The following is a 142,996-nucleotide window of genomic DNA, read 5'->3' as shown; positions in this document are numbered from 1 at the left end:
GCATATCTTGCCTTGGGTTATTTTACTTGTTAGGGAGTCTTACAAATTTTATGGAACTTGTCTTGAGTTTAAGCTGAAAGCTTCATGATTGTATGCTAATTACACTTTACACTTTTTAGAACATATGTGGTCTAAGTTGTCCATTCGTGAGTGATTTGACTCTGGATTTCCTTTTGGCTGTAATGATGGTGTTTGTCTTTTTAAGTTTGTTCATGAATAAGAACCATGATTTATGTGAAACTTTTTTCTTGTTAACAACATAGTGCTTCAATATTTGTGGGTTTCATTTCTTTTAAGCCTCTACAAGACTTCACTCGTCCACTAGGGATGCCTAGGGGTTTAAAAGACTTGTTGCATATGCTAAATGCAACCATCTCTCCCACGAAAGGGGATTTATGTTTTGTTTTTATCTTATTTTTCGTTTTGTTTTGCTAAGGGACTAGCAAAAGTTAAGTTTGGTGGTGTTTGATGTCTGCCAAATATTGCATATTTGGACCTCTTAATTTACTTGTGATAATCCTTTAGCTGTGTTATTATTTGATGTTCTGAGCTAGTTCTGTGTTTTTAGTATTTTATAGGTTGTTGAAGGAAAGCCAGGATTTTTATGTGAAAGTTGCATTTGGAAGGAATTTGCAAATATGTCAGCACGATCGAGCACAGATCACTATGCTTGAGTGCATATGTGCTCGAGCCAGCGCCCCAAGATCAAGCGCAGATGCGCCCTCTTGAAGGTTAAGTGCGCGCATACGCATGCGTGGCAAGCCCGAGTACGCTTGAGGGTAGAAGGTGTGCGATCGAGCCCACTATCCGATCTGGCAGCAAATTTAAGTCTATTTCAAATTATAAACCCTAGTTTTGGGCCTATAAATAAAGAATTATCACATTAGTTTTGGGAGGCTACGAATTTCAAGATTTCATAAGAGAAAGAAGAGAGTTTAAGGGTTTCCTAGCTTTCGGATCTCAACTTTGTGATTCTTTTTTGTAAGTACTCAATTTTACATTATGAGTTCAATCAATCTTGTTTTATCTTTCAATAACATGAGAGACTAAACCTTCAACTAAGGTTGAAGATGAAGCCTCACTTATGATTAGTAACTTTGTTCCATGTATGTAATATTTCTCAATTTAATGGTTTAATTGCTCTATTGTTTTACTTCTAAGTAGTTGGATTGAATAATTTTTGGATATCTTTTATGATTCAAGGATACACTTGGTGATTTAAGATTATTCAATACAATTGGTTGCTTGGTTTTCTTTGTTAAAAATTGAATTTTCCTTGTGATTTATTCTCTGGATACAATTGATGTTTTGATAAAGATTGGATATTTTCTTGTGATTTATGGATATAGTTAATGATTTGATCGAATATTGGATTTCTTTTGTGATTTGGGTTATGAATGGATACATGGAATCTTTTGATTAATTCTTTGAAGCAATAGTAGAACAAACATAAGGTGTATATGTGAGAACTTTGGGAAATATTATAGATCATGAAATTATGTTGTTATAAATTTGTGAGTGCGGATTCCGAAACCTTAGTGCTTCGTCATAAGATTTCAATCACTTTAAATTGCTTATATTTTTACTTTTTCATTCAAACCAAAAATTCTCTCAAAAATTTGAAACTATATTAGGGTTTAATTAATTTAGATTTAAAATTTCTTTCAAGAATACAATTCTCTGTGGGTTTGACCTTACACTTGCAATCCATTAACTACAATTGATTCGTATACTTGAGAGTTAAATAAATTTGTACAACAAGTTTTTGACGCCATTCTTGGGGATTTGTTTAATTTTTGAAACTAATTTATTTTTAAATTAGTTTTATTCTTTTACTAGTTATAATTAGGATTTTATTTTTCTGCAATTTATTTTGTTTTACTCTTGTTACTAATAATAGTAATAAAAAAAAGGGATTTTTTTTGTTTTGTTTTGTTTTGTTTTTGTGTTACAGTTTTGCCGCAACCGCCTTTCGCACGCCCTTGTTAGTGCGATCGATCGTAGCCCTGCTATGATCGAGCGCACTTGTGGCCAAGACAGCAAGTCAAGCGCACCTGCGCTCGTCAACTGCCGCATCTTCATTTGTACACTAACTCGAGTGCGATTAAGCGCACTCATAGTAAAGGCAGCAACCACAATAGTTCAGTATATTTTAGCCAAAATATTTTGGTCATTTTTCGTGAGTTTTTAGTTTCTGTTTAAATTAATTTTTGCTTGCAGATGTGTTTAGTTAGTTTAGTATAATTTAATTTAGTTCAATTTTTAGTTTGTTAGGTTGTTAGTTCCTATTTGCATGTTTAGTCGTAGATCTTTAAATCTGAAGTTCAACACTTTTGATCCCGAAATTGAAAGAACGGCGAGAGAGAATCTAAGACAACCACCAAACTCACCCACCAATTCTCAAAGTTCAATGTCTAATTCAGCAAAGTCTGTTAAGATGGGAGAACGAAATCAACCTAGATCCCTTTGGGAGCAGGTTGTACCCAATATTACCAACACACCGTCGTGTATAGTGTTGCCAGCTACTCATTTTGAGCTGAAGCCGAGTACGATAAGTCACTTTCCTGAATTTAGAGGATTAGAGAATGAGGATCCATATGTTCATGTGAGGACCTTTTTGAAAATTTGAGAAATTGTTAATACGCAAAATGCCTCAGTAAAAGCGGTGCGTCTTCGGTTATTCCCTCTGTCCCTACATGATAGGGCAAAATCCTGGCTACTCAACAATAGAGTTGGATCTATCACTCTTGGGTATGCTGCAGAGCAAGTTTTACCACAAGTTCTTCCCTATTTCCAAAATCAATGACCTCCATCTACAGATCACCAATTTCAGACAGAAAGAAAGGGAAAGATTCACCCATAGTTGGGAGAAGTTTAAAGAGCTTACTATAAAATGCCGACCCCACGGGTTTCAGAATTATGCAGGGGATTTGGATGACAGGAGGTTGACCACAGGTTATATGTTCACTCTTGCAAGAGGATTCATATGTTAGAGGTCTATGATTCAGTCCACGGTTGCTATGTCCACGACTGAGGCGGAATACATGGCGGCGGCTGAGGTTGCAAAGGAAGCTTTGTGGCTTACAGGGTTAGTCAGGGAGTTGGGTATTCAGCAAGGTGGAGTTCTGTTATATTGTGACAGTCAGTGTACCATTTACTTGGCAAAGAACTAAGTGTATCATGCGAGAACCAAGCACATTGATGTGAGGTTTCACAATATCAGGGAATTGATCGCTACAAGTGAATTGTTACTTGAAAAGATTCAGTTCTGAGAATGCAGCGGACATGTTGACAAAACCTATTACCATAGACAAGTTCAAGCATTGCTTGCACTTGACAAATGTCTCCAAGTGCTAGAAAGGAGAGGAGTGGAAGCGGCATCCCAAACTTATCAGTTCCAGGTGGAGGCCCAATACTTAATTATATTCAAAGAGGTGTATACTTGCCAAGGTGGAGATTGTTGGAACAAGTGGCTCATATTCTACTACTGGCCTATTGGGTGTAATTAGTTTATATGGGTTTGGGGACAAATAAGTTGTGGGGGGTATTTTGAGGTTTAAAATACTTATAAAGTTATAATTAAGGTTTTTTTATAAATATGTTATGTTGTAACCATAAATCATTGAATAGTAAAATATAGCTGCACTTTTTCTTATAGACGTAGGCACATTGCCGAACCACGTAAATCTGTGTCTCGATTCTCTCTTGATTTTTCTCTTTTCGATTCCATATTATTCTTTATTGTTGTGCACAGTAACAACAATCTTATTCCCTATTCCATTAAGAAAATGAATAATTATCAATGAGAATGAGAGAATGTGAAATGAAATAATTAAACTTTATTCCTTAATAATTTGATATATATGCTTTTATTGGAATTGAACAAAAATTACTAAAAAAAAAAAAAAAATCCTACAACACATTTGGTGTGGCCTGGCCACCTCCAATTTAATCCTTAGGTCCCCTTTGGCCAGCACCACCCCCGGCCACCTCTGGGTAGCTTGCTGGCCGGCCACCATTCTATTTTTTTTTTTTTTTTTTCAAAATATATATATAGTTTTTATTTTTTTTTCCCATCCAGAAATATTAAAAATAAAAAAATCAGTATAATTTAATTTAATGTCGTTTGCATGGCTCAAACGACATTAATTAGTATCGTTTGAATAGTACATGTCACGTCATGCAAAGTGACGTTTCACCGTTTAAATGTATAGTGACGTTTAAATAGTAATGACACCATTGGTGAGGTGTTGTGTGAACAAAAAAGACTCCATTTATTGTCATTTGAACAATATATAAACGACATTATTACTGATTCTCAACCCCATATTTAGTGTCCTTGACCAAGTATCACTAAATGGGTGATTTTTTTTTTTTTTGGTAGTGAATTGTACAGTCCTTAACAATCCCAACTACAAGTTTCCTTGCGATGGTAAGGATTCTCAGTCTCAGTTTCAGGCCTTTACCTAAACAATCCAGTCACAATCATACCCCAGAGGTGGTTAATTAATTAATTCCACTTATTAGGGTTGGGAGTTGGGACATAAATGAGAGGATTTGTTTGGAAAATTGAGGAGATCAGAGAAGTCCAATTAGCACGCAACACTCAAGTGATCTGATCTTATGGGATCAACTCATGTTAGACTCTTAGAAATCGGTATAAACCAATGGTACAACAATAATATCTTATCCATTAAGCTAATTAATTTTGTGTTGGTAATCTCAATGTACTCGACCACTGAGAGAGGCTCTGCTGAGGTTCAATCTTCAACGCCATTACCATGCATGCTTACTCACTAAATTATAATTTTTCTTAACTGGTTTGACACTTAACAGCACCAGCCCTTTCAAAAGGTTCCAGTCTGGTATTGATTTATATCACTTCACTGCAGTCTTAACAAATACATATACAAGTTTTTGAATACTCATTCTTTCTTAGTTGGTTTTTAAGGGCGAATTTTACTAAAAAAAAATTGTATAAGTTGGTATCAGAGCTAGTAAGCACGTTGAGTATGTGATCAGACTCAGTTTGTCAAATATGAGATCAAACAGGTTTATATCTTTGTAGTCAAGTCACGAAGGGAACAACCTATAAGTTAGCTCGATTAAAATGATCGACTTAGTGCAATGTATAAGCATAGTATTAAGTCATTGAATACTAATAAATGAATGGCGCCACTAAAAGAGAAGATATTGGGTCAATGTCAATAAAATTGGCTGCCCTAAATGTTGGCTGCAGTGTATGGTGGTATGTTACGATCCTTGATGTCCCACATAGCTTAATTACAATCTTAAGCATGTGTATATATAAACTCTTAAACACCATTTCTTTTCAAATACAAATTATACCTAAATTTTGTATCACAATTTATACTCTACTCCTCCTTCAATCGGATGATTATTGCATTTTTGTGTATAACCTAGTGGGATGAGCAATTAGGTAGAATGAAGCAGAAGTTGGGTAAAACAAAAGGATAAACATGAGTTATTGTTATGTTATATGCCCTGAGTGATACTCTTGGACCACACCAAATGATATATTGAAAGCTCCATCAAAATAATATTTTCTTGATTGTTTGGTCAACAAGTCTTATTCTACAACCTTTCTTCTGCTGTCCTAATCAAACTGAAATTTTAGTATGGGATATTATTATTTAGAAATTTAGGAGGCAATATGAGACGATTACCATTTTTTTAATGAATTAATGGTCTTAATTACCATGATAGCATGACTGATAACATAACCAAATAAAGTGGAAGGTTTAGGATAAGAAGGGATAAGAGAAACTCTCTCTCTCTCTCTCTCTCTCTCTCTCAATAATTTTATTTTTAAATGATTTTGAACGCTTAAGGGACGGACTTAGGAATTTTTATCTAAAGGGGTCAAAAAATATAAATGAGAAACACATTAAGATAGGAATTAAAGCATATATATATTAAGAATCAAGATGAAATTAATATATAAAAAATAAAATTAGATTGTATGACTTTTTTTTTTTTTTTTTTTTTTTTTTGACATGTAGATCGTTTGACTTATATTAGAGACATGGCATTCACAATGGAGGAGCCAAATTTTTATGCAAAATGACTCCTCAAAACTCACTTTATCTAATTTAGCTAATGAATTTTTAAAGGCCCCTACATCCGATTAGCTATATTTTTATCTATATCATTTAAATATTATTTTTTTACTCTTTATTGGGAAAGTTATTGAGAAAAAATGGAAAAAAAATTTGGTAAAAAGAGAAAATATGTGAGAAAGACAATAAAAAATAAAATTGCTCACTTGAAAAGTGTTGCAACATTTAGCGTTTTATTTTTTATTTTTTGCTCTTCCAATCAAATATCCATTATATATATATATATATATATATATATATATATATATATATATATTTTTGCCTAATTCAATGTAGGAGATTTTTTACAAATCTAATTAACTATTTTAAATAAAAGTAATATTTAACTCTTTCATGGTAAATACTCTTAAGTGGCCAACATGCTAAGTCTTTTAATGACAAGGCCGAGCCTTTTAATGGGTAGGCGGCAAAGAATCAAAGTTTGGCCCAAACACAATATTGCTTCACCTTTTGATGTGAAGTTTAGAGGATCGAGAGAGGGCCATGGCTCATACCGTCCCCCTCTTGCTCCATACGATATAACAGATATACTAGTTTTATTTGAAAAATAAATTAGAATAAGGAAAATAAATTATAATAGTGAAGCTGCAAAACTTTATATAGTCAATGATCAAGAAATGGCCGAGCAACTTTGATGTGGTCAACTAAGAAACTGGATACAGTCAATGATCTTGTGCAACAACAATGGTGTTATGTGCAATGGATTTGAACTTCCAAGTCTTCAAAGGAGGAATATTTAATATTGGAGTGAGCTATTTTTGAAAACCTGCCAAGGACAACAAAGACAAAGTCTACTCTTCACTGTGTATGAGGGAGACTTGGAACAAAGTCCATCCATGCGTACTCAAATCTTTTTTTGCAAACACTATTGGAGGAAAACACCAATTCCCAACCCACAAGCATTACACTCTATGATGGAGCGTATGAATATAGTCGCCTAGAGAATCGTCCCTGCTTGAAATTCTAGAGCTACAGGCAAATGCTCTGTAGTCCTTTCAAAGTTTTATTTAAATAGTTTATTTTAATATCCATTGTAGCTAAGGGTTTTAATTCTTGGGAAATTTATGAGAGTGGTAATTAGAGAATGGTAATTGGTGAAATAATAGGATAGTAAATATGTAGCACCTCAGATTTTGAAAGTCTTATTTTAGAGATATTAATTTGATGCTATGATTATATTCATATTAGGCAATGATGTTAATTCTTGAGAAATTTATGATATTGTATGAATGGTAATTGGAAATTGGTAGGTAGAATAGTAAGTGGTAGGTGGAATAGTAAGTGGTAGGTGAAATAGTAAGTGGTAGGTAGAAGAGTAAGTGGTAGGTGGAATAGTAGGTGGTAGGTGAAATAGTAAAATGAGGGTATAATTGTAAATTGAAGGTGGAATAGTGTTTGATTTTCTCCTATAAATAGAGCTCTTCTCCTTCACAATTTTCACAACTCATCTCCTCTCCCATCTCTTGCTTATATTCTTCCTTCTTCCGCTTTTTACTCGGTCTTTCTTCTTTCTAAGAGTATTTACTCAGAACAGAGAGAGAAAGGGCGAGACCAAGCGCTACAAGAAAGAAAGAACACAAGAGATAGCAGGACTTTAGAAATTAGTTTCAAAAGATATACTAGTGGTGTTAGTCATATTGGAGCAACTAGATTCCTTCATACCACTTTTAGCTTCAGTCTAGAGGTAAGTAAATTCACTACCCCTTCTAAAATTACTTCATGTCATGCTATTTATTCATTCTTTAGTATATTGTAAATGATTATTTTATTTATGTATTATGAAGTTATGTTGCATGCATGAAGAATTTCTAAAAGAATTAACTAGAAAGTTTCTATTTGTTTAAATGCTTTCTAAGCACAACAAGTTTATATTTGGAAAAGTTTTCATTTTAAGAAAAGAAAGTTGAGAAATGATGATGATTATAAGAAAGAAAAATGATGATAAACCCTCCTACATGTTGCCCTAAGATGCATAAAAAGAAGTACAAAGAAAAGTACAAGAGATGAGATAAATGTTTATGAAATGAGGGCACATGTATGGAGGAGAGTATTTTTGGCCCCAAGATAAGATAAGATGAGAGTTCGGTACCGATACTCGGATGGAGGCGAAACCACTGAAGGAGGCTATGCCAGAAGGTGGTATTACATCAACTAGACCGTTGAGTGCACCAAGAAAGAGTTAATTGACGGTCGGGCATGGCTGAGGCCTCAGTTCAGTGCCATGGTCACAGGACCCGCAACCCTCGTGCACAGGGGTAATAGTGTACATGGGCCTTATTATGAGAAAATGATACTATATTTTCAACGATGATATGCTATGATGATTTACAGAGATTATTTATAATGATGCATTATGATGATGATTTATAAAGATGATTTACAACGATACTATATTTTCAACGATGATATGCTATGATGATTTACAGAGATTATTTATAATGATGCATTATGATGATGATTTATAAAAATGATTTACAACGATGATCTATTACTAGATGTAATAGTATGTATATGTTACGGGAGATGCAACCGTACATACAGATATTATTATGGCTAGAATTATATTTATTTGCGAAAATGATTTTCAAAACTGAGAACAATGAGTAAAACTATTTATGGTTGTGGATTTTACTTGCTGGGCCCCCTTTGGGCTCATTCAGTTTTATTTCTTGTTTTCAGGTAGAAAGGACGCTGTAATAGGAGGCCGGAATGGGGATGGGAATAATTATTTTTCAAAGTCTTTTCATATCAGTGATTGTAATAATATGATATTCCGCAACTAAAGTTTAATGTTTTCTAATTTCGCTTGTAATAAAATCTCTTGAATAATGTTTTATACATTTTTCGTATTCTTTAAAATCAAGTACTCTGATAGACCTTATAGATCTTTGCAAGAACTTTTGTTGTAAAAGAAGAAAAGTGGCAAACTCAGCCTTAACGGGCTGGGGATGTTACAATTTTGGTATCAGAGCAAAGGTTATAAGGTTCTGGCAGACTTTTCAAAAAAAAAAAAAAAAAAAAAATTTTGGGGTTAATGAGAAGCCACATTCCGGCCAAGTAGAGTGTGCATTGTTGTGTGGTCTCTAATAAATGATGCATGAGCATTTTTCTAATGGTTAATTTTTTGTTAAAAAAAAAAAAAAAAAAAAAATCATCTTAGTGTGATTAATTTGGAGGATTTTATTATTGTGATCATGTTAATGACGGAGATGAATTTTTATTTATAGATAGGTTGTGATCTATAGTATCTGCCTATTTGGATTTGCGGCAGTTTTCTAGAGTATCGATTGATAAGGGTATATTTTAAGGTGTCTCGAGGATTTAGAAAAGATTATTGATCATGATTTAAAAATCGTATGATGATTTTATAGATTTGGGTTGCGAGCTAATTTGTGAAATTAATTTGGTGACAAAATGGTTTTATTGATTTAGTTTGTGAGACAAATGGTGTAAGTGACTTAGTAACGAATGGTCTTATGGATGTCGGTTGTGAAATGATTCTTGAACTGAATTAATGATATAATAGTTTATATGAGTTTTTGGTAATGGCTAAGGTTTGGTTGATGACAATAATGATACTATGATTGATGTTGTAATATATGGATTGATGAATAAGGATTACGTAGTGGCATGAAGTGAATGCCTAAGTATTGCAGGGATAAATGCAAATGAGGTATACCCTAGAATCTATAAGACATTTTGATATTTACATTTCTGGTTTAAAGATTTTGATATTTTTGGATGATTGTGATGACTTTAAGGTACAATTCATGAAATCTTTGAGGTGATCCTTAGAATTTGAGGTGTTAGGTTTTCTGTAATTGAGGTAAATTATATTGAAGTGATGCTTAAAGTTTTGAGGATGAATTGATGCTCCTAGGTTGTGGATAATATTTAAATTTTGAGGCATTAGTGGATATGAAATTATGAGAAATTTTAGTTACATGCCAAAGCTTTTGATATAATTTTCTTTTACTAAGTAAAGATAATGGATTATTATTCTTGAAGTAAATTGAAGCATAAAGGTAAGAGTTGAAAGACAATATGATACAGTGATATAATATAGTGACATGATCTAAATTTCTCTTATAAGATATATGTTCAATGATATTAAAGTATTTTAGAGGTTGATAACATGTGATGGTGCATACTTAGATGTTTTATTGAGTGATTAACTTGCTAAACAGATTGTTTGTTTAAAGGAAGTTATTACAATGACAGAATGATTTCATAATGAATATTAAATGAGTACTGAATGATTACGAAAAGAAATGTTTGGAGAACAAGCTCCTTATAATATTACATACCAGTGTCCATAAAAAAAAAAAAAAAAAGGGAATTTGTTGCATAAAGAGACACGTGGTAATGATGAGCAGATGATTCCTCAGAGCTGCTCCAGGAAAATTATTTCTGCATAGAGAAAACCTAGTATGAGCAGAATCGTATATATTTATATAATTGAATTATCAAAGAGAATATTTATTTCTAATGAGATACCTGACTAGAGCGTGTGCGGAGAGACTTGCAACACCCCTGAACATCGACCCGGAGTTTTTCGTGCTGTCGCTGGAGACGTTCGGTATTCTTCTCCATTTCTAGCATCTTTGGTCCCAAGTATTCTGCGTAAGATAGCATCATCTTTTTCAGCTGAGTATTCTCCTGCTTCAAATCCACGTGTTTTCGTTTGTAGTATTTGAGCAGTCGCTGTAAGACCCCGATTTGGTTTCTTGAGACTTTCAGCTCAACATTTCTGGCACTCAAACGTTGTGCCATGTCAGAAACTGAAGCAGCACCTTGGATACTGAATGCCAATGAGTTATTAATAGCAGCAGTATCCGACCTATCAGCTAAGAACGTTTGATCCCGTGGAATTACGAAACCTTTGGCCACTGCTACAGCAGTAGAATCATGGAGCATGACAGAATCGTGAATAGTGATAGGACGATTGTCAAAGACAAAAGTTGGCTGCCATACGTTAGGATATGCAACAGGTTCATTAGGGTGTGTAACAGGTATGACGGGATGAATAGCAGACACTTCAGGGGGAACAACAGGCACATCCGGTTGCACGTCAGGCATAACAATGGGTTGTGCTGCAGGAGCAACATTCAAATCGAAGTTGTTAACGGATGATGATGATGCTCCCATATTTAGGAGAGTAAGGAAAAATAGTTGAGAATACGAAGAAATTGGGAGAGATGAAGTACTGAGAAGAGACTAAGCGTTAGGAACTGAAGAAATTTTGTGAAGTTTCTGGAAGCAGCAGACGAGTGGCTTTAAAGGAATTTTTCACTTCAGGTGAAATAAACAGTAAACAACAAAGCGTTAGGCGACCTCGGGCCGCGATGGAAATTTTGTCAAAAGATTCCGTGGAAGTAGGATCTTGTCTCCTGTCATAAATTCGACTGAGCTCATTTTTCAAACCCACTGTTCAATCAACGACTTCAAATACCATGCGTGGGCAACTGAATGAATTGTCATGCCAACGCGCACCACGCGCTCGTTCATTATCTAGAAACCCTTCCTATAAATTCACACCTCTTTCTCCATTGCAACACATGCCTTCTGATCATACCCCTTCGCCTGAAATCTTCTAATAGCCTTCCATACAATGAAAGCTCGACTTTTCTTCCAGTTGAGCATATCCTCAAAAGAGAGAAAAATGCAAGCATCACGATTTGATTCACAAACCCAATACCTTATACTCTCAGTAGTAAACCATTGAAGCAAGATTATCGTTGATCATGTCCTGCGGAAGCAAGATTATCCTTGATCATGCTTCTCAGGCTAAATATCTCTCTTTCCTTCTCAGTCTTCGTAAATGACAGAAGAGAGAGAGCATCCGATGTGGGTATTTTGAAAGTCTCACATACATGCCATGTCCTGAAATACTTTTCAAATCTTCATTTCTAGAAAGCAACAGGACTATCTTTCTCTCTTTCTCTTCTTGACCTTGCAAGACCCAAGGGAGAGAAATTATAACATGAGTGTTTTGGGACATCCAGCTTGGAAACTTACCCATATCCTACTTTGCTTGCTTATCAATTTCATCTCTAGAACGCAGCAAGCACAATATGTATTAGTCAAGAATGGATGAGAATCTTACATTTGATGTAATCGTGTATTTCGTTTGAGTTGAAATCATAATTACGAGTTTCTTTTGTTGAGTTATGATTTGTGAAGTAAAGATGTAGTACAAAGAGATTTTGCTGATATTGTAACATCGACGCAAGATTTGGGATGAGAAAATAGAAATTGTGTATTTAGAATGAATCGAATTATGATGTCACTTCTGAGGTATATTCATGTAATGATGTTTGAATGTTGGTGCTATTTACTTTTACAGGTTTATGATGGTGAGAGGTTAATAATTATTAGAGCATCATATTAAAATTTCGTATGCATGATTTGGAATACTGAGATACTAAAGAGAATATAGGCAGGAATGATTTTTACACCTTTTTTATAAGATTGATTAAATTAGATCGAGAGAATTATTGAGGTTGATAGACTTGATTGATGAATAACTCGATTGTTGTTATTGAGGTTGGAAAGAAACAATGGAAAAGATTTTGAGGTATGATTTTAGTGTGAACTGATGAATGATTGCAGAAATCGTGACTTTAGACTGTGAATAAGATTTACTCCTAGTAGAAGGAGATAAAATTTCAATATGATAAAAGAGAGTAGGCTTTGATGAAGGATTGAAAGGATTATTTAAATCTGAATCCCTCAACTTGAAGATTGGACGATAATATTATAGGTTTTAATTTCGAGGACGAAATTCTAATAAGGAGGGAAGATTGTAGTGTCCCAGAATTTTCAAAGCTATTTAAATAGATTATTTTGATAATGATGTTATTTTAATATCCATTGTAGCTAAGGATTTTAATTCTTGGGAAATTTATGAGAGTGGTAATTAGAGAATGGTAATTGGTGAAATAATAGGATAGTAAATATGTAGCACCTCAGATTTTGAAAGTCTTATTTTAGAGATATTAATTTGATGCTATGATTATATTCATATTAGGCAATGATGTTAATTCTTGAGAAATTTATGATATTGTATGAATGGTAATTGGAAATTGGTAGGTAGAATAGTAAGTGGTAGGTGGAATAGTAAGTGGTAGGTGAAATAGTAAGTGGTAGGTGGAATAGTAAGTGGTAGGTGGAATAGTAGGTGGTAGGTGAAATAGTAAGTGGTAGGTAGAATAGTAAGTGGTAGGTGGAATAGTAGGTGGTAGGTGAAATAGTAAGTGGTAGGTAGAATAGTAAGTGGTAGGTGGAATAGTAGGTGGTAGGTGAAATAGTAAAATGAGGGTATAATTGTAAATTGAAGGTAGAATAGTGTTTGATTTTCTCCTATAAATAGAACTCTTCTCCTTCACAATTTTCACAACTCATCTCCTCTCCCATCTCTTGCATATATTCTTCCTTCTTCCGCTTTTTACTCGGTCTTTCTTCTTTCTAAGAGTGTTTACTCAGAACAGAGAGAGAAAGGGCGAGACCAAGCGCTACAAGAAAGAAAGAACACAAGAGATAGCGGACTTTAGAAATTAGTTTCAAAAGATATACTAGTGGTGTTAGTCATATTGGAGCAACTGGATTCCTTCATACCACTTTTAGCTTCAGTCTAGAGGTAAGTAAATTCACTACCCCTTCTAAAGTTACTTCATGTCATGCTATTTATTCATTCTTTATAAATTGTAAATGATTATTTTATTTACGTATTATGAAGTTATGTTGCATGCATGAAGGATTTCTAAATGAATTATGTAGAAAGTTTCTATTTCTTTAAACGCTTTCTATGTACAACAAGTTTATATTTGGAAAAGTTTCCATTTTAAGAAAAGAAAGTTGAGAAATGATGATGATTATAAGAAAGAAAAATGATGATAAACCCTCCTACATGTTGCCCTAAGATGCATCAAAAGAAGTACAAAGAAAAGTACAAGAGATGAGATAAATGTTTATGAAATGAGGGCACATGTATGGAGGAGAGTATTTTTGGCCCCAAGATAAGATAAGATGAGAGTTCGGTACCGATACTCGGATGGAGGCGAAACCACTGAAGGAGGCTATGCCAGAAGGTGGTATTCCATCAACATGACCGTTGAGTGCACCAAGAAAAGAGTTAATTGACGGTCGGGCATGGCTGAGGCCACAGTTCAGTGCCATGGTCACAAGGACCCGCAACCCTCGTGCACAGGGGTAATAGTGTACATGGGCCTTATTATGAGAAAATGATACTATATTTTCAACGATGATATGCTATGATGATTTACAGAGATTATTTATAATGATGCATTATGATGATGATTTATTATTTATAATGATGCATTATGATGATGATTTATAAAGATGATTTACAACGATGATCTATTACTAGATGTAATAGTATGTATATGTTACGGGAGATGCAACCGTACATACATATATTATTATGGCTAGAATTATATTTATTTGCGAAAACGATTTTCAAAACTGAGAACAAGGAGTAAAACTATTTATGGTTGTGGATTTTACTTGCTGGGCCCCCTTTGGGCTCATTCAGTTTTATTTCTTGTTTTCAGGTAGAAAGGATGCTGGAATAGGAGGCCGAAATGGGGTGGGAATAATTATTAATTTTCAAAGTCTTTTCATATAAGTTATTGTAATGATATGATATTCCGCAACTAAAGTTTAATGTTTTCTAATTTCGCTTGTAATAAAATCTCTTGAATAATGTTTTATACATTTTTCGTATCCTTTAAAATCAAGTACTCTGATAGACCTTATAGATCTTTGCAAGAACTTTTGTTGTAAAAGAAGAAAAAGTGGCAAACTCAGCCTTAACGGGCTGGGGATGTTACAAAATTGATAACGGATAGCATCCTTGCTGCTTATGAGACTTTACACACCATGCATTCTCGTATGTGGGGTAAGGAGGGTTTTATAGCAATAAAACTGGATATGAGTAAGGTTTATGATAGGGCAAAATGAAGATTTTTGGAGGCTGTAATGAAAAAAATGGGTTTTGATGATCGTTGGGTGAGGTTAATTATGATGTGTGTACAAACAGCTAACTATGCTATGATGGTTAATGGAAATCTAGTGGGGCAGATTACACCAACCTGTGGGATATGCCAAGGAGACCCAATTTCACCTTATCTTTTTCTCATGTGTGTAGAAGCTCTCAGCTCCCTTCTAGCTTAGGCAGATCCAAGAGGAGTTCTGATGGGTGTCCTGACATCCAAAATGAGACCCCGGCTAAACCACCTCTTCTTTGTTATGTACAAATTTAATTGTACTCGCAAGTGCACGAGTCGTGTGCAATAAAGTATGTGTACAAGTGCGAGGTCGAATCCACAGGGAGTCGTGTTTGGAAAAATTAATTTTTAATTTAAACCAATTTTATCTTAACCTAGTTCCAAATTTCGTATTTTTATCGTGCAAAAACATAAACTGAACTAAACGATTTGAAAACAATTAATGGAAGAGTACTAAGGTTATCTGAATCCGCCTCGCCAAATCAATCAACATGTTCTTGCATTTTATGCATACAATAGACAACCAAAAAGTTTATACATTGTTCAAAAGTCATAAACACGCATATTAAATCATTCGATGAATCCATCCGTTAAAAGAATCACAACGAGTATTTAATTGAAATTAAATCATCCATTGTATCCGTAGATCACAATGGATATTAGTCTCAATCCAATCATTCGATGTACCCCCAGACGAAACACAACGAATATAAAATTTAGCATGAATAAAAGGACAACATTCAATCAAATGAAATTAATCAAACAATTGAATTAACTTTGAATAACAATTTAATTAAAAATCACATTGTATACATAAAACAACAAGAATATAAATGTTTATCAATGACGAGGCTTCATCTTCAGCCTTAGTTGAAGGTTTTAGCCACTTATGATAACAAAAATCATAACAAAATGAATTGACATCATGAAAAAAACGTAAAACTTACAATCGAATTGGAGTTCAAAGCTTCAAAAACCTAGAAACCACAAATTTTGACAAAGTACGGAGCCCCCGGCGCATCTCCGTGCATTTACAATGGAAAATAATGATATTTATAAGTTAATTTTAGGGTTTCAGTGCTGCCAGGTCAGCCGAGTGCGCTTGATCGCACTCTCAATACGCTTGATCACACTCGTGCAACATGTCTCCTATGATGCAAGGCGCGAGTGCACTCGATCGTACTCGTGCAAGATGTCTCCTATGACGCAAGGCGCAAGTTCACTCGATCGCACTAAAAGTGCGCTCGAGCACACTTCTAGTCAGAATTAGCCTACTCTTGTGAACTATGATTTTGTAGATCTTTGAGTTAGCTTTCCAATGACACCAAGATCGCTTCAATCTGAGGTATACAACTCTAGATATGGCCTTTTTAGTGGGACTCGTTGGGTGCGAATCATCGCTCGATCCCAATTTGCTGCCAATGCTCCCTGAAGTGTCTTAAGCCCTAGAATTAATGGAATGAGTTGCAAATTTTACCTTAAAGCCGCATTTTTCTCTTAACAACCTACAAATCACTAAAACACCAAAACTAACCAAAACATTAGAACATAATAAAGCTAAAGTTTAGGCTTAGCAAATGCAAATTAAAGGGTCCAAATATGCAATATTTGACACTCATTACTTTGCAGATAACAACTTGCTTTTCTGCAAAGCAAACAGAAGTCGTTGGTTGAGAATGACAAAGATACTGGAAAATTATGAAATGGCATCCAGGAAAAGGCTAAATAGGGAGAAAACTTCACTTTTCTTCAGCCGTAATACCCCAATAGAGGTAAGGAGGGAAATATTGCAATTGTCAGGTCTCCCGGCTCAGTACAGATATGAAAAATACTTGGGGTTACCTACTTTGGTGGGGAAGTCTAGATCCATGGCTTTTTAAGGCACCAAAGATCGAGTTTGGAAGTGTCTCCAGGAATGAAAATTGAAGTTTCTTTCTCAAGTACGAAAGGATATTTTGTTGAAAGTTGTGATTCAAGCAATCCCGACGTATAGCATGAGTGTCTTCCAGCTTCCCAAGGTTTGTGTGTGAAGATAAATGCTTTGATGCAGAAATTTTGGTGGGGTCATCAATCTAACGAATCCAGGATACATTCGATGAGTTGGAATGGGATGGGCCTCCCAAAGGCAAATGGTGGTATGGGGTTTTGAGACCTGGTTAGTTTCAATAAGGCTTTGTTAGCAAAGCAAAGTTGGAGGCTTCTTCACTCACCGGGCAGTCTTCTAGCAAGAATCATGAAGGCTAAATATTATCCCCAAACTACGATATTAGATACTAAGTTGGGTTCTAAGCCATCCTTTGCTTGGCGTAGCATCTATGGAGCAGGTGATACATTGAAAGGGAGACTTCTGTGGAGGATTGGAAGTGGTACAAAAGCAAGAATATGGGGGGAGAAGTGGTTACCTAGACCATCAACATTCATGATCTCTTCCCCACCCCAGATGTTAAGCCCTAATGCTAGGGTAGAAGAACTAACTGATTTGGACAGCAGCTTCTTGCAAACCTTTTTACGAAGGAGGAAGTGGAGGCAATCAACTCTCTCCCTCTTAGTAGAACCAATCAAGATGATGTGCTCATAGGCAGGGGAACATCTAATGGACTGTTTTGGGTAAGGAGTGCCTACCATGTAGCCATGGAGATTGAAAGAAGCAAGCAGCCAGAATGCTCCTCATGCATAAGAGACAGTGAGGTGTGGGGGGGAATATGGAAATTAGCTATCCCGAATGTCGAAAAAAAATTTATGTGGCATGCTTGCCACAACCTGCTGCCTACGAAGGTTAATTTGCGGCATTCGACAAGCCTTCTGGATGGATAGGAATCGGGGTGGTGGTCAAGGATTCAAATGGGGTAGTGGTAGCGGCAAGAAGTCTAACCAAATATGGTATTGTAGAATCACTTGCAGGTGAATTGTTGGCAGTGTGTACTGTAGCTCAAGTGTGCCAAGAATTGGAGGGCAGGCCATATATTTCGAAGGAGATGCACTCCATGCAGTGATGTTAGTGAATTTGGAGGGGCAAAATTGAAGTCGTAATGGGCATCTTGTAGCGGACATGAAGCAGCTATTGCTTTCGTTTCCCTAATGGAGGTGTTGTCCTGTGCCTTGAACTGTTAACAATGCAGCTCCTATTATGGCAAAGGTGGCTAGCCACCAAGCTACTGATTATACATGGAGAGAAATCATACCTGACTATATCCGTGATGTAATTTTGATGGAGCAAATTGCTCTATCTGTGGATTGATTCAATATAAGTTACAACTTTTTCTTAAAAAAAAAAAAAAAAAAAAATGATATCAGAGCATTCAAAAAAATTTATGTAATTCATCTTTAATTTCAATTAAAGATTCTACATTATGGATTTCATTTATTAAAGGAAATTTCTAACCCACATGAGATGATAAATGTTAAAATATTAATTAGATGATTTAATACATATTTTTTTAAATTTATTTGAAAATTTGAAAATTATAATTTAATAAATAGAAATGCTTTTGTCTTTTGCTATCGAGCTCCCTGTTTTTTGTCCTTAAATAGATGCACGTATTAGTTGGCTCTGATGGCCAAAATCCCCCCGACTCACAGATTTAGGAATTTTTATGTGGGTTAGAGATTTCCTTGATAACAACACCATCACAACATGCCAAATCAATGCGTCCAAAACATGAGAAATCACTATTTTTTCCATATAAAAAGGCCATGAACCCTAGGGAAGCTCATTTGCTCGACTACTAAGCAACCTAGAGAGAGAGAGAGAGAGAGAGAGAGAGAGAATGAACCATTTGTAAGGTTCCTTTTGACTAAATAGGAGAAAATATACACCCTCTTAAGGTATAATCTGAAACCCTAACCTCTATTTTTGTTTATTTATATGTTGTTTAGTTGGTTTGATGTGTATATCAAGTTGGATTTTGAGATGGCTTTAAAGAAAGGTTGAAACTTTATAAGTTGCTTCTGATTTTGTGACTTCATAATGTATAATTAGGTATGAAGGAGTACTTTAATACACTCACACAAAGCTAAGTGGGTGAAAAATGTAACATCTTTTAAGGGATTTGTGTTAAAGATTAACCTTTAAGACCTAAATGTATTCTAGGGCATTAAAATGACTACCTTTAGGATCTTAGGACACTTTAGTATGAGTGCTGTTGTGCCGAATACTATCTAAATTAATAGATAATATTTAGTACGTTTTACTCGCAAGTGCACAAGATCAAACAATACTATAGTGTAGCAAGTACGAGATCGATCCCACGAGAATTGTTGATTTTATTTTAGAATTGATAAAAATATGAAGTTGTCACTAAATTGATATTGTGAAGAAGAAATAAAAAGATATAAAGATAAATGAAAATGTAGAGCTTTGATATTCACCACTAATCATATTTAGATAATATAACAATATGCCAATGATCCAATCATATTATGAATACTTAATGTTTGCCAACCTAAGGGTATGGGTGTCTACTCCTTAAGCTATTGATTTTCCTAAGCAACGAATTAGGCATGGGTGTCTACTCTAATTCTTTTCTTTCTTAAATGATTTAGCATGGGTGTCTATTAAGTTGTTTTTTAAGAAAGTATAAATTTGTAGAAATCGATAAACACATGGGGCTTAGAGCATGAGTGTCTACTCCCGGTTTTTCATGTTGATTAACCTAAGAACCCGGTGTGGATTACTTTTGTTACTCTTATTAAACCCAGGACTCAATCATCCAAATTGATTTAATTAACTAATCCATACCACATGCATATAATGGCCAATCACATCAATATGAGGAATTCAAGAAAACATAAATTAATCAAGTTAAGCAACACAATATGATTATCACAAAGGCCCCAGTATTGAAATATTAAATAAACATATTTGGAACTTCAATCTAGCCCTCCTTAAGAGTTAGTTACACATAATTAAAATAAAACTAAAAAGAAAAGGGAAAGAAAGAACCGAAAACTGCTCTTAGAAGTAGCCTCCAATTCCTCTCCCCAAAGTTGTCTCCTTCAAATTGTATATTGAATTGTGAGGCTTAGAGGTCTATTTATAACGCTTAGGAGAGTCCTATAAGCCCTAGCAATCTTAGGAAATTCTGAGATTTAAGTCCTAGTCCAATTAGGATAAAGAAAACCTAAGTCCAAATCAGAATAGGATTCGTCCAAAATTGCGTTCCTATCTTGCGGGGTGATTTTGGCATATCCGAATTAGGAAAATGCTACTTCACAATAATTTGTATAATTTTGAGTTAGCTTTCCAATGCTGCTTGAATCACCTCAATAGGATATTTGAGCTGAAAGTTATGGTCAAAATACCGAGACATATGCAGAATCCAAATTTGAATCCAATCCGATTTTGGCTCCAATTTGAGAAATTTCAATTTAATCATTTCCTTTATTTGATTAAACTTAACCACATCATATTATGATTGGTTAAGCTTAATCATATCTTCTAGGTCTTCCCAATTTGCCCTTTAAGCTTGGAACTTTTCCGGAAACGCTTTCTTTTCTTCCAAAAACCTATAAAACAAAGAAAATACAAAAGGGAAATAAAATAGCACAAACTAACAGAACTAAAGAATTAACAAATATAAGTTAAGGGCTAAAATATGAATATTTTGGCACTTATCAAGTGGTTATTGGTAAATTTAAGCGCATGGACATGAAAATGGCTCAAAATGGATTTTGGGCACTAAGTGATCAATAGCCACTACCAGAGATCGGTCACCCTCTGACAATGATCGATCCATACAACCCAAAAAGAAAAAACATATTTTAGGGTTATAAGCATAATTAGGATTTGCTTTTTTAGAAGACTGGCTAATAATAAAGTATAGATTTGCATAAACAAGAAGCTTGCCTTTTCGAAAAGTCTAATTTTTTATTTTTGCATATAAGGTATGTAATTGCCAATGAGAATGCCAAAATAATTTACCTTGAGCATGAGTAATTTCACCTATAAGTTGTGTAGTTTTACGTACATGTTCTCTTGAAAATATGTCATGAACCCTAATATTATACCTAATGTCCTACGAGACGTCCAAACATCATCGTAAGTGGGTTATGGGTACGGATAGGCCACATAGAAAATGGTTATAGACTGTAGTATAATTATTATTATATTGTATACTTCTTTTTTTTTTTTTTTTTTCTAATTGAATGAGGAAAATGGTTACATGGGATGATCTTTCTCACTCCTGGTCCGAATAGAAGAGAGAATGGCATATCCTAAAGAAAATCTTCCAAAAGGGTGTCACCCTCAAGCTCAAGACTACTACAACCCATAGAAGCTGCCAACCAAGCAATAAGTAAAGCAGCCAAGGTTTCACCTTGGAGAGCATCAAAGCTATGCAACTTCTTCATGGCTGCTAAAACGATGTTCCCTTCATCACCAACAATACCAGCAATAGCAAAAGTGCCACAAACCGCCACATCAAAATTCCCTTTAATACAGCCTAATCATGGAGGAGTCCAAATAGAAGGCAATGAAGAAGCCTGCCAATCAGTGAGATGCCAAACCATGGAGCTATATATTTGCTTGATTACATTGGCTGGCACATGCTATAGGTCTTCATGAATAAGTTTATTGCTGGACATCCAAATAAAGTCCAAAGTGAGAGCTGCAAAAAGTTGAAAAGACCTTAGACTTAGGAATAGCCAACAACTCAATAGTATTTAGAATATCTAAAATCCAATCTGAAATGGGCCTAGTAGAGAACACGACAATGCTTAATAGCCAAGAGGAGCACCTACATAGAATGATAGCCCAAACTCCAATGAAAATTGGGTAAAAAGCACAGTTTGGATGCATTCTGGAGACCTAGGATCGAGCACACCAGCAGAAGGGCTTGAGCGCACCTGCGCTCAATGCCCTAGCACATGGGCTCGAGCACCCCATTAACTAAGCTCGAGTGCACCTATGCTCGAGCACACCCCTCCTTGGGCTTGAGCACACATGGCCTTCCAGAACACGGCAGAAGCACAATTCCAACTTGGAAAAGGCTTCAGTCTACCACTAGGACTAGGAGACTGACTACGGTTTTTTAAGGGTTCTAGGGTTTTTAGGGTTTACCTGCTCCCCATAAATAGGTCTCTAACCATTAAAGAAAGACACACTGCTAGCTTATAGCAAAATTCAGAAATAACTTCTTGGAGGCTTGAAGAGAAGAAGATCATGGCAGGAGGCCACCCTAGTAGAGTCATGAATGGCTCAACCCCTCGTGGGGTATTGATGTAACCCTATCTAAGCAAAATGGTTTGATTATATCTTAATTTAGAGATTTTTTGCTTATGCATATTGGTTGTATAATCTAGAGGATTGCTACTATTTGATATTGTTCTTAATCTTAAAATGCAATTGTTCTTAATTTCCAAACTCAATATTGGTGAAATTTTTCTCTTGTCTTAGAAAGCTTTTTTTTTACCTTTATTGAACTCAAATCATTCTTGTTTTTTGTGATTATGAGGATGCTGATTATACAACGGTTTTAATTGGCATATGATCAAGAGTGTTAGATAGGCCATGCCTAGGAAGACGGATCATAATACACCCTAACTTAGTTGCAATTTAGGTAGACGGTTCATACCAACCGAAGATGAGTTATGCTTATCCCTTGATTGTATGTAGCCTATTAAGGAATTAGATAATCCATATATAGGGAAGACGGATCGTACCGCATCTTAGTGATTAGGTGGAGAGTCCATGTCAACTGAAGATGGATTATACTTAGTTCTTAATAATGGTATTTTCTTGTTTATTTTTATATGCATAGAATGAATTTCTCTGATTAAATATAATTAACCATTGATGCGCGAATAGCGATGAAATCAATACTCTACTCTCTCTCTATTATATTTCAATTCTCTATTACATTTATTTTATGCACTTTAGTTTCAACCAAAATCAACAACTCTTTTCTTAAGTTACTTTTAATCTTGAAAAACTTGATAACAATTTCTATACAGTCCTTAAGGTTCAACACCTTCAATATTGCCCTATCTTACAAGGATTCGTCCTATTGCGAGTGGTATTTTATTATTGATATATTTTTGCTTTAAAAAGACCACATCGATAAAAAAATCTTCCAATTTAGCTCAAGGAGGCAAGAGTGTAATGCCCCATGGAAATCAATTAACTGGTAATTGACTCCATGGTTCATCTTCGAGTCTACATTTCTCACGGGAGAAGACTTAGGAATCTTAATATCTCATAAACAAGATAATACATCGGAAGGCTTTAAACTACAGGAATAGAAGCAATAACTAAATACCACAAGTATAATCACTAGAGTAGAGATAAGGCATCATATTATAAAAAGATCTCCCGAATGTACTGGTCGAAGACTAATCATCAAAATATACATATTATAGACCCAAAAGATAATTGTCTGGCAATAAGATAAAGATCAATGCATAATCTTAAGTAGCTCAAGCATGATTACTATCTCTATCATCTCTGCCCGGATAGCCCCTCCATCGTCTCACATGGACTTTAGCCAAATAGGGACCATGTCCTAAAAAATGAACTAAATCAGGTCCTGCGCACTCACCATGATCTAGTTTGAAAGCATCCTCCTTCACGCTAGCTAAACCGCGCAATTTATACATAATGGGAGGGAAAAATAAAAAAAGGCAAGTCCAAGGACTTAGTGAGAGATAATGCACACAATACCCATGCCATTTTAGTGATGAAATCTGTTGGCAAAGAATGCAACATTTTAGGTATGACAGTTATCCATGAATGCGATATAGATATAGTACATGCTTATAATCATGAGAATCAGTGATAGTTCAACAATATGGTCTACCCGAGATATTATCCATTCTCAACAGGGTTGGCACTGTCCCGAGGGATCTGTAATACAATGCCAGCACCCCGACTATTGTATGTTACTGTTCATAACACTAGCAGCCTGACCGAGTCCGACCTCAGGTGGTCCACGGTACTAATAATGTATGTCCTGTAGTGACTGCCCATTAAGGCTATGCGGGTTACGAAACAATCATTGGATCCAAGGCCCATATAACAACAGACACATTTGACCATAAAGTTAATATGTATAGTAAGCCCACGACCGTTATCCCGCACGTACCAGTGTACCATGTCATAGGATGCAATTAAACTTGTTTGTATTTTACATGCATGCTTTTACAAATCTCAATGTCATTATCTTGTTAGGTAGCACATTTTCACAAATGATAGAGTTTATGGTGTAACAAAGTGTATATCATGAGAGTTGTAAATATGTATGTCTTGGTACACAAAATAGTCGTGCAATGCGGAAAAATAAATGGCGAGCATTATGTGAGTTAAAACTCACCTGGGTCAAAGAAGTTCTCCAAGTATTCTTCCAAATGATCTGGGTTCTCCAAATTTGTGGAAAACCTCCCATTAATCCTAAATTCAACTAAAACAAACCTAAGACTCAGAAACATGGGCAGCAGAACGTCGGGCTGAGATGACGTTCTCTGGAACATCTATAGTTGAATGCTCATCCTCTAGGGCGAGCGCTCTGCCAGTGAGGTTCAGGTAGAACCTCATTTGGTCCAACATGCTCCCAAGCTTTTTTCAACAGGTCCTTAAACTACAGAAATGGTTTCTAACATCTCCTAACCACAATAACGTCTCCAAGTAACAAGATTAAGCCTAAACGGAAAGGAAAACTTAATACGTGATTAAAGCTTAAAACTCCAAGATATTAACAACTAAGCTATTGTAAAGCAAGAAGCTAACATAATAACCTAACAAAACACAAATGAGGTGCAGTGGTTACCTCAACAAAGCAAGGTCTCCAAGACACACCTTCTTCTTCTCCAAAAACATTCACAACCTCACACACACTCAAGAATCAAACTAACAGAGTTTCTCCAAGGTTTTGGAGGCTAAAATGGAGGTTTAGAGGGGTAGGGGGGGTGGGTTTAAATAGGGGAAAAAACTGAGGGCGCTATAGAAAATTCCTGAAAAGGTGTGAGCGCTTGTATACTACAGTATCGAGTGCTCGTATACTGTTTATCTAGGAGTTTTCGATTTGCAGATGGCACGCGTGGGGAAAATCAGCGGTCAACAAAAAGTCAACTAGCGCTCATCCCAGTCCCCACACGAGCGCTTGTGTACGATTGCCAGGCGAGCGCTCGTGTGGTCCTCCAGGCGAGCGCTCGTGTGGTCCTACTGTAGCTTCAAAACTAAAAAATTCTAAAAATGCCCCTCCAAGTGTCCCTAGTGACCCAAAGTTCAATTAACCCCTTAATTTAGCTGCCTTAAGCCTAATTAATTATTTGGGTCACTACAAAGAGATTCCAAGCAATCTTCCAAATGAGATGCTTTAGCCTAGCATGAAGTTAAAGATTCTAAAGAGCATGCCAAGTTGCCACAGAGAAAGGTGAAACTCTCCCAGTATAAATAAGTACGACATCATGAATAGAGTTAATAGAAAAAAGCCTATAGGGAGAAGGAGCCCAAATCCACTTGTCATGGGTGCTAATTTGAGGGAAATGAATGTTAAGAATGCTTTGGACTGTGGAAAGCTCAAGGAGATCAAAAAATAGCTGAAAATTCCAAGATCTTTCCCTAGGGAGAAATAAATCAGCCAAAAAAAAAAAATCAAGAAAATCTTGCAAGTTCACATTTGGAAAAGGCTTATAGTTTGGCAAAGAAGGAATCCAAAGAAAGGACCAAATGTCAACATTCACCCCACTAGATATAGAAATACAACTCCCTTCATAACAACTTTTCTATTCTTCAACAACCCTTTTCCAAATCCAAGAAGATAAAGGATTAGAAGGAGCATTCAAGAAAGACATACCATTTTTTTTTTTCCAGATATTTACCCCTTAAAGCTTCCACCTAAAGAAGTGGCTGGTTGGTAGTTGTTAAGTGCCAAATTATTCATATTTTAGCCCTTAACTTATATGTGTTAATTCCTTAGTATTGTTAGTTTATACCATTTTATTCCTTTTCTGTATTTTCTATATCTTTGTAGGCCTTTGGAAGAAAAGGAAAAAAACCTGGAAGTATTGAGCTTAAATAGCAAATTTGGAAAAAGTTGGAGGCTCTGGTAGTGTGATCGAGCGCACTACAAGCAAAAGGACCCGACGAGTGTAGCCTTGCGCTCGTGCGCACACAAGGAGACTCAATTGCAGACGTGCGATCGAGCACACACGGGCTGCGATCGATCGAGAATAGTGAGCTGTGGCCAGAATGCCCTTTCCTTCCATATTTGGGTATTCCAAGTCCCACTTGTAATAGGACTAAACCCTACGGATTTTCTAGGTTTACTAGTATAATTAGGACTTCTAAAGGTCTATAAATGACCTCTTAGCGTCTAGGAAAAAGTGTGGAAAAAGAGGTACAAGCTCTGGAAAGGAATTGAAGGCTAGATCAAGAGGAGTTTGGGTTTTTTTTCTCTTCCACCTTTTATTTTGTTATGTAGTTTATATTTTAATTGGGGATAGATTGAAGCCCTAATCATGTCTTTTTAAAATTTCAATATTGGCGCATTTGCTACAATTATATTTTGGTGTATTTAACTTGATTAATTCATGTTATCTTGAATTCCTCATATGTGTTCGCTTGATCAACATATATATGTGGTATGAACTAGTTAATTAAATCAATTTGGATGACTGAGTTATGGGTTTAATAAGAGTAACAAAAGAAATCCACACCGGATTCTTGGGTTAATCAACATGGGAAACTGGGAGTAGACACCCATGCCCTAGGCCTCATGTTTTTGTCGATTTTCACAGATTTATGCTTTCTTAAAGAACAACTTAGTATACACTCATGCTAAATCCTTTAAGAAAGAAAATAATTAGAGTAGACACCCATGCCTAATTCGTTGCTTAAGGAGATCAATAGCTTAAAGAGTAGACACGCATGTCCTTAGGTTGGCAAACATTAAATATATCGGTATGATTGGCGCATTGGCATATTGTTATTTTTATTAGTCTGATTAGTGGTGGAAATCAAAACCCTAATCTTTTTAGTTTTAGTTTATTTTTTATTTTAAATTCAATTGTGACAATTGAATTTTATTTGTTTAATTAAATTGAAAATTACTTCTAAACGTAATTTACCAATTCTTGTGGGAATGATCTCGTATTTGCCTGCTATACTATCGTTTGATCTTGTGCACTTGCGAGTAAAACGTACCAAGTATTTGCCTATTAATTTAGGTGAGTATTTGGCACAACAGTAGTCATCTTCCAGCCAATTCTAGCCAGCAAAGAGTTGTTAAAAAAACTCCATAGACCAGATCCTCAATCGCCCCCCAATGCCTTGGGCTGACAAATGCTCTCCCGAGAGAGAAAGGAGAGATTATGCCTTTTATCTTGAAGGAAACCCCACTAAAACTTCCTCAAACTTGCATTAATATCCGAGCAAAGAGACTTGGGCAAGACAAAAAGAGACATAATATAGGTAGGGAAATCATTAGCCACTACTTTTACTAGAGTTGTTCTGACAACCAGTAATCCTTGCAAAAATCCTATCCTTCAGCTCTGTTTTGTATCTTTCTTCCGTCTATGCATAAAGAGTTGGATGCCAAGATTTATAGTTGTGGCCGGAATCTGAGCTAAATCCAGGATGTTATTAACAATAGCCTTAGAAGCTGGTTTGCAGTTCTTACTGAAATGTACTGCAGATTTGGCAATGTTAATGCGTTGACTAGACCAAGAGGAGTAAGTGGAGAGGTAGTTGAGTATCACATTAGCTTCACTAGCATTGGCACGAGAAAAAATCATCACATCATCAGCAAATAAAAGGTGTGAGATGGGAGCCCTCGAACTAGCCATCTTTATACCATGAAGAAGAGCCAAATTTTATTCCCTCAAAGTCAATGTAGAAAGGATCTCAGATCCTAAAAAAATTTACCAAAAGGGGCCCCATCAAAAAGAATAGAGAATGAAGAGGTTGTGATGCATTGCCTTATCCATTGAATCCAATTGGGATGGAAACCAAGCAATGTAAGAATCTCCCGGAGAAGTTCTCATACCATATAGTCAAAAGCTTTCTCCATGTCAAACTTCAAAGCCATGAACCCTCCATTACCCTTCTTATGTTTCATGGATTATATTGTATTATTCATCAACATGATTTTATGTCTTAAAACTACATGATTTTTTCTCGGGATTATGCCTTGAACTGCCTCCTAAATGTATTGTATTCCATACTAGCATAATTACTCTGATAATTGTTATCGAGCATAATTTGTGTAAAACCTCATGCTAAGCCAAGCCTTAATGATATTTTGATGACACTCCCTCTAAAAATGTCATCAAAATATTTCTATGTTATGATGTTTTGGACAAATTATGGCTTAGCATGAGGTTTTAGACAAATATGGCTTAGCATGAGGTTTAACTAGCATAATTACAAGTAACGAAATTTATCAAGCATAATTGTTCGTCTTTCTACGTTACTTGTGACTAAATCGGGCTCACTGTATGGGTTAGGTTTTGTTAGTGATTTATTTATTAAGTTGTGGACTTATATATTTACTTTTCTACTTGTAAAACATTGTTGTTTTATAAACTAGCAGGTAATAGTTCCCTGAGAGTGAAGGCTCGATGATTTGGAGTCGTTGTGCGGAGTCTTATAGAGAGAGAATTATGTGTTTTCTTACTATTGAATTTCTGAAAGTATAGTATTTCAAATGTTAATGTATTCTGGAGGCTTTGGTTTGTATTGCTGATAAAAGAAAAAAGGATACCAAGGTAAATAGCTTTTTAGCTCAGATCAGTAGTACATTTCCACTGCATTTATTCTGATATTTATTAATACAAGTGGCAATTCAAGTTAATTAATTTGTGGGTGCTACGAGTGATACTCCGAGGTAATTTTTAGCCAATTAATTTCGAGGGTGCTATACTTACCACCATATTAATCCTAATGTAAAACAAACTCAAAAATCCTAACCAAAATTGATTGAAACGGAAAGAGACTCATATTACAATTGACAGACGACTTCTACTACAAACAACTTTGTACTTCTCTAATCTACGCAAAGAGAATATAGGCAGAAAGATGAACTTCTAATCCTAAGCACCATAGGAATAATGTAACACTACATCTCAAAGAAAAAGGCTTTTCCTTTTGGTTTGAAGAAAGAGTTTGAAAAGGATTCTCAAAGTTCTCTTTTATACATCTCAAAGAAAAGGCTTTTCCTTTTGGTTTGAAGAAAGAGTTTGAAAGGATTCTCAAATTGCTCATCTACATAGTTTGGGCAATGAAGAAAGAAAAATAAAATGATGATGCAGCATGCAATGACTACGTACGTAGTAGGGTGTGAAGATGAGCAAAAGACAAAACACAATAATCTTGGGGAAGTTACCAGTCCTTAATAATTATATATGTAGGACCTTTAAATACATTTTGTTTTGTTCTTTTGTTTTTTCTTTGTGAATCTTTAAATACATTTTGATTTTTTCATCTTCTAAAAGGTTGAAATTATCAATAATGTACCGAATGGAGATGAGGCCACGTACCTGGCCAATTAGTTGAGACAAGTCATAGATATGCATGGAAAATTTTGAGTATTGAAGTCATAGGATACATGGATACATTAATTTTGGGAATGGTTCAGAGACTTTGAGAGAGATTAAAGTCAATTTTAGGTGAATACGTGACTTTACTCTCAACTTATAAATAAATAACGTTAAATGGTAATTGGTAAACTCATACATTGAATCAAGTCGTTGATGTTGTGGAGGGCAACATCAAACAAATATTTCCTAAAGATTTAGGAGACTCTTGCCTTTCCTACAGATTTAGGTAAACGGGGGATAAGCGAGCGACATAGACAAACACGTCAACACGCGTCACATCGGACATGGAAATATACGACCATGTGTTTTGTTTTGTTTTATATGGAAAGGGAAAGATTTGTTGGTTGAATTAGAGGCTCCGTTTGGCATTGGCCTAAAACTGTTTTAGTGTTATAGAACTGTAGTAAAAATTGATTGCTATGAAAAAAAAAAAAAAAAAAAAAAGTAAAAATATTTGGTGTAAAAAAAATTATTTTGTAGTAATTTTTTTTGTTTGAATAATAGTAAAAAGTGAGTGATGTAATGTTAAAAAATAAAAATATTAAAAGTTAATTTTTTTTTGATAAATAATACATACCTCTTACTAAACGGAGCCAGGGGTTATGGTAAAAACAATTTAGAAGGGTTTTTTTTGTTGGGTTTTTGATTGTGGTGTGCCATCAAGGTAAAAGTAATTTATTTTGGTTATGGTAAAAACAATTTAGAAGGGTTTTTTTCTTTCTTTTTTTTTTGGCTTTTTGATTGTGGTGTGCCATCAAGGTAAAAGTAATTTATTTTGAGTATTTTTTTTTAAAAAAAATTGTTTGTTAATGCTTTTACTCTTTTGGTAAAAAAAAAAAAAAAAATTGTTTAAGAAAGGGTAGCCGGTCAAAATCTTATGGTCATTTACAGAAATACCTCATCTCACATCCGGTAATGATAAACACAACACTAGCGTGCTTGAACAGTCATGCACGCACCAAAAAAAAAAAAAAAAAAAAATTTGCTGGGCGTGCATGACTGTTCATGCACTCCAGCGTTGTGTGAATCATTACTCTCTGACATCTATATTCTATACCCTCCTTTACTTTTGAAAAAATTGAAAAAAAAAAAACAAAAAACAAAAACAAAAACAAAAACAAAAGAACTTCTTTAAAAGTTTCCCCAGAGTCAAAACAGCTACCATTAGCATTTATCAATGCTAACATGATGTTGGTAAGTAGTTTGAGAAAATAAATTTTGAGATTATGCTTTCATAATCATTTGTTGGTTTTCTTGTACCTAAAACATGATTTACACTTTTAACAAACCTTAAAACAACTTGGATATTGGCAATCCAATTTTGGCTACTCACTTTATGCTTAAAAATTCAAACCTTTCTTTTCACTGGTCCAGTAGGCCGCCTACACCTGATCATGGGCCAGTAGTCCTTCTGGTCCAATAGTGCTTCCTTCTCATTTGTTAAGTCTGGGCTTACATTTCAAGCCCAACTAATGAATGTTCAAGTTCGAGCCCTCCACTATTGACGACTGTGCTACACTTCGTTTTGTGACAAAAAGAAGAAAGCTACAAGTCGTTTTTATGATTCCCAAAAACCCTAGCAAACCAGAGGAAGTACTTGGGGGAGTTGGGACCATATAAAACCTTCTTTTTCTTCCTCTTCTGCTGCGAGTCTTCGACCTGTGAGAAAGAACAACAATGGTAATATTCTCTTTACCCAAATAGGTTGATCTCTGTTTGGTTCTCAGGAATAGAAAAAATGTCTTTTATTAATTTTGAGAATTCTTTCTTTTTTTTTTCCATTTTCTCCCAGCTTTCTCGAGAACCAAACAGGGACTGTAATAATTATAATCACTGTTCTCTACAATCCATAACATGCAACGCTCTTGAAATCTTGTTTACCAGGGCATCGATTTGGTCGCCGGCGGTAAAGTCAAAAATAGCAAGCGGACTGCCCCTAAATCCGATGATATCTACCTCAAGCTCCTTGTCAAGGTCTCCATAATCTCTCTTTGCGTATATATTATATATATGTATATGTGGATTTCGCAATTTGTTGAATGATTCTTGTGGTGTACGATCAGCTATACCGGTTTCTGGTACGGAGAACCGGAAGTAACTTCAGCGCGGTGATTCTGAAGCGGCTTTTCATGAGCAAGATCAACAAGCCGCCATTGTCGATCTCGAGGTTGATCAAGTTCTCGCAAGGAAAGGTTTGTTTTCGTTTTTTATTTTTTATTTTTTATTTTTTATTTTTTTTTTTTTTTTTGGATTAATCTATCGATAATATTGTGGATTTTTGGATTGACAATAGGAGGGAAAGATCGCGGTGATCGTCGGGACGGTGACGGACGACGTTAGGGTTCAGGAGGTGCCGGCATTGAAGGTAGCGGCGCTGAGGTTCACGGAGACGGCGAGGGCGAGGATTGAGAAGGCAGGAGGAGAGTGTTTGACCTTTGACCAGCTGGCTCTCAGGGCGCCTCTTGGTCAGAACACGGTATAATACTTAGAACCCATTTGTTATTTGCTTATGTAAATGTGATTTATCTGCCTCATTTTTTGAATGTATGTGTGTTTATGTATGTTACCACCCAACTGTTCAGCTTTTGGATTGATTTGAAAGTAAGAATCTAGTGGCCAGGATGAAGTTGTAGATTTTTTGTGGTCTTAATAGCTGCATTGGATGAGTAAAGAAGCTTATTTTAATGTATATAATCGGTATATTAGTTTTTGAAGTTTTATCACAAGGCCTCAAAGGAGATATCAAGAATCTAGTGTCCAAGATGAAGATTGTGGATTTTTGTGGTCTTAATAGCTGCATTGGATGAGTAAAGAAGCTTATTTTAATGTATATAATCGCCTAATCGGTATATTAGTTTTCGAAGTTTTATCATAAGGCCTCAAAGGAGATATCAAGAATTGAAATGCTAGGATTACTAACTCTTTTATTAATAAATGAGCACTACACATGATGTTGAGCTTATTCATTGGTATTCGTAGCATTTTTCTTTATTTATTGTTTTGATTATCTCCAATGAATAAGCTTCACACCATGTTAGTACCCATATGTAAGTAAAATATTTAGTATTCCAAACATTTCTCTATCAAGAATGGGTCAAAGATTTTTTTTTTGGTTCGTGTAGGGACTTGTTTCCCCTTTCATTTTGTAATTGGGATTTTTTGTTAGCAAATGTTCAACTTTTTGAAAATTAAGAAGGAAAAAATTGAAAGTTGTAGAACTAGGAGACTTACTTTCTGTCGGGTCTCGGGCTGAATGAAAGATAGATGTTTAATAATGGTCTGTGTGGGAACCCATTGACTATTTTCCTTTCCCTTAATCCTTCTTTGCTCGTCTATTGGGAATCCACCAAGTTAAATCGTTACTCTATTAAGATATGAGAAATGCTACACGTGAGTATACTCCAAAGTGCATTGATCCCTGACTGTAACAGGAAAATTACCATTGGACTATTGTCGTGTTAGGAAGAGTACACTTGAGAGTGTGGGAGTGAAAATGTCATTTCTCTTTAGGGATATTCTCTTTTGCATTCTACAAGCCATCTCCTCACCATCTCCTCTCTTAACCTCTTTTTTTTAAAAAAAAAAAATCAAAATCAAAATGTTAAATTGAAGAGATGGTGGGGAGATGGTTTGTAGAATGCATTGTAGCATTCCTCTTCTCTTTAAGATATTCTTGCTGGTTTGCTACATGTCTTATCATGGTATGTGGATTGTTTTTAAGCAATGGCTAGATTTAGTCTTAACGTGCTTGTTTATTATTACTCATGTAGATTCCATCAAATAAAGTTTTACTGGTGCTTATTGCAGGTTCTTCTTAGAGGTCCTAAGAATGCTCGTGAAGCAGTAAAACATTTTGGTAAAGCTCCTGGTGTGCCACACAGCCACACTAAACCTTACGTGCGGTCTAAGGGAAGAAAATTTGAGAAAGCTAGGGGAAGAAGAAACAGCAGGGGGTTTAGAGTTTAAGTTGCTCGATATCCCTTCTCCATTTAGAGAACAATTCATATCATTTTTGTCTCATCTTATGCCCTTTTGTTTTGATTTTTGGTTGGCTCAAACACATTTTCTCATTTATTAAATTTGTCTTCTTTTAATTTATTTTGGATGCTTTCAAATGCATAGAATTGAGGTGAATTGACGGTTACGGCTATAAAACGATGTTTATATGGTAATATGATAATACCCTACTACATATGACATTATTTCTAAACTTTTTTATATATAAATAGGGATAAATGCAAAATTGGTTCATGTGATTGGCCTAAATTATAAATTACTCCATGTGGTATAAAAAATAATTTATAAGTCCCTTTAGTTAGCCTAAATTACAAATCATTCTATGTAATATAAAAAATAATTGATAAGTCCTTAGGATAGGTCAAAATAACAGTTTACTCCCTAAAATCAATTTTCGTTAAATAACTTAACAAAATCTGTTACTTTGTCATGTTTTACTATTACAGTAAATTAACCTAATCTGTTTTATCCTTGAAATTTTACTTGATGCGTAACCCTAACTCATTTTTATCTTACTCGCCACAATTTGGGAGAATTTTGCGAGAATTTGCCGATCACATTTTTTAAAGTTGCTGAAGAAGATGAAGATGAGGGAGCGATAATTATGCATGGGGTAAAATTTTGGGGAGATAAAAGATTTTCTTAATTTACTGTTGCAATGAAGTAAACTGTAAACTGTTATTTTGGCATACCATGAGGACTTACAATAAATGGTAAAATCCACATACCCCCCTCAAATTGGAATAAGATCCTCTCCAGTCCAAAATGGACAGGAGAATATCCATTTAATGGCCAAGATCTCTCTAAAGAGATCCTAGGACCATAAATGGGACATCTGTCCCATTAATATAAATAATAATAAAATATTATTTATATTTTAAAAATAATAAAAATAAAATAATAATAATAATAATAATAATAAAAGTAAGGTGTGGCCGGCCACACCAATTGGGGCCTTGGGGTGGCTTTGGAGCCACCAACCGCCGTAGCCACCCCCATTGCCCTTGGCGGTGGATCGGCCACCCTCAAGTGCAAAATATTTTTTATTTTTTTTTATTTGGCCCTTGGGGATGGTTCGGCCACCCCAAAGGGCCATGGGGTGGCTTCGGCCCAACTGCGGTGGCCGGCCACTCCTTGCTATTTTATTATCATTATTTTTTTATTATTTTTTTATTTTAATTTTTAATTATTTTTCAAATATAAATAATACCTAAGGCCATATATGGGACATCGATCAGTGTATAAATAATAATAAATTATTGGCCTTATTAAATGGACCGATATTTATCAACATAGGATCTCTTTAGAGAGATCTTGGCCATTAGCTGGTATTCTGCAATCCAAAATGGACTAGAGATGATACTATTACTCAAACTAAGGCCGATTGACAATATTCCACGGCTAAAAGCATTTATTGATGTATTTTTTTTGAAGATGAAAAAAAAGATAAAAATCTTTCTTTAAAGTTGCTTAATAGGACAAAAAATACTATATAAATTAAAAATATATATATATATACAAAATATATATTTTTTTTTTAAGCGGAGAAATGTTTGGATTTTTTTTGAAATGGATTTTTATTTAAAAAAAAAACGATTTCTTTTAATTATGTTTTTTAAAAACAGAAAAGAATTTTATTTTTAATAAGCGAAACATTTTTTAAAAAAAGAATTAAAACAAAATATATATAAAGCGAAATTTTAAATTTTATAAAAACATAGAAATTTTTTTAAAAGGAATTTTTTTTGCACAATTTCTATTTTCTTTTTTTAGTTTTAAGGCTTTTTTTTTTTTAGAGTTTTAATTATTTTTTATTTTATTTTACTAAGTTAGTTTAGTCGATGGGGGGGTTTTCATTAACGATGTTTTAGTGGTTTGAGGAGGCAAGTGTCATGGTGAAAGTTTGGAAGGGGCCATTTATCAATTGGGGGTAATTTGAGGGTGGGGATATGTAGACTTTTCCTAATTCTTTTAACACCACATGGAGTAATTTGTAATTTAGGTCAACTACAAAGCTTTATGAATTATTTTTTATACCACGTGGAGTAATTTGTAATTTAGGCCTACCACAATGACCAATTTTACATTTTTTTCCATATAAATATAATATATATAAAGGCCGTTAGTGGTTTTTTCAAAACCTAAACCTAAATCCTAACCGCCTTCAAAAGCGGTTAGCGGTTAACGGTTAGTGCGGTTAGTGGGCAGTTATAACCACCTACCTTTTCACCCCTAATGTTTATGACTATGCTAAAATCATGGGAATTGAAATGTTACATGGTAATAGGCAGAAGCATCTGAAGACAAAACAACTTTAGTTGCCTTATTATGGGACTGTTTGATCCAGCTCATTGCGTATTATAGGTGCCGATAATGTGCTCAAAGGGAGTTTTTCCATGGAGAAATGATAAAACTCATTCTCTTAACCATCTTTTAACCATCTTTGTATAGTGAATGAGTGAATCTATCATTCAATTTTTGTGGTATCCACATAAATCTACAAATCTAATGGTGGATCTATTAGATTTGCAAAAAGAGATAATTAAGAAAATGATGTGTGGATGAATGCTTTGTTGGATTTCCTAGCAAGGTGACTGGGGCAATGAACAATCAACTTCTCATGGAGCCTTCAGCTGATTAGTTTAGCGTTGCTTTGGCCCAAATGGTATCATTGAAAGCACCCGACCCTGATGGCTTTCCAACATGTTTTTATCTTGATAATTCTCTGTGGGTCCCGAAGTATGTAAAGCTTCTTTTGAGTTCTTTAATTCTTGTGCTTTGGAGGAATGTGTGAATTTCACCCATATTGCTATTGTCCCAAAGAAGCCCATACCTACCAAGGTGACTGATTTTAGACCTAGAAGCTTATGTAATGTGGATTATAAAATCATATCCAAGGTTCTTGCTAACCGGCCGAAGAATATTTTGCCCATTATAATTCCCCAAAATAAAGTGCCTTTATCTCCGGAAGCTTGATTTCTGATAATGTTTTAGCGGCGTATGAAACGTTACATTCCATGCACACTTGAATGTGGGTAAAGGTGGGTTATATGGTCCTCAAACTCGACATTAGTAAGACTTATGACCCAGTGGAGTGGGTGTTTGTGGAGGAGGTAATGCGGAGGATGGGTTTTGCTAAAAGATGGGTGCGGCTTATCATGAAATGTTTGATTATAGTTTCTTATTTTGTTCTTGTTAATGGGTGTCTGGTGGGATGCTTTTGCCCAGCAAGAGGTATTAGGCAAGGGGATCCTCTGTCCCCTTACCTGTTTATTCTGTGTGCTAAGGTTCTTGGGTTCCAACTCCATCAGGCGGAATGAAATGGATTATCTTGGGGAGGTCGCAACCTCTCAAAGAGGACCCCGTTTGAACCATTTATTTTTTGTAGACAACAGTCTCCTTTTCTGCAAGGCTATCTCACATGATTGGAAGTGCCTTGCCTTTATATTGGAATGTTATGAAAATGTTTCAAGGCAAAGGTTAAACAGAGACAAGACGGTAGTCTTTTTTAGTAGAAATACTAGTGCCGATGCTCAGGCTCTTATTCTAAATCTGACGGGTGTTCCATCCTCGCAACAGTATGATCACTATTTGGGGCTGCCGGCTTTGGTTGGTAAATCCCATGTTAGGGAATTTCAACATATTACTGATAGGGCAAGGAAAAGAATTTTAGATTGGAAGGTGAAATTTCCTTCACAAGCTGGGAAAGATATTAAAGCTGTTCTTCAAGCAATTCCTACTTACATCATGAGTATTTTATTGCTCCCAAAGAAGCTATGTAATGATCTCATTGGTCTTATGCAACAGTTTTGGTGGGGCCACAAGAACGATGAGAAGAAAATACATTAGATGAGATAGGAAAAGCTGGGTTGTTCAAAGACTTAGGGAGAATTGGGATTTAGGGATATTCATTGCTTCAACAAAACTCTTCTAGCTAAACAAGACATCACATTCTACATCACCCAAATCTCTCTCTCGGGTACGCTTCTCATCTTCTATGGTGTTTTGGATTTTAGATATTTGTTTCACATTCAATTTATTTGAAATTTCTTACTGATATTTGGATTCCAGATATTTGTATACGCAGTCCCTACATCTGCAAGACCGAGTCCAACGTCGTTGTCTTTGTCAACAAGGATTCGATTCCTACTCTTTCTTTTATATTATGATCATAATCTGTCTTAGAGTGCGTTTAAGATTGCGATTTTGCAAGAATAATTTGTGTTTTTACAAGATATCGCAAAATGTAAATCGTTTGGCATTGAGATTTAAAAAACACTTAATCTAAAATAGGAAAAAAAATCTGCAATTTCTATAAGCAAGTTAAGGGGTGCTTATTTGAAAAACCCAAATTTAAACCAAAATCACAATTTCGCATAACAAATATTTGATTAAAAAAAAAAAACTTTTTAATATATTTTACCAAATGCCTTTTCGATTTTAAAAAGTAAAGGTTTTAAAAACACAATTTTTAAAAACGCACTTTTTGAAATCACAATCCCAAACGGACCCTTACTGAATTGCAAATGAAAGATGGGTACCATCTACAAAAAAGAGGAGGAAAAAAAAAAGGCTAAAGGAAAATCACAAATCCAAGAGAAATTATTGATTCAAGTTAGAACCGAAAACTTACAAAATTAAACATTTGATGTCAGCTTAGAAGAAAATACTAATTTACAGTCAAAATTGAGATTTTCTTCTTGTTTATTTTGAATACCCATATGTTTCTAAAGCAATGAAACAATAGATCACATGATTAAAACTTTACTATACCCAAATGGGGTGAAAACAGACTCAAATACAAATTTCAATTCCGTTTAAACAATATATCTATATAGTGTTAGAAATGGTCTGAAATATATGATGCTTTATATTGTCCCATTTTTTTTTTTCTTTTTCTCTTGTTGGTTGTGGGACTTTAGGCTTCTGATAGTTTAGGAGGGAGAGTGAGAGAGAGAGAGAGTATTAACATAATAGATGGTGCCAAACAACAACAAACAACAAATAAAATTTACTTAAATGTGATCTTTTGAAAATCTTGGAAACACATCCATTCCTAGATGGGATGGCCCATATGAGCGGAATTTTTTCAAGGCAAACACAACAGCTAGCAATTCTCTTTTCGGTTGTAGTTTTATTCAATTGAGCATCCAAGAGAGTTTGTTGGCATAATAAATAGCATGAGAAATCTTGTCTTCACGTTGTCCCAAGATAGCACCCATAGCATAGTCGAATGGGTCACACATGATTTCGAATGGGAGAGACCAATTGGGAGGCTTCATGATAGGGGCAGAGGATAGAAGAGAGTGAAGTTTCTCAAATGCCCCCAGACATTCTGTATCAAATTAAAAGGAGTCTCCCTGGAAAGAAGATTGCACAAGGGTCTACAAATCTTTGATAAAGCGGCGATAAAAGCCAGCATGTCTGAGAAAAGAGCGGATTTGTTTCACCCATGTAGGCGGTGGAAGATTAGCAACGAGTTCAACTTTCACCCTATCTACCTCAATTCCTTGCTTGGACACGATGTGTCCCAAAACTATTCCTTCTTGAACCATGAAATGGCTCTTCTCCCAACTCAAAATCAGGTTTGTCTCTTTGCATCATTGAAGAACGAGTGAAAGATTTTGGAGACAAGTATCAAAGGATGATCCAAAGACAAAAAAATCGTCCATGAACACCTCAAGAAAATTTTCAACCATGTCCGAGAAGATAGACATCATACACCTTTGAAAGGTCGCAAGTGCATTACACAACCCAGAGGGCATGCATCCACAGGCGAAGGTGCCTAAAGGACAGGTGAAAGTCGTCTTTTCTTGATCCTAAGGATCCATGGCCACTTGGTTATAGCCGGAATACCCGTCTAGAAAACAGTAATAACTTTGGCCAGCAAGACGTTCTAGGATTTGATCAATGAATGGCAGTGGAAAATGATCCTTCCTAGTGTTTGAGTTGAGTTTTCGATAATCAATACAAACGTGCCAACCAGTGGTTGTGCATTGTGGAATGAGTTCTCCAGCCGAATTCTCAACGACAATGATACTAGAATTCTTTGGTACCACTTGTATGGGGCTAACCCACTTGCTATCAAAGATGGGGTAAATAATACACACATTTAGCAGTTTCACTACCTCTTTCATAACTATTTCCTTCATATGAGGGTTTAACCGACGCTACGCCTCACGGGAAGGTCTAGTGTCATCCTCCAAATGAATGTGGTGCATACAAATGGACGGGTCAATTCCCTTCAAATTTGGAACAGTCCATCCAATGGCTTTTTTGTGCTTCCTCGGCACATTCAACAGGCTACTCTCCTGGTTTTTCTATAAACTTGAAGCAATGATGACTGGGAGAGTGTCATTAAAACCTAAGAAGGCGTACTTGAGCTTATCAGGGAGTGGTTTTAACTCAAGTTTTGGTGGGGACTCCAGAGAAGGAATGGGAGAAGTGCTGGAAGTCAGAGGCACAGGCTCTCTCGGTACTCTCCAAGGTGGAAAGTCTATGGTGGTAGCATTGTCGAGCAAGGTGTTAACCTCGTCGACGTATTGCTGTGTATCAAATTCATCCCTGCTAAAGTGAGTCAGGCATGCCTCCAAACGATCTTTTGCCAAAAGGCAAAGGAGTGAGTCTTCAATAGTTTCTTCGACGATGTCCAAGAAGAAACACTCATTCTCATCTGGTGGGTGTTGGAAAGCGTTGAAGATGTTCAACCTCACTTTAATATTCCTAAAAGATATCTGCATCACTCCAGTCCTACAGTTCATGCACGCATTAGCCATGGCTAAGAAAGGACATCCGAGGATTATAGGGATTAGTTTATCGGGATTGGGGACAGGTTTTGTGTTGAGAACTATGAAGTCTACTAGGAAGTAGAACTTGTCCACCCTGATGATAACATCTTCAATGATTTCACGGGGTTTCTTTACAGATCGATCAGCTAGTTGCAAGATAACCTTTGTGGGTTTCAACTCTCCTAGGCCCAGTTGCAGATACACAAAGTAAGGTAGGAAATTCACACCAGTTCCTAGATCAAGGAGGGCTTTCTCAATCTCGTGGTCTTCTATGATGCAAAAAATGGTAGGAGCACTAGGATCCTTGAATTTAGGGGGAATGTTGTGCTAGATGAGAGAGCTTACTTGCTTGGTAAGAAGGACCTTCTTAGGAATGTGATTCCTTGCTCTATGCTTCTAAGTGTATAGGTCCTTGAGAAACTTGGCGTAGTAATGGATTTGCTTAATAGCATCAAGGAGAGGGAGGTTGATTTTTATTTGCTTGAAAACCTCTATCATGTCTTGGATCTTCTCTCCTCGTTTCCCTAAATGAGAGGGATCTTTGAGGCGCTGATGAAAAGGAGCTCGGGGCTTGTATGACGTCTCAAGAGTGGGAGAGGTTGAGAAAGAGTCCTCATTACGCACTCCTTTGTCATTTGTGACCTTTAGATTCTTAAGGGGGGTCAATTTGCTCCATCCTTCTTTCTTTGACCTAATTTACAATTGTTCTTCTGCTCCTCATTGTGGTGACAGCATGGACCTACTCAGGATGAGATGTACTCCCTTAGGGTTTGGCACAAGCTGGCTTGGAAGCTTTCCCTCTTCTCTCTTGTTGAGCATATTAGCTATCTGCCTAACTTGTGCTTCCAACTTGGCTATGGACTGAGAACGGGAATTCACCAGTTGAGTTTGGGAGCTCAACAATTTATTGGTTGATTCAAGAGTTGCTAACACCTTATCCTCAAAGGTGTGTTCCTAGGAGGAGGTGGTTCAGGTTGGTATTGCTGTTGAGGAGGATGATAGTTGATAGTTGGGTTGAAGGAATGCTTGATGGGCTGCAAATGTGCTTGATTGTGCAGTCCCTGAGGTTGAGCTGAATTCCTTGAGGTTTGACCTCGCCATGAGAAATTTGGGTGGTTTCTCCATCCTTGGTTGTAAGAATTGGAGTAAGCGTCATTTGATTGTTTCCTACTTTCACGAAAGGCCTTGACTTATTCCATCAAACACTCGACAAATGATGACAGAGAATGGCAGTTTTGAGCCACATTGTAACGCCCTAGAAATTAATTAACTGGTAATTAATTCCACAGTTCATCTCCCAGTGTTAACCCTCACGGAACAAGACTCAGGAACCTCTACTCCTTAAAAAGAAAGGCTACTAAGCAGCAAAAAATATGAGGCTCTATAAACATTAATCATAACAACCAGAGCATCTACCAAGGAAGATAAAAATCATACTATACACATCATCATCTTTACAAGGGATTCATTCTATATCTCAATATGCAAGCATGCATGAAAGCTCTAAGTCTACAACACAACTCAAAAGTACTAGTTACCATGAGTACCTGCATAAGCTTGCAATAAGTCCTCGAGCATCTCCGAGGCCGAATCCTTCACAATAACTGAAAGGTTTGCGGTATCCATCTCTGCTCAACTATCTATAACTGCATAGTTGTACATATGGAGCAAAAAGGAAAAATAATACAAGGTTAAGTCTGATGATTTAGTAAGTATAAATGCACATGACATACTCGTCATTGAATAGTGAACTCAATTGTTTATAAAGCACATGCAACATTATGACAGTTTATCATGGATGTGATAGAAATATAATATATATGCTTATAATCATAAGTAATAGTAATAGTTCAACCGTATGGTCTAGCCGAGATATTACCCCTTCTCAGCAAGGTTGGCCCTATCCCGAGGGACCTATAATACAACACCGGTGCCCCAGATATCGTACGCTACCGTCCATCCCATTAGTGGCATGACTGAGTTCGACCTCGGTTGGCCCACGCCACTAATGATGTCCGTCCTATACTGACCATCCATTAGGGAATGGCTGTGCCTGATCACGAAACCATGGGATCCAAAGCCCACACACACACATATTTGAGCATAAAGCTAACCTATATAATAAGCCCATGGCCGTTATCCCGCACGTACAGGTGTACCATTTCATACGATGCAATTAATCTTATTAGTCTTTTACATGCATAGTTTTACCAGCCCCATTGTTATCTTATTAACCAAAACACATTTTCACAAAAGAGACTTCACAGTAATTCCAAAATGTATTTCATGAGAGTTGCAAAATATGAATGTTTGATATATATATATGTAGACGTGCAATGCGGGAAAAGTAACAACAAGCATCCAAGTGAGTTTGTACTCACCTGGGTCGTAAGATTCCTCCGTAAAATTCCCTTGAGGCTTCATAACCTTGAGTACTGAAAAAAAGACCTATCATTAGTTCTAAATTCAACTAAAACAAACCTAGAACATGAAAACAGAGGTTATCGGACAACTGGCCAAAGTGGAGTTCCCTGGAACGCTTCTGACCGTACGTCTAGTCTCGTGGCCATACGTCTGCCCAGAAGACTTGTATGTTTGGTCTCGTGGCTGTACGTCCACTTAGAGAGTTTCAAGTAGAACCTCATTTGGTTCAACTGACCTCCTATCCTCCCAAACTGGTTCTAAAGCTACCAAAATGATTCCTAAGACCTCCTATCTCAAAACAAGGTCTCTATGCAAAAGGACATGAGCTCAACAAGAATTAAATGCTAACCCATGCTTAAACCAAGATTAAGGGCAACAACGTAACTAGAAGCTACAAACTACCAACTAAGCTAACTATGGAAAAACACTTAAACAAGATAATGACAAAGGAACGAACTAAGCTTAGAAGATTACCTCCTTGAAGCGAAAAACCTCCAAGAATCACCTCTCCTTCTCCCATACTCACAAAACCCACAATGACACCCACACAGGGGTAATAGAGAGCCTGGGAGCGAGAATGGGCATGAAAGAGTGAGGGGTAGGGGTATTTATAGGTGAGAAAAAGTAAAGGGCGTACCAACTATTCTGAAAATAAGCGGATGTCCAATACTATTGGAGCGTACGTCTAGTACTATTTACCCAGTAGTTCGAAGGATGTAGCGTACGTTCAGGTATTATCCAGGGGTTAACCCAAAAGTAGCGTATGTCCAGTACTATAGGGGCGTACGTCCGTATTCTATTTGCAGAGTACGGCATACTATTGTCAGTGTACGTTCGAAGGTCCCCATGCGTACATCTTGTACTATTGTCAACATACGTACGGTGGTCCTCTAGCGTACGTCCTCACTAAAGACAAGAGCGTACGTACAGTGGTTCTTAACATACGTCCGGTCCGAAAGTTCAAATCCCAAAATGCCCCTCTAGCTGTTCCTAGCGACCCAAAACCCAAATTAACCTTCTAACTAAGCTACCTAAGCTTAATTAATTATTTGGGTCACTACACACATGCATAGGACTTGCACACAAAGAACATGCTTTAACTTGATGATTATTAGCTGAATTCATTGATAGGCTTAGAGAGAGAGCTTCAACCTTAAGAGTGAGTGCTTCAAGTTTCCACCTTAATCCGACTCTTCTTTCACATCATAGATGCCTCCCTTCTTGCGGGCATGAGAAGATTTGTCCAGATGACTCAAGAAGTCCCACTGTTGAGAGCTTTCGGACAACTTGTCCAGAAATTTGTATTAATTTGTTGTCTGTAAGGCTTAAAATCCCTCCACCATTCATGGACTCAATCATACTACGGTTAGACACAATCAAATCATTGTAACAGTATTGGATAAGACGCTAGGTCTCAAATCCGTGGTGGGGACATTTCAAAAGCAGGTCCTTAAATCTCTCCCAGCTCTCACAAAATTTCTCCTCCTCCTCTTGAGAAAAATCAGTTATCTCCTGATGATATTCATTCGTTTTTGACATGGGGAAGAATTGTTCAGGAATCTGCTAACAAGTGTTTCCCAAGAAGTGATGGAACCGGGAATATTAGAATTCAACCAAGCTTTCGCCTTATCCGTTAGAGAGAATGGAAAAGGCCTCAAATGCATTGACTCATCAAAAAAGTTTTGAAATCTAAAAGTAGAACAAATTTCAAGGAATGTCTTTACATGTTGGTACAGATTTTCATTGTTAAGCCCTTTGAATGATGGGAGGATTTGAATAATGTGGGGTTTCAACTCAAAATGAGTCGCGGTGTTTGCGGGCAACACTATGCAAAACGAAGGGTTGGTAGTGATGGGTGCAAATAGTTCCTTAAAGGTTCTCTCTCAATTCTGAGGTCGTTCTACATTCTCAGCTCATTCTCCCATCTCAGCAGATTTTTCTGACCCAACTTGTGTTCTCACTCACCTTCTTAATATTTTTTCGATTTCAGGATCACAAGGTGTTAGCTCTAAGCTTAATCATTGACAACCAAGCATGCACTAGCTCATTCATACAAGGTAAAATTGAACTAATTCACAAAACTAAATACAAGTATCACAAATAAAAGCACAATAATAGAAATAATTATCTATAGAATCTTAAAAAACTCACAGAAAGGACCAAAAATGAATTTGGCAAAAATTTTAGCTACTGAACGAAGCTAGTGCTATCTGCTAGGCAAGGGCGCTTGAGTGCGGATTGGAAGGGATTAAGCGTAGATGCGATGATTCCTTTAGATGGTGCTATCTTGAGCGTACTTGCGCTTGAGCTCATTGATATGCGCTTGAGCTCATTGATATGTGCTTGAGCGCGTTATGGAGATACGGTCTGATAGAAACTTTTGCAAAACCGAGTAAAATGAAACACACAAAATCAGCAAAAAAAAAAAAAAAATCTTCTTTCAAATATATATATATATATATATATATATATATATATATTTGACACCTTCTATACATAGTCCTATCCTACAATGATTTGTACTATTGCGAGTGGTATTTTATTATTGATATAAGCCTTCACACAAAAAGACCACATCAATTTTTGGCACTATATATACAAGGTCTTAAACTAAGAATGAAATTAATTTCAATCTCAAAACCTTAACAACGCAATCGTTAGCAATCCCTGACAATAGCATCAAAAATTGATGTGGTCTTTTTGTGTGAAGGCTTATATCAATAATAAAATGCTACTCGCAATGGTACGAATCCTTGTAGGATAGGACTATGTATAGAGGGTGTCAAACCTCAAGGATTGCTCAAGGATGATTTTTGTTGTTAAGCTCATAAGATATTTTCTAACTTAATTCAAAAAGTTGATTTGTTGGATTTTGCTTAGGAAAAGAAATTGCAAAAATAAAAACGAGTAAATATTATGGATGAGGGATAGATGATTCACTTCACCACTAACCTCGTAACAATGTCTAAAAATATTGAACATGTGAATCTCATTCTATGCATGATATGAATAGTGTGTGGTTATTAGGCACCCAACAAAGTCTTCAAGAAATTACCACAATCAAAAGCTAAGTATAGCCTATCTTTGGGTAGCACGGATAGTCCACCTAACATAAGATGTGGCACAACCCATCTTCCCTAAGCATAAACTATCAAAACTCTAAAAAAAAGGTTTTAAACATGCTCAATGGAGAAGCATAACTCATCTTCAGTTAATATGAACCATCTACCTGTGTTACACTAAACTAGGGTGTAGTATGATTCATCTTCCCTAGGCATGGCCTATCAAACCCTCTTGAGTTTGTGTCAAAGAATACCATTGCATAACTACCATTCCTATAATCATAGAAATTAGAAAATGTTGAGTTCAACCAAAATGAAAAGCTTTCTAAGACAAGATAAGGATTTCATCAAGATTGAATATGGACTTAAACTCAATCACAAATGTATTTCACTCATGGTTGTCACTACTCACAAGTATCACACAAATCTGATCCTCTAAGTTATATAATCATCATACTGATGGTGCATAGGGTGATCATACTATAACAAGTGTGGTGTAATACCCTGACAAATCACCAATTTCAAAAGATAAACGATTCACTCAAAACGACAAACATTTTTCATAAAACAAGGTATTATGAACCAAAACCTAAAACCCTTATGAGTAAACCCAAATCCCTTGAGATTTTCCAAAATTCCCTAAGATCACACTCTCTGACCGAACGTTCACTAGGGGGACCGCCCAAACGTTCGCCCCTAACATCAGTACAAGTGTTTGCTTGGGGGACTACCATGAGCATTCGTTGACTAGTCTTTGAACCATTAGGTAATACCCAAACGTATGCCTGAACCCTTTCATCCATTGTGTAATAATACCCAAACTTTCGTTGACACTCTGAAAAGTAATTTTCACCCATTCTCTACCTTTTCAGAAGAGAGCATGCCCCAAGCCTCTATATAAACCCCTCCCTTTGACCCTGAGCCCCTCCTCACACCAAAAAATCCTAATCCTAGAGTGATGAGTGATTTTGAAAGAGAAGGAGGAAGCCTTGGTGGTCTTGCTATCTTCTAAGGTATTTTCTTGCTCATTCCCATAATCTTCATGTTATAATTATTGCTTTCTTAGTATTACAAGTTTTAAAGATGCAGTGACAAGTTCTTATACCCATTTTCTTACAAAGACCAAGAATATTTTAAAGAGTTTTCAACCCGCCTTTTATTTGCTTTAAGTTTGCATGTTAGCATGATATGTTACTTTGCATGTGTCCATTAGGAGCCTAGGACGAGATTTACCACACCATAGAAGCATAAAACCATGCTTGGGGCTTCTGGTCGAGAGTTTCCACTCCCTGGCCGAACATTCTCCCACGGGCTCAAGTGTTTGCCCAAAGAGCAAGACGTACACCTAGTAACTCAAATATGCAAGCTTAAGGTTTCGACTGCCCCCTTTCGTTAGGTAAAACTTATTGTGTCACTCGGAGAGTTCTCTAGTACTGCATATAACGATGTGTCGTATTTCGTTATACCAAGGATTTGTGATGTCGAAAGACTCGAGTGACCACACAAGGTAAGCAAATACTTACGACTGCTTTCCTTACAAAAGTGCAATATGTTAGTTGACTGAGCATGCGTATGATATGAGTATGCCTATATTTTTGTATAACTTGGTAACTACCTTAACAATTGGTTGATTAGATGCATCGTATGACATGGTACACCGGTACGTGTAGTATAATGGCCATGGGCGTACTATATAAACTTGATTCTATGATCAAATGTGTGTATGGATGTGATATAAGGGCCTTGGATCCAATGGTTATTTCGTGACCGGCGCAGCCTTAACGGGCGGGTCACTACAGGATGTACATTATTAGTAGCATGGGCTACTCGAGGTCGGACTCAGTCAGGCTGCTAGTGTTATAGACGATAGCGTACAATGGCCGAGGCATCGGCATTGTATTACAGGTCCCTCGGGACAGCACCAACCCTGCTGAGAAGGGGTAATATCTCGGGTAGACCATATATGATCGTTATGACATAATAAAGCATTAGTTTTCTACATTAAAACACTTAGGTAATTGCCGCTGAAAGTACACCTCTTTCTTTCAACAAAACGATATTTTCATGGTGCATTAACAAAGATAACACCTCTTTTAAATCTTTATCAAATTGCATGTTTATTTATGCTCAATAATAACTAGTTCATGTCGTACCCAAGTCTGAGGTTTGCTTACTAAGTCATTAGACTTATGCGGTTATTACATATTGTAGGAAGCCTCTTTCTAGGAAGATAGGAGTGGCGAGGTTCTCACTACGGAATTGTTTAAGACAGAGATCTCGATGTTGTTATCAGGTTTGCTCAGGTTATTGTTTCTATTAGTTGCTCTGTGTCTATGTTTCGAGGATAATATAAGCTTCTTTTTTGGTTATTAGATTTCCTAGATTTATTTCACATTCCTATGCATTAACTCTGATGATACTTAGAGGGGTGGTTCCCCAGTTAGCTACCAGTTAGCTATATTGGGGTAATTGCCAGTAACCCTACCAGACTGGTCAAGGCCAAATTTGAGGGCGTTATATGTGATCCCCATACCTGATTATTCCTACAAGAAGGTAATAACTTCCATACAGAGGTTATCTGATAAGAGGACACAACTCTTGGCCAAAAATCGTGATATGTAAGAATGAAATTGTTATAGAATTATGTTCTTATGGGACTCTATAAATAGAGTCCCATAAGAACATAATTCTATAACAATTTCATTCTTACATTAGTCTCTCAAATTCTATTAGTCCTCCATTGGATTTCCACTTTAATGGGAGAAATCCTTCCAAAAGATGAATCAATAAATTCTACAGTGGTATGAGAGCATAGTTATAGACGATCAAGAGAATGCTGAAGACTTTCGACTTTTTCCTATCTAATATTCGGCAAACTATCAATATGCATGTGATCAGTTTGGCTTCTATAGTGGCATCCTATAATCTTCATAAAACTCTTGAGAAGCTAAATGAACAACCCCTCGTGATCACTGTTGGTGGTTTGAAATATAAATGAAATATTGAAGCACTAAGGAGAACGTACCTTTTGGAACAAAAAAATTGGGTAAAATTCCATAGTTTGCCATTAGAGGAATCGAAGAAGATTTTTTCAGAAAAAAACTCTCACAAACAACCATGAGATTTCATCTCCGAACCCAAATCTCAATTCAAGAACATGTGTGGAAGAAGAAAATCCAAGGGTCACTTCATTTGAAGATTGTGATTCGGATTTTACACTTTAGGAAGAGGAAGATCTGGAGGAAGAAAGGATACAAATTAAGAAGATAAACCAGATCTAAAAACTGGTCAAAACATAATTGTTTTATAGCTAAGGAAATTCGGACGAAGGGCTCGGCCCCATTTGAAACGACGTCGTTTCGGGCGTCACTACACAAGCGCCTTTTAGTGCCGTTTCAGACATGGATTGGGTCATCTGACCCGCTCCACACTTCCTAGAGCAAGCCCGCAAGAAGCAACATGACTCCATTCTGGAAGGACATCAGTGCAGTCTGACCCACCAACCGACACGTCAACCCTTCCGCTCCAGCCCAAAGTTTAGACACAATGCTCGAAAATTTGTCTTGAGAGCCGAAGCCCAAAATGCCAAAGTCAAAGCCCAGATTCATGCCCAACCCGCTGAAAAAATATATTGCCCAGTCTAGTATCCAACCCGCTAAACCACCCACTTTCACGATCTGACCCAGGATCCAACTTGCGCCACACATCCCAATCGAGAAGTTGAGCTGCGTGGCGTGCCGACCCACCTGCTGCTAGCACTGGCTCCAACAATGTCGATTTAGCCCATTCTGATCACTTGGTTCATTTGAACGGGCCAGTTCAGGATAGATTTGTTGATCTTGACTATTCTGGACCATTCCACCCCCGTTTTGGACCATTCAAAAACTGTTGGAATGCCGACTCAAAGGGGAAGAACACTACAGGTTTTATTAACAATAATTTCAATAATTTTCAGTAGAAAAATCATAGAAATGACTGGGAAAGGGGGGAATCTTAGAACCAAGGCTATAGAAGTGCAAACCGAAGGTTTATTCGACTCTATTGGTTGTCCCCAAGGCAACACAAGGAGGTTAAGTTCACCATTCCATACTTGGCTTGAACAGAAACATCATCTGGCAGACGAGTGAGGAGTCCACACCCCTTAAGGATTGTCAGGACCATTGTGCAAAGCCTTAAGGACCCGTGGCCAATAGGCATTCACTGCTACAATCGTCCGAGGACGAAAGAACGGGTCAATCTGCCGGATTCAAACTTGGCGTATTATTGGGGTAATTTGAACAACTATTAGGCCATACTGACCTACCTCGATGACAATTGATTTTCATGAAGACATTACTATTATTACTATTATTGTTGTTAATATTACTATTATTATTGTTCTCATTTTTTATTTTTCACAATTATTGCTAGTTTGTAATAATTAGAACCACATATATATATATATATATATATATATATATATATATATATATATATATATATATATACATATATATATATATTATGTTGTATTGTTATTAAGACAATTGTAAAGATTTACTGAAAAATTATAATTATAAATATTATTATTATATTGTTGTGTCTACTTTCTAAAATGGAAATTAAAGGTAGCATTGATTCCTCTAGGGTCGACAGTCTTAATGTGATGAATTTTAGAATGTGAAAATGACACATTTCTTATGTACTGACACATGAGAAAACATAGTACACCCTCACATCAAATAAGCCCAAACTAGATGACTAGAATGATGGGGAAGCCATAAAGAAGCATGAAAATGGATGGAAGACAACTTAATGGCGAGAGCCACACTTCTTCACAACATGAAGGACAACATCATTCCTCTGTTTGAAAGTCACAAAATTGCAAAAGAAATGATGGAAGCATTGGAGGCAAAGTATGGCCCAAGGTCTGACACACACATACAATTGCTATTAGATAAGTACAATTGTGCACGTATGAGTAAAAATGACTATGTGGACAAATTTTTAAATCAAATGGAATTAATTGCAAAAGATCTTGCAAATGCAGGTCATCTTGTATCAGATAAAATGCAGGTAACCACCATACTTAATTGCCTCCCCTTATCATGGGAACATGTGGTGACTTCTTTAACACTTAGTAGAAAAGAGGTCTCCATGGTTTCCGTACCAGTGTTACTTGTACTCAAAGAAGAGAGAAGGAACAACAAGCAATTTGATAATGGCTCCAAACATATCTCAGACTGTTCGAGCTCCTACATTCAGAGGCAAACCCAAAAAGTTCAACAAAAAATGGAAGGGTAAGCCAAAAGGTAAAGTCAAAACTAAAGGAGCATAATTTAAATATGGACAAGTAGGACATTTCAAAGTAAATTGTCCAAAAATCAATAGCGATAAAAGACAGAAGGAAATAACAATGACGATCACTAAAGTAATGATGGCAGAATAAACTTCAAGCTCATGATGGATAGACTCAGCATCAACAAGACACATCACAAGGGGCAAAGAATTCTTTGTAGACTTCAAAGAGAAAGCATCTAGAGAACATAAAGTATACATGGGCAATAACACTTATAGTTACGTGTTAGGAGAAGGAAAATGTAAGATTTCTGTCAAATGTTCAGTTATTGTTTTACATGATGTTTTATATGTTCCTAGTATCTGGAGAAATCTGCTATTAGTTCATGTATTAGATAACAAAGGATACTGGATCAAATTCAAATCTGGGAAGGTCTACATTAGGAAATGGAATACTTTTGTAAAGGGTATTAAAGTTGATAATATGTATTTAATTAAAGTTGATAATAAAGTTTCCATTTCACATTACTCATGTGTGTCTGACAATAGTTCTTATATATACCATTTAAGACTATGCCATATTAATAAAAATAAATTGATAAGAATGAATAAGGGTGGATTACTACCATAAATTAGTTATGAAGATTTTGATATATGTGAATCATGTATTAAATGAAAAATGACTAGCAAGTCTATTTCAAAACACTGAAAATCATCAGATTTATTGGAAGTAATTCACTCAGATATATGTAGACCATTGAGGACTAAAATACATAGAGGAATGGAATACTTTATTACCTTCACCGATGAGTATTCAAGGTATGGATACATCTACCTCATCAAAAACAAATTTGAAGCTATTAAGAAGTTCAAAGAATACAAATTGGAGGTAGAAAAATAGTTAGGGAGATCTATTAAAAATTGAATAATGATAGGGGAGGAGAATACGAAGCTATAGATAATTTATGCAAAGGAAATGGAATAAAGCATTTGTATACAATGCCATATAAGCCTCAACAAAATGGTATTACAGAAAGGAGAAATATAACTTTAATGGAAATGACAAGATCAATGATGGCATTTGCTGACTTACCTATCCATTTTTGGGGACAAGCCTTATCCACATCAGCTTACATACTCAACATGGTTAAGACAAAATCCAAACCTTTAAAACTTTATGAGATCTGGACAAGTTTGAAACCCAACATAGAAAATCTTAAAGTATGGGGATGCAAAGCTCATTTACTTATCCCAAAACCTTTAAGGGATAAATTAAAAGATAAAACATGGGAATGCAGGTTTATAGGATATGTTGAGAATTGCAGTGGATATCGATTCTACCATTCCGAGAAGAGATTGATAGAAAGTAGGGATGCTGTCTCTCTTGAAAATTCAAATCAAATCACTCCAATAGAAGATATCAAGCTATTAAAAGATGAAGAATCTATACAACCAGTACCTATAGAAAGCTCATTTGAAGAAGAAAACATTAGAAATCTTCAGGACAGTGGGAGTAAAAGAAAATTTAATCTGAATAAACCTAATCATGAAAGCAGTTGGAGGGTTAAAAGGCAAAGACGACCATTCATCATACTTAAAGATCATTATGTACTAAGCATAGATGATATAAATCTACAAGACGATCCAACTAGTTTCAAAGAAGCTATAAAAGGTGATGATGCAGACAAATGGATTGATGCAATGAATGACGAACTAGACTTAATCAACATAAATGATGTCTGGGAGCTCACAGATCTACCACACCAAACAAAAGCCATTGGATGCAAATGGGTACTAAATAAGAAATTTCAAGCGGATGGAAGTCTTGATAAATACAAGGCTATGTTAGTGGACAAAAAGGATTCACCCAACAACTAGGTGTGGATTTCATTGACACTTATTCGCCTGTAGCAAAATTCACCTCGATAAGAATAATCATGTCCATAGTAGCTAAGCTGGATTTAGAGTTCCACCAATTAGATGTAAAAACAACATTTCTAAACAGAGAATTGAAAGAAGACATCTATATGATTCAACTAGAGGGATTTGAAGTGAATGGACATGAAGAAAAAGTTTATAAATTAAAGACATAACTGTACGGGCTAAAGCAATCCTCGAGACAATGGTACTTAAAATTTCACGAGGCTACCATGGAGATCAGTTTCGAGGTAAGTCTACTAGATCATTGTGTTTACATATACAACAACAATGATAGGTTAACCATATTGTCATTATATGTAGAAGACATACTATTGACTGGAAATTGCTCAGAAATGATTCAAAGAACAAATAATTTTTAGCATCTAAGTTTGAAATGAAAGACATGGGTGAAGCAACCTATGTCTTGGGAATAAAAATTTTAAAGGACAGGACCTCGAAATTGTTATACTTAGATCAAGGGAAATATATGGAGAAAATACTTAGAAGGTTTAAAATAGACAAATGTAAACCCCTAAGCACGCCCATTTCAAAAGCGTCAAAATTTGAGCAAAACAATGTGTCCTAAAAATGAGACAAAAATTCTTGAAATGGAAACCATCCCCTATGCCTAAGATGTGGGCAATCTCATGTATGTCAGGATAAGCATAAGACTAGATATTTGTCATGCTGTGGGATTGGTAAGTAGATATCAATCCAATCCAGGAAAGGAACATTGGCAAGTGGTAAAAAGAATATTCAGATATCTGCAAGGCACTAAAAACATGGGTTTGTGTTTTGGATTAGAAGATCTAAACATTGTAGAATACACTGACGCGGATTTTGCAGGAGATATAGATGACAGAAAATCAACCAGTGGCTATGTATTCCTATTCGGGGGAACAACTATTTCTTGGTTAAATAAGAAACAAAATTGTGTTGCAAAATCCACAATGGAAGTTGAGTATATATCATGCAGCACAACAGTTAACAATGCTATTTGGATTAAGCGTTTCATTAAAGTCTAAACTTTGGAATGTTAGATGGGCCTGTCAATGTATTTTGTGATAATTAGTCTACCATCTCTCTAATAAAAAGTGGAGCTCAAAGTTTCAAAGGCAAACACATTGACATAAGTTATCACTATATTCAAGATATAGTAGAGAGGGGTGAAATAAAAGTTGAATTTATTCCCTCAATAGGGATGGTAGATGATCCCCTGACCAAAGGGTTATCTCTAGATAAATTTAGAGAGCATGTAGCAAAAATGGGATTGAGAAACACTTAAGAAATAGCTACATGGTTCACGGCATAATCAAAAGAATTCAGGGACGCCTGAATGAATTATGGTATGTGCTTTCACCCCATTAAATTAAATAAATAGTTTTGGGTGAATGACACTTATAAGCAACAGGCATTATAAACTGACATAAATGTAAAGTCCACCAAAAGGCATTATGTTAAGTTTGGTGTAATGTCTATATTCCGATAGTGTAATAAACATCAGAAAGATGTGTCAATATAAATCTCAAATTGGGATAACCTTAGAGGAAAGAAATTGAATGAAAGATTCAATACAGGTTTACATATGGCTATATGTAAAAACCATCAATTGTAGAATGGGTGTGGACTGTATGCCCAAGTAAGGATAATTGATGTTATTTGCTTAAATTATATAGCAAGTAAAGTCACCACTAATATGTCATCAATTAGACACATGTGATAAAAAGGTACAGTCAGATGAAATAATATAAGTGTACACACATCAAGAATGTTATGATTTGATGACTATCTGCAAGCACTCGCAGATTAGGAGTTGCCATGTTTTGTGTTACCAAGGTAATCATGTACAACTAGGTTTCATTACCAAATATAATAGTATGATCAAGTGGGAGATGATGCTACATAGGGTGATCACACTATAACAAGTGTAGTCATCCCCACACCTGATTATTCCTATAGGAAGGTAATAACTTCCAGATGGAGGTTATCTGATAAGAGGACACAACTCTTGGTCAAGAGTTGTGATTGGGACTCTATAAATAAAGTCCCATGAGAACATATTTTTGTAACAATTCCATTCTTACGTTAGTCTCTCAAATTCTCTTAGTCCTCCATTGGACTTCCACTCTAATGGGAGAAATCCTTTTAGAAGATCAATCAATAAATTCTACACATACATGTGTGGAAATTCCAAAAGAATAACACAACTAAGCCATGCTACTTGGAGATGGCTACATCAATACCCAGAGGAGGAGTTTAGCTACTCATGGAGGTGCTAAAACAAGCATAAGCCTTGCCCATTTTCCTCTCTTAGCTTCTCCAAAGCCTTAGAACAAAATGGATTTGAAATGAGGTGTGTCCTGTACGCTAGCTGCTTCCCCCTACCAGTTCTTGCCTTGCTCTATTTAAAGAGAATTCTTTACATTTTCTTCCTGCCCATACTGCCTCTCAATGAGAATATTTTTCTTCTTTTGGTTCTACACTACCTGATGTTTCATGCATGGTTCTTCTTTTCTTTTTGATTTCTTTTCCTCTATCTATCACCATGTGCTCACTTTGTGATAGTTTCTCATAGGACTCAACATCCACCTCATCATCATGGGTTAAGACATGGGTGGTAATTCTTAGCTTCAATTATTAACTTTATCCTTTAATGTCAATATTTGTTAACATGGGTAGTGGGTAGTTTACTTAGATTGTGCGTAGTTATCTTTAGTTATGTGGGTAGTTTTTTTTAGTAAAAGTAGTAATCATTGTTGTATTAAGTTTATATATGTGTGTCATTAGAATAGGAAGAGTAGAGAAGAAAGTGTTTGTATTGTGGTATTCCTCCAGTCCTAAGTGGAGATTTGTATTGTAGTTACTCCCACCCCAAGTGGAGATTATCAGTTTATCTTTATTGACTATGACTGGGACCTATCAATTGGTATCAGAGCCATCATATCCAAACCTTCATCCTTCTAAACAATCTTACATCTTAGCCATGACCCTGCGAGAAGAAATTGAAGTGATCTTTGATAAGATAGAGGAAAGGCATTGTGAATTCCAGCTTCGATTTTCCCAGCCCTTCTATTCACTCACCGAAAAATTGCCCAAAATCAGCAACAGTTCTAGAAACAACTGCACTCGCCGTCTAAGAGCCATATGCCGCCGCTCCACCCATTCCGCTGCACCAGTGGATTTTGCTCCGCAACACAATCGTCTCCCCAGCCCAGTTCCACATCTTCCTTTGTGGCTCAGCAATTGCAAAAGAAGATGATGTGCTTTCTTCATTTGGCTCAGAACCAAAAAAAAAAAAATTGACAACGATCCCTGCAATATTGGACACACCTTTCACCATAACAGTTACCGCACTAGTTTCTGCACATCAACCTTGTGCACAAGGTTCATCTTCAAGGGAGGGGGAATAATAGTGTCTCATAGGACTCAACATCCACCTCATCATCATGGGTTAAGACATGGGTGGTAGTTCATAGCTTCAATTATTAATTTTATCATTTAATGTCAATATTTGTTAACATGAGTAGTGGGTAGTTTACTTAGATTGTGGGTAGTTATTTTTAGTTATGTAGGTAGTTTTCTTTAGTAAAAGTAGTAACTGCTGTTGTATTAAGTTTATATATATGTGCGTCATTAGAATAGGAAGATTAAAGAAGAAATTGTTTGTATTGTGGTATTCCTTCAGCCCTAAGTGGAGATTTGTATTGTAGTTACTCCCACCCCAAGTGAAGATTATCAGTTTATCTTTATTGATTTTGACTGGGACCTATCACGTTGCTGTCAGGTTTGGGAAGGAGTCTCTTCCCATGCCTTCTCCTTACTTTTTTTAATGCTTTTCATGAGAAGGTTTTGTGCACTTTGGGGATAGCTTGCAAATTCATGGGATCCTTTCCTTATGTTGTCCATTAACAAGTTGGATTTGTGATAAGTGCTAAAAATCCATATTTTTAGCCCCTTAATTTATATTTGTTAATCCCTTCATTTTGTTAGTTTGTGCAATTTTACTTCATTTTTGTGTTTTATGTCTTTTTATAGGTTTTTTAGGAAAATGAAGCAATTCTGAAAATTGGAGCATAAAAAGCAAAAAGTGGGACAAGGTTGGAGATGCGATCGATCCTAAGGGACCTATGACCGAGCGCAACCTTGTACGCACAAGAAGAAGACTCGATCGCAGGAGTGCGATCGAGAGCACATGGGCTGCGATCGAGCGCACCCGTGCGCTGGAGATAACTCATAATGCGGCCAGCCTCCTTTTTCCATCCAAATTAGGTATTCCAAGTCCTAGTTGTAATGGGACTAAAACCTACGAATTTCCTAGGGTTTCTAGAGTTTCTAAGGTTTTCCTAAGCCTATAAATAGACCTCTAAGCCTCACAAATTAAACACACACAATTTCAAGGTGAAGAATTGGAGGCTCTTCAAGGAAGCAATTTTCAGGTTTATTCTTTTCCTTTTATTTTATTATGAAGATTTTTAGCATCAAACTCATGTGTAACTAAATGTTTTAGTAGGGCTAGACTGAAGCCCTGATTATGTTTCTTTAATATTTCAATATTGGCTCCTTTATGATAATCATATTGTGATGCTTAACTTGATTAATTCATGTTTTATCGAATTCCTCATATGAATGTGTTTGGCCAACATATGCATGTGGTATGGATTAGTTATTTAAATCAATTTGGATGATCGAGTTTTGGGCTTAATAGAGGAACAAAAGAATCTCCTCACGGGTTCTTTGGTTAATCAACATAAAAAACCAGGAGTAGACACCCATGCCTTAGGTTCCATATATTTGTCGATTTCCACAGATTTATGTTTTCTTAAAGAACAACTTAGTAGACACCCATGCTAAATCCTTTAAGGAAGAAAAGAATTCGAGTAGACACCCATGCCTAATTCGTTGCTTAGGGAGATCAATATATTAAGGAGTAAACACCCATGCCCTTAGGTTGGCAAACTTTAAGTATTCATAATATGATTAGAGCATTAGCATATTGTTATATTATTTGAGCATGATTAGTGGTGGATATCAAAGCTCTACATTTATCTTTATTAATTCAAAAATCAGTCTTTGTCTTGTTTTAATTACGAAATTAATTTTAAACATAATTTACGTCAATCCTCGTGGGAATGATCACGCACTGGCACCCTATACTACTGTTTTGATCTTGTGCATTTGCGAGTTAAAACGTAGCAAATATTATCTATTAATTTAGGTAATATTTGTCACAACAATTTGCATAAGGAAACACGTACATGGTATCTTTGAACAGCTAAGGTAACTATCTAGGAAAGACATTACGTTCAGTCCACATATATCTCAACAAGGAAATATAGCTATAGACAATTGGAAAATAGCATCTTAATGTAAATGACATTTATTTTCTTCCTCTATAAATTATCATTTACAGTGTGTGTATATAAGGTCTACAAGTCTATATAATAAGTGAGAATCGAAATAAGATTTTTCATGTGATATCTCCAAACTTTTCATGATATTAGAGCCATAACTCTTGCGACAATGGCTTCCAACAATTCGCCTAACCTTTCTCATCTAATCAAACTCGATCGCACAAATTATAATTTATGCATTACTCAATTCCTCCCAATCCTCAAAAGCAATGATGTCATGGGATTTGTCGAAGGAACGAATACATGTCCAGCCAAATTTCTTCCTGATAGTAGTGGCAAAACAATAACTAAAACTGATCCAGCCTATCTCAAATGGCAACAACAAGACCAAATAGTGCTAAGCTGGATCATATCCATGCTTAGCCCAAGTGTTCTGTGCACAGTTGTCCATCTCTCTACTTCATGTGAAGTGTGGGCATCGTTGAATAAATGGTATGCCTCTCAATCCCTATCCAAAACACTTCAACTCAAGCATCAACTTCAAACCACCAAAACAGGAAATCTCTCAATCTCTGATTTTGTTGACAAAATGAATTCTATTACTGATGATCTGGCCTTGGCAGGTAAACTAGGGGATGAAGACGATCTAGTTTTATTGATTCTTAAAGGTGTTGGGTTATCCTTTGAAGCGACAGTGAATTCGATTCAAGCTCGTGAAATGCCTCTCTCTCTTGACGATGTTGTTGGGCTGATATTGAGTGCTAAATCACGACAACAAGAGCTGTTTGCGAATCCTACAGAAAGCATCACTTCAACTTTGTACACAAATGGGTCCAAACCTAACCATGGTAGAGGAGGTCCTCCACACTTCAAATCATGTTTTGATCGTGGTCGCAAGCGTGATTTCTCTTTGACACCTCCACTCAACAACCACTCAGGTTTTCATAAGCCACCAATCTCGGATTCAACAAGGCCACTCTCTCCATGTCAAATATGTGGTAAGACAAGTCATTCTGCAATCAATTGTTTTCATCGTATGGACCATACATACGAAGGGAGGGAACCCACAAAGAAACTTACAGCTATGATTGCGATGCCCACTGCAATGGGGACTGAGACTGAAGATACATGGTACACAGATAGTGGAGCTGGTGAACACATCGCACCAGACTTAGCAAACCTATCTCTCCATAATGAATATCGAGGGAAGGACAAGGTCATAGTTGGAAACGGTGCAGGTTTGCCTATCTCGAATATTGGTTCATCAATTCTCCGTTATAAATCTCATCCTTTTCTTTTTAAGCAAATACTTCACTGTCCCAATGTTTCTACTAATCTGTTTTTAGTAAATCGCTTTGCCCGTGATAGCAATTGTTCTTTTATACTCATTGGTTCTAATTTTTGGATCAAGGACATCAAGTTGGGGAGGACGCTTTTCCACAGTAAGAGTGAAAATGGAGTTTACCCTATTCGTTTAGGTTGGCATCTGTTCAAGTCTCCTATGGCTTTTCTCTGCAGATCCACAACGTCTTCTATTTGGCATCAAGGTTTGGGACATACCTCTGCCTCCACATTAGGTTGATTGTCCTTCAATAAGTCAATAAGTATTCATGGAATGCACAAACATGCACCATTTTGCAGGTCTTGTCCTTTAGGAAAAAGTCATAAACTACCTTTTAAATTGTCTTTGTCTCGGTCATCATGTCCTTTAGAATTAATACATTTAGATGTCTGGTCTTCTCCATGTCCATCTATTAAAGGTTCTAAATATTATATTGTGTTTGTGGATGATTTCTCTAAATATTCATGGCTATATCTAATGCAATTCAAAACTGAAGCATTCCAATATTTCCAAAAATTCAAATCCTTTGTTGAGAACATGTTCTCAACCAAAATTAAAAGCTTTCAATCTGATGGAAGAGGGGAGTACATTGACACTTCCTTTCAAAATTTTCTCTCCTCCAACGGTATCCACCATATCATGTCTTGTCCGCATACACCCAAGCAAAATGGTGTCTCGAAGCGTAAACATTGACACATTGTCGATATTGGCCTTACACTTCTTGCCCAAGCTGGGATGGATACCAGTTTTTGGGTCCAAGCTTTCAATTGTGCAGTATATCTCATCAACCGTTTACCTACAAAAGGTCTTGACTGGGTGTCCCCTTATGAAACTCTGTTTCATCGCTTTCCGGATTATTCTTATTTCCGAGTGTTTGGGTGTGAGTGTTTTCCTTATCTCTGCGCATATAACAAGCATAAACTTCAATTTAGGTCTACTTCATATGTGTTTTTAGGATATTCTCTTCACCATCAAGGGTATTAGTGTCTAGATCCCAGCACAAATCGTGTCTATCTTTCCCTTCATGTTGTGTTTAATGAAGACTCGTTTCCCTTCAAGATGTGCAGGTCAGCTCCAAATGCCTCTATTGTTGTTGTTACAAATATCTACCTAAATTAATAGACAAATAATTGTATGTTTTACCCACAAGTACATGAGGTCAACATAGTAGTATAGGGTGCAAGTACGGGGTCATCCCACGAGGATTACTAATTTTGCTTAAAATTAATTCCAAAAGTAAAACAAAACAAAGATTGAATTTTTGATTTGATGATAATAAAAAGGTAGGGCTTTGATATCCACCACTAATTATATTTAGATAATATGTCAATATGCCAATGTTTTGATCATGTTATGTATATCTAATATTTGTCAACCTAAGGGCATGGTGTATACTCCTTAAGCTATAGATTTTCCTAAGCAACGAGTTAGGCATAGGTGTATACTTTAACTCTTTTATTTCTTAAAGGATTTAGCATGAGTGTATACTAAGTTGTTCTTTAAGAAAGCATATATTCTGTGGAAATCGACAAACACATGAGGCCTAGGGCATGGGTGTATACTCCCGGTTCCCCATGTTGATTAACCCAAGAACCCGGTGTGGATTTTTTTTGTTACTTTTGTTAAACTCAGGACTCAGTCATCTAAATTGATTTAATTAACCAATCTATACCACATGCACATGTTGAGAAATTCATGAAAGCAGGCATTAACCAAGTTAAATATCACAACATAATCATCACAAAGGCGTCAATATTGAATATTAACTAAGCATAACTAGGGCTTCAATCTAACCCTACTAAATAAATTAGTTACACATAATGAAAGAAAAAGGAAAAGGTAAAGAAAGAACCGAAAGGTAGCCTCCAATTCCTCTCCCAAAGTTGTGTCTTTTCCAGCTTGATTATTCTCAAGGTTTAGAGGTCTATTTATAGGGCTTTAGAAGTCCTTGTCACACTAGTAAACCTAGAAAATTCATATGGTTTTATTCTTATTACAAGTAGGAGTTAGAAAACCCTAATATGGAAGGAAAGGGAGTATGTCCACAGCTTCTAGAATTCTCCAACGCACGGGTGCAATCGATCGCAACCCGTGTGTGCTCGATCGCAAGTCTCCTGCGATCGATCACACTACCAGAAACTCCACTTTTCCAAAATTCTCTCTTTGAGCCCAAATCTTCCAGATTTACTTCCTTTTCTTCCAAAAGCCTACAAAAATAAGGAAAACACATAAAGGAACTTAAGTGGCATGAATTAACTAAAACTAAAGGATTAAAACATGTAAGTTAAGGGCTAAAAATATGAATATTTTAGCACTTAAAAACTATCATGGATGCCTCCTCTCCTATGGTCTCCTTGACTATTTCAGTCCCTACCCAATTGCCCAATACAGCCATAGTGCATGCCCAAAGCCCATCCGAAGAGAGTCCATTGTCTCTCCATGCTCCTGCTAGTGATCCAAACCAAGAGCATCTCCCTGCCTCAACTGACGCGCCTCCAAACATCCCAGCCCCTACATCCTCTAGTGACACCGAGAATCCCCACCAAGGCCTATCCGATACTAGCTCACATGCCCCTCCAACCTCTACCCATTCCATGATTACTCATTCCAAATGGGGAATTGTTAAACCAAATCCAAGGTATGCTTTACTTGTTTCTATTGACACTGATCTTGTTGAACCCTCTAATTTTGGATAGGCACAGAAACAACCTGAATGGCGTGCGGCAATGTGTTCTGAGTTTGATGCTCTGCAATGTAATGGTACTTGGAGTCTAGTTCCCCTTACTCTGGATCTGAATGTGCTCTCCAACAAATGGGTCTACAAAATCAAGCGCCGTTCCGGCGGTTCTATTGAGCGCTTCAAGGCACCTCTTGTAGCAAATGGATTTCACCAACAACCGCGCTTGGACTATAATGAGACCTTCAATCCTGTGGTTAAACATACTACTATCCGCACTATTCTTGCATTGGCCACCTCCAAGCGTTGGTCCATTCGTCAACTCGACATCCACAATGCCTTTCTCCATGGTCACTTGACGAAAGAAGTTGATATGCGCCAACCCCATGGGTTTGAAGATCCCATCTTCCCTGATCATGTCTGCCGCCTTCACAAGTCCCTTTATGGTTTGAAACAGGCCCCTTGGACTTGGTTCCAAAGATTTTCGGATTATCTTGAGGACCTTGGTTTTTTGGCTTCACAAGCGGATCCCTCCTTGTTCACTTATTGTCATAACAACATCCTTCTGTACCTTCTCATCTATGTTGATGATATTCTCATCACCGCTAATGATGTTTCTCATATTAGTTATCTCATTCAAAAATTGGGCTCCTTGTTTGCCATGAAGGACCTTGGCCAATTGCATTACTTTCTTGGCATTGAAGCTTCCTACCAATGCGCCTCCTTGTCTCTTACTCAAACAAAATATGCCACGGATCTACTTCGCCGTGCTCAAATGGACTTGGCTAAACCATGCGCTTCTCCAACTATAACTGGTCAAAAACTTCATGCCACAGAGGGCGATCCTCTCCACGACCCTACTATGTATCAGAGCATTGTTGGAGCCCTTCAATACCTTACCCTCACTCGCTCCGACCTTGCATTCGGGTCAATCAAGTTTGCCAGTTTATGCATCAACCACATTCCTCCCATTCGATTGCCATTAAACGGATTCTTCGCTATCTTAAGGGCACTATCACTCATGGGCTTCTCTTTCACGTTGGTCCGCTTCGCCTTGAAGCCTATTCTGATGCTGATTATGCAGGCTGTCTGATTGATTGCCGTTTCTACCGATGGTTAGTGTGTCTACCTTGGCTTTTGCCCAATCTCCTTGAGCACTAAAAGGCTGGCCATTGTGTCACGTTCCAGTACTAGCAGCTTGCTCTCACCGCTGCTGAACTGTCGTGGCTTCGTCTTTTGTTAAAGGAACTAAACGTTTTTCTCCCTCAGCCCCCCTCAATTTGGTGTGACAACATCAGCTCCATTTCTCTTTGCTCTAACCCATCTTTCATGCTCGTATGAAACATCTTGAAGTTGATTATCATTTTGTTAGAGAAAAAGTTGTCAACAAGGAGCTTTGTGTTCATTATCTTAACACTGTTGACCTGATTGCCGATGTGTTCACTAAAGGCCTCACTAGTGCACGGTTTAGATTGTTTCGGGACAAGCTCATGGTTCGGGATCGCCCCATGAGCTTGCGGGTGTGTATTAAAGGAAACTTTGACAATGACTCTGTACAGCAAGCCAATTAGACTTGATATGCATTCATGGGATCCTTTCCTTATGTTGTCCATTAACAAGTTGGATTTGCATAAGAAAACATGTGCATGGTATCTTTGTACAGCTAAGGCAACTGTCCAGGAAAGGCATTACATGCAGTCCCCGTATATATCTCAACAAAGAAATATAGTTATAGACAATTGGAAAATAGCATCTTAATGTAAATGACATTTATTTTCTTCCTCTGTAAATTAACACCTACAGTGTGTATATATAAGGTCTACATGTCTATGTAATAAGTAAGAATCGAAATAAGATTTTTTATTTGATTCTCCAAACTATTCATCTTTCACCTCTTTTAGTAATATAAGCATTCCACTAGCCCATGACATCTTCACATGAAACAAGTCATGGGCTTTGAGAAAAGCTGTCCACTTCAACTTTGTTAATTCATTTCCTGTCCAATTTCAGGAGTCCACCCGGCATATCATAGGCTTTAAATCCCATGTGACAAATGTATCCATGAGCCCACCAAACTCTGAATCTATTCTTTCAGCTTTACTTCAACCTCGGTTTTGGCCCTCAATACATCAGATTTTGGTATTCAACATGAAATAACAAATTGTGTCTCTCTGAGTTATCTTTCTAAAGCATTCTGCCTTGCCTTAATCCGAATTTCTGAGTTGGGAGTTATGGCCAAAACAGTACAGAAATGTCCATGGTTAAATTGCATAAGTCAGAATTTCATGGAATTAATTGCATTTTTCTTTAAGAACATGAAAACATAGAAAACATAAAAACTGCACAAAAACATCTAACATAATAAAACTAATGAATTAACGTATGTGAGTTAAAACGCTTGAATATGCAATATTTGACACTTATCACAACTTTAATCTAACCTCATGCAATAAACATGCCAAATTATAAAACAACATGATATTTTACAGGTGTAAAAATAATTACGAAAGTTCACAACTTAGTATATAAATCACCAAAGGAACTCAGCCCATGCAGTGAGCTTGGATTAATAGGAAATAGTCAAGAAGATTGAGCACTTTAGAATTAACATGCATTTTGAGAAAACTTGTGAGCATTGTCTCTGTTATTGTGCCATTATAGAAAAGTAGTACATTTTGAAAGCAATTGAGGAATAATTTCGAGGACAAGACACATTGTATTTTGTTGCAGATAATCATGTTGAGAAATGCTACGGACCCATAACTTTTCTCAAATTATTGTTTCCAAATTGATCAGGAATGGACTTGATGTGTCAGTAACAGTGATTACATTTACAAAAAAACCCAAATACAATGATTTCCAAGTCCAGTGTCAAAAACACAACACAGGCAAAATATTTTTAGTTACCTTAAGAGGGCGAAGGACATAATAGATGTACTTTGGTTTTGGCTGTCACCTTCGTAGGTCTTTTGGTGTTATTCCAAAGGTTGTGTTTTTGCTTCAATCAAAGCTTTGTGAAGAAAAAAACCACCAGTGATTTCACCTATGGAGCTTTCAGCCCAATTGCGTCTGTTGGTATCTTTTTTCTGAGTAATTTGATCCTTTCAAGTTTCACTTGTTTATTGCAATCGCCAACGCATGTGATCCATTAAGGAATTTCAACGTTACAAGAAAGGACAATTTGATAATATAAAAAAAGAAAGAAAAAAATAATTTATTTTTTCATTAATTTTAACAACAAACACTAATTAAGGGTCTAATTTGACAGGGAAACGCTCTAAATGAGAATATTTTCTCTTAATGAAAATATTTTCCCATAAATGTTTATTTCCCAGTTAGGGATAAGGGACAAGAGTCAAGACCTCCTCAATTCCTCGTACTCAAGTTGATCGGTGAAGTGATGAAATATAGGGTCGTGTTTTTCTAACAAATTTCTAAGAAAAAAGCAAAGGAACTAAAAGTACAGCTTTCTCGTGCCGGCACCGGAGAATGATGATCTGTTGGAGGATTCTGAACAGGAGGTCTTGGAACTCCTGTCTCCGGTGTAGGCTGTGTCCGTACACCTCTCAAGCTCTGAACCCAGGTCCGGTTGCCTCGTCGGAGCTCGACCCTCCGTTTCGACGGTTCGCCTCTCGGATTGCCTTCTCTACATCCGCTTCGACGTCGTTTCGGCCCGCTGAGAATCGAATATTTGTGTGTGCCTGCTCTTCTCGTACTATCTAGGCTCGTTGGTTTTTTTATGTTTGCTCTTGTTTCGTTCATCGCCGTTTAGTTAATATTAACGTAGCAAATGGTCATTGTTCAGACTGTATATGGAGTTTGATTTTGTTAATGATGCCAATTACTGTTGGTTCTTGCATTTAGTTATTGGTGCTCTTTTGTGCAGTGGATGCAATTGTAATTGAATAGCTTCATGAACGCAAACACGCATTCTAGTTTGCCAAGCTGGTGTCATTTTTTCACCTTGAATTTCAATTGCTATATTAAGGGCCTATGCTTGGTGCATTTGGCCACCCAAATGGGTTCTGACTAAGTCTATTGTTTCAATGGTTGATCTGGGTGTACTGGTTTTTTTTTTTTTTGGTGGGCATTGGGTATTTCAAATGATCCTCAATTAATCCATCAATCATGTTGATATGAGTTGTGTCTTTGACGCAATGATAATGTAAACGCGTGTATGAATACCATGTTATTCGAGATCGTGTTTTCTGGGTTTCTTAATGTTTCCTTATCAATTTTGTAGTTCAATATTCCATATACTGTGAAGAGATGTTGGTTTTCAAGTAATGCTTTGGCGGATCTTTCGGTGGGTGGGATAGTTGATGTGCCATTAGCTCAAACCGGTGAAGGTATTGCAGAATGTGAACTTCTTAAATGGTTTGTGCAAGAGGTGAGTGAATGATGCTAATGATGCCTGTTTATGTCTTATAATTTGTTTGTTGATTTAGATGCATTTGCTGAAGGCGTGGTTGGTTTTGTGAATTGCTGGCTTCCACTTCTTCCTTGTTCCAAACTATCGGCACCCTCTTCCCTTATTTCTGAATTCTCATTAGGTTTCGTGTATGTGTCAGGATGCTTGTAGATGTGAAGTCTTTGGTTGTGTTTGGTTTAAGTTTTTTCTATTGTCCTTGCTGGAAGATTTTTCTTCAGTCTATCAAATATGTATTACAGGCAGAAATAAACTTTTTTGTCAGAATTCATTAATTGGTTTTAGCTCAAACTGTAGCATTGATTTTGCTATTCTTAGGTGTGGACTCAAGGCTTCTTTTGCCTGAATAATGAAATTCGTAACTCTGCTGTATATCACCTGCTTTCTGGTTGTTAATCTGTGTATATACCTATCCATTCTACCCTAGATTCTGTTTTGACTAAGTCAGTGCAAATAATTGTTGATATGATTACTCTGGCAGGGGGATCAAATTGATGAATTTCAACCAATTTGTGAAGTTCAAAGTGACAAAGCAACTATAGAAATAACAAGTCGTTACAAAGGAAAAGTTGCTCAAATTCTCTATGTTCCCGGCAACATTGTAAAGGTGAGAGAATTCAAGTATATCATTTTGGTGAACTGACCATGTTTTCATTCTCAACCTTATGATGGTTCGATATGTAGTTTCAGTTTTCTAAGTGGCCGTGAGAGACAGCATGGGGGAGTTAATTTGGTATCCATCAAAGACCGTGTTAAATAGAGCTGCTAGGAAGCAAGTCTTAAAAATCAAGACTAAATTTCACTTTTGCATTGATTTGACACTGAAAGAAAATTATTATTATTATTATTATTATCCTGATATTGCAGGTTGGAGAAACACTTTTAAAAATTGTTGTTGAGGAAGCTCAGGTTCCTACCCTGACTCATGATGTTTCAGAAAACCCTGTTCTAACTCATGATCGTCTGGAAAATGCAAAGTCACTTGGCTCAGAGCTAAAGAAAAACAACATAGGCGGAGTTCTATCTACACCTGCTGTTCGGAACCTTGCAATGCAACACGGTGTAGATATAAATGATGTCCTGGGAAGCGGTAAAGATGGGAGGGTATTAAAAGAAGACGTGCTTAAATATGCTGTCCAGAAAGGAATCATCAAAGATCCTTCTGCTTCCTTGATTGCTGATGTGGGGAGGCAGTTTGTTGACAGAGAAGAGGATCAACCCCATTTGTCATCTGAAGTTAGAGGGGACTACGAGTATGAAGATAAGACAGTTCCCCTGAGGTAATCTTGGATACAAGCATGAACTTTTAACACTTTTTTAAAAAAAAAACAAAAAAACAAAACAAAACAAAACAAAACAAAATAGAAAAGAAAAAGAAAAAGAAAAACCAATAGGATTCTCTTCCATATAGTTTGCGACATTGAAAAAACCATGATGAGTCAGACAGTATGGGAGTTTCATTACTATAGAGGTGTTATCGTTCACTTTCATCATAGTTTTGACTTGGTGAATAGTAACTAGGACTCCATGGCTTGTGCAGCCATTGTCTTGCTCAGTTTTTTGCATCTAGCCAATACATCGGATTACATTGCCTGGGGTTTATTGGTCTTCATTTAAAAATAGTCGATACAAGTGTGAGATTAAGGTGACCAATCTAATACGAAGATTTGATGCTGTTGCAGTATTGATGTGCACACAACTCCTTCCAGTTTGTTATTTGGCAATGTATAGTTTATTTATGTGCAACGTAATGAATTAATTTGAAAGATTTTTCTTAGTAGTCTAACTGTGACAAAATTAAAGTTAAAGGCAAGTTACTTATGTTTTTTGTTTCAGGGGTTTCCAGCGAACAATGGTAAAATCAATGTCCATGGCTGCAAAAGTTCCACATTTTCATTATGTGGACGAGATAAATTGCAATGCGTTATCGAAGCTTAAAACGTCTTTCCAAGATAATAATTCTGATCCAGATGTTAAGCACACTTTCCTTCCATTACTGATTAAGTCACTTTCAATGGCCTTGAGCAAGTATCCCTTTATGAATAGTTGCTTCAATGACTTGTCACTTGAGGTCATCCTCAAAGGTATGTAAATTTGCTATTTTAACTGCTTCTGCATTTACGATAAGTGGATATATGATATGACATTAAGTTGATAAAACCTGACTTCTATATGCATCATATCATGTATCATACGTGCTCATATGAGTACTTTCTCTTTGAAGCAGTGGGTATATGACATTCTTGCTTCACTTCATATTCTAGGCCATTTTTTAGTACGTGTGCTTATATATCATTTTGTCGTAAAATTGTGGATGTAGGACATTGAACATGTATATATGCATGTTTCGTGAATTAACTGCATTTTTTTTAATTGATTTTGTTTATTTGTGGCCAACACTGGAAATTAGAGTAAAATAAATCAGGAATGTTAATTAGGCTCCAATGTAAAGACATATTATAATTCTCTAGCTTTTATTACATTTTTGGAGTAGATAAAGGTTTACTACTACTATTTAAGTGTCCAACTTTGTGTCTGATACAGACATAAGAATATGTGAAACCGTGTTTCAAATGCGATTTGCTAATTAGAGTACTACATTTATAGTGAATATCGCTAGACTCATCTCGATTGCTTCAAAACAAATTGAAATGATTTAGCTTCAAACGGTGTACAAGCTTGTTGATGTGGATGGTTTATAGGCGTCAGCAACTAATTGCTTTCTGAGATGTGTTAATCAGTGTCCGGCCGCAAATAATTTTATAAGCATTGTTAAATGTTTGATACTAGTTGTGTATTACTATAGGTTCGCACAATATTGGAATTGCCATGGCTACTCCATCTGGTCTAGTTGTACCAAACATAAAGACTGTTCAGTCACTTTCAATCTTGGAGGTTAGTTTTGTGGAACTTCTTAATTTTATCTTCTTGTCTGTTCACATGATATGAAATCACAAACCACCTTTATTTTTATATTTTTGTCGGTTCACATGATATGTGAAATTTATTATTCTTCCAAAACTTCTTGTCAATTTTTTTTTGCTTAGTTTACCAAGAAAAGAAAGTTAATTGTCCATCTCAAGCTCAGTAGTTTAGGCAATGGACTATGATATTTTCCTTCATCCAATAGTATATATTTTATGTGCAAACAGCTATTTTAATAATATTTGAAGCTTTTGACTTACATCAAGTATTGTGAAAGCACATAGAGACAAATTGCTTGGTAGTTGCTTCTGTGCCATATCATGTACTCCTCTGCTACTGCTTCTTGGGCAAAAGATTGCTGTGACTATAAGATTGTAATAAGGGAAAATAACATGTGGTTAACTATTAAGCTTGAAAGTAATTAGTTTGAAATTTAGACTATAGAAATAGTCCGAATTTAATGCCTAAATGCAGTGCCTTTGGTTGTTGATGTCCTGTATATACAAGTGTTGAATTCCCTTCAACACATCATGATTTCATTCTTGTCTACTTTTTGATGTGTGTATTGCCAATGTTCTTTTTTACTAACAAATATTGTTTATATTTTTAGATAACAAAGGAACTTTCAAGGTTACAACAAGCTGCATTGGGTAACAAGCTTAACCCTGAGGATATTTGTGGCGGGACGATAACATTAAGCAATATTGGAGCGATTGGCGGAAAATTTGGTTCTCCCCTCCTCAACTTGCCTGAAGTGTCCATTATTGCAATTGGCCGGATTCAGAAAGTTCCACAATTTGCAGATGATGGCAATTTGTATCCTGCATCAATAATGACTGTAAGCAAGGACTTATTTGTCTTGGTTTCATATCTCCAATATTATTATACCATAAGAATGAACACCTTATTGAAAATAAAACCCTCTTAACACTTTCCCCCCAGATGATATGATCATAAATCACAGCATACATCCCTCATCGTTCAACGCAATGCTTTAGTCATTTTGTTGAAGCGGAAGAAATAGATTCTTAATTTAGAAATGTTTCATGATTTATGATGATTAAAACATATGTTGTTTGGTTATTATTCTTAATTTACTTTGTTCTTAACATGTAATTAACCCTTTGGTGTTGACAGATGATATAATTTACCCAATCTGACATTGTGTTTTCCTTCTCAGATTAATATAGGTGCAGATCATAGAGTTTTGGATGGGGCAACTGTCGCAAGATTCTGCAATGAGTGGAAACAATTTGTTGAAAAACCAGAGCTGCTCATGTTGCATATGAAATGATATGTCAAAGAAACCTCTTTTACTGTGGCATTAAGATCTTAAATTTATAATTTTTTGTTAAGATATCAATTAAATAATTAAATTATAATTTTTTTATCAGTTTAAGTTTTTGAAACATAACTAATAATTTAACATATTATTAAAACTACATGTTTGGCCTCACTTATTAAAGGAGAGTTTAAGGATGCATGTAAGGAGGCTTTTTTTTTCTTTTTTTTTTTTTTTTTTTTTTTTGAGTGATTGGATATTAGTAATAGAAAGATTGGATTTTGGGTCTTCAGTCTTTAGTGTAATGTAAATATTTTGTTCACAAACCATTTGGTGAGATTTCCTTCTTACTTACAATTTGTGTGAAATCCAACTCCAGCTGAATTATTTTGATAGTTGGTGATCCCAAATTTATACTCAAAAGTTATTGCAACTCTTTCCCTTGTCTAGAGGACTCTTGTCTTATATCAAAAATAAAGAGACAAGTTAGATATCCCTTCAAGCTTCAGGAAAAAACCTCAATTTTTTAGATAATAGGGTTCATAAATGGATAAAAGATTTTCCTCATCAAGAAAACGATGATTGAGAAAAATTTGCAAAGCTAAGCTTTAACACTCCTAAGAATGATGAAGAAAGACGAGCGGAAAGCAGTAGTTCTAATAAAGAAGCTTTTGCAATGAAAAATATCCAAATCTCAATTATGCCAGGAACAAATCATGATATCTCACATTAATATGGTATCATGATATCTAATATTTCAATATGGTAAGTACTTTATTCTGAAAAATTATCGCACTTCCTTTTGATATCATGATATTTGATATCTCAATATGGTTGCAGGTGGAAAGCACTTCCTTCTGAAAAATTATCGCTGTCAAAGGAATTGATGGTAAAGAAACAAAGACTAATGTATCATGATATCTCACATCAATATTCTTGGATCAAGAATGAAAAGATATATAGATTTTTAGTAAGATGGATGCCACTTTGAGTATCATGATAACATCCTCTACTGCATAAGTTGACATAGCAGTGTATTTGTCTACAGGCTTTCTGAACTCTTTTTTTAATCTAGAAATCTTCTTTAACACTGGCCAATAATCAATATATCATCGCATGAGAATAATAAAATCACCTACTGGATTCTGGAAGTTTCTTCACAGACACTAAATAATATAATTTAGCTGCTAAATCTCTTCCATCTGGTCACTTGTGAGGCTTCAAATTCCATTATTACTTTTATCCAGCCGCCGGATTATTTTATGGCAGCTGTGTAACGCATTGTTTTTTGTTTTTGTTTTTGCTCTTATTTTCTTTCATTTTATATTGCTATCCTCCTGGCTCCACTAATTTATGGTATCGTATGCCACACGCAAGAACATAAAGGAGGGTCACGCAGGATTTCATTGGAATGCATTTAAGCATCCATTACCGAAAAGACATTATCTGATTCAACGAAGAGGAATAAAGATCTGTTCAACAGCTACACTGATATTCAGACAACGTATTTTCTGGGACAAAAAACTACAGTAAGATGTGCATACAGTCAAGACAATAGCACAGCCAAATGGTTCATCATATGTATATATCTCTCCTTGTAATCTGCAATTTACTTTGACTTCTTCCGCATTCCCATCCGTGATTTTGCAAACCTGCATTTCTTGTTAAGAAAAAACCCTTGGCCAGATTTTACAAAAAAATATATAAATAAAATGAATGTGTTAGACAGGATACTGTAACCGCATGCCCTCTCCTGCTAGTGATGAGTACAGAAGTGTGCCTTGCAGATGATTCAAAGCTCCAGTTGAACAGGCGGTATCCTTCAGATGTGGTATACAAGCAAAAGGTCAGGATAGCAAAAGTATTCAAACACTAGTTCATTAAGTATTAGTCCAGGTTGACTAAACACACATTAAGGCAATAGCATTCAAATGACATCTGTCATTTTCCATTTAATTACTTTCCAAAATTGCCCATCTGATGAAATTGTAGGAAAGATGGCAAAATTCTGAATGCTTGTGATTACTTGTGATAGATAAAAGGGGCATAATGGGAAGGTGAATGGTTTTTGCATTTTGACTTTCGAACATGGGCAATAATTTTGGAACAGCCAAAAATGAGAATCTAGAATATAAATTTGGCCAGGGGAGCAACAATTGACCAAACATGTTGAAAAGGTGACCATCCCACTAGCAGTGGAGTAATTCTATTTAGTAAGCTCTTATATAACTGAATGACGTGGCAGCTTTAGCTCTAGCTTCTGCACTTTGCTTGTTCTATAAACCTCGCAAAAGCAGGAGAGTGATTGCCATGTCATTCAATTATATAGCAGTTGTAAAGGAGTACTAAATAGCATTACTCACTAGTAGTGAACCAAAAGAAGATCAAACTACTGCACAGTAAGTGAACCAAGGGTGGATAACAGGAAATCTGGCAGTCCTCCCAGGATCTAACAACGCAACCAACAGGGATATATCTTGTCTGAGCCTTATTACTTTCAACCTCCTGATCAAACAATGCATTTTGACCACTCCAATCACCCACTTTCTGACTCTCTCTTTCATCTCAACGTTCTCTCCCCTTAATTCTCCTTAATTTTCTCTTCTTTTCTCTTTCATCCATAACTTCTCTCACCTTTGTATCTTAACAGGGCTTCTATTACACATTCCAAGAGGCTATTATATATATATATATGAGAGAGAGAGAGAGAGAGAGTGCTTGTTATCCTCTTCTTGCATTTAATAAATGGAATGAAGATACATCAACAATGAATCCAAAACAACCAACTTTCCCATTTTTTTATTTTTTTTTTTAAAAAAAAAGTCAGCTATTTTTGTTGACTCGATCATATTTCCTTAAAATCTGTTTGAGATTGTGTTTAAGAGCCTTAAAAGTACTTTTAGTACTTAAAAGCTCCTTCAGGCAAAAATATGTTGGTTTGGTAAAAAACTTAAGAAGCACTTTTTTGCTCTAAAAATGCCTAAAACTGTGTTGCGGGGATAGCTTGAAAATGAGGTTTTTCTTCAAAAAAGCTATTTCAGGCTTTTTCTATAGACAAAAACTCTATTTTCTAACTCAATCCTAAATATGCTCTTAGTGTGCATTACAGAAAATATATCATGTAGGGTGGAAAAAACAGAAGAAGAATGTCCAGATACTAGGCCAGCTTTCATGGAAGAAAATCAGCTATAGTTTCCTTCAAAATCATAATCAACACCACAAAAGACAGCAAACAAAAGTACCTGAAAGTCAACAAAGGCAACAGGAGCCCCATATGTGTTCTGCATCTTCAATTTTAGATACCCTGGACATCTGATGGAAACAATCAACCAAAAATACAAAAATTACACCCAAGTTCTACATACTCTAAAAATAGAAAATATTCATGACAATGTAATCAGCTACTAACCTTGAAAATACTTGAATTAGCTCTTGCTCTGTACAAGTTGGCCCCAAATTAGCCACAAAAAGTGTTGGACATGGGGTAACATTTTGTGGAACATTAGGCGCAGAAGGATTATTCTGTTGTAAGAAATATCACCAGAACTTTAACAGTTAGAGAATAGTTCAAGCACATAGAATAGTTCAAGCGCATATCATATGACATTGAATTTAAAATGAAACCAGGTATCCAGAGGTGAGGGTCACATAAGACATGGAATGACCCTATAGATAAGTCTTGTTTAAAGTAGCATTGTGAATCCATTGCATAGCAATACTACATTGCAAATCCTGTAAAACATGTAGTCAGGATGCCTACTAAACTTCAAGATTAACTTTTGATGTACATGGAGTAATTTCTAGAAGCATATTTCAGGCATCATATCTATAAAGGACTTGAAATCATTGATAAATGAGAAATCCCTTTTTATGCTTCATGAACATTTTTCTTATTTTGTTTCTATAATCACCCGTAGAAATTGTCTCCATGAAGGGTCACTTTAATGCATCTCTATAGTCTTGTACATGTTAATGCAGGTTTCCATCAAAAGCTATTTTTGTTCAGATCCCAAAGACGTAAATATTTCAAGGAAGAAAAAGATCAAATGTAAATTCCAGAAATAAAGAAGTGAACCATGTTTTTCAAAATGAAAGAAAGATATTGGTACTTAACATTAGAGATTAAACATCAGCTATTATTATGTCTTCAGAAGTAAAAAAAGAGTCTAAGCTAGTTGTAAAGCTGACGTTAACTTAAATATGAAGTGTGTTGAAAAGTAACCTTACCAAATTTGCAGCTGCTGTCTCATTTATGGCTCTGGCATCAAAATTTCCAGGACTGGATAACAAAAATAAATAAATAATCAGATCGGTTCAGCAAATAAATATAAATGATAACTTGAGGGAAACAAAAAAGGAAAGAGAAAAGGGAGATTCTATATACTCCAACTTCAGGGAACCGGGCATTTAGCAAGCAATTTCACTTGGCCCTCAACCTTTTGGCTAGAAGTAATTATGTCCAACTAAAGATATGCTTATTATTGAGTTACAGTAATCACTTCAACATAATAAAGTTGTGCTTAAGCAGTGCAGATGACCTTTGTGCAGATGGATAACCAATCGTGTTGTAAGCAGAATTACCCATTCCAGGCATGTGAATGCTGCCAAGACCTGCTAGTGCCCAAGCGTGCAAAACATGTGCAATGTGAGCTTTTAGAAGTACGTGTCCTTCATGTGATCAAGTAAATAACTTGTACTCCAAGTAATATGTCAAAACAAAAAAAGCATCACAGCTAATGAAGCAGTTTGATTGTGTGCTCAGAGAGAGAGGAGGAGAGAGAATGGCACAAAGTATGCCAGAAAACTGGGAAAAGAATTTACAAACAAGGAGCTCTCTACGGAGCATTCCACAATCTCTAAGCAATTTTAGTCAATCTTACCAGATTCAGGAGTGCCCCTTGAAAACGTAGATCCTCTAGCTTTTTTATCTGAACCAAATCTTTCATCATCTGATTGTAATAATCAACAAATCCACATATTTCAGTTTCAAAACAGTACACTATAGAATAAAAATGAAGACAATCTTAAAGAGAAAAAAATCAAATGAGCAATAGACCTGTTCTTGTGCGCTTGGATCTAGAATTAGATTTTGCTAGATCAATATATAGGGTTGACCCCTTCTCAAGATCAAACACCATCCCCTGCAAGCAAGATTCAGAATAAAAAACTGTCAATGTTATCGTATCCAACACACTACAGCACTAGAGCACCATAATGCTTTGCCGCCACACCAATCTTTATGTCCTACAGTAACAAACTCATCAAAAGTACAAAGAAATTTGAAATGTGTACAATTGATCCATCAATCTATACCAGATAATCAGCAAAAATCAAGACAACAGAAGGAAATTGCAGATGAAACATAGATCAAGAAGCCTATAAAAGAGTACATATGGAATAACATATATGACGATTGCCCCCATAGGCCAGATCTCCATACGATAAAGCTCTCCATCAGCAAACTGCCTTTAGACTTGGCCTTGATCCAAAGTTGCTAATAAGACATTGCCTACTTGCTTTTATTGTGTTACATCAGACATGAATATGACCATCCAACATCAATATGATATCACTAACTTGCTCTCCCTAATTAATAAATTTACATATTAAAACAGTGCACTTACTGATTGATTATACTATACCAATTTTAACTCATCAAAAGTCATATCCAGCTATTTAGAGTTATAGAAGCTTTTTGTTGCAAAATTCAACCCTATTAACCTGCTTAATGATTCGAACATCTACATAGGGCTCTGAGTGTTTCTTAACTTGAATGGAATATAAATTACACACTACATAACTTTTCGACATGCATTTGTGACCATCACATACAACTACATAACTTGAATGGAATATAAATTACACACTACATAACTTTTCGACATGCATATGTGACCATCACATACGACTGAGAACATTACGCTACCTTACAAAGGTATCAATCAGTGCTATAATTGAACAAGTTACTTAGCATACATTTTCCAACTACTAAATGGAGAAATATATATGGTGTGATATCCTTACATTCAGTGCATGCAAAGCCACGATTGCCGACTGCTGATCAGAGAATACAGCAAATGCGAATGGCTGTCACCAACCCAAGACAATATTAGAGCACAGCAGATAAAGAGACCAAATAAATTTAAGAAACAAATATGCATGATTTTAAGAGACTAATGAATAAGGCATATCACGAATAGATAAATGCAAAAAATATAGTCCAGGAGGATGACAACTACAAATTATTTTATCAAAGAGCTACACCTAAACATCACCAAAAAGCAATCGCAAGATTACGGTTTCAATAAGTGCGATTTAAAAAATTACGTTTTCGAAATCACAAAGGCATTTAGTAAAACATGTTAAAAATTACTTTTTTTATCAAATATTTGTTATGCGAAATTGTGATTTTGGTTTAAATTCGCGCCTTTTCAAATAAGCACCCTGTAGCCTACCTATAAAAAACGCATATTTTTTTTCCTATTTTAGATTAAGTGCTTTTTAAATCGCAATGCCAAACGTCTTACGTTTTGTGATATCTTTTAAGAACGCAGATTATTCTTACGAAATCGCAATCCCAAACACACCCTTATACTGCAGAAACCCTAATTAAAATTATTTCATAGCCATTTGAAAATAATAAAATCTCGATCATGCAAAATAACCTAAATGAAAGGACCGAAAAAGACATAAAAAAAAACCCCAAAATGAAATACTGCTGCAGCACTCGCCCTAGTTAGTGTGAAAAATGTCTAAATACAGTACTGTGAACAGTAACCCACAGCCACCTTTTTTTTCTTAATTAGCTGCTCCTGCTGTCCTGCATCATGCATCTTGTTACCCTAAATGAGGTGAATGAGGCGTTCTGCCCAAAATCACAAAGGTGGGAATGGAATGGAACAAACCACCCCTTATTCTTTAAGTCTTCCAAACAATCCACCATTCCCCCACATTTCCTCTCCCCCAAGCGAACCATTAACCTTAATTTCACTTGCTTAGAGTGAAGAATTGACAGACTGAGCTTCACAAGCTAACAAAGAAGCAAACACTCAAGTTTATTACATGTAGCTTGTATCAACAAAACAAAAGTAAAGTTTCTCATGATCATTATTCATACAACACTATAATAAGAAAACGACATCTTTATCTTCGTCCTAAATTGCAGTAAATAGAGTGAGAATTGTAATATCTAACAAAACTTCAACCCTTTTTTTTTCTTTTTCATAAGTAATAGTAATCAAAAGTTCAAAACTTGTTGAAAGCTCCCTCCACTCCACCTCCATAAAACTCAGCTACAGTATCAGCTCTCTTACAATGTCATATTAACTCTAATTAGACGCCTGCATGCCCTCTAGGCCTGCAAAGCCCCAAAATCCTCAACTTCGTTCACTTCCTTAGCAAATAAGCCCCAAAAATGCACATGCCAAGCTTGACGCCAAAGAGCTCCATTCATGTAATACCCTAAACTCGGACTACCCATTTTAAATTACCAAAAATTCACACAACCCACCTGCCCAAAAATTAGTGCACACAGGACAAGAAACGAAGTGCAGCAAAATCAAATACCTGAGACGTTTGGGTCGGGGTCCGAAGATGGGAAGACTCGTAACCCGGGAATTCCCGGAACATATTGTAGATTTCGCGGGCCTTCACGTCCTCAGGGAGGCCAGCAACGAATAGGGTTCGGACTTCGTCTGGCAGACCCTGAAGGACCAGAGGAGGCGCGTAGGAACCGAACGGGGGCTGCGGGTGGGGTAGGTATGGCTGAGGCAGGTGGTGGTGGTGTGGCTGTGGCACCGCCTCCGTATGATGAAGTGGCGGAGGCACCCCGAGCTGCGGAGGAGCAGCCTGTGGAGGCGGTTGGTAGTAGGGGTAGTGGGGTGCTGGGTAGTAGGCAGCCATCTCGTCCATTTTGGAACCGGAAGAGTTAATCGAGACCTAGAAAATATATATATATATATATATATATATATATATAGAGAGAGAGAGAGAGAGAGAGAGGGGTCAAACTATCAGGCTTTCTTTGGCAAAAGGGTAATAGTTGGCCTAAACACTATTTATCATCACTTTCCAAAAAAATCAATATCAAAATATTCTAACTTTTTCACTTTTTATATCAAATCATTCACTTTTTATTATTATTCAAATAAAAAAATCACTACAAAACAAAATTTTTTCACTTTTTCATTTTTTTTATACGAAACATTCTTATATTTTTTCAGATCAATCTACATTGTCTAAGCAAATTCATTTACCAAATACCACCTCAATCATACACACTTCCCTTCCTTTCAAACTCTAAATTTTTAATTTTTTAATCACCCCATCAATATTTTTTGAAAATTTTTAGTGAATCCTCGAGTGCTCTGAACTCGCTTGAAGCCTTGAAGCTAAGTGGCTTTTAGTTTGGGGAATTTGATATTCTTGGCCATCTATATTTGCAAGACTATGATATTTAAAAATTTAGATTTTTATGAATATGTTGGTAATGATTATGAATATGATAGGATTTTTTAGAATATGAAATTTTTATCTTTTGGATCACTTTTAGGCGTTATGTAAGAATCTTATTATTCTCAAAATATCTTTATGTCCGTTTGTCCATATTGTCCATACAATTTTACGTAGGGGTGTTCAAGCGGGACGGTTATAATTGCTCTGTTAATTGTATAACCACTTTGGTAAGCTGTTATTAAAAATCGATAACCGCTTATGTAGTGACCCAAATAATTAACTAAACTTAGGTAGCTTAATTAAATGGTTAATTTGGACTTTGGGTCATTAGGAACAACTAAATGGGCATTTTGAGTTTTGGACTTTCGGACCGAACGTACGCTAAGATTGCCGGGCATACGCTCTTGTCTGTAGTAAAGGACGTATGCATAGGGACCATCGAACGTACGCTGACAATAGTACACCGTACTCTGGTAATAGTACACGGACGTACGCATGAGAACTATACGGACGTATGCTACTTTTGGAATACCCTCATAATATCTGGATGTACGCAGCCTTTGCATCGCTATGTAAATAGTACTGGACGTACGCTCCAATAGTACTCGACATCCACTACTTTTCAGAGTAGTTGGTAGTGCCCTTTGCTGTAAATACCCCATACCCTCAATGTTTCACACGCCCATTTACGCTCCAGGCTCTGCTAAAATCCTCTTGTGAGTTTTGTGAGTTCTTGGAGAATGAGAGGTGATTCCTAGAGGTTTTTTGGCTTCAATGAGGTAATCTTCTGAGCTTAGCTTGTTCCTAAGTCGTTATGTTGTTTAAGTGTTTTTCCATAATTAGCTTAGTTGGTAGTTTGTAATTTTTAGTTATGTTGTTGCTCTTAATCTTGGTTTAAGCATTGGTTAGCGTTTAATTTTTGTTCGAGTTATTTCCTATTGCATGGAGACCTTCTTTTAAGATAGAAGATCCTAGGAATCCTTTTGGTAGCTTTAGAACCAGTTTAGGAGGATACGAGGACGGTTGAACCAAATGAGGTTCTACCTGAACCTTATGGGCGGACGTACGGCCACGAGACCGGACCTACAAGCCTTCTAGGTGGACGTACGGCCACAAGCCTGGACGTACAGTCAGAAGCGTTCCACGGAACGCCAGTTTGGCCAGTCGTCTGATAACCTCTATTTTCATGTTCTAGGTTCATTTTAGTTGGATTTAGAACTAATGATAAGTCTTTTCTCAGTATTTGAGGTTATAGAGCCTCAAGGAAATTTTATGGAGAAGCCTTACGACCCGGGTGAGTACAAACTCACATGGATGCTTGTTGTTACTTTTCCAACATTGCACATCTATTTTATATATATATATATATATATATATATATATATATATATCAAACATGCATATTTTACAACCCTCATGATACATTTTAGAACTACTGTAAACTCTCTTTTGCGAAAACGTATTTTGATTAATAAGATAATGATAAGGCTTGTAAAACTATACATGTAAAATACTGATAAGACTAATTACATCGTGTGACATGGTACACTAGTACGTGCGGGATAACGGCCATGAGCTTACTATTCAGGTTAACTTTATAGTCAAATGTGTGTGTGTGTGGGCTTTGGATCCAATGGTTTCATGACTAAGGCGTAGCCATTCCCTAATGGATGGTCACTATAGGACGAACATCATCATTAGTGGTGTGGACCACCCGAGGTCGGACTCAGTCATGCCACTAATGTTATGTACGGTAGCGTACAATATTCGGGGCACCGATGTTGTATTTTAGGTCCCTTGGGACAATGCCAACCCTGTTGAAAAATGGTAATATCTAGGGTAGACCATACGGTTGAACTATTACTGTTACTTATAATTATAAGCATATATTATATCTATATCAAATCTATGATAAACAGTCATAATGTTACATGTGCTTTATAAACAACTAAGTTCACTATTTAATGACGGGTACGTCATGTGCATTTATACTCAATAAGTCTTCGGACTTACCCTTGTATTATTTCCCTTTTTTTCTCTATATGTACAACTATGCGGTTATAAATAGTTTAGTAGAAAATAGATACTGCGAAGCATCCGATTACCTTGGAGGTTTCGATTCCGGAGATGCTTGAAGACTTATTGCAAGCTTAGGCGGGTACTCAAGGTAACTAGTGCTTTTTGGTTATGTTGTAGACTTAGGGCTTTTATGCGTTCTTGCATATTGAGGTACAGCATGAATCCCTTGTAAAAATGATAACTTGTATAGTGTGATTTTAGCTGCTTAATGATCTTTGGTAGATGCTCTGGTTGTAACGATTATGTTTATAGAATCTTTTTGTTTCTATTGTTTAGTATCCTCTCTTTTGAGGAGTAGAGGTCCTTGAGTCTTGTTCGAAGTGAAATAAGGCTGGAAGACCAACCTTGAAATTAATTACCAGTTAATTAATTTTCATGGCATTACAGCCTAGGGCGTTAAGCTTAACCACATCATCTAAGTCTTCTCAAAATGTGCTTTAAGTCCAAAATCAATAGAATTTATTGCATCTTTATTTAAAATCTGAAAATAATAAAACAACACAAAATTAAACAAATAACAATACTAAAGAATTAACATATGTAAGTTAAGGGGCTTCAATGTGCAACATTCGATGCTTATCACACCCCCAAACTTATATATTGCTAGTCCCTTAGCAATGCAAAACAAGAAATAAAATGAAAAACAACTAACTAAATCCTACTTTTGTGCGATATACGATTGCATTTAACGTATGCAACAAGCCTTTTAAACCCCTAAACATCCCTAGAGGATGAGTAAAGTGTCATGAGGGTTTAATATGAATGATACCCACAAACATTGTTAGCTATCATTTAAATGAATGAAGCATCACAGAAAAAATGGTTTTCATTCATTGTCAAGTTTAAAAAGATAAACTTCATCTTCAAAATTTCAGGAAATCACAAGTCTAGTCACTTACAAATGGCATTTTTTGAGATACAACAAGTTTCAATTAGTGCAAAGTGAACTAACACATAATTATGAGGCTTCAAAATAATTCTAATATAAATGAATCAATATCTCAAAATATATTGGACTTCTTATTAGATGAAACAACCAAGGCATACATTTTTTTTTTCTTCTTTTTTCCTTCTTTCTTTTTTTCAAAAGGCCGTGCAATGCTTAGCTCCCTTAAGCTTTCTAATTGACCCATGTATCGAGTGTTAAGCCAATGACTTCCAAACCAAATAGTTTTAGGGAATTAGGTGTAAAGACACCCCTAAGGACTTACTAACTCCAGTCAAAAAGGCTACGAAACTAAGCTAGCCATGTTATCAACCAAATCAAACTTCTCACTTTTTAATGCAAACACTCAATGCTTAATGAGGCAAGAGGTCTAGTTACTCAGTGAAAAACTCAAACTTGATCAATTTTTTTTTTGGTTTTTTTTATGTATACCAAGGTTATTCATCCGATAATTGGTCTCAAATGTCATGCCTCTCAAGCATGTGCCAGTGTGCTCATGGTAAATCAAATTGAACAAGAAGCATCTCATGTTACCAAAAGTAAGTAACAAGACTCAAATTTCCTAGTCAAGTGATCATGTGTTCATAACTTTAAGCCCACCAATGAAATTCAAATGAAAATTAAAACTCAACCACATGCTTAAGAATAACATAACAAAAATATTGGACAGTGTTTTGTTCTTCCATACCCCCAAACTTGATTCACACATTGTCCTTGATGTGTGTATAGAATTGAAAAAATAAAAACAAAACAAAAAACAAGGGCAAGAAGATATGAATACCTGAATGAGCAGATGTGGGGCAGACCATACCCCTAAACTTGAGTGTAAAAACGCATGTCCTGAAAAACAAAGTGATACTCCAACCAGTAAAACAGTCAAATGCAACACATTGTTGTCAAAATATAATCAAACTGTAAAAAGAAAACAACAATGGAGACGATAAAACCTTAAAGGAGATCATGTACCCTGGCCTAATGGATGACTCGAGCACACAGAGCCTGTGCTCAATCCTTTGAGTCTGATCAATCCCAGTCTGCATTCCGAATGATGTTTCCTCGATCCTTCAGAAGTCTAGTTAGCCCTTTCCAATCCGTTTTAGCACAAAAAGGCACTCCTTAAGAAATATGACTCGACTTATCACCCCCAAACTTCTTTTATCAACTTGAAGATTTCGGGTCCCCTATGAGGATTCTTCATGTGTCTTTCCCAAAAAGGGTCAAGGATCAACTCCTCTACTCTAAAGGGGTCCTCAAAAATCTCATCATGTAGGGAGATGGGAGGTGGGTCACTACAAATTTCTCAATAGTGTCCAGGAGGAAACATTCATTCTCATCCGACAGCTGATGCGCAGTATTGAAGATGTTCAACTTGGCCTTCAAATTCCCAAAAGATATGGGCATCACCCCAGTTCTACAATTTATGCATGCACTAGCCGTAGCTAAGAAAGGTTGTCCGAGGATTACAAGAATGAGCTTATGGGAATCGGGGACAGGTTCTATATCAATAATTATGAAATCTACCAGAAAGTAGAACTTGTCCACCTTAATGATGACATCTTCAATGATCCCACGAGGATGCTTGATAGATTAATTTGCAAGCTATAAGACTGTCTTCGTGGGTTTCAGCTCTCCTAAGCCTAGCTGCTTATACACCGAGTAAGGTAGCAAGTTAACACTTGCTCCTAAGTCAAGGAATGCTTTATCAATCGCTTGGTCACCAATGACACAAGCAACTGTAGGAGCACTTGTCCTTGAACTTGGGAGGGGTGTTGTATTGGATGAGAGAACTTACTTGCTCCTTTCTTAGGAATGTGACTCCTGATCATACGCTTTTGAGTACATAAGTCCTTGAGAAATTTGGCATAGGCATGAACTTGCTTAATGGTGTCAAGGAGCAGGAGGTTGATCTTTACTTGCTTGAAGACCTCCATCATGTCTTGTATCTTTTCTCCTTGTTTCCTGAAGTGAGAGGATGTCTTGAGACGTTCTAGATAAGGGCCAGAGGCTCATATGGTGTCTCAAAAATGGGGGTGGATGATGAAGACTCCTCAGTGCTTACTTCCTTGCCTTTTGCCCGATGTAGATTCTGCGGGGCCTCACTTTGCTCATCCTTCTTTTCATCCACGTAATTGTCGACTACTTTCCCACTCCTCAGTGTCGTGATAGCTTGAACTTGGTCAAGATGAGAAGTACTCCCATCCACCATGCATTGTCCCATAAGATTGGCCACTGGCTAACTTGGACGCTTTCCTTCTTCTCTCCTATTGAAGTCATTGGCTATTTGTCCAACTTGAGCTTCTATCTTGGCGATGGATTGAGAGTGAGAGTGCACCAGTTGATCATTGGCATCCAGTCTACTAAGAGCAACTACTCCTTCTCTAACATTTTCTCCTAAGCCGCTAACTTCTTCTCTTCATAGTCAGAATTCCTCGGAGGAGGTGGCTAATAAGTGCCAAACATTTCATATTTTGACCCATTTATTTACATTAGTTAATCATTTAGCTGTGTCGTTATTTATTGTTTTGTGTTAATTTTATGTTTTTAGTATTTTGTAGGTCGTTGAAGGAAAACTACAGCTTTAAAGGAAAAAATGCAAATTTTGGAAAAAAGCATACTTTGAGAAGACCTAGATGATATGGTTAAGTTTAACCCAATCAAGGAAATGATTAAATCGAAATTTCTCTAATTGGAGTCAAAATCGGATTGGATTCAAATTTAGATTCTGAACACGTCTCAGTATTTTGACCATAACTTTTTGTTCAAATATTGGATTGAGATGACATTAGCAGCATTAGAAAGCTAACTTAAAATACTACAAGTCGTTGTGAAATATGATTTTCCTAATTCGGACGGCTACTATGCCAAAATCGCCCTGAAAGGATACAAATCTGGACGAATCCTATTCCGATTTCAGACTTCTATTTTGGACTGGAAGACAGACGTTTTTAGTATTTTGTAGGTCGTTGAAGGAAAACTACTGCTTTAAAGGAAAAAATGCAAATTTTGGAAGAAAGCATACTTTGAGAAGACCTAGATGATATGGTTAAGTTTAACACAATCAAGGAAATGATTAAATCGAAATTTCTCTAATTGGAGTCAAAATCGGATTGGATTCAAATTCAGATTCTGAACACGTCTCAGTATTTTGACCATAACCTTTTGCTCAAATATTGGATTGAGATGACATTAGCAGCATTAGAAAGCTAACTTAAAATACTACAAGTCGTTGTGAAATATGATTTTCCTAATTCAGACGGCTACTATGCCAAAATCGCCCTGAAATGATACAAATCTGGACGAATCCTATTCCGATTTCAGACTTCTATTTTGGACTAGGAGATAGACGTCCGAATTATCTAGGTTTACTAGGGCTTCTAGGACTTCCCTAAGCCTATAAATAGACCTCTTTGCATTCAAGAAAAGATATAGAATTCCATAGACTAGTTTTGAGAGACAAGTCTAGAGACGGAATGTAATCCACGGCTTTTCTCTGTAGTTTAGTTTTTCTATAGTTTAAGTTTTATTTTATGTGGAGCTAATTCTCAACTAAGGTTCAGGATAAAGCCTCATCGATGAACAACATCAATACTTTCATGTAAGTCTTATTTATCTGATTTTATTGAGTTTAATATTTCAATTGTTTTACTTCTTTTCAATGTGTGGAGTGATTCTTTAATATCTTTTGTAATTCAAGGATACACTTGATGATTTAAGATAATTTCACATAATTGATTCTTGATTTTATTTTCCTAAATAATTGGATATCCCTTGTGATTTGTTTTACGGATACATTTAGTGTTTCAATTAAGATTGGATATCTTTTGTGATTTACGGATATATCTGATGATTTAATTGTTATTGAATTCCTTTTGTGATTTGTACAATGAATGGATACATTTGATGATTTTGATTAATTGTTTGAAGCATAGTAAAATATATCTAAGATTTTAATTGTGAGAACTTCATATTAATATTGATAAACATAGAAGTATGTTGTTATGATTCGGTGAGTGTGAATTCTCAAACCTTAGTATTTTATATCTTAGTTTATTTTAATTCATTTATGTTTTGTCTTTTAATTTTTAAAACCAAAATTCAAAATCCTTTTGGAACTAGGTTATGATTTAATTGGTTTAGATATAAATTGTTCTTTCAATAATACAATTCCCTGTGGGTAAGTGGAAGATGGCTGCTTGGTAGACTATACTTGATTATTCAGTCTTGGGGCTGAATTTCCTGAAGCTTGAGCTCTCCATGAGAAGTTAGGATGATTTCTCCATCCTGGGTTGTAAGAATTGGAGTATGGATCATTACCCGATCTTGAGAATGCTGCATTTACCTGTTCATTAAAGATGTCAGAAAACTATCCAGGAGTAGAACAATCATTCCTATGATGCATAGGACTAGAGCAAAATGAACATGGGTCGTGTTGTGTGTCCATGTGAGAAGCGTTAGTAGGAGCAAAACCAGCAACCATCATTTGATCTAATTTCCTAGTTAGAGCATCTACAACTTTGGTAGCCACATCCGAGGAACGTCTTGCTTCAAAAAGACTTTCGGTCTTTGGTGCTTTGGGTGCAAGTGCCCTACTTCTAGTTGAAGCATGCTGTACATAATTATTACTAAGGTTTTCAAACAAAGTTCATGCTTCATCCTCACTCTTCATCATAAAAGTCCCTCCACATAAAGCATCCACCATTTGTCTATGAGGCTCAGTCAAGCCATCATAGAAGCATTGCACCAGCTGCCATTTTGGGACAGCGTGGTGTGGGCATGACCTAAGAAGGTCTTTCAGTCTCTCCCAAATCTCATGAATTTGTTCACCGTCATATTGAGAGATGCTAACAATAGCTCTCCGAATATCATTGGTTTTTCTGATGGGGAAGTACTTCTTAAGAAATTCTTGTTGCAATTGAGCCCAAGAAGTGATGGAGTTGGGTGCTAGGGAATTAAACCAATGCTTGGCTCTTTCCTTGAGGGTGAAAGGAAAGAGACGCATCCTTAGGGCATCCTCGGTGAATCCATGCAATGTAATGGTAGAAAATTTTTCTAGGCATTCACCGAGGAGGTCGTAAGGATTTTCGTTATTTAGCCCTAGAAAAGATGGTAAACTTTGAATAGTGCGGGGCTTAATTTCATAGTGAGCTGCCGTAATATCTAGCAGCTGGAGACATGAGGAGAAAGTGTACATGGTAAGGAAATAGTGATCTTTGAGAGCCATGGGGTGTCCTTCAGCCATGGTCTTAGTGAGACGCTCTCTTAGCAAATTAGAGTTTATTTCGGACCTAAGTTATCTAAGAATGCGTTCAATGTCAGGGTCGCAAGAGACTAAAGGCAAGTATAAGGAACGATGACCCAACATAAACTAAAAGAAACAAAAATAAAAGCTCACAAAAGGCCTAGAGATTGTAGCCTTGGAATGCTGGAAATTCAGAGTCTTCAATTTCTGAAATTAGGCACTGAGCTATAGGTGCGCTCAATCGCACTGGAGAGAGGACTTGAGCGCACTACTGATAAAGGCTGGGCTCGAGCGCAGCTGTGCTAGATCTCTTGGGCAACTCTGGACCTAAAAAGAAAAAAAAAGAAGAAAAACGAAAAATAACAGAAAATAAAAGTTAAATAAAAAGAAAAAAATAATAATAAAGAAAATCATAAAGTAATTAAGTTAGATTCAATCCTTACAACTTAATAACATAACCGTTTGCAGTCCCCGGAAACTGCGCCAAAAATTGATGTGGTCTTTTTGTGTGCAAAAATATTAATAATAAAAATACCACTCGCAATAGAACGAATCCTTGTAGGATAGGGCTATATTGAGGGTGTCGAACCTCAAGAACTGCACTCGTATCGTTATCAAGTTTTTCATAATTAAATATAGCTTAGACTTCATTTTCTTTCGACGTAAAATGGTTTCTAGAAAATGATTTATGCATTTTACGATATTTATTGCGACATAAAATAGTGGAAAACGAAAAATATTTTTCTTTTGACCGAAAATTCTTCTTTAATTTTTGGAAAATGATTTACGATCTTGAAAACCGTAAACCATTTTTTGACTTTGAGCATCTCATTCTCAAATTCATGGACCCTGCCAAGACCCGCCCAGGAAATTGTATTTTTGAATAACAAATTATATCTAAACTAATTTAATCATAACCTAGTTCCAGAAGAGGGTTGAATTTTGGTTTTTGAAAATAAAAGAAAACATAAACTAAATAAGATAAAAATACTCAAAAGATAAAGCACTAAGGTTGTGGAATCCACACTCACGAAATCATAACAACACATCTCATGTTCATGAATATTATCCAAAGTTCTCACAATAAAATCTTAGGTATGTTTTACTTTCGCTCCAAAGAATTAATCAAAACCATCCCATGTATCAATTCTTTTACACAAATCACAAACGAAATCCAATTTAAATCAAATCATTAAGTGTATCCGTAAATCACAGCAAGATATCCAATTTAAATCAAAACATCAATTGTATCCATAGAACAAATCACAAGGTATATCCAATTTTTTATGAATTAAAAACCAAGCAATCAATTATATGAAATTATCCCAAATCATCAAATATATCATTGAATCACAAAAGATATCTAAGAATCTCTCCACAAATTGAATAGAAGTAAAACAATTGAAATATAAAAATTCAATAAAATTGGATAACATTGACTTCCATGAACACAATGTTGCTCTTCATTGATGAGGCTTCATCCTCAACTTTAGTTGAGAATTTAGCTCCACATGACTATGAAAAATAAAACTTAAACCTAAAGAAAAACTAAACTAAAAAGAGAGAAAAGTTGTGGATCAAATTCTCTCATTTTTCTTGAAGGCTTAGTGGTCTATTTATAGGGTTTAGGAGGGTCCTAGAAGCCTGAGTAATCCTAGGAAATTTGGATGTCTGTCTCCAAGTCTAAATAAAAGACTGAAAACCCAATCCAACTTGAAAAAGGAGTGTAGCCGTAATCTGTCGGCCAAGTGCGCTCGATCGCACTCGTACATGCGTTCCTTCTTTTACGGCGCAGCGCTTGCGCGCTGCTGGCTTGCTGGTGGGCGAGGTTGCATGCTGGGATCGAGCGTAGGATGGTGCACTCGTCCTACTTCCTCAAATGGCTGATTTTCCAGCTTTCTTTCAAACTTTGTATTTTTTCCTTTAAAGATGCAGTTTTCCTACAACAACCTACAAAACGTTAAAAACATAGAACTAGCCTAAAACATTAGATTAACAAATGTAAATTAAAGAGCTCAAATATATAATATTTGGCACTAATCAATTATCATATGGCATATTGGTTAATACACACTTACCATGTGATTGGTTTCATGGTGTGAAAGGTATGTCAACAGGTTTAGATTGGCTCACTCATATGAGCAATTGCCTTTGACACTTAGGTAGCGAGCTGAATTGAGACATTGTGTCCTTTGATACTTGTGTAGCAAGTAAAGGTAGTTGACACAAACAAATGTCGCCTTAGTTGGAGCTAAGATGAGATCCATAGTATTGTTTAAACCATGCATGGATAGCCCACAATTCATGTAACCTATGATTAGTCGGATGTGAAACCTTAATTTGGCGCCTAAGATGGTGAGCAAATGAAGGACTCAAGTCAGGCGCTTGTGTAGCAACTAGACTAAGATCTGTATGGTTTATTGAGTTTAGATATACGCTCTTTTTGTTTTGAAAAGAGAACTTAACTGTAACATGTAATTCATAATAAGATGTGCTCATTCGATCCCTACTTCCTCACCATGTGAGTCCCACATGTCATTTTTCATGACTATATATATTTTGTGCCCTTGTGTATTCATTGTTGACAGGTCAAGGCGCTATATGGTAATAGCAACATAATTGTGAATACATCACGATAATTTATGGGTAGGCCAAGCATTGTTCTAAGTTAACTCAAGAGGGACTAGAGATGTTTGATCAGATGTGTTCGAATGAGTCTAGGGCATAATGAGACCCTTTTTTTTTTTTTAGAAATGTTGATATGTTGGTCTTTTAATGAAGATTTGGTACAGTGCTCCCACCGTTTTTATGCAGGAATACTCGGTAGTTGCACGGTTTATTTGCAAGTATGAATAATGAAAAACACATTGAGAGATGCATGACCGGGTTGTGTCCATTGTGTGTGAGTAGGAGATGTTGAAAATAAAAGGGGCGTCCACATAGGCACGCCTCTACATATAGACAGCCAGGCAATACAACGCCTGGCTTGTAAGTAGGAAACTAACTTGTCAATTATTCTAAAAACAAAAATTGCTCTCTTCATCTCAATGGGTGATGCTATAACTAGTCTCTTATTGAATGGGTTGAGAGACGGATGAAACAAAATAAAATAGAAAGCAACTCTCTCCTAATATATTTTTCATTGATGCTCTTAGACTGTGGATTCTGTGAATATTACTCAAGTAATTTTTAGTAATGTATTCCACCGCTGGGAAAAAGAAGAAATTCACTGGAGAATCATGTGGAACAATATTTAATTGCAGTGTAAATAAGGTACTATTCTATTCTGCTGTGCATAATTAATTTGTTCTAATAAGGGCTATTTTCTTAGTGAGAGCTTGATCAAGAAGATTGTCACTATTTTAAAAGGTTAGGGGGTTTTTTTTACAAGTTCAAGTGAACAGTTGCTTTTAATAAATCATTTTTTATATTTTGGGGTATCACACTATGACTTGCTACGAAGCATTATTTCTTTGCATTAAAAATATTGGTGATTGCTGCTAGAATTATGCTAATGTCTCTTTAAACTAAAACTATATTTTTATGGTATAATGACAAAGGCAACACGTGTCATATTTGCAAAATCCCATGCTTATTATTCTAGTATGTAAATTGTAACTCATAAGCTTATTGCATACTCACTATAATATTTACTTACTAAATCATAGACTTACGCAATTATTTATTGTTTTGCAGGTCATCCGCATTTAGAGTAAGGAAGTTTGCTAGGATGAAGACGCCAAGCGAACTTCCTTATAGCTTCTAGCATTTTCCTAGGTATGGTTTGGAGGGTATTATGGCCTTATTCGAACAACTTCTATTATGATACTATGTTTAATCATCACTTATCCTTAAAACTTAAGTTTATAAAAATTAATAATTTAAAGAGGTAACTTCACTTTAGATTTCTGAATTATCATGTGATTTGAGAAGTCACCAAAACTTCAAAACCTCTCAATTTGAACTCCCTGAACTTTCAATTGCAGTCAATTTGAACCCTTACATCAGATTTCACCGTTAACTTTCCTGATTTACCCCTAAAAATACCAAAATATCTTTGACTTTTTTTTTTAACTTTAATTTTTTTTAATTTGGAATTAAAAATAAATTTGAAATTTTATAAAAAAGTCAGGGGTATAAACGTCATTATCTCACTTTTAACATTTAAAATTTGATAGAGGGGTTCAAATTGATCGTAATTGAAAGTTCAAAAGTTCAAATTGAGAGGTTTTGAAGTTTGGAAGAGACTTTTCAAATCGCTTGGTAATTCAAGAGTTTAAAGTGAAGTTATTCTTAATTTAAATGAACAATATTATAAGAAATGATATGGCACATACTATAACAACTTAAGAAAAAGCGCTAGCCATATATGCGTTATTACTCCAAAAAAATTAGTCAGTTTGGAACTTCCCTATAATTTATTATAAAGCTCAATTTTACTTACTAACTATGCAATGTGAAACTTAGCACTCATAAATATCTTTATAAACTACTCACTCTATGCGGACTTTTTCTCATCTTCTCAATATAGGACTAGAGTGTTACAAATACCATGCCAGGTATTAAACCATAAAAGAAAATTAAAAGCAAAAGAAAAATAATAAAAGGCAAAATAAAAATAAACACAATGCTAATCAAAAAGAAGAAAAATAATAGATGATTGAGTTGGAATCTAATAAATCAAATTGAGTAATATGTTACATGTATTCAAATGAAATACATTTGACACAAGCATTGACTCAAAAAAGTACCCCAAAAAAAAAAAAAATCGAACACACATGAATAACTATCTGAAACCCATCCTCAATGACTTGGAGCTGGTCACTTGAGTTGAACCAATAATATTCTTTGTTGCATTCCTTTTCCTGGGATTTGATGCAGAGAAAGAATTAGCAGAGGGAGAAAGTGAAAGAAACACAGTTTCTTGAACTGAATTGCAGAAGAGGTTGGTTATGTCAGCAAGAGGCTTCCTTAGCCTTCTTTTACTGGTCTTCTTGGCTTGCTTTTTTGTAGAAAATGGAGGAATGTTCTCCTTGCGGTGATCAGAAAAGGCAATGGCCGCCATTGGTGTGAAACTGTGTTGATGAGTTGGAGAAGGTGAAGTATTTGTAGTATTGGGTCATTTGGGGTTTTCTATTTTGGAGGGAACATTCAAAGAAGAACAAAATAAAATCTTTTTCTCTTTCTTTATTTTGTCAAATTTAAATTTTGGTTTCAATGTGAGCATAAGCATTAAGCGGCCGCCATTTGACTTATTTGCCCATTTGTTTAAAATTTGTAGGAGAGAGAGAGAGAGAGAGAGTTTGTTGAAATTGTGACTTCGCGGGTGTTTTTGGCAAGGCAATTTGACTTATTTGAGCCACGAAGACAGTACAAAATTTTGGCGCTACGTGGAAGGAGCCAAAACAATGGACTTTTTTTTTCCTGTTTCTTTTTCTATTTTTTTAAGGTAAGTTCGAATTTTAGATTATGGTACTTGGTAAACCAACCCAATCAGTAGGACCCAATCAAATAGGCAGTTGGTTGGGGCTTATTAGAGATAAATCAGATAATCACAAATTGTTTTTGGTCACATTTCATTGATTCCCTCTCCCTCTCAAATTCATTATAATTTTGAAAAAATTACATTTTACCCCCTAAAATTTAGGTCGATTTTCAATTCGACATCCAATGTTTTAATTTTTACAATACACTCCTCCAAACTTGTAAAATTTTTTCAATTCGACCAATATTGTCCCAAAATTTCTATATTGCCCCAATTTATTATTTTTTTTAATAAAAAAATAAAATAAAATTTGGGGGTGTAAAAATGGCCAGATGGCCCCAAATTTTTTTTTTATAAAAATTTTTTTAAAAAAATTAGGCGTAATATGAAAATTTTGGGATAACATTGGTTGAATTGAAAAAAAATTTCAAGTTTAAGGGGGTATATTTGCAAAAATTAAAACATTGGAGATCGTATTAAAAATCACCCCAAACTTTGAGGGGGTAAAATGTATTTTTTCCTATAATTTTTCATCATTTGTTTCATTGTTTGAGTGATTTTTTCTTCTTTAAATAATGTAGCGTGTGTTAAAACAAAACTAAGATTTTAAATGTAGGAGAATGAAATTTAAAATAAATTTAAAAGAATTATAAAAAGAGAAATGATAAAAATCATTTTCTTAACTATCTTTCAACCATTCTCATATAGTAAGTAAATGAATTTACCATTAAATTTTTTTTTTTCTGAAATCCACATGAGTTCACAAATTCAATAGTAAATTTATTAGATTTGTAAAACGAAATAGTTGAAAGATGATTCAAAAAATGATGTGTAGCATATTTTTATAAAAATATCTAAAAACAAATATGGGGAATTGAAGTTTGGAGGCCAAAGCACCCCCTGCTTAGTAGTTTCACTAATGAGTGTAAAACTATTAAAAAGGAGCTTTAAATACAGAAATCTACTATTAAAAAAAAAAAAATCTGCCAAATTAACCAAAACTCTCATCATACTTTTTTAAATAAAGAAATGCTATGGGTACTAACTATTTTACTAATAAAAGTTTACTATGGAAGATTACATTATATTTTTAAATGGTTAAATTCATATTTTTTTTATTAAATTCAACTTTTAAATAATTAGAAATTCAACGTAATATCAAGGTTAAAGTTTTAAATTTATATTATGTCATCATTTATGTCAAAAACTTAAAATAAAAAGAAGGGTTAAATACCTAATACCTCCCTAAGATTTTATTATTATTATTATTATTTTTACCTCTTAGGGTTTGATTTTATCACAGAAGGCACCTGTAGTTTTGATAAAGACCAAATTGATCATTCTGTCCATTAACCATTAGTTGACTTAACGAAAGCTTACGTCATTGACATGTGGACCAATTAAAATTTGACACTTGGCATAAATGGTTATGTCATCAATGATGACATGGCCACTTAATTAAATTTTTTTTGAAAAAAAAAAAAATTGGCCTTAGCCATTTGAGGATGGCCGAAACCACTTGCTCGGCCACCCCCATGGAGCCAAGGGGGTGGCCAAAACCACCCCCAGTGGGTCTTGGGGGTGGTTTCAGCTACTCCCTTGGCCAAGCCACCCCCATAAGGCTAGAATCAATTTTTTTAAAAAAAATAAAAAATTTAACTAGATGGCCACATCATCACTAAGGATGTATCTACTTATGCCAAGTGTCAAATTTTAATTAGTCAACATATCATTGACATGAACTTCTATTAAGTTAATTAATGGTTAATGGATAAAAGGATCAATTTGGTCTTTATCAAAATCATAAGTACTTCTTGTGATAAAAATAAATCCTAAAAGGAAAAAATTAAAGAAATGAAACTTGTAGAGGTATTAGGTATTTAACCCTAATAAGAATTGATGAACTTAATCATTTAATTTATATTTTAAATAATTTAAACATAAACTTTATAAATCACTTCATATTTCAATTTAATACAAATTGACAGAAGTAGAGTTTAAACCCACGCAAGAAAATGTGTCAAAAATTATTAATTCTTTGTTTTCTTAATACCACATTGTTCATAATTCCCATGACTTTGAATTTCAACTTAAACAAAATACAAAATTTGGACCCGAAAGGAAGTTCTTTAAAATAAAGGAGACTTATGTTTGATAGTGTTGGATGGATTTATTCAACTTTATCCATCAGCAAAAATTTTAAAAAATAATAATAACAATAATTAGATGAAGAAATTCCATTTAATCTCATCTGTACGTTATATCCAAAATATAATAACATTGTATGACAATCTCTATCTGAAACCGAGCCTTAACGACTTGGAGCTGCTCGCTTTTCTCTTCCAAGAACTCAATGCGCAAACAGAGACAAATGAAGGAAGCAAAGCATCACTGTCGAAGAGGTGGGTGATGTCAGCAAGAGGCCTCCTGGTACTTCTTTTGCTGCTTTTCTTGAAAGAAGAAACATTTACAGCAACTGGGTTGGTGTTCTTCGACGGAACAGGTGGTGGGATATTCTCTTTGTTGTCGTTGTTGTGGTGACGAAGAGCAGCAGCCTCCATGGAAAGAGAGATGATAAAGAGAGAGATGTTGTGAATGTTAATGGTGAGGATGAGTCTATTTGTAATGGTGGGCAGTGGTTGCGTTTTGGAGGGACAATTCAAAAATGTTGTCGTTTCAGCGTTTTCTCAAAGCTTAATTTTGAAAATTTTGGGTCTAAAAGAGTTTAATAGTTCAAGTGTGCCACGTGAGTAAATGAGAAAGAGAAAGAGAGGGAGATTTTCAATTTTGAGGTGGTGAAATGGAAGAGAGTGAATTCCCGGTTTCTTTTGGTTGACCCGAAAAAGAAATGAGCGCGGAGTGGAAGGAGCCAAAACAAACCAATTTTATGAGTTTGCCTACTTTTCTATTTATTACTACTTTTCTAGTTTTCTTTAAAATTTTATATTTATTACTAGAATGTCAATGCCTTTAATATCTCAAAGGATAAAATAAAATAATAATATTAATAATAAAATTTATTGGAACATTTTTCTGCTCAGTACAAAGCTTGGCAAGACTATGGAACGTCTTCGCCTCCCTCAAGCGGGGTTCTTCAAGATTAATTTTGATACAATCATTTGAGACTTTTTCTCAGTCCAAGTTGTGTGTGTTGAGACTCCAGCAGTAAAATTGTATGTGCCAACTCTCATATTTTTGATGTCCCAAATATTTATGTAATACATTATCCGCCTTAATCATTTTTATTAAACAACTGCTCTTTTAAAAGTTGGCTTAAATCATTTTTCAGTAAAATCTAAATTATATTAATTTTAACTTTATCTTTTTATCGAATGTTTGACCTTGGACCACTCGTTGAAACCCTAGCCTTGAACATTCCCCTAAGGAATACCGAACGTTCGATGATATCTAAAAAACAAATTTAACCTATTAACCACCTCTTTTAGCCTTATCCACCCACTCACCCACCCCTATATAAGACCACCTCCATGACCCTTTAGACACCACATCTTCTCCATGCAGCACCACATCCCAATTCTTGAGAGAGAAAAAAACCTTAGAGAGAGAAAGAGTTGCTCCTGGTTTAAAACCATCATATCCAAGGTAAGTCTTGAACCCCATTTCATTGTTGGGTTATTTGTATTCTTCCCACATGATTTGACTTGTTTTACACAAGTTTTAAACATGCTTTAATAGTTTAATAGAGTTTTGTTGGAATTTATGTCCAAAACTCCAATTGGTTAGATAATGTTTTGATAATATTAGACTAGATGTTGTTTATTATCTTATTATTATTATTATAGAACAATGGGCATATACATTTAAATTCTTACATAGTATATATGTGTGATTGTGTACTATCCGATTACATACATATGAGATCTCTAAGATGCATTGTATTTAAGCTATGGTGTGAGTAATGAAATTATCATACAAAATATCATAGTCAAAGGCCTTTAAACTTATAAAATTATTATTCGTAATCGTAAATGGATATGAGAACTCTATCTAGACTATAACATGTCGAACATCAACGACCTATCTTGGTTAGAAGAAGCAGGTGAGCTGCGAGTTGATATGTCGGTGTAAGGGCAAGGTAATGCGACAATGCTATACATTGAACAGACCACGTGATTCATTATTTGTTTATTAATGTTGTCATAAAGAATACTGTACATGTACGATGACTTATCGCATTTACTCTAAATCCTGAGGAGTTTGAGAACTTATATATAAAATATAGGTTACTTTGATGTATCAAAGAGTGAGATCTATTAGTAGTCAAATATCGTGATACGTTGAGTAATCACATATAGCATTATGATAACAATCACTTCAAGAAAAAATCCAAATATTTTGTCGGAGAACAAAGCGGTAAGTTATATTTCCATTGTTTTAGATTTACTAAGAAAGAGTATCCTAAAGCTCGGGCCTAAGTGTTTCAGTGGATATACTTAAATTTATATATGTAAAAGGTGAGATAAATTCTTATAAGGTACATGAAAATAATCATGAATTTAAATCAGTGACTCAAGGAAGAGGCAGTGAACAAAGTGATAGTACATAAACTTTTATTTGACTACAAAATGATTTTATGGAGGGATAATATGCAATAAATATGTTATAAGGATTAATTGATTAAATCAAAAATACTTATTAGAGCGCCGTTACAATTATTTAGTCGAATTAATTGTTATTAAATAAAGTTGTGTGACATGGTCGAGGTAGATATGTTCACAGACCTATTGAAGCTAACAACATTTTTTTTTTTTCTTTGGGTTCCTCTTTAAGCTGAAGTAAATTGATTAGTATTTATATTGGGCCTCAATTATATATTTATTTAGTTGAGTTGTTTTATTTTAATAAAATATGGGTTAAAGAGGTTTAGAATCTAAGTGAATAATTGAAGAGAAATGAACTTATGAAATTAATGGAGCTAATGACTTAAGTTTAATTTTAAAATTTTGGGTCTAAAGAGTTTAATAGTTCGAGTGTGCCTCGTGAGGAAATGAGAGAGAGGGAGATTTTCAATTTTGAGGTGGTGAAACGGAGGAGGCTTGCAAAGAGAGTGAATTCGCGGTTTCTTTTGGCTGACCAATTTTGGAGACCCAAAAAAGAAATGGGCGCGGAGTGGAAGGAGCCAAAACAAACCAATTTTATGAGTTTGGCTCCTTTCCTATTAATTACCACTTTTTCTTTGAACTTTTGTATTTATTACTAAGGATTCTTTTGGGAGTCTGTTTTTAAAGAAATAATCCGTGTTTTCAAATCAAATTGTAATTTTGGAGTGTTTGGAATTACAATTTTAAAAACGCAAATTTTAAAATTATAGAAAAATCTACGATTTCTATAAGTTGACTAGAGGGTGCTTATTTGAAAAAGTGCGAATTTAAACCAAAATCACGATTTCGCTTAAAACAACATTTGGCGCAATATTTACCTATTTGGCCGTAAAACCACGAACACTCAATTAATAAAAAAAAAGTACTTCTTAACTTGTTTTACCAAACTTCTGTGCGATTTTAAAAAGTAGTAATTTCAAAAACACAATTTTTAAAAACGCAATTTTTAAAATCGCAATTTTTGAAATCGTACTCCCAAACAGGCACTAAGTTACGCATTTTCCAACCTCGAATGTATGGGATTAAGATCCTCTCCATTTTAAATTAAATTGAGAGTATTCATTTATTTGGTATAAAATGAGGGGTAATATTGTCTTAGTATTAAAATTGAAGGGCACAATTTACAATATTATCATTCTTTTTACACTAAACGAATACTCTCAATTTCATTTGAAATTGAGAGGATCCTATTCCAAATGGATTAACTCCTTAATATCTCAAAGACGATAAAAATAAATAAATAATTTATTAGAACACTTTTATACTCATAATACGAAGCTTGGCAAGACTATGGAAATGTTAGTAACCCTCAAGCGGGGTTATTTTAAGATTAACTTTGATATAGTCATTTGAGACCTCTTCTCAACCCAAGTTGCTGTGTGCCACGACTCCAGCGGTAAAATTGTATGTGCCATCTCTCATATTGGTTCAAAATGTGATCCAAATTATGGCGAAACTTTAGCACGTCTATGGCTCAATTTGTAAAACTAAATTCCTTCATTCTGGAAGGCGAATCTCTTGTGGTCATATTGGCTCTCCAACAGCCATTACTTTGGTCTAGCAGATCTCTCCAATTATTCAAGATGTCATCTCTCTTATCCATCTTTGTTCTTTATGAAAAGCTAGAAAACTTAACGGAAGCTAGCACTTTTGTACCCACTATATGGCTTATTGGGCTACAGCCAGATCTTCATCTGTCTGCATTTTCATCTCTTTACCCTATGTAGATGGAACTCAAAATCGAATTGAAAAAAGTCCTCTTTATTTTTTTTGTTTTTTTGTTTTTTAATAAAAAGTTCAAACTTGGCAGTTTGATATAAAACCAGTAAAAAAAAAATAAAAAAATCAAAATCAAAAGTGCAACAATCACAAGCTATGATCACCCTTGGGCTTGCATCTTTCTTAATGACAGTAATGAAATAACAATCCAATTCGCTTCTTTGGTCCCATGCCGATGGAGTTTTATATATGTTGCTTCCCAATTATCTCAAGCGGCATACGTTTGAGCATTGATATATATATATATATATATATATATATATATATATAGGAGGAGCAATAAGGAATCATTGCTAAAAAACATCAAGAAATTTCAGTTCTCTTACTGAAAATTTTCACTTTCTTTATTGTCCAACAAAAAAGTAAAAATTCAAGTAATTTCATTATGTTTTGTAATGATTAGGAATAAAATATGGAATAAGAGAAAAATAGGAAGCAAGAGAAAATGGAGACAAAAGAATTTTGGGGCGCTTTGGTGTTAGACATCTAAGTCGATCACTAAAAATTACCTAGGAATTAGATTGTGCTCTTAGTACTTGATAATCTTTACAATCTAAATGAATGAACCTTATTTCTTTGAGTAATGATAAAATAAGGACTAAAGTCCTCTAAAATATATTTAACTTTTAAAATTACTATTAAATTTTAAAGTTGTAAGTTCAGCTTTTGAGATCCATTAATGAAATAGGTGACAATCCTATCCGGTGCAAGCAACAACTTGGATGTGAGGATGGGTAGCTACCAAGTGCGAATGGTGACTGCCAAAAGTAGTTTCCGAGTGGTGGCCATAAATGATTGTCAGATGGTCATCAGATATGGTGACCAAACGGTGGTCGGAGATGGCAGTCTGGTAGTTTCCAGAAAAATGGACCGATAATGAGCAATTGTTAGGGTCGATAATGGGCCAAAATGTGGCCAACTATGGGCGAATTTGGGCCGAAGACAAAAGAATGCATTGGCCTCTTTAAAATAATAATGCCATGACCCATGAAATATGGAGCACACGTAGAGAGGATGGAAACTCTTTTTGTTTTTTGCGAAAAAAATAATAAGAAAAAGAAGTAAGCAAAAAAGTTCTGGGTCATGATTATAGCTTTCAAGGCATTGTGATGGAGGGGTTTGAGAATTAATTAATTTTTGTGTAACTCTATCTTTCAATTTTGCTTATTGTAAACTAAAATTTTGGCTTGGCCACTAACCATAGAGAGGATAAAGACAAACCATTTTTTAGATTTGAGAAACAATCTAATAAACAAATTATGAAGGATTGATTGCTCTAATACTAAGTAAAGTTTTGGAATAAAATATGAAATAGGAGAAAAATATATAGCGGAAGCAGGAGAAAATGGGGACTAAATAATTTTTTGGTGTTTCTATGTTATACACTTCCGTCCACCACTAAAAATTATCCTAAGTGCTATATTGTGCTTTTAATACTTGATGATCGTTACAATACAAATGAACGATATTTATAAGAGAAAAACAGTAGGTGAAGACATTACTGGTAAGGTAATCAAATCACAAGAGTTTAATTACAACTATATATATATATATATATATATATATATATATATATATATAATCTAATAAGAAAAATGTAAACCCTATATAAAAAACCTATATTCTAATATGTATTTTGGAAAAAAATTTATAGACATGCTAATTTGAGAACACTAGTTCTAACAACAAACGATTACATCAAATCAAAGGTTAGCTGGGCTTGATGTACATGTGATATATATTTGGTCTATTTCACATGAGATATAGGTCACCATAGGCCGGAGCCCAGCTTCAAATTGATTTCAGGTTCATTTTTGATACAAGAAGGCCCACTTGACTAGCATAGCCCCAGCCTGGGCCACCCATAATTTGCAGCTCTACATAGATAACGTTATTTACTTGAGTAGGCCTTTTAAGCCCCTAAAGAAATTACACTTGACTCAGTAAAGAACTACTTTTTATTTTTATTTTTATTTTTTTTTATTTTTTATTTTTTATTTTATTTTAATTTTTTTAAATTGACTTATATTTTGACTCAACATTTTAACTATTTTTGAAAAACAGTGAATCAAATTAATTATTTTTTAATTAATATAAATTATAAATTGTTGAGTTAGCATTGTCGCATTGACTGGCGGAATGTGGAGCTTTTTAGATAATTTTATCTTGTTACAAAATTAGCCAAAATAACTTTTTAACTATTTTAATTAGCCCAATATAAGCACTTTAAATATTCTCTTCTGTAAAACACATAGATAGTATCATAGTAATTGCTAATGGGTTAGTGCCAACCCTAACCCTATTGTTGGCAACTCATATATAGGGTTGACACTGCTCTCTTGCATTAACACCTCAAAGACAGATTTTGTGATTCACAAAGCTAAAGACATTAGGGGTTGTTTGGTAAAGGAGTTGGGGTCTCCTTCGTTACTATTTATCACCATTTTCCAAAAAAATTAACATCAAAATATTCCAACTTTTTCACTTTATATATCATATTATTCATTTATTTATTTATTATTATTTAAATAAAAAAATTACTACAAAACAAAACTTTTTCACTTTTTTCATATCACTTTTTCACTTTTTTTATACCAAACATTATTACTCTTTTTTTTTTTTTTTTTTGTTTTGTTTTCACATCAATCTATATCAATTACTGTGTCTAAGCCAACTCTTTTACCAAACACCCTACATCCTTAATTAATGAATTCACACATCTCAAGCCACCCTAACTATTTTAGGGCATGTTATCAGAAATTCAAAACCATTTCATCGTGATCAAAAGTGGAAAGGATTCTTTTTTTATTACCCTTTTCCTTATTTAATTGAAAAAATAAAATGAAAAAGTCATTCTATTGACAAGCTAGAAAAAGGTTGAGCCGGTGTGCAACTAATGGGTCATGTCCTCTCCTCCTTTACTTAATACTTACTCCATTTTCTTATCTTTGTATGGAGTTAGATAAAATCGCCAATAGATTAAAATTTAATAATGATCATCTTAAATTCAATAGTAATTTTAAAAATCACGTCATATTTAGAAGGACTCTAAAAGGATTCTAGTCATTTTTATATCATTACTCTTTCGTATGTTATGTTGCTAACTTTGCAATTATTGCAAACATGTGCGTGTGTGTTATGTTGTAGTTGATGTCATTCATGTCTAATTTATGCTATCCCAAAACATTTATTTCTTGTTGAACCAAAGTGATATCTCTTGCTGAACTAAATTGATATTTTTCTTCTAGAAACCAACTTGATATTTTCCCGTTGGACCAAGGCGGTATTAAGATTGTTAAAGTATTGATTAAATGATTACATTTACCTATTTCTATTAGTTTAAGCTTTTGGGACAAGTGGTGATTTAACATTGTATCAGAGCCAAAGGTTCTAAGTTTGAACCTTGACTCTGTCAATTCATCTCTCATTTTAATTAAATATTCTACGTGTTGGGTCTCACCTCACACGTGAAACGGAGTGATTATAAGCACGAATTTTTAGGAAAATCGCTCATAGAAAAAGGGAATCTCCAGCTACATCAAAGAGAAGTTGCGTTCTCAATGCACATACAATCAATAGATGTTGAAGGAAAATAAAAACTGATAATATTATTTATCAAAAACTGTTTATTCCATTACAATTGATACTAATTTATAATTAAACACTAAAGCTATTAAATGATAAAATCTCCCTAGAACGGAAATAAAATAAAGAAGCATAGAATAATTATGGAAATACTTGACAAAGAAAAATCTAAAGATGGGAATTTTCTACATGGGAAATCAGGAGAATTAAAGAAAATATTATGCAAAATATATATCTTCCTAATCACAATATGTCAATTAATCTCATCTTTTCCTTTTAAGCTTCAATGCCGTCGGCATTCAGCAAATAATCAATTAATGCTTGGTGATACTGAAGATCCAGACGGACCTAACGTACCCAACGGAGCGTCCACCCGGAGCTTGTTCATCTGATCTATAGTCTAGATCATGAACTTAATTAACACATTAATTAGGCAGGCTCTCACCCTTGAAACCCGACAAAATTTGATATTTTTAGTTGTAATTACCATGCATGACAACAATAGAGACTTTACTTTTGTTTTAGATCAATATAATATAGTTTTCGTCACATTAAATAAAAAAAACACTAAAGTGAGAGGGAAAAGTAGAAAAAAAAAAAAGAAAAGAAAAGAAAAAGAAGAACAGAGAAATTAATTGGATCAAGTGGAGCAACTTGTGTGCTATATAAAAGCTCCAGCCAGCATGAGTTAAAATCCAAGAGCTGTCTTCTAGCCATTCTTTAAAACACAGTGACACATACAGCTCAAGGGGGATGGAGACAGAGAGAGAGAAAAAAAAGAAAAGGTGAAGGGGGAATGACTTCCCGTGGATTGCTTTTATGACTCGTCATAACTTTCACTATCACAAGGAAAATAAAATTAGAGAAATCAGAAAGAGGTGATTGATGGTGGTGCTAAGCAGTGACCTCAATAGATGTGGGACATAATCTACTGTTTTCCACGAAGCTCGAAGAGGTTGACATGGCTTTCTATGATGGGTCAATTATGTTGCTAGGAAAATGTTTATTGGTAGCAATCTTGCCACCAAAAGTTGGGGAAAAAGCCCACATGAATGGTGACACAGCATGAACAACTCATTTCTTTACAAGTGTATATAAATTAGGGTAAATATATTATAAGTCTTTGAGTTAACTTGTCAAAACTAAAAAATTCTTAATTTTTTTTTTAAAATAATTTTTACTCTCTTGGTTAATCGAAATGCCAATAAAATCTCTACCGTTAGATTTTTGTAACGCCCGTTAGTACCAATCAAAATACACCATTTTGCTACGTCAGCATAATAATTTTTTTATTAATTTAATTAAAAATTTTTTTAAAAAAAGTTGAAGCAGTGAGGCTGTCACCCCTGACCATCACCTAACCAAGCCACCACAAGGGTGGCAAGGGGTGGTTTGCCCACCCCTGGAGGCCACCCCCAGGGGGTTTGCAGGCCACCCTCACTCAGAGAAGAGATGAGTATCTTTACTCTCTTCTTGGTTATTTCCCTCGTATCTCTTTTGTTTAGCAACAATGGGTGCTACTAGAATTTTTCTTTGGTCTTTTCCATTCTTTCTCTCCTTACTTTGCTCTTGCACCCAGATGAATGGCGGTAGAATTGATTGGGGTTAACGTTCCAGCATCATTGCAGGAACCAATTCTTCATGGCAATCACCCTCTGGTGATATCGCTTTTGGATTCTACCCTCTTGTCACAGGCTTGTACCTTGTTGGCATTTGGTTTAATAAAATGTTACGTGAATGCTTTTACATATATGTAATATACTAGATTGTTAGGTTTTGAGGGAATTTAGACCTTTTAAATTCGTTGAAGGAACCTAAAACCTTATCAAACATAAAGTTTGGATTAATTTTTTTGTTATCTTTATTCATAATATAATGGCCTTTAAATAGACAAACTATTACAATATTTTTTAGGGCTGAGTTTAGGATATAAACTAGGGTTTACATGAAAATAAATAAAGATAATATCAAATAAAAATAAATACAAGAAAATATTTTATCGTATCATATATTTTAATATATCATAATATTAATAATTGTTCCGCATAAACTCCGTTCTTGTAACGTAAGAATCCCAGAAAAAACTTTGGTTTGGTCAGCAAAGCGTGACGATCCAGTCCATAAAGATCCACCATCAAATTATCGCTCACTAGGCAACTCCTAGTTACATACTCAAATGGGACGACTGATTTTCTTATAAACAATGGCACTTCCGCCAACTCAGCTTCAGTGCAAAATGATGGCAATTTCGTCTTGCTAAACCTTTCCAGAGGAATCCTCTGGCAGAGTTTCGATTCCCATACAGACAATATTTTATTAGGCCAACGTTTGATTAAGGACCAGCAGCTCTACTCCAATGCCAATGGCTGGATCTGTTGACTACTCGATTGGCCGATACAGGTTGAAGCTTCAGATGGACGGCAATCTTGTGCTATCTGCCTTTCGGTTCTGCTGATTCTGGTTATTAATTGATACACCATTTTTTTTTTAAAAAATTTTATTTAAATTTTAAATTAAATTAATAAAAAATTATTAGGAAGATTTAAACTAGTGACTTCCGCTTTATTAGGTGTGATTCCAACCAATTGAACTACCTAGCTCTTGGGCACAAACACATAGACATACTATATTATGAGTTCACTAAAAGACTCTTCAAGGTTTCAATTATTGGAATGAGTAATACTAGGTATCATCTTTTTATCCTCCTAAAATTCTCCTAAAGCTGATGTAACTTTTAAAATCATCATTAAATTTTATATGAATCATACTTGAATTTTGATAAAATGGTGATTTTGAAAGCCACATCAGAAGGGTTTTATGAGGATAAAAAAATGGTACCTAGCATTACTCTATTGGAACACATCCTTATCCACAGCTTACAAGTCATCCAAAGCCTTAGCACAATTGAAAGTTCTATCCTTCTTAGTTTGAATTCAAATAGTACATATTAGATAACTTGAATTAGGGAATACAAAATGGAATAAGGATTTATATCCTTAACATCAATCTCCCTAACAGAAATTTCACTAAACTTTCATTGCTTTTGTAACCACTCTTTAAAGTTTAAAAACTCTCAATTTAGTGTATCAAATTTTAAAAAGTTTGAAATGTTACCATTCCCGTTAGGATTTAGTGTTAAATCAGACAGTAGATCGAGGAGTGAAATATCCTTTATACGATTGTAAAATTTATAAAATTAGAAAAAGTCATCTTACTTCAATATCTTTTTTATTTTTATTTTTATTTATTTTTTATTTTATTTTAAAAAAATGGATATTTAATTTTGAAATTTCTAAAGCCTCCATTAGGATTTAATAGAAATTCTTAATAAATGGGTAATATTGTAAACTTTTTAAAGTTAAATACACTAAATTAATTAATATTTTTAAGCTATAAGAGGTGACTAGAAAAACAATGAAGTTCACATGGGTTAAAGTTTCCCAAATATTTATGTGTTCACTTTTCCTGCTTAGATGGCTTTTTTTATATTTGTGACTACAAAAATAAAAAATAAAAAATAAAAAAAAATACTGTTAACAGTGACCTCATTAGGCGTGGGACAGGGACCAAAAAAAAAAAAAAAAGTGGAGAAGCTCGGGATGCTGAAATATTGCAGGCTTTGATTGAAGAAAGAAACAGTTAAATGTTTAAGAAAGAAGAAAAAGTTTGGAAAAAGACGAAACGAGCAATAAACAAAATCAGCAGCCAACTCCTTTGAGAATCTTACAATTAACTTAAGCTCAAACTTGTGTTAAGCTGGCATGGCAATTGGCATCCTATGATTGCGCAAAGTGCCAAAAGATGTTTAGGTTGACTGAAAAGCCTAAGTGCATGGCTCTCTCATCCTGCAGCTTAGATGCCTTTAATTTGTCTGTGATTGTGCTTTCTGGCCTCGACTTAAGCTTAACTAGAAGTTGAGGTAAAAGGAATTTGTTTTTGAAAAAAGTAACGAACAATTAATCCAGTAAATTTAAGCGTCCAAACAGATCATAAAGATCACTCAAACCCTCTTTTCATATGGTTGAGAGTTTTGACATTGACACCCTCTTTGCTCAACTTGCTAAGTCGTAGTCACTAGCTAGCTAGGCAAAGAAAGTATTGGAAATTTGGACCCACCATTTGCATGTTTAGAAATCGTAAAATCGCCCTTTAGGGTTTTAGAAGAGGTGCTACTTTTTCTCATCTTTTTATTTACTTATTTGGTAAAATAATTAGCTGAATTTCACTGCTTTAAAGCAATGTCCTCCAATTGTTCTGGTAACGGAGTGGACTTAATCCTAGGTTTACCATAAATCTCTAGTGTGTTAGAATATATGTTTTTCTTATTAGATTGATTACGTAATTTGTAAGAATATTCTTCGATATTCTCTTACTTAAAGTTTTCTTATATGTTATAAACATTAATCAAGTCAATAAGAGCACAATGTAGCCCTTAGAGCGGTATATAATATTGGTCGAAGTAAGTGTTTAATATCGAACGACCACTTCAAAATTCTTTGTATTTTTTCTCTTTTTTTCTTTGGCTTTTCCTTCATATTTTATTATTTCTCATAAATTACTACAGTTAAGTGAATGGTAATACCTAATATATACATAATTCACGTATTTCAACAGGCTATAGACAACCTTTTCAATTACCATTAGCATTAGTAATGGCCTAATGGGTCATGCCCAAAACTAGAATTATTGTTGTATACCGCTCCAAAAAAAAAAAAAAAAAAAGATGTTTGTAATTTGCTTTTGCTAGTACAGTGGTTTTTCGAGATATAAGGTACGTTAAAAAAGATGCAGCCTCAGCTCTTTTGAAGGGGGACATGAGTGTGCACGCTGGGCTTAATAAAGGTCACCTTGCAGCCTTCGATCGACTAGATGAAAGCTACCTCACTTTGACGTCAGCTGTGAGCATATATAGCAAATCACTTTTTTCTAATGGTGGCCATCAGCCACCTTCATGGTCAACAATTGGTGTCGGTTCTAATTTTTTTAGCATGGACAAGAATATTTTATATATGTCGCTGTTGTTTGGTTTGTTGAGGAATAATTTCACATTGTTTGTAAAAAATACATTGGGCATATTTATAAGGAGTAGACAACCCTCTCTTATACTTATAAAATCGGTTTTATGAGATGAGTTAAGTTTATGAATTTTTTCATGGTATCAAAGCCAACTATAGGACGGATATGACCCATGCTATTTACCCCATGATAAGGACCATAAAAATAATGGCGTGCACGTGAGGGGGGTGTTGAGCAATAATCCCATATTGCCTCTGGATAAGACATTAAGCATGTTGTAAGGAGTGGGCAACCCTTTTCTATAGAACTGATTTTATGAGATGAGTTAGGCCCACAAATTTATTCATGGTCATCATCAACGTCAACTTTTTGGGTCGATGCTGATAAGCATCAGTTGATCATCAGCGTCAAAGTAGTGGCGTTGACATGTCGACGCTACTGATCAATTTTTTTTTTTTTGTAGTGTGAACCTCATTGCCTCTTGGAGCCGAATTAATGTGTGTACAATATTTGGGGCAGTGTCAATTTCACAAGTGGGACAACATTTGATAATTGGCTTCACAACCATATATGCACCTGCAATGACCTCATATGTACTAACATCCCCATTGATGTTGATCGTGACAACATGTGGTTTGTTGAATGGTTGAGATCAATCTGATCGAAAGGATTCTTCACAGAAAGATGATTAGGAGCACTCTAAGATCTTGTAGGTTTTGAATCTGGCGCTTGATTAGCGATTTAAGGTAAGATTTGTACTAGAATAAATGACATTTACTCTCCTTTTTGTCGGAGAGAGATTAGCTGATAACAAAAGAGCACCCCCCACCCCCCTAAAAAAAGAGTGTAGAATAGAGATAATAAAAATTATATGTATTTCTGTGGCCTCAACTGCTTTACCTTTTGGAGAATTGAAGGTTCAAACCCATTGGAAAGTAGCTCTGCAAAGGATAATCCTCAGGAAAACTCTATATCTCTATCGAGTTCTGAAGTTTTCAACAATTTTTACAGCTTGAAGTTAGGGATGCCTTCAATCTAAACAATTAGGTTTTATGTTGGCTAATTCGATCCATTAATTCCTTAATTAGGAAATTCTTTCTTTTTTAGAAAATTGAAGGCACTCAGTCAAAAAGGTCATTTGTAGTGGGTTCGAACGAGGTATTTAAAAAGGATTCCCGAATAGCTTAGTTGGAAAGCTCCTTCGGAGCTTGACCAAACGAGGGTGCTTTGAACTACTTTTTAAGATCTCACAAGAAGCTTGGTCAGATTTCTTAGTTTCAAGGCATTCAAACCAGTCACTTACTTCGTTCTAACATAACCAAAGGAAAATTCTTGAAATCCTATCTAGGGGTGTCAAGGAGTTTACGGTTAGTAGTTATTGACAAAAACCGCTAACTGTAATCGCCTTAGCGGTTATTAAATTTTACTAACCGCAACCGCGGTTAGCGGTTAGTAAAATACGTAACCGCCCGCTATAACCGCTTTTTCAAAATTAGGTTTTTTTTTTTTGGCTTTTTTTATTTTTATTTTATTACTGTAGTATTTTTTACTCTTATTTGTTTTTTCTATTTTTAGTGTCTTCTTGGGCCAAATTGTTATAAAAAGAGCCATATTGAAAAATAAAAAATATTTGACCAAAAATTTGGATTTATTTGTACTTTTTTAAAAAAATTCCTTAAATATTAAATCATAACCGTTAATTTTTTTTTTTTTTTTTTAAAACACAACATATAATAAAATATAAAAAAAGTTCAACACAGTATATAAAAAAAAAAAAAATTCAAATAAAACATTAAATGATACAAATAAAACATTAAAACATTAAAACTTCATCAATCCTTGTACATAATATACTCTCATTTGGTCCTCTAGCAAATCCTGTGGACATCAAAAGAAAAAAAGTTATAAACTTAAACATAATAATATTAAGGCACAAGCATGTACACAAATCAAAAAATCGTTAAAAAAAATTTGTTCAATTTCTTTTTTCAGAAAATGGTTAAAAAATGGTCAAAAAAGTGTTCAAAAAATACATTAATATGTCAGCTTGGTGAATTTTCCACAATCAATTGCTTTCATTGTGGAAAAATTAAATAAATAAATGCTAGAAGATATAAACTATAAAGTTTCAAAAATATTTTATTCAATTTCAAACTTATGTCTTTATAAATTTCTATTTAGTTTAGCAACTCAATCGATAATTTCGTTATATGTGGTTATAAGGGTTATCTTAAATGGTTATTTTTTTTTTCTTCAAAAAATGGTTAAATTTCTTTTTTTAAAAAGTGGTGAAAACATTGTTCAAAAAATACGCATTAATACTTCAATTGTGCTTATAAGTAACACATTGTTGAATCTAATGTCAATTACTTAATTTGATATTATATAATCATATCAATTATAGTCATAATATATAAATTACTAAAATTATAATGATAATAAATTAATATTTCAATTGTGCTTAAGTAACACATTGTTTAATCTAACGTCAATTACTTAATTTGATATTATACGAATTACATTATCATTGTACATTAATAATAATATAATATGATTAACTTGAATAAAGTATTTGAATTATCATTGAACATTATCATTGTGATTTAATTATCTAAAACAAAATTTTGATTTAATTATTAATGATCAATTGATTATATTAGATATATAAATAGTATTATAATTATAATTATAAAAATATATTATATAAAAATGCGGTTAGCACCAGGCAGTTATAGTGGTTAGCGGTTAAGCGGTTATAGTGGTTAATGGTTAGTGACCGTCCGCCTTGACACCCCTAATCCTATCTGAATTCGAACTTACTTGTCTGAACAACAGCCTAAATCTTTTTTAGGAATTGCTTTACCTTGTTTTCTTAGCGTTTATATAATGCCCTTCAGTACACGCTTTTCATCATTAGACACTAAGAGAAAACCCTAACATTTGTATGCTTTCAATTCATAACCTCTCTTAGAGTTTGATTAAACCGCATGAGTTCTTAAAACCTTCAAGCCACCGAAATTCTAAATTGTAAGAGGAGACTTGATAGAAGAATTAGTAAGATGTTTTGCGCCTACTGTGGTGGGAGACAAATGGGTTGGAGTGCACATCATGTTTAATTAATTTGTTGGAGTGCACATCATGTTTGATCACAAAGGTTTTGTAAGCTAAGTCGTGTCTAATTTAATTCTTCTATAGTACTAAGTAAGTTTACTAGCTTTGATTACCTCAAAGTGATTTTTCTTTTAAAATTCTTGTGCTTGATTTGTTAATGCTTTTGGTATGTGATTATTTATTTTTAGATTGATTGAGAATTTTGAGAAAACACTTATCCATCCCTCTAGGCTCTAGGCATTATTTGTGGTCCCTTGGGTAAATTCCACACTAAGGAGGGACGATAAAAAGAGGACAAGAAGAGAGAGGGTATTGTGTTCTGTTAGTTTGTCGAGCTACTAATGTGCAATAAATTACGGGGGGCCATAGCATCGGTTAAGTGTGAATGCCATCGCAGCCACGACAGCAAAGAGTTGGCCGTTTCGGTGAAAACCCTCGGCATAAATTGCATTCAAACCTCTCTCTCTCTGTCTCTCTGGCATATACGCGCCACGGTAGAAAAGAGTTGGGCGTTTAATTGTGTGAAAAACCCACAACAGAAAATACATAAATTGCATTCACACCTCTCTCTCCCATGCTCTGCAAAAGATACGCCACACAAAGATACAGAATATGAGTTGGTACATTAAATCGTCTTGGATCACACGCCTGTTTGGTGGCTTTCACGTTTTCCACAAAGACTAGACACTCATCATCATCAGCCTTTATCCCTTCCTTATTGTCCTTTTCTACCACTGTTGCTCCAGAGTTTGCTCCTCACTCCTCATTGCATGCATACCTTTTCCACCCCATCCCCCCCCTCTCTCTCTCTTTCCCTCCCTCCCATGCAGCTCCGCCATTAGCGCTTCAATTTCATCATCATGCATGTTCTCCAAATGCCCCACGAAACAGCAATTTGGGTTGGTAAGTCTAGTTGTTTTCTATGTCCAAGTGAGATGATTTAACATTCACTTAACCTCCAAAAAGTTAAATAACATGAGTTAAATTAAATGACAAAAAGTATATTGTTTTATTTTATATATAACAGAGGTGGTAAGATTTTATATGAAATATGTTTGGTGGCATTTTCTTGTATATTTCTTTTATAAATTTACGATTGAATCTGTGGGACTGAGATGATAGATTAATGGACAAGAAACCGATAATCATTTCTCATTTTCTAATATAAGAACATGTTTGTTAAAAAATAGAGGTCTAATTTTCTAATACAAGAACATGTTTGTTAAATTTATTTATTTTTTCTTGTTATGAAAAAAAAAAGAAGGAAAAATGAACTTCTGGGGTTGAAACTAAGACACTACCAAGAAAAACCATGGGTGAAAATTGAAAAGGAATAAAAAAAAGGGGTCAAAATCAAGGTCTAAAGTATCAAGGTGAAAGTTTTGTATCCATTTTACTACAAGATTTTAGCAAGTTGAGAGGGAATGGTGCACAAATTGAAGTGGTCCATCTTTAAGTAAGTTGACTGCAACGGAAAGCATGTGCACAATATTATAAGAGAAATATATTATGTGCATAACGATAATTAATTATCATTAACTATTATCTATATTCTATATATATCCTCCCATTTTATTAGAAGGAGATATATCGTTTATGCAGAGGACAGAAGAGGTTAAAGATATAATTTATGCTCAAGGGATTTAAAATTGGCGATTCTATAATGCATCCACATTCAATTAAATTCATTCCGCCGTATCTTTGTCGTTAAAAGTTGAGGGGTACATGTTGACGATATGTGCACCGTGCACGCGCATGCATATGTACTTTTCATTTCTCTCTCTCTTCGTGATCAGATCCATTTTTATTATTTAAAATGTTCAATCAATCACGAAAATTAAGAATATTTTAAAATTTACACCTACAAATATGGAGGTGACAAAAATTTGAATAACTAAATTTTAAAATCATAATGTGCGTGTCTTCAATCCCATAATGTGGGCGGCCTCATCACTAGTTTTACTTATCAAAATTAGCTTTGGTTTTGGGACGTTAATTAGCTGATTTAGGGCCTGTTTGAGATTACTTTAGAGAACTTAAAAAATACTTTTAGTACTTAAAAACTTATGCCAAATAAAAGTTGGCATGTTTGGTAAAAAATTTCAAAATACTTTTTTGATTTTTTACTTAAAAAATGACTAAAACGCATTTTTGGCAAACATTTAAAAATAAAGCTTTTGTCAAAAAACGCTTTTTGATTTAAAAGCTCTATTTTCCAAACGCAATCTCAAATATGCTCTTACACTCTTGTATATTGTGTTTTTCGGATTGAAAAATGTTATATAAATTCTCACTCATATATTTTTTGAAGTGTCTTTTAAAATTACCACTACAAAAATATGGGTGTTTAGTGACGTGGCAACTGTTTATTACTTATTGTCACGTCACCATATTGTGACGTGTTAGTTTATAACACGTTACTAAAATCCTTAATAACGTGTCAGCTTCCACACGTCACCGTTTGGTGATGTGCTAAAACTGCCATGTTACCAAAAGATGGCGTGTCAATTTAACAAGTCATTTTTTGGTAACGTGTGCAATTGACATGTTATTAAAAAGTAACGTGTCATCTTGACACGTTATAATTTGTTAACGTGTCAAGTTGACATGTTAAAATTTTGGTAATGTGTCAAGTTGACATGTTACTAAATGGTAACGTGTCAATTTAACACGTTACCAAAAGTTTTATCCGCACTACTTGCTCTCGATTACAATAATAGGGACTCGGCTTGTGCTCTATCGCAATACCAGGGACTCGACTTACTATTCACCAATATAGTAATGTGCCACAGTGGCACGTTACTAAATTAATAACGTGCCACTGTGACATATTACAATTTTGTAACCTGCCAATTTGGTAACGTGTGAATTTGGCACGTTACCAAAAGTTTTATCTGCAATGCTTGCGCTTGATCACAATAACAGGGACTCGGCTTGCGCTCGATCGTAATACCAGGGACTCGGTGTACTATTCACCAATATAGTAACGTGCCACTGTGGCACGTTACCAAATTAGTAACGTGCCACATGTGGCATGTTACTAACTGGCCTTGGGAAGGCGCGTACGCGTGTAGCCCTTCCCCCCTTCTTCTTTCTCCTTTCTCTTTTTTTTTTCCCCCCCTTTCTCTTTTCTTCTCCCGCACGCCGTACACTTTGGCTCTCCCTCTCACATTTTTCTCTCTTCTTCTCCGGTGGTCTCTCTCACACTCTGGCACCATCCCTTACTCTCCGGCCGGCACTCTCTCTTGATTCTCCTTCCGTGCACACCAGGCCTCTCTCACTCTCTCATTTCTCTCTCTTCTTCTTCGGCTAGCAGTCTCTCCCTCCTGGTGGTCTCTCTCACACTCCGGCGGCTAAGGCACTTTCCGACACTCTCTCCCTCTCCAACGTGTATACACACACACACACACACACACACACACACAATGTTTTTCAAATTTTTATTGTTTAAATTATATTAATGTTTACAATTTATTTCTTTTGTTAAGTGTTATATATTAGTTTCAAATTAGGTTGTTAGTTTGATTTTTTAATATGGTAGGCCATTTATTTCAAATTATATATTAATTCATATATATTGTGTAAATGTTATAAAAAAAACAAGAAAAAAAAATATAACCTAGATTTATTTTGTTTAGGGTCCCCTAACTACCAATTGTGCATTTAAATTTGGACTAGTCTTAATTTAGGTAAGGTTTTGTAAATTTAGCTTATGTAAGTGTTAGAAAAATTAAATGTAACTTATATAAAAAAAAAATAATAGGTAACATAGCTAAATTTTAAAAATTTAGGGTCTCCTATTAACCAAGTGCATTTAATTTGGACTAGCTAGTCTTGATTTAATTTATTAGGTTTTGCAAATTTTGCTTATGTAATTGTTAGACAAATTTTAACAACTAAAAAAAAAAGAAGTGACATAGCTATATGTCACTTAAATTTAGGGTCCCCTAGCAACCTAGTGCATTTAATTTGGACTAGGTAGTCTTAATTTAGTTTATTAGCTAGGTTTTACAAATTTAGCTTATATAATTGTTAAAACTTTTTTTATTTTTTATTTTTTTTTTATTTTTTATTTTTTTAAAAACAAGTGACATAGCTATATGTTACTTAAATTTAGGGTCCCCTAGCAACCTAGTGCATTTAATTTGGACTAGCTAGTCTTAATTTAGTTTATTAGCTACGTTTTGCAAATTTAGCTTATGTAATTGTTAGATTTTTTTTTTTTTTTAAACAAGTGACATAGCTATATGTCACCTAAATTTAGGGTCCCCTAACAACCAAGTGCATTTAATTTGGACTAGCTAGTCATAATTTAGTTTATTAGCTAGGTTTTGCAAATTTATTTTATGTAATTGTTAGAAAAATTTTAAAACTTGTAAAAAAAAAAAAAACATCACGTAACCTAGATATATATATATATATATATATTTTTTTTTTAATTTATGGTTCCCTATCTACCAAGTGCATTTAAGTTTATGATAATTAATTCAGGGTCCATTAATGCATGACGTGTATGTGTTTAGGGTAATTATTATATATTATTTGTTTCTACTCTATGTAGTAACACTATTGACAAGAGTTGGATGAAGAAGTCTAGGGGTACGAAGGAATAGAGAGACGGATGTAGATCGTTTGTGGACTTCGCAGTTAGGAACTGTGACACTCCAGACAAACTTATTGTGTGTCCTGTAAGAGGTGTCGCTGTAACAGGAGACACCCCCTAGGTTTGGTATACGACCACTTGACAGGGGGGAAAGGAATGTGGCCCCAATACAAAGATTGGATTTATCATGGCGAAAGGCTTCTACGAGCTCCTGTTAAAGGCTCGAATTCAACACGTCCAGCCACAGCTGCGGGTGTAAGCACTAAACAGGGTGAAAATATGCACGCCATGTTGCATGATGCATTCGGCATGCACGAAGTCAGAGTTGACAACAGTGAGCCTTGGGTTGAGGTGCATGGTGAGGAAGAGCACATTGTGCATGACGAAGCTGATGGAGGTGGTGTATGAAAGTACGAGGAATTGCTTAAAAAGGTAGACAATCCGTTTCATGATAAGACCCAACATAGCAAGCTGAGTGCTACTGTACATTTGTACAATTTGAAGTGTGTGGATGGAGTTAGTAACATGATATTCTCGTGTTTCCTCGAGTTCATCAATCAGTTGCTGCCTGCAGATGATGGAGCTTTGCTAGTTAATACATATCAGGCCAAACGGTTTCTAAGGGACATGGGACTCGGATATGAGAAAATTTTGGCTTGTCACAATGATTGTATGTTGTTTTGGAAGGGCAATAAGGAGTTAGATTTATGTGTTAAATGTGGAAAATCTAAGTGGAAGGACGAAATTCATTTGGAAGAGGATGGACACCCCATATCGTCGAGTAAAAGACGTCTGATCAAGGTGTTTTGGTGGTTTCCAATCATACCATGACTACAGAAGTTGTTTATGTTAGAGCATATTGCACCCTATATGAGGTGGCATGCAGAAGGCCACACTAAGGATGACGTAATTAGGCATCCGGCCGACGGCGAAGCATGAAAGTCATTCGACAATTTATATTCGAAGTTTTCAGCAGACAGCAGAAATGTAAGACTTGACCGAACCTCGAATGGATTTAATCCTTTTGGGAACATGAGCACATCCCACAGTACTTGGCTTCTAATGCTTGTATCGTACAACTTACCACCTTGGATATGTATGAAACAAGCATCTTTCATATTATTCTTGATTATTCTAGGCTCAAGTTCACCTGAAATGGATATAGATGTCTACATGCAACCCTTAATTGAGGAATTATAGGAACTATGAAATGTGGGGGTACGAACATTTGATGTCTCCCTGAAAAAGAATTTTATGCTCTGAGCACAATTGATGTGGACAATTAATGATTTCCTGGCATAAGCGGACTTGTCTGGGTGGCCTATCAGGGGTGGAAAGGCATGCGCTTGCTGTATGCATGCAACAAGGTCTAGATGGTTAAAACACGAAAATAAATTTTGCTTTATGGGGCATAGGCGATACTTGCCCATGGATCATCCGTGGAGGTGGAATAAAAGGATATTTGACGGTAACCAAGAACTAGAATGTGCCCCCAATGTCCTAGATGGAGATGAAATCATGAGGTGGCATAAAAGAATATTTGACGGTAACCAAGAACTAGAATGTACCCCCAATGTCCCAGATGGAGATGAAATCATGAAATAGTTAGAAGGGATGGTATTTGGGGATGAGAGCGCCGGTAAGTCAAAGTCCGTTGATAAATCACATGCAAAGAAAAAGAGGACTGATAATGTATTGTGGAAGAAGAAAAGCATTTTCTTTCGATTGCCGTACTGGAAGGATAATTTATTGTAGCACAACCTTGATGTCATGCACATAAAGAAAAATGTGATGGACAATATAATAGGCATAATACTCGACATTAAGGGAAAAATGAAGGACAACCTTCAAGCCCCTAAAGACTTGCAAGAAATGGGTTTGAGACATACACTTCATCCTTTCACGGGCGATGATGGGAGAATCTATATGCCACATGCTTGCCACACGATGTTGAATGAGGATAAAACTAGTTTCTTGAAAGTGCTTCGAAATGTAAGGGTGCCAGACGGATATGCCTCGAATATTTTCCGATGTGTAAAACTTAAGGAACGGACAATATCAGGTTTGAAGAGTCATGACAGTCACGTATTGATGCAACAACTTCTCCTGATTGCATTGCATGGATCACTGCTAGGTAACGTGGTTAGACCTCTGGTTGAGATGTCTGCGTTCTTCAGGGGCATATGTTCAATGGCATTGACACAAGAGGATATGACCCAACTTGAGGCTGACATTTATATCACTCTGTGCAAGATGGAACAAGTATTTCCCCCCCAGGTTTTTCACCAGCATGGTTCACGTTGTCATGCATCTTGTCCGTGAATGCCGACTTGGTGGACCGGTATAGTATAGGTGGATTGTTAAGTGCCAAAATATTCATATTTTAGCCCTTAAACTTATATGTGTTAATTCCTTAAGTGTCATTAATTTATGCTATTTTAGTTCTTTTATGTGTTTTCCATGCTTTTATAGGCTTTGGAAGAGGAGGAAGTAAATCTGGAAGATTTGGGCTCAAAGAGAGAATTTGGGAAAAGTTGGAGTTCCTGGCAATGCGATCGAGCGCACTACCAGAGAGGACAAGCAGCGAGTGCAGCCATGTGCAATCGTGTGCACAACAGAAGAGTCTCGACCGCAGACGTGCAATCGAGCGCACACGGGCTGTGATCGATTGCACCCGTGCGCTGGTGACACATCAGAGGCGGCCAGACTCCCTCTCCTTCCATAGTAGGGTTTTCCAAGTCCCACTTGTAATAGGACTAAAACCCTACGAATTTTCTAGGTTTACTAGTATGTCAAGGACTTCTAAATGCCTATAAATAGACCTTTTACCTTCTAAGAATAGGTGTGGAGAAAGAGGCACAAGCTCTGAAAAGGAACTGAACGCTAGATCAAGAAGAGTTTGGGTTTTTCTTCTCTTCCACCTTTTATTTTTGTTATGTAGTTTATATTTTAACTAGGGCTCGATTGAAGCCCTAGTCATGTCTTTTTAGGATTGCAATATTGGCACCTTTGCTACAATTATATTTTGGTGTATTTAACTTGAATAATTCCTATTATCTTGTATTCCTCATATGTGTTTGCTTGATCAACCTATGCATGTGGTATGGACTAGTTAATTAAATCAATTTGGATGATCGAGTCCTGGGTTTAATAAGAGTAACAAAAGAAATCCACACCGGGTTCTTGGGTTAATCAACATGGAGAACCGGGAGTAGACACCCATGCCCTAGGCCTCATGTGTTTGTCGATTTTCACAAATTTACGCTTTCTTAAAGAACAACTTAGTAGACACCCATGCTAAATCTTTTAAGAAAGAAAAGAATTAGAGTAGACACCCATGCCTAATTCGTTACTTAGGGAAATCAAAAGCTTAAGGAGTAGACACCCATACCCTTAGGTTGGCAAACATTAAATATTCATAATATGATTAGATCATTGGCATATTGCTATGTTATCGAAATATGCTTAGCGGCGGATATCAAAGCCCTACTTTTTATTATGATCAACTCAGAATCAATCTTTGTTTTGTTTTATTTACGAAATTTATTTTAAGCAAAATTTAGCAATCCTCGTGGGAATGATCTCGTACTTGCACCATATACTACAATATTGATCTTGAGGACTTGCGAGTAAAACGTACAATTATTTGGCTATTAATTTAGGTAGACATTTGCACAACATGGATGTATCCGGGAGAGAGGTAAAATTTCGCTTAAAAAATTAAAATATAAATTTTGTTGCCCTATATTTATTTAAAAACAATTACTAAATGCAATGATTAACTGGTTTTGATATATAGGAGCCTTGGGGGGTTCAAATCTATTGTGCCCAATAAAGCATCTCTTGAGAGCTGCATTGCAAAGGGCTACATAGCAACCGAGTTGGCGACGTTCTGCTCGATGTATTTAGAGAACGCATCGACAATAGGCCGCAACGAAACCCGGATGGGTCTAAAGGGGCAGGAACACGAGTCGTCCTTGACCAACTCACATTGACACAGATTCACCGTTATATTATGTTTAACTCAGATGAGTTCATCCAATTGCAGATGTGAGTATTGTATAATAAAAATATGCATGTTCATATCATGCCACACTATTAGTTGTGAATTATAATTAATGGATTTAATTTCAAAATGCAGGATGCATAAGGATTCGATTAGGCAAACTGCAAACAGGCGGCGAACGAAGGACGATCAGTTGGAAACCCAACATTTTGAGCATTTTTGCGATTGGTACCATGACTATGTAAGACTAATGTCATGCACACCTAGTAAATTCTAAAATATTTCCTCACCGCACTAACTACACTTCATCATTGTATATGACTCGTAGGTTGATTGTTTGGACGATCAACGTAGGAAGGATATGGGTGACAAACTAGTAATGCATTGTAGATGGCCGATGATCTTAGTAGTCTAATATAACAGATATATGGTCAACGGCAAGTTCTTTCGCACTGTCGCATATGATGTGGGAAAGATGTCTCAGAATAGTGGCGTGTGCGTGCCGACTGTTGATGGCAAAACATACTATGGGAAGATAACTCAAATACTTGAGGTGGAGTATTACGACAGGACGAAGTATGTTATGTTCAAGTGTGATTGGGCAGACAACACAAGGGACAAGGGATACAAGGTGGACGGGTATGGCCTAATGCTTGTCAACTTCAAAAACCTTGTCCATAGATGGGAGCTGATTAGTGATGAGCCGTATGTACTAATTTCCCAAGTGGAACAAGTTTTTTACGTCGAAGATGAAAGGAACCCAGATTGGGCTTATGCTGTGAGGACTAAACTTAGAAACGTCTACAACATTGGTTAGGGTCAAGGGCCTTATGATGATCATGCCAACTATCACGAGAGTGAGCCACTCCTATTAAACAATAGTCACCAGTACGATCCGCATGATGATATCCAATACATCCGACTCGACTTAGCACCAATCGAAGCGTATGTCATTCCATACGAATTAAATATTGTACATTGATTGGTTTGTTGTTATTTATTTGTACATTGATTGTCAATTGTTCAATATATAAGCGGTGAATATTTCTTACACTATACACATAACTAATTGGGCGCGTGGTGTATTTCGCAGGTTGATATGAGTACTCGGGGGAAGACAAGAGGACAGAGGGTACAATCTTCTGGGCGAAAAACTACGGGTGACCATGGGTTGAGATTGCATCATGACCTTACTGACAGTGAGTCATAGGAAGCTGCTATGCTTCTAAGGCAGCAATAAGGGTATCAACCGATATTTTTAGAGCATGTGGAAGGGAAGGCACCTGCGAGAGACGATTATGTCTTTGACATTCCCGACTCTTCAATTGATTTAGGCCCGAATTTTTCTGACCCATCCTGTCTGACAGGCCTTACCCAGCTAGGGCATCGATATGAGCCTACTCCTCGCGACCCGGACGAATCCCCATGTTTGCTATCCCCGCCACCCACATTGACCTAGCTGGGTTTATTGCCGCACGACTATTTTGATCGGCCGCCACACAGCTGTGCCTGTGTGGATGATAGTGAGACACAGGCCCCCAATGACTTGGATGATGGGACAGGTAACGCGCACGGTTAGCAGCACGATGACCCAGCTTGGCCAGTATTGGTTGTTGACCAGGTTCGGGCAATAGGTATGTATGTATGCTATTCGGAACCATAAATATGTACATATTTACACATGATGGTACATGTAGTTAGTACATAAATTCAAGTAATATATGTTTCACCATTTGTGTGTTAATTAAACATCATTACAGATCGCGAGGATAAATTTGAAGTGTTGACCGTAAATGACTCGCACAAGTTGTGGGACATTCCCGATGGAAAAAAGATCTTCATGGAGTATAATGGCGCGTGGCAGCCCGTAGGACGAAGCGAGGGAAAATTTAGACAGATGATGGGCAACATTGTCAAGAGCGGTTCCTTTATCAAGCTATTTAACGATTAGAAGGAGGTACTAGAAAATACGAAGGAGGATTTATTTGAGTCATTGATGGTAAGTGTAGATTAGATGTTCTTAATTTATGATATGTAGCATTTGTGTATTAAATTTTGTAAAATAACCAGCGCTTTAATACCCCAATTTTTAACTAATGCAAAATCACTTCTACATCATGCCTGGGTCCGATATGGCGGCAATAAAAAAGGACGCATTCAGATACATGGGCGAGAAGTTGAAGCTTTTGAGGCACAAGTTAAAGAATAAGCTCAACATTCAGTTCGACGATACTCCTGCGAGAGTGGAGGTGAGAATGGGGTAGACCATTGCAAAGTACAACCCCGCAGATGTGGAAAAATTGTTGGTGAAATGGTTTGATCCCACTGATCAAGTAGGTCACAATTTCAAACTATTTGTGTTTCTAATAAGTGCTAAAATATTCATATTTTCAGCCCTTATCTTACATGTTTTAATCCTTTGGTTGTAGTTAATTAGGCCATTTTAATTCCTTTTTGTGTTTTTGATGTTTTTACAGGCTTTTGGAAGAAAGTGAAGTAAAACTGGGTGATTTAGGCTCAAAAAGAGAAGATGAAAAAATTGGAGCTCCCTGGTACTGCGATCGAGCGCAATACCAGAAAAGATACTGTGTGAGCCAGGCCAGGAGCGATCGAGCGCAGGCCAAAAGAAGGATCGATCGCAGACGGGCTGCGATCCGTCTGCGATCGAGCGCACCCGTGCGCAGGAGGCATTCCAAGTGGCGGCTATAATGTCCCTATTTCCATATTAGGGTTTTTCAAACTCCAAATTGTAATAGGATTGTTTAGGGTTTACTACTTTTCCAAGGACTTCTAAAGCCTATAAAAAGACTCCTAAGCCTTTAGAATAAAGGGGCTTGGAGAAGGGAGAAGAATAGGAGCTCTCAAGTCAAGTCTCGGGTTTATTCTTTCCTTTCTTTTCTTTTATTTTATGAAGATGTTTAACATCAACTCTATGTGTAGCTAATTTACTTAGTAAGGCTAGATTGAAGCCCTAGTTATGTTAAATTAATATTTCAATATTGGTGCCTTGTGATGATCATGTTGTACTATTTAACTTGATTAATACCTGCTTGCATGAATTCCTCATATGTGTATGCCTGATCAACATGTGCATGTGGTATGGACTTGTGTTAGTTAGATCAATTTGGATGACCGATTCCTGGGTTTAACTTGAGAAACAAAAGAATCCACACCGCGATTCTTGGGTTAATCAACATGGGGAACCGGGAGTATACACCCATGCCCTAGGCCCCGTGTGTTTGCCGATTTCCATAGAACATATGCTTTTCTAAAGAACAACTTAATATATACCATGCTAAATCCTTTAGGAAAGAAAAGAGTTAGAGTATACACCCATGCCTAACTCGTTGCTTAGGAAAATCAATAACTTAAGGAGAATACACCCATGCCCTTAGGTTGGCAAATATTAAAGATGCATAACTTGATCAAATTGAAATACTAGTTTAATATAATTAGCGGTGGATATCAAAGCCTTACCCTTTGTTATCATCACATCAACAATCAATTTTATTTTGCTTTTGCTTAAGGAATCTACTTTTAAACATAAATTCAGCAATCCTCGTGGGAATAATCCTGTACTTGTACCTTATACTACCATGTTGACCTTGTGCACTTGCAGGTAAAACATACAATTATTTACCTATTAATTTAGGTAGATTTTTGAAGCACAGTTTCGTTAATTGTAATTGTTATATTGCTCAACTATTAATAACATCTACATGTTGTGTTCGTAGGAATATGCTCAGCACATGAGAGACATACGAGCACGAAATCAAACACCACACTACACCGGCTCGAAGAGCTTCGCAAGGGTGTCACATGAGAACGTACTACTCTAATTTACCATATGTATATGTATATGTCATATATTGCGTAATATATATACAAACGTTTTAGTAATGGTTTGAACTCATTGAAACTTTGGGTAGGGCTCCTACGCGAGTGATGAATTACATCAAGACCCATAGAAAGAAAGATGGTAGTTCCTCAAATCCGGTGGTCGCAGAGAGAATTGTAAGTTCCTTACACCTTGTCATGAATTTTTATTTATGTATTAACTTATTGAGGCTAAACAATTATATATATAATGATGATCATGTGTAATGTAACGTACGGCATAGATGGAGGAGCTATTGGAAACTGACCCTGCGGAATTGGTAGATGGGCCCCAGGGGATGATTTGGTGGACACTGAACAACGCATATGCCCAGGTGCACGACAATAAGCCTAAATATGCGGGATGTGTTCGAGGGGTCAGTAAGAATATTCTGCCTGTGCACGGCAACATCCACTCATATTATACACTGTCTCAAGCATGGTCGTAGAACCTTGATGGATCGATGGTTTCACGTGTTGAACTTGAAAGAGCCATTGAAGCAGAGGGAGAAGCACAAGGAGCAGATGGATGCGATGCTGGCCTAGCAGAGGGAGGAGATTATTGTGATGGTAACCGCGCAGGTGACTGAGCAGATGGCTGTACAGATGGCTTCGCAGTTGGCCTTGCAGATTGCTACGCAGATGGCGGCGTATGAGGCCTGGTTTCGCAACCTTGAGGGCTCGAGACATATGAGCTCCGAGCCGGAGGTGATGACTGTTCATGTGATTGTGAGATCGTTAGTGGATAGCCGATTAGGTAACACTATATTCTTATTGTTTCTCTTTTAGTAACACGATTATCTTGACTATCATTTAAATGGGTAGTAATTTTGTTTGATAGATAAACTTTGTTCGTATCTTTATGTGACACATGCATCTATATAACACAATTGCAACGTAATATGTGTAGATGACGTAAGAGTAGAAGCTGAGGATGATGATCACAATGAAAGCCAACACCGGACGCCGGTTGGACAAAAGTTTCGTTTGTCAAGACATTACACCCGTCGTTTAGTAACCCTATGAGTATATATATGACTTAATAAAAATGTAATATATAATAATTGAATAGCGTATATACTTAACTCAAAATAATCTACTTTGTTGTTCTTGGTTGGTTTGGTTGTGGTTGGAGCTTTGCATATTTAATCTTACCATATTTGTTGAAGCCGCCTCATTGAATAAACATACATATAGATGTATATGTGTTTGTGCGTAGGTTGTGTAGATATATATGTTGAAGTTGTTTAGGCGACAATCATTCGATTTGTTAAACCTGAATATGATTGAGTATGATGAATTTACTTGGACGTTGCTCATCTCTTAGGACATGATAAGATTCTATCACAAGTGTCAATTTGCTGATTGATTGTTTGTTTTATCATTTGCAGTTAGTGCGGAGAAGTCGGGAAATAATGATCATGATGATGTTCACTCGGATTTCGTTGGACTAGTGTTTGTTTGATAGTTTTTTGTGTATAACTTAAGACTTAAGTTAAGTTTTTTGCATTCGTGTATAACGTAAGTTGTATTGTATTTCCTATGTTTTGTTGATGTATATATATTTATAGTTGGATTATTTGTGATAGGTATCGGTTGTGATATATATTTGTGGTAGTTGGATTATATATATATATATATATATATAGTTGGATTATTATATTTAGATTGATGGATAGTTTGCGATAGGTTATGAAAGTTAGGTTAATGTAACTCGTATATCAGGTGGCGGCTCCTAAATTCGGGTATAACGACCCGAGAAAATGAGAAATTTTTTTTCTTGCCACAAATGGTGACGTGTCATAGTATTTAACACGTCACCTTAAGGTGACGTGTTATATGTAAATGTTACCAAAATTTTGTAACGTGTCAATTATGATACGTTACCATTTGGTAACGTGTCATGACATGTTACAAAATTTTTGTAATGTGTTAAACTTAGCACGTTACCAAAGAAGGTGACGTGTCATTATGTCACGTTGATAACGTGTCAAGTTTAACACACTACAAAAATATTGGCAACGTGTCAAAACTAACACGTTACTAAATGGTAACTTGTCAATTATGACACGTTACCAAAATAGTGGTAACGTGTCAAAACTAACATGTAACTAAATGGTAACGTGTCAAAATATGACACGTTACTACATTTCTAGTAGTTTTGACCAATTTTGTAACCCGTCAAACACGTTACCATTGACACGTCACTAACCATTAGTAATGTGTTAACACCCTTGACACGTCACTAACGGTCCGTGACAAAAAATATATATTTTTGTAGTGTACCATTGGTTCAATAGTGATCTATTGCAAATCTAATAATGATTTTAAAAGTTAGGTCAAGGAGTGTGGAAGTGGAAGTTTGGGAGTGTGTAACATTTTCTTTTGGATTTAGCTTAAGTGATCCAAGAAAACTATAGTATATTTGTTGTAATTTTTTCAATTGTTCATATTTAATTTCAAGTTTTTTGTGAGAAAGAGAGAGAGTGAAATCAAATGTGGATCATTGAAAAACTATAGCACATCTACTGTAGTTATTTTACATCACCTTAACCAAATTCGGTATCAAAGAGCACACCGCATAAGCAGAGAAACTAATAGCTTTTGTTTTTTCTTTATTTTTGGATCATAGGAGAGAGAATTTTTTTGTTTCTCGTTGGAGGAGCTGCACCAAGAGAAAAATAGAAGAAATAATTGATAGTGAGTGCCAGACAATGAGAGAGAGTGAGAGTGAAACCTATCGTTTGTTCTAGTAAAAGAGAATTTTGTCACTCTATTTTCTCATATGGAGAAGAATCAATCTTCTTCTTCTTCTTCTTCTTCTTCTTTTTTGTTTTTTTTTTTTTTGTGAAAGTGAGATTTATGTGTATTTGGAATGTTCACTTCTAAGTATTTTCTCTTCACTATTTTTTCGTGATCACTTCTACATATGGACGTGTACCTCACATTGAGAGAACTATGTAAATTTTGTTGTTCTTTTGTGTGATTGTTTTGTTTATTTATCGTAATTGTGGTCTTTTGCACAACAAGTGGTACTAAAGCCAAGTTCGGTATTCCGGTCAACTACCGTAAACATGGGGAGCACTGAGTATGAAGTGAAGAAGTTTAAAGGTAAAAACGACTTCTGCTTTGGCAAAGAAGGATGAAAGATCATTTGATTTAACAAGGAGTTTGTAAATGTCTTATTAGGAAAGACGAAGAAACCTCAGAAGATGGGTGATGAGGAGTGGGAGAGATGGATGTTAAGGCTACCTGTACGATCCATCTTGTTAGGTTTTAGGTTGGCCAAATTCAATGACTTGTCTTGTAATGTCTTTATTGTTGTTGTCCTTCTTTGTGTGTTTAAAACTTTGGGAAATAGATTTTAGGCTCTTAGAGGCTGATTGAAGAAGTCACTGTTTTCCCATCAGAAGCCCCATCAGAACGAGACATGTAACGGGGAGTTATTGGTTTCTCGTCAGAAGCTGTGTCAAGACGAGGATGTGACGGGAGTGAAGATGAAGCTACTATTTTCTCGTCAGGAACCTCGTTAGAATGGGACATGTGATGAGACCATAGCTAAAGCTACTGTTTTCTTGTTAGGAATCGCGTTAGGATGGGACATGTAACAGGACCAATGTTAAAGCTACTCATTAGGACGTGGGTTGTTTCAGCTCTACAAATCTGGCCTTCACGTCATAATGAGAAAGTGTCGGGACAAGATGTGATGATGAAAATATCTTCATATTTAAGGATTTTGCTGCTTTGTTTTCAGTAGACTTTTTGGCGAGGATTTTTCTCTGTGTAGTCTCAAAGTTTCTCATTGGGTGTTGTGTCTTGGGAGTCTTTGTTCAAGAGAGAACGTGATATAGCCTTGGGTTGTCCATTGCTCTTGATTGTTGGCGTGTTGCCTTGTTTGTTCATCCATACAAAGATTGTGGGTTTCGTGAGCTTGAAGAAAGAAGTCTACCGAAGGGTCGATGAGAAGATGCACTCCGTGAATATGGTCAGGATGGAGACAAGCTTGGAAAATTGTTGTTCTTACTAAGTCTAGAGGTCCTCAAGGTTGTGAGTATCGTCTAATCTGTAACTCCAAATTTTCATTTAGTGATTTCCCGGTTTTGATTGCCCCAAAATGGTTTTTACCTTTGATGTGTTCAAAGGGTTTTCCACTTCGTAAACAAATTTTTTTGTTGTGGCTGTGTGGATGTTTCTATATCTGTGATTGATTTAATATTGAGCATATCTTTTTAATTTGGTTATCTAAATTGCTTAAGCGTTTGTTTTGGGTGTAGAACACGATTCGTGTGTTTTATCAATTGGTATCAGAGTGGGTTCACTCATGTTTGGACAAAGGTCATGAGTGTGTTTCTTAACCCCCTTTTGTTATGGGTTCTTCTCAATCTCATGTGCGTTCTTTGTGTAAGAGAAATAATAAGATCAAGAAAGATGAGGATTATTTGAGGAGGGATAAAGAGTCTAGTGTGGATAACACACTTGACCATAGTGAGTCATTTCATGATGATTATGAAGAGCAGATGAACTTTCTAGCAGATGACATTAACCTTTTTAATTTTTGCACGAAATTACAAAAGATGAATGTTTTGTCTAATAAAATGATTAAGGACTGAGGATGAAAATGAATCTTTGCTTGTTAAATTTTTTGATTCAAATGCTTTGGTTGATGCTTTAAAGTCTGATAATTCAATGCTTCTGGATAAGGTTAAATTTCTTGAGAATGAATTGATAGAGTCTAAAGAATCCTTACTTGTTGAATTATTTGATTCACATTTCTTGCATGGGCTCTTAACTTCTGAGAATTCTAGGTTGAATGAGAATGTTAACTCCCTTGAAAGCAAGCTTGTTGAAATATCACACATTGAGTTGGTTGGGGAGACTAATCTCCAAGAAGCGTTTAATCAACTTCTCATGAAGTTGAAGAAGGTTGAGATTGGAAAGAAATCTTTGGTGGTTAAATTGCATGATGTGGGTGTTGTTAATGATTCCTTGAAACATGAGAACTTGATGCTTGTAGAAATAGTTAAATCTCTTGAAGATATTTGATTACATGAATTGTGCAGCTCTTCTAATGATAATCTTGATTGTATCCTGAGTTCCAAGAAAACCTTCGAAAACAAGTGTGAGCTTAATTCTATTAAAATTGCTTCCACTCCGAAAACCACACTTGTCAACAAAGGAAAAATGATTTTTTCTCCTTCTCTATGTGTTGATGACATTTGCCCTCCTTGCAAATAAGGGTAAGAGGGTTGGTATTGACCCTTGTGTGACTAAATCTAAGTCTAGGTATGTTCCTCCTCATAGGAGACAAGCTTATCAAAAGTTTGTTCCTGCTTGCCGTCACTGTGGCAAAGTTGGTCATATTCGACCAAATTGTTTCTTGTTGAGGCCCCCTATAGTTTTTAATGGTCCTAGTCCTTGTTCTAGGAAGTTGAATAAGGGAAAGAAAGTCTTAGAGTCGGTTGGACCTAAGGTTGTAGGCCAAGGGAAAAAGGTTTGGATTCCCTTGAAGTCTAAGGTTGAGGGTGTTGACCCTCCTAGAAGACACCCTTCACCAAAGTTTGTCCCTGCGAGCTGCCAATGTGGCAAAGTAGGTCACATTAGAGCTCATTGTCATTTGCTTAAGTCTAAGAGACTTAAGAAAGAGATCATTCCACCTAGGATGGATTTGGAGAGTCTTCTCTCCGTGGTGAGAGATGTTTCCCTTAGGTTGGATAAGTTGGAAGGTGGTTGGACTATTCCTAGGGGGAAAATGTATAAGTCCAAGGAGGTGGAAATCCCTCACCCATTGAGAGGGAGTGATAGAATCCCTACCTAGGGTAAGTGGTTTGGGCATGCCTAGGGTTGAGCTTTATGCTTTTGTTCATGCATCCTAGGACATGCATTTTTTTTTTCTTTGCATATCATTGTAGTTTGAGTCTTTTGTTTGCATTGCATTTTTGTGTGCATGTGTGTGTGTTTTTTTTTGTGAAAGAAAATGCGAGAAGACCTTGTTTCTTTAAATGCACTTTTAAAGCTCCCAAATTTCCTTTTTTCATTCATTGATTGGTTCACTTATCATGTCATAGTGTGTACCTTCTTACTTGGAAATTGATGTATATGATGGTTGTGTTTAAATGTGTGTGTTTAATTGTTCATAATGGCTTGTCTAAGCATTGTCATCTTCTTTGTACACTTTCTCACAAGCTTGTGGTAACTACATGTGCTAGTTTTGGTATATACGCTTGTGGAAAAATTTGATTCACCCTAGTTCAAATTGACCCTGCGAGTCGAACTTGAGGCATAAATTTTCATGACATCCCCTCTTTCAATGACAAGCGAAATATGATCAAAGATCAACTGTTTATCAAATTTTTGACTAAACATATACTTAGAAATTTGCTTTTGAAGTCCTTATAGAAAGAGCCGGTGTCAAATCATTGCGGAAAAAAGGTGAAACACCTATGGGATTCAAATTGTAAAACTTTCTTTGGACAATTGAAGAGGAATGGGTGCGTGACTTTTTGTTGAAACCCAAGGAAAAAGGGTTTGACCTTTGTACTAAAGGATTTTTTTTTTTTTTTTGGATTAGATGTTTTTTACCTCTTTACTATTAAGTGCGAAAATATTCATATTTTAGCCCTTAACTTATATTTGTTAATTCTTTAGTTTTGTTAGTTTATGCTATTTTTGTTCTTTTATGTGTTTTCTGTTTTTTTTTGTAGGCTTTTGGAAGAAAAGAAAGCATTTTTGGAAGTCTGGGGCTTAAAGCGCAAAATTGGGAAAAGCTAGAGGTTCTGGCAGTGCAATCGGTTGCAGGTCCCTTGCGATCGAGTACACTACAAGAGGACATCAAGACGAGCGCAAGGCATGCGCTCGTGCGCACAAGAAGCAGCCTCGATTGCATTTGTGGTCGAGCGCCCAATACAGGAGATCGATTGCAGTCCGGCGATCGATCGTAGGGGACCTGCGATCGAGCGCACCTGTGCATGAGGAGCAAGTCAGCAATGCCCTATTCCGAAAAGTCCTCCTTTTCAACCCTTCAAAACCCTAGGTGACTTAGAACGCAAAAGCTGCAATTTCTAGGGTTTCTAGAGTGTTCCTAAGGCATATAAATAGACCCTTAAGCCTTTAGAATAAACACAACAATTTCCAAAGAGAAGAATTGGAGCTCTTCAAGTTCAAGTTTCAGGTTTATTCTTTTGCTTTCTATTTTGTTTTATGAAGATGTTTAACATCAAACTCATTTGTAACTAAACTACTTAGTAGGGCTAGATTGAAGCCCTAATTATATTTATTTAATATTTCAATATTGGCGCCTTTGTGAGAATCATATTGTGATGCTTAACTTGATTAATTCCTGTTTTATTGAATTTCTCATATGTGTTTGCCTGATCAACATATGCATGTGGTATGGATTAGTTAATTAAATTAATTTAGATGATCGAGTCCTGGGTTTAATAAGAGTAACAAAAGAAATCCACACCGGGTTCTTGGGTTAATCAACATGGAGAACCGGGAGTAGACACCCATGCCGTAGGCCTCATGTGTTTGTCGATTTCCATAGATTTATGCTTTCTTAAAGAACAACTTAGTAGACACCCATGTTAAATCCTTTAAGAAAGAAAAAAAAAATAGAGTAGACACCCATGCCTAATTCGTTGCTTAGGGAAATTAAAAGCTTAAGGAGTAGACATCCATACCCTTAGGTTGACAAACATTAAGTGTTCGTAATATGATTGAATTATTGGCATATTATCTAAGTATGATAGTGGTGGATATCAATCCCCCACCTTTTATTATTATCAACTCAAAATCAATCTTTGTTTAGTTTTACTTACGTAATTTATTTTAAGCAAAATTTAGCAATCCTCGTGGGAATGATCTCGTACTTACACTCTATGCTACTGCTTTGACCTTGTCACTTGCGAGTTAAACGTACAATTATTTGCCTATTAATTTAGGTGGATATTTGCACAACACTTACTTATGTAAGTTTGTGTCCTCGCTTGTGGGATTTGTCACACACAATACTTGACATGCCTTAGCCTTTCCATTTCTACAATTGCATTGAATCTATTGACAAAGCATCTTGTTTTGTGGAATTTTGTGCACTTTGGTACACATTGTGATGAGGATTGGTGCTCTTTTTCTTTTGATTGCCATAAGTTTGATTTTGAATATCTTTAAAAGTGTCATGTGCATTTCTTAGTAAGTTGCTTTTGGAAACATGTTTGAGACGTGTCTCTCCTCAATTTTGGTCTCTCTCTCTCTCACAAAAAGATTTGTTGGAATTACAAAACCTTTTTGTTGATTATGTGTTTCTTTGTGCATGCATTTAGAGTTGTCATCTTGTTTTGCATCTCTTTTCATGCTTTTTTGGTTTTAGGTTTGCATTTGTTGATTTCGTAAGGTTTACAAACTCAATATTGAAGACTTGATGATCTTTGGTTCTCTTATTCTTGAGTTTGTATTCTTTCCAGCATTGCATTCTAGGAGTTGCTAGTGTGCATTAGGTTTTCAATTTCACTAACTTAGGTTTTTGGTTTAGTGTGTGGTGTATGTGTTGAACTTCATTCATTCTAGTTTAACACATGCTTCATATGCTCTCATTTTTTGATCATCTCATTTTCATGCATTCCCTCCTAAATTTGGTGAGTGGGTTTGAGGTTGGGAGGTTGTCACACTTAGGGTTGTCTTGACCTTAGTTGTGGTTGTCCACACACATGCACTCTTGTAGTTTCAAGTTTGTGTATCACCCTTGCTTAGGTGATTGAAGTATTTTGTGATTGCATTATGTTGTGTCTTTGCTTGGCTCTAGCTTTTATTCTTCTTGCCTATCACATGCTTGTTGTTCCTTTGATAATGTTGTTGAAATTTGGATGAACCTTTGGTTATTCACTTTCAATATTTGGGATCTTTATTTTGTGTAATGCATATGCTTTGTTCTTTGATTTGATTTTGTTTTGTGCACTTGTCTTTTGTTTTTGGATGAATTTGGTGCTCTTTGATTCACATGCTTATGTATTTCGGATGTAGGGTTGGAAGTTCATTCTTTTGACTCGCACATGGTGCTTGATTGTAGGTTCTTCAAATCTTAACATGTTTGGTTATTTTGAGTGTTTTGACAATATGTTAACTTGATTACTTGCTTCCTCCCTTTACATATTCCTGTTATATGCGAAATTTATGACAATTGTCTTTTGATTGTGTTGAGAGATTGGAATTGGTCATTCACATGTTGTGATTGTGAGTTTGTGCCATTTTTAGAATATACTTGAGAGTTGCAAGTGCCATGATGGTTGTGGTCATGTTCTTTGTCTTTGCTTTCATGCATCTAAACCTTGTTTGGATGACTTGAATTGGGCATGTGAATAAAAGGTGGTTCTTTGAACTTGTTTGCATTTTTCATGAGCATAATTGAATTTACGACTCCCTCATGTTTGTGTTGTGTACTCATAATGGTTGTACCCCCCTAGTTTATACCTTCCAAGGATACAAGTTACGCCACTTGAGTTTCTTCCTTTGTCTTTTATGACAAATTGAGGAGAATGTGGTTTGTTGGAACACTTGTTAGGAAAATGTTGCTTATGTTAAGAGGGAATTAACATTAAAGCCGAGTTCCTTTTGTGATATCTTTCATATCTCTTATATTCTTTGGCATATTTTATGAGATATTTTAGCACTAAATGTTTCATGTCACATGCTTGTTTATATGTCGTTCTTCGTTTAATTATTTTAACATGTGTCATTGTTATTGTTGTTTTATTCTCTTTCCTTTTGGCCTATCAATTGAGTTATTGATATGGGGAGCGTGTGTTCCTTTATATATCCCTTTGTCCATTATGACAAAAAAGGGGGAGAAGTTGACTTGGTGGTTATGGGGTTAAATAAAATGATATCCATGTTTGGCATGATATTAATTGTTATTCCCCATATGTTTAATGGGTTTGTTTATGTGTTTTCAGAGAACAGTTACAATGCTCATCTTTGATCAACCTTAATCTCGTAGTGGTTTGTTAGGCTTGGGTGGGACTGTAAAATGTTGGTATTTACTTGTAATTGTTGTTGTCTCTGATGTATTTTGGGCTTTGTCATTGAATGGCCAAAGGGGGAGATTGTTAGGTTTTAGCTTGGGCTAATTCAATGACTTGTTTTGTAATTTCTTTATTGTTGTTGTCCTTCTTTGTGTGTTTAAAACTTTGGGAAATAGATTTTAGGCTCTCAGAGGTTGATTGAAGAAGTCACTATTTTCCCTTCAAAAGCCTTGTCAGAACGAGACATGTAACAGGGAGTTACTAGTTTCCCGTCAGGAGTGTCATCAGGATGGAACATGTAATGGGGAGTTACTATTTTCTCGTTGCACGCTGCGCTAGGAAGAGGATGTGACGGGAGTGAAGCAGAAGCTACTATTTTCTCGTCAAAAACCTCGTCAGAACATGACATGTGATGAGACCATAGTTGAAGCTACTGTTTTCATGTCAGGAACCGCGTCAGGACGGGACATGTAACACCCCAGTCTCATATTGGGAAGACGAGAAGAAGTCCACACAGAGTGGGTGGTTTATAAAGATAGTCATGTGTGCTAAGTCTCACATTTTCTAGTTACTAGGTGAAACTAGGCTTTATAATGAATTCTAGGAAAGCTCCAAATTAACTAGTCCTTTTGGGGAGATAGCGCAGATCCGGCTAGCGCTTTTCCCTGGGTCGTTACAAGTGGTATGGGCGCCACCAAGTAGTGCTAGGTCATGTGGTACTGGAGCACTACATGATGTGGCCCACATGAGGACGCTAGGAATTTAAGAGGGGGAGTTTTTAACACCCCGGTCCCATATTGGGAAGATAAGAAGAAACCCACATAGAGTGGGTAGTTTATAAAGATACTCATGGGTGCTAAGTTCCATATTGCCTAGTTATTAGGTGAAACTAGGCTTTATAATGAATTATAGGGAAGCTCCAAATTGACTAGTCGTTTTGGGGTAGTAGCACAGATGTGGCTAAAGTTTTTTCCTGGGTCATTACAAGTGGTATCAAAGCACCCATTTTGTAACACCCCGGTCCCATATTGGGAAGATGAGAAGAGGCCCACATAGAGTGAGTGGTTTATAAAGATAGTCATGGGTGCTAAGTCCCACATTGCCTAGTTATTAGCTGAAACTGGGCTTTATAATGAGTTCTAGGGAAGCTCCAAATTGACTAGTCCTTTTGGGGTAATAGTGCAGATGTGGCCAGCGTTTTTCCCTAGGTCGTTACAAATGGTATCAGAGCCACCTAGTAATGCCATGCCATGTGGTACTGGAGCACTGGATGATGTGGCCCTGGCGAGGACGTCAGAAATTTAAGAGAGGAAGTTTGTAACACCCCGATCCCATATTGGAAGATGAGAAGAAGCCCACACAGAGTGGGTGGTTTATAAAGATAGTCATGGATACTAAGTCCCCCATTGCCTAGTTACTAGGTGAAACTGGGCTTTATAATGAATTTTAGGGAAGCTCCAAATTGACTATTCCTTTTGGAGTAATAGCCAGATGTGTTTAGCACTTTTTCCTAGGTCGTTACAACACATGTAACGGGACCAATGTTGAAGCTACTGTTTTCTCGTCAGAGGCTGCATTAAGACGAGACAAGTGACAGAGATGAGACATTTGTTCTTCACGTCAGGACAAGATTGCTTTCTCGTTAGGATGTGGGTTGTTTCAGATCAACGAATCCGGCCTTCATGTTATAACTAGAAAGTGTCACTTTAAGACGTGATGACGGAAATGTCTTCATATTTAAGGATTTTTTTGCTCTGTTTTTAGTAGACTTTTTGGGTAGGATTTTTCTCAGTGCAGTCTTAAAGTTTCTCTTCGGGCGCTGTGTCCCAGGAGTATTTGTTCAAGAGAGGACATGTTATAGCCTTGGGCTGTCCTTTGCTCTTGATTGTTGGCATGTTGCCTTGTTCGTTCATCCATACAAAGATCGTGGGTTTCGTGAGCTTGAAGAAAGAAGTCTACCAAAGAATCGGTGAGGAGTTGCACTCCGTGAAGATGGTCAGGATGGAGACAAGTTGGGAAACTTGTTGTTCTTACTAAGTCTAGAGGTCCTCAAGGTTGTGAGTATCGTCTAGTCTGTAACTCTGAATCTTCATTTAGTGATTTCCTTGGTTTGGCTGTCCTGGAGTAGATTTTCCCTATGATGTGTTCAAATGGTTTTCCACTTCATAAACAAATCTTTGTGTTGTGCTTGTGTGGACGTTTCTATATCTGTGATTGATTTAATATTGAGCATAACTTTTTAATTTGGTTATCTAAATTGCTTATGCGTTTGTTTTAGTGGTAGAAGACGATCCTTGTGTTTTATCACATCTTAATTTGCCACTTGAAGTTATTAATAATGTGATTGATGAAGAGAATGTAGAGAAAATTTGGCAGAAATTAGAGTATTTATATGATGAAAAATTTGATGAATAACTTGTATGAATTATAGATTGAAGAAACTATAGATATTCTTGAGCATCTCGACAAGTTTAATATGTTGGATACATAGTTGTTAAACTTTGGAGTGAAGATTGAAGACTGAAGACGAAGATAAAGCGATACTTCAGCTGGCCTCACATCCACCTTCGTATGATCACCTGGTCACGACATTATTATTTGGGAAAGAAACTCTAGAGTTTGGAAGAGGTAATTGGAGCTCTTTTGTCACATAGGATAAGAAAAAAACATGTCAATTATTTTCGTACCCCAAATAATCACTATGTTGTAATTGGGGACTAATAAGTTTACCAAGTTCATTAGGGTTACTAGGTATTAGATGTTGACTTTTGGTTGTTGACTAAACGTTTGAAGCTTGTACCACGAACGTTAGATGCAAACCCTAGTGAAGAACGTTCAAGTATGGACTAGTGAATGTTCTCCCTTATCCTCATTCACAAATGTTCAATCATAGGCCACCGAGCGTTCGCTTGCAACCCTAAAATTGTTGGGATTGTTTATGTAAATTTCAAAAAATTTTCTTTTTATGCAGTGGAGTAAAACACAATCCCCAAGAGCTTTTACTATCAAGAGAAACATGTTTAGATCTAAAGGGCAAACATATAAGTTAGATTACTTACATGTCGTTTCGGCCTCTCCTAGGCATTGGGGAGTAGGAGTGTGAATTTGTTCTTCCCATGGTGTGGGGCTGAGTAGTTGAAGTTCCAATAAACTTGATAACTTCAAGTATGAGTCCATACTCATCTTATCTTCATTGCATTCTTCGTGTTCTTCATGAACTTGAAGAACATCTTTATATTTTTCATTGTATTCATAAGGAACCTCTTGATAACTTGTGAGTTCATTAAGGTCTTTAAGATCTTCAAATAGTTGGGGAGAATATTGCTCCATTAGATCTTCTCTTTGATGATTGAATATGACTATGAGTGTGGGCTCACAAATTTTTCTCAAGAACAAGAGAAAACTAGAAGCAAAACTTAGAAAGAGAAAATTCTCCCCAGGTCGTGTATTTACTCTTGTGGGAAAGTGATGTTGTGTTTTTGTTGTCACAAAATTACAAGCTTATGAATTGTTTTCGTGTTAATGTATTTTTGCTTCTCAATTGAACCTCTATTTATAATAATTTTGTCATAGGAGAAAAATAATTTTAAAAACCATGTGGGACTGGGATTAGAAATCCTAGTCCTAGCGGAAGTTGGCCATGGAGTATTTACACTCCTTGCCACTCCTCTAGTGGCCGGCCATGGGGAGAGATTATTATTCTCTCCCCATGCGGCTAGGGCTAAACCCTAGCCCACTCCCACTTAGTTTAGGTCTTGGGCTTGGGTTTTATCCTCAAGCCTGGATAAAACCCAATGCTCATTTCTCTTAACTTTGGCCATTGGATTTAATTTCATTAAGCCCAAAGTTTATTTACAAGCCTAAAGAATTAAAATCATAAGCCCAAGGCTTATTTTAATTCCTTAGCCTGTATGAATTAAATTATGAGCATTTAGTTCCCCAGTCCATTTTCCCCAAATAAGCAATAGGATTAATGAATCTTATGGCCCATATTTTATTAAAATAAAACATCTAAATAAATAAATATATAACTGAGGAACAATATAATTGTTAGTCAATTTATATCAAATCAAAGAGGGACATAAAAGAAAAATATCATTAGCTTAAGAGGCCTGTGACCATGTCATCCTAGGCCATGTCATACGACTCTATTTAATCATATAATTAATTCCACTAAATAATTGTGACTGCACTCTAATGATTATTTTTGATCTAATCAATTAATCCTTATGTTGTACTTATTTATTGCATGTTACCTCTTCATGGAATCATTCTGTAGTTGAACCAAAGTTTATGAACTTTCACTTTATTCGCTATCTCTTTTCCTTGAGTTACTGATTTAAATTCATGATTATCCTTATGTACCTTGTGAGAATACATCTCACCTTGTACATGTATAAGTTTTAGTGTACCTACCAAAAACACTCGGGCTTGAGCTTTGGGATAATCTTTCCCATTAAATCTAAAACAAGGAGAATATTCCTTATCTCTTTGTTCTCTGACAAATGATTTAGATTCCTTCTTGAAGTTGGTGTTCTTACAATGCTACATGCGATTACCTAATATATTGAGGTTGTTTTGACCGATGATAGGTCTCTTTGATACATCTAACTAACCTACACTTCACATCTGAGTTCACGAATTCCTTAGGATTTGGAGTAAATATTAAGTCATCGTGCGACATTTGTTATGACAAAATAAACAAATGATGACTCACGTGGTCCTATTTGGTGGGGCATAACCCTGCCAATACCCCAACACATTAACCTGTAGCCTCCTTGTTTCTCATGACCAATACAAATCATTGAGGTTTAATATGTTATAGTTTAGAAGGAGTTTCCAGTTCCATTTACGACTACGAACTACATGTTTTATAAGTTGCAAGGACCTTTGAGTATGATCTTCTGTGATACCTACACCATCACTCAAATACAATGCATGTTAGGGATCTCACATGCATATAATTGGATACTACACAATCACACATATATGCCATGCAAGAATAAGTGTATATGTCTATTGTCCTAGTTAAGGTAGATCGATTTATCTTACATGTGCATTTCATTGTGTTAGATATGGAAGAATCCCCTATGCTTTTGCCCTTTCCTATTATCGTGGGAAGACCCTTTATGAGAACGGCAGATACAAAAATTTGTGTTAAAAAGGGTACTGTAAGTATGAAGGTGAATGGGGAGAAAATAGAATTCAAAATTTTTGATGCATTGGAATTACCCCAAGATAACCTGAATTGTTTTAATGCCTGTCTAATTCAAGATGCTATTAAGAAAGTTTCTCAGGTCCATCATATCGATCTACCTCAGTCTGTGGACATTTGGAGTCACCCTGCAGTAGGAAAAATCCATTCTCTTTGGTTCAAGAGAAGAAAAGATTGGAGCTTCAAGTTTAGACCGCAGTGAGAGGAGTACAATCTGGTTGAAGACGTTAAATTTAGCGCTCATGGGAGGCACCCCACAACATATCCTTTTTATTTTTCTATCTGTTTTTCATTTTATTTTTGTTGTTTATTTTTAGTTTTCCATATTTTAGTGCTTTGTTTCTCAGGGACAAGTGTGCTTGCGTTCAAGTTTGGGGGTGTGCTATGAGCCATACCATTCCAGCCAGTTTTCCCCATCTCTCGGGTAAGGTCTTTCCATGTTGTCTACACATTGTCCTCAATGTTTCATTTAAGTTTGGGGTTATGGGAGACACTTACACACACTTTGTCCCTAAATTTGTGGAAAAAGTTCATGTTCATGTTTGTCTTAAAACTTTTGTTGAATTGAGAATTGTGATTTGATTTTTATTTGTGAGTTTAAAATTTTGAACACATGATCTGATGATGAAGTTTCTGAGTTTGGTTACTTACTTAAGGCATCTGAGAATTTACTTGTTTGATTTGATTTAACACAAGCACACTAGTACATTTTTTGTGAGGTATGGCATGTAAGCATGATGTGTATATTTCTCTGTCTTTGGTGAAGCTGGGTGATTTATTAGATGCATACTTTGGCAAAAAAAAAAAAAAAAACTGATCAATTTTAAAGTTCTTCACTAAGTAACTGGACCTCTTGTCTCATTAAGCAATGAGTGTTCACGTCAAAAGGTGAAAGTTTTGAATTGGTTAATGTCAAGACTAGTTTAGTTATGTAGCCTTTTTGACTCGAGTTAGTAAGTCCTTATGGGGTGTCTTCACACCTAATGCCCTAAAACCATCTGGTTTGGGATGCATTGGCCTAACACTCGTTAGATGGGTCAATTAGAAACCTGAAGAGAACTAAACATTGCACAGCCAGACCAAAAAGAATAATAATAATTGATAAGCGCCGAATGTTGCACATTCAAGCCCCTTAATTTACATATGTTAATTTCTTAGCATTGCTATTTGTTTGATTTTGTTTTGTTTTTGTGTTTTCAGGTGTTTAATAAAGATACAAGAAAATCATTGTTTTTGGGTTCAAAATGCAATTCAAGTACTGTAGCAATTTACTGTAGCACGTTGCTGTAGCTACAGTGCGCTCGAGCGCACACGGGCGCCAGAGGCAAAACAGACTCCGAAATTGTGAAGGAATGTTTTTCTAGGTCTCCCAATCCGACTGGGAGACTGAATTACAATTTTTCTGGGATTCTTAGGGCTTCTAGGGTTCTCCTAATCCTTATAAATAGGCCTCTAAGCATTGAGAAAAAAGACACACCGCTTCCTAGAGCTAGAAATCAGAAATTTGTCTTTGGAGCTTAGAAGATCATGAGCGGCCCCTTCGTGGGGTGTTTATGTAACCCTATCCAAGCACAATGGTTTGATTGTATTTAATTTCTAGATTTTCAATTTATGCATGTTGATTGTATAACTATGATGATTGCTACAATTGATTTCTGTTCTTAATTATTAAATGCAATTGTTCTTAAATTCCAATATGAATATTTGTGAAATTCTTCTCTTGTCTCAGAAAGTATTTTACTTTTATTGAAATCAAATTATTCTTGTTTTCTGTGATTATAAGGATGATGGTTATACAATGGGTTTAATTGACATATGATTAATAGGATTTGATAGGCCATGCCTAGGAAAGACAGACTGTACTACACCCTAGTTTAGTGTAATTTAGGTAGACAGCCTGTGCCAACAGAAGATGGGTTACACTTATTCATTGATTGTATGTATCCTGTTAAAGAATTTGATAATTTATACCTAGGGAAGACGGGTCGTACCGCATCTTAGTGGTTAGGTGGACGATCTGTGTCAACCGAAGATAGATTATGCTTATTCTTTAATAAGGTAGTTTCTTGTTTATTTATAACATGCATAGAATGAATTTCTGGGATTAATTATGATTAACCATTGTTGTGCGGATAGAGGTGAAGTCAATACCTTACACTCTCTCTCTCATTTTAAATCTCTTTTATTATCATGCATTTTACTTTTAAAGCAAATCAAATCAAATCTCTTTTAATTAAGTTAATTTTAATCTTTCGAATTTGATAACAAAACCCCTGCAGTCCTTGAGGTTCGACACCCTCAATATAGCCCTATCCTACAGGATTCGTACTATTGCGAGTGGTTATTTTTATTATTGATATTTTTGGACACAAAAATACGACATCAATAATGTGACTCCATGCCATAGTTTTTCATTTTGATAAGGATCCCAACGAAATTTGAGATATTGAGATACTGCACATTGGAATTACTTGGAAGCTTCATATTTATATGCTAGTCCACCTTACACCATTTTAAGCTTGTGATGCCTTAGCCTGCCTTTTGTAAGTGATAAAACTTTTGAAATTCAATTCATTTTGAAGATGTGATTTATCTTTTTAAGCTTGCTAATAACTGAAAATTCTGAGTTTTAGTGATGCTTTAATTTTGAGGATGACATGAACTATGAATGAATGTTTGTGGGTAGCATTTCTGTTAAACTCTCACGAGATTTCACTCGTCCTACTAGGGATGCCTAGGGGTTTAAAAGGCTTGTTGCATATGCTAAATTCAATTGTGTTTCCTACGACAGTGGAGATAGAGTAGTTTTTGTTTTTGTTTTTGTTTCTTTTTATTTTAAGTTTTGTATTGCTAAAGGACTAGCAATATGTAAGTTTGAGGGTGTGATAAGTGCTAAAATATATTTTAGCACCTTAATTTACATATGTTAACTTTTTAGTTTTGTTATTTTATGTTGTTTTACTTCCTTTTTGTGTTTTTGTCTGTTTTTAGGTGTTTGAAGAAAAGGAAGCATTTCCAGAAGTTTTGGACTTAAAGCGCAAATTGTGGGAAAACTCGGAGTAGGATAGAGCGCACTAGAAGTAGGCTCGAGAGCATCTACGCTTGAGCGCATAAGAGGGACAATCGAGTGCACACCAGCGATCGAGCGCAACCTCTCGGGATTGAGCACACTCGGGGCGCCCAGCTGCGACAGAAGTCTTTTTCCACTTATAACTGGGATTTAAGAAGCCTAATTGTACTAAAACTTAAACCTACGATTTTATTAGGTTTTCTAGGGTTTCTAGGCTTTTCTAAAGCCTATAAATATACCTCAAGGCCTCTTAGAAAAATATATAATTCCAGAGAGGAGAATTTGGAAGCTACTTCAAGAAGCATTTTCCGATTTCTTCATTCCCTTTTATTTTTAGTTTTAGTTTCATTATGTGTAACTAAACAATTGTCAGGGCTAGATTGAAGCCCTAATCATGTCTTTTTAAGTTTAATATTAGTGTCTTTGTTTCAATCATAAGTGGTTATTTTAATTGATTATGCCTATGTAATTGAATTCCCCTTGTGATTGGAATCTGTTAAATAGGTCAATTTAGATGACTGAATCTTGGGCTTAATAAAGTGACAAAGAATCTCATCACAGGTTCTTGGCTTAATCAACATGGAAAATAGGAGTAGATACCATGCCCTAGGACTCATGTGTTTGTTGATCTCCATAGAATTATGTTTCCCTAAAGAACAACTTAGTAGATACCATGCTAAATCCTTTGGGGAAGAAAAGAATTAG

The 142,996-nt window shown here is 35.7% G+C and overlaps 6 protein-coding genes and 1 non-coding gene across 8 annotated transcripts in view; 5 read left to right on the top strand and 2 right to left on the bottom strand.

Moving 5' to 3' along the window:
* Positions 1-3,173, top strand: part of LOC132181824 (uncharacterized) — a 13,019-nt gene extending 9,846 nt beyond the window's left edge. The window contains exon 3 of the mRNA XM_059595055.1: positions 2,994-3,173. Coding sequence (XP_059451038.1) covers positions 2,994-3,173 — 180 coding nt within the window. The remainder of the gene's footprint in view (positions 1-2,993) is intronic.
* Positions 3,174-31,294: 28,121 nt separating this feature from the next.
* LOC132182520 (large ribosomal subunit protein eL18x-like) lies at positions 31,295-33,796 on the top strand. Its single transcript, XM_059595787.1, has 5 exons — positions 31,295-31,378; positions 31,583-31,672; positions 31,762-31,890; positions 31,992-32,174; positions 33,506-33,796. Exons 1-5 carry the CDS (start codon positions 31,376-31,378, stop codon positions 33,662-33,664), a joined length of 564 nt encoding a protein of 187 aa, XP_059451770.1. The 5' UTR covers positions 31,295-31,375; the 3' UTR covers positions 33,665-33,796.
* A 3,117-nt stretch (positions 33,797-36,913) lies between these two features.
* Positions 36,914-37,564, top strand: LOC132181823 (uncharacterized). Its single transcript, XM_059595054.1, has one exon. It carries the CDS (start codon positions 36,914-36,916, stop codon positions 37,562-37,564), a length of 651 nt encoding a protein of 216 aa, XP_059451037.1.
* A 2,471-nt stretch (positions 37,565-40,035) lies between these two features.
* LOC132181822 (uncharacterized) lies at positions 40,036-42,927 on the bottom strand. The gene is made up of 2 exons (XM_059595053.1): positions 42,885-42,927; positions 40,036-40,772 (listed from the first exon to the last, which is right to left on the bottom strand). Exons 1-2 carry the CDS (start codon positions 42,925-42,927, stop codon positions 40,036-40,038), a joined length of 780 nt encoding a protein of 259 aa, XP_059451036.1.
* A 1,417-nt stretch (positions 42,928-44,344) lies between these two features.
* Positions 44,345-44,450, top strand: LOC132183478 (small nucleolar RNA R71). The gene has a single exon (XR_009440442.1). It is a non-coding gene; the product is annotated as a small nucleolar RNA R71 (small nucleolar RNA).
* A 21,384-nt stretch (positions 44,451-65,834) lies between these two features.
* On the top strand, positions 65,835-71,300 carry LOC132180481 (lipoamide acyltransferase component of branched-chain alpha-keto acid dehydrogenase complex, mitochondrial). The gene is made up of 8 exons (XM_059593318.1): positions 65,835-66,249; positions 66,800-66,946; positions 67,467-67,592; positions 67,853-68,265; positions 68,822-69,069; positions 69,792-69,880; positions 70,521-70,748; positions 71,091-71,300. The coding sequence occupies exons 1-8, from the start codon at positions 66,046-66,048 to the stop codon at positions 71,202-71,204; spliced, it is 1,569 nt and encodes a 522-aa protein (XP_059449301.1). The 5' UTR covers positions 65,835-66,045; the 3' UTR covers positions 71,205-71,300.
* Positions 71,301-72,577: 1,277 nt separating this feature from the next.
* On the bottom strand, positions 72,578-79,142 carry LOC132180482 (RNA-binding protein L). 2 transcript variants are annotated; one of them, XM_059593320.1, is made up of 10 exons: positions 78,759-79,142; positions 77,217-77,279; positions 76,249-76,333; positions 76,073-76,141; positions 75,731-75,806; positions 75,420-75,471; positions 74,602-74,714; positions 74,435-74,504; positions 72,927-73,012; positions 72,578-72,844 (listed from the first exon to the last, which is right to left on the bottom strand). In XM_059593320.1, exons 1-10 carry the CDS (start codon positions 79,101-79,103, stop codon positions 72,802-72,804), a joined length of 1,002 nt encoding a protein of 333 aa, XP_059449303.1. In that variant the 5' UTR covers positions 79,104-79,142; the 3' UTR covers positions 72,578-72,801. The 2 variants fall into 2 exon arrangements, with proteins under 2 accessions (XP_059449303.1, XP_059449304.1); XM_059593321.1 differs by having other exon boundaries at positions 75,731-75,803; positions 78,759-79,141.
* Between the last annotated feature and the right edge of the window lie 63,854 nt (positions 79,143-142,996).

This window comes from Corylus avellana, chromosome ca5 (genome assembly GCF_901000735.1).
Source record: "Corylus avellana chromosome ca5, CavTom2PMs-1.0".
Lineage (NCBI taxonomy): Eukaryota > Viridiplantae > Streptophyta > Magnoliopsida > Fagales > Betulaceae > Corylus > Corylus avellana.
Note: the sequence above shows the minus strand (reverse complement) of the source record. Positions and strands in the feature narration are given on the sequence as shown.

Excerpts from the sequence above, each read along its gene's own strand:
- LOC132182520 (XM_059595787.1), top strand. Across the intron at positions 31,673-31,761 it reads ACCTCAAGCTCCTTGTCAAG|CTATACCGGTTTCTGGTACG; the intron begins GTCTCCATAATC and ends GTGTACGATCAG. Across the intron at positions 32,175-33,505 it reads CGCCTCTTGGTCAGAACACG|GTTCTTCTTAGAGGTCCTAA; the intron begins GTATAATACTTA and ends TGCTTATTGCAG.
- LOC132181823 (XM_059595054.1), top strand. The coding sequence starts at position 36,914 with ATGGGTGTCTGGTGGGATGCTTTTGCCCAGCAAGAGGTATTAGGCAAG.
- LOC132181822 (XM_059595053.1), bottom strand. The coding sequence starts at position 42,927 with ATGAAGCCTCAAGGGAATTTTACGGAGGAATCTTACGACCCAG. Across the intron at positions 40,773-42,884 it reads GGAGGAATCTTACGACCCAG|AAGACCACGAGATTGAGAAA; the intron begins GTGAGTACAAAC and ends TTTGCATCATAG.
- LOC132180481 (XM_059593318.1), top strand. The coding sequence starts at position 66,046 with ATGATGATCTGTTGGAGGATTCTGAACAGGAGGTCTTGGAACTCCTGT. Across the intron at positions 66,250-66,799 it reads CCGCTGAGAATCGAATATTT|TTCAATATTCCATATACTGT; the intron begins GTGTGTGCCTGC and ends TCAATTTTGTAG. Across the intron at positions 66,947-67,466 it reads TTAAATGGTTTGTGCAAGAG|GGGGATCAAATTGATGAATT; the intron begins GTGAGTGAATGA and ends TTACTCTGGCAG.
- LOC132180482 (XM_059593320.1), bottom strand. The coding sequence starts at position 79,103 with ATGGACGAGATGGCTGCCTACTACCCAGCACCCCACTACCCCTACTAC. Across the intron at positions 76,334-77,216 it reads TGGCTTTGCATGCACTGAAT|GGGATGGTGTTTGATCTTGA; the intron begins GTAAGGATATCA and ends TCTTGCTTGCAG. Across the intron at positions 74,505-74,601 it reads CTAATTCAAGTATTTTCAAG|ATGTCCAGGGTATCTAAAAT; the intron begins GTTAGTAGCTGA and ends TGTTTCCATCAG.